We start from the raw sequence: 144179 nt of genomic DNA on the forward strand, positions 1-144179 counted from the left end.
ATTTGTTCGGTTTAAATCTATTTTTTAGCTGTTTTATTCTGATGAATTGCTAGTGATAAGCAAACAAAATAAATTCGTTAGGTCTTTTTGGGCAAAAATAAATGATTTATAGTCGTCGCTTTGTTTTATTTAACAATTATTGAACCATGTGGACTATTATGTTTAGGCAGCAATATCGATATATCATTTTCATTATCGTTCCAACAACTTCTTTGCGGACTTTCAATAAAATTTTGTTTAAAAAATGTGCATTTTTACAGTTTTCAATATCATTGCTTAGCACATATTTATTAATTCTGGGGTTAATAAATAAAGGTTAATAAACGTTTATATTTAGTATTTTCTGACACATTTTAAGTTTTTCGAAATTAGCATATTCTTGTTGAATGGAAGTAATATAATATATTATATCTCTGCCTTTGTTTTTAGTGTGGTCCCCACAAGAAAGTATTAGGCACATTTTTGCGTTTCTTAACCAATACTAGTAATTGTCCAAGTAAGTTATTAAATATATGAACGCATCCTCTTTGTGTCATTCTTCGTTTACAAATCCCCTCTTTTTCTCCCTTTTCTCGGTCTTTTCTTCTTCTTCTTCTTCTTATAATAGGCCTCTTGGCCTGTTCCTTACCGATTTTGAGCTTGTATTCGTAGCTGTGATGTTGACTACCAGCAATCTCGCCACCTTTTAAAGGGCCTTCCTATTGGTCTTTTGCCTGTTGGCTTCGAATCTCTGGCTATACGAGCTATTCTTTCGCTGTCCATTCTCGTCACATGCTGATTCCACTCTCGTCGTCTCTGTCTTCCCCACCGTACTATATCTTGTATGTTACAGAGATCTCTTATTCTGTCGTTCGGTATTCTGTCTCTCAGTGTTTTCCCAGTTATTGACTCCAACGTTCTCATTAATATTTTTATTTGTAAAATGTATACACTATGTGTTCTTGATAAACATTAAGTAATATAATATATTTATATTTATTAACATAGTATGTACATTAGCTGTAATGAGTAGGTAAATAAGAAGTAAAAAATTGTAATATTATAATAACCAAGTTTCACTAATTGGCAATATCTTTAATACATTTACTTTTGATTGAGACTGGCTGAATGACCATAGTCCAAGCCAAAAAAAAAAAAAAAAAAAAAAAAAAAAACGTTCTCATTTCGGATGTTCTCAGTATCCTCTTGGTTTCTGCTGTGTCACATCTTGTTTCTATCGCGTACGTCATGATCGGTCTTACACATGATTTGTATATGCGTACTTTCCCTTCCAGCCTCATATCTTTGTTTCTCCAGATGACATCCCTTAGGCATCCTGACACGTAATTGGCTTTATTTGCTTGCTATCCGACGCCCTCTTTAACATCCCCATAACTACATATTTCGATTCCCAGATATTGGAATCTCGAGACTTGTTCAATTAGTTCGTTGTTAATTACTAATTTGCATCTTATGGGTTCCCTTGACACTTTGTCTTGGCTGTTGATATTTTATTGTTGTAGTAAACAAGCTTTTGAAGAGATAAACGAAAAGAATTATACAAAACACTATGCGAAATTGGAATTAGTGAAAAACTAATAAAGATAGTAAAAGTAACACTCAGAGAAACAGAGAACAGGGTTAAAATAAATGGAAAGGAAACAGATAAGTTTAAGGTCGGTGAAGGGGTACGACAGGGATACCCACTGTCATCATTGCTGTTCAGTATCCTTCTTGAAATGGTCATCAGAGAAGCCAAAATTAACAGGACAGGACTTGTATACCAACGAAAACACCAATGCTTGGCATTCGCTGACGACATAGTGCTGATAGCCAGAAGTAAACAAGAATTAAAAGAAATACTAAAAAGACTAGAGGCGATAGAAAGAAAGAAAGGGATATACATAAACATAAACTAAGAAAAGACTAAATATATGGAATGGACAGAACGAGAATACAAGGGCAATATCTGACAATAAACACAGAGGCAAAAATATATACATTCGAAGAAGTAGAGAGATTCCAATATTTAGGAGCGACATTCACTAGGAGACCAAATATAAAAGAAGAAATCCAAGCGAGAATTATGGCTGGTAATCGTTGTATCTTTGCTCTAAACAATTTATAAAGAAATAAGAACATATCTAGAGGGGCTAAGATAAGGATATACAACAGTGATAAGACCTATAGTATTGTATGCCAGTGAAACATGAAAGATGAACAAATCCGAGCAAGTCATGCTTAAATTGTGGGAAAGAAAAGTCCTAAGAAAACTATTTGGCGGAAAGATATGGAATGGAATGTGGATAAGAAGACCAAATGTAGAACTGGAGAGGATGTATGGTGAACCAAACATAGTAGGGATCATAAAATCACAAAGACTGAGATAACTGGGACATACCTATCCAAAGGATGCCATACACGAAATTCCCAAAAGAATGCTAACGGGAGGAATAGGAGGAAGGAAGAAGAAAGGTAGACCGAAAACCAGATGGAAGAAAGATGTTGAAAAAGACATAGAAGAACTGAAAATCATAAATTGGAAAAATAAAGCAGCAAATAGGAGAGATTGCAAAGGAATAGTAAACCAAGCCATGGGCCTTCTAGGCCTGGAGAGCTAAACTATATACAATAGTTCTTCGCCACTGTATTGAAAGTTTGTGCCGTTCGCTGTAGGTTATCCTCGTAATCGGAGATTAAGATTGCGTTGTCAGCATAACAAAGGATTTTTATTTGTTTTTCCGCCATCTTATATCCTTTTCCAGTACCTTTAATGTTTTCTATGATTTTGTCCATTATTAAATTAAAAGCAATGGGCTCAAGCTATCCCCTTGTCTGATTCCAGAGTTGATTTCTACTTCCGATATTAGTTCATTCTCGACTTTTATTCTGGTTTTGTTCTTCGTATTAATGTCTTTAATTATCCTTATCATCTTGTTGGGCTGATTTTTCTCCCTTAGCAATCTTAGCACATCTTTCAATCTTACACAATCGAAGGCCTTAGTCAGGTCTATAAAGCACATAAATGCAGGTTTATTATATTCCAGTGCTTTCTCAGCAATTTGTCTGGCTATGAATATGGCGTCTATTGTGGACCTATTTTTCCGAAAACCTTCATGTTCCTTATTAATTGTGTATTCTTCATTTATTTTATTGGCAAGTATTTTAGTTAAGAGTTTAAGAGTTGTGCTCAGCAAGGTGATGGTACGGTAGTTGCTAGGGTCTTTGCTGTTTCCTCTCTTGTGTATAGGTTATGTATTGTTATACTCGTCCTCCACTGGTCTTGTACACGCTGGCTACATATTATTTCTTGAAAGAGGATCTTCTCGGTCTTTCCTGGATTTATTTATAACTGCAGCCTGTTCTTTTATGTTTTCTTGTACTTATCTGCCAACTACTATTGGTTGTTCCTCTTCTTATTGTTCCGCAAATTAGATACTATGTACATAATATAGTGCCTGCCTGTGCCTGGGCAATGTCGATTTTTAGGATTTTTATTATAGGCCTGGATTTCGCATACCAAAAAAGTTTATTAATAGCAAGCAGAAAATTTGTCTACAGACGTTGCATTTTTCCCTATTCTACTTTGCAAAATACAAATAGTGTCACAACACTTTCTTATACATTTGACGCACTGTCCGTCAACGTGTTAAGAAACAAAAAATTTTCAAATCGATTTTTCTAGAAAGCGGTGTATACTACCAATTTAATACAAGACTACGTTTTAGTACTAGAATACCTCACAATTTAATAATCCAGTGTCAAAAATGCTTGAAAGTGAAAGACAAGAAAGTTATGCGACAAAATAACCGTTGCCTACCCAAAACGAACGCCTATGATCGGTACTAGAAATTCACAATTCATGGAATCGATTTACCTCTTGAAGATAAATGGGAGTAAGTACCAGTTTTCGTTTTTCTGCATAACAGCGTTCTGAAGGATTGTAAACTACTTAATTATAAGGCGCCATAATTAAAGAGCTCTAGCTCCCCTAGGAATCATTTTCGGACTAGGTGAATTTGGTTGAATTGTTTTAAAATTATCAGTAGTAATTGCACAAGAGCTCTGAAATTATTGAATTTTTCCCGAGTGACACTTTGACAGTTTTAATTGCGAGTGAAATTTTGTCAAAGTGTCACGAGAGCAAAAATTCTATATTAATTTCAGAGGTCGAGTGCAATCTGTTGCGATTATTTCATGAATAAAACTGTTCAAAACCAAAATTTTATTGCAATTTATTTATGTAAGTACCATTAAACACACAGTTTTTATAAATATTTGACGATTGAAAGTCATCACTTTTATAATTTTTAAAACATTAATTGTCATTAATGTCACTGAATGTATTTTTTCGTAGCAACGAAGGGCATCTGACGTAATATACTTAACGACGGGAGATTATCAAAAATTATCGATTTAATTCAGATTTCTGTAGCTTTCTATTGGTCAGAATCTCCTATGAATGAAATAATCTAAGGAATCTCCTTTTTTCGTTTGTCCGGAGTTTCTGGATATCCTGTATACTCCGGAGTTTCTGTACTATCTAACTTATGTAATATAAAAAATATATTTTATTTTTAAGTTAAATCCGCAAAGGAGACTATTTTAATACACAATAAAGACGCTAAATAAGACGCAAAGTTTCGTATTTATTTCGTGTCTTTACTATTCCCAGAATTTCTCACTTGAAATAACACGCACTAACTTATTTATCTCAATCCAATATTGCTTTTCATGCAAAAGAGAATCTTTGAGATGATTCCGCTTACTGTTTGGCTTTCGAACAACAGTCTTATTGTTATTATCTATGTTTATGCAGACATAGTGGCAGTAGGATTTGGAAATTAGTTCATTAATTTATCGATTGATTGTAGCCAACGGAGCGCCCTGATTGGATTTGTTAACAAAACTCAGCAAGCAAGCCTGTGCCTGTTCAACAACCTGATTGCAGATGACTCTCCAGATGCACTTGCACAAAATGCGTCACGACGGGCGTCGAGAGTCGTCTAGGTACGAAGGGGAGCAGGGCCGGACTAGAATTCTCTCATCTTTTATTCATGTAATTTTGCAACAATCATTTGTTATAATTTTGGTGATTGGTTTAAAGCAGTAGGGACCAACTTTCTTTATAATGGGCTAATAATATCTGTTTATGAAAAATTATTCGTGCCACCAAACATTTTCTTGTACAAACTTCAGTAAGTGAAATTAGTACAAAATAACACAAAATAATAAAAAATTGGGGTTTTTACTAATTATCTAGAGTGAAACATATTTATTGTTGACATAGTCAAAATGGTGACATGTGCGTGTTTTGAATCTTTTGAATCTTTTCGAACTTTTCGAATTTTTCCAATAAAATCTTAAGTGACTAAATTTTCAATCCAATGGCATATAAAACAACATAATGTTATTCTACATCCCACCAGTCTGAAAACAATTGGAACCTTCTCTGGTTACACCTCCGAGGCTTCTAAAATTTGCAAGCCATAACGGATGCTGAGACTAAGGAAGATGAGGGAATTTTACAATTTATATTTCACGTCCCATCTGCTTAGCGCCGTAAAGTTCCAACGAGAATGGTTCCCTTCGTATTCCAATCAAAGTAAACATGTAAATCAAAAATGAATGACCATTTTCAATTTCGTTGCAAAACGAAAATACAGCCGCATCATATTCTAGTCCAATCAGAGAATGCAGCAAGCACTTCTAGCGGTTTAGAGACTTATTAGTCTCTCATCAGGAGGCACAAATGCTGCCCTCTCTGATCCAACTAAAACAAACAACGGCGTGCAGTGACGGATTGCAACGAACGAAATGGCATAGATGCCCTAGCGGCAACTGCTAGCAAAAGACTAAGTTTTCAATCCAATGGCAAATAAAACAACATAATGTTATTCTACATCCCACCAGACTGAAAACAATTGAAACCTTCTTTGGTTACACCTCCGAGGCTTCTACAATCTGCAAGCCATAACGGATGCTGAGACTAAGGAAGATGAGGGAATTTTACCATTTATAATTCAAGTCCCATCTGCTCAGCGCAGAGCAGATGGGACGTTACTTATCAGGAATTCATGGATATACTAAAGCAACTGAACGTAAACCAAACGCCGGGGCTAGATGAAATCAACAACGAACTGATCACCAACGGAGGAGAGAAGCTCACGAAGCGATTGTACAAGTTAATGGTTACAATTTGGAAGGAAGAAATTATGCTCATACAATGGAAAAATGGATATATCGCCCCAATCTTTAAGAAAGGGGATCCAACTAAGGGCTGCAACTACAGAGTTATTATGTTACTAAATACAACGTATAAGATCTTGACCAACATTTTACGAAGCCAACTAAATCAATACACAGAAAAACACAGGATCATATCAACAGGGGTTTAGAAAAGGAAGATCAACAATAAATGCAGTACACATAGTAACATAAACAATTCAGAAAAACTGTGTGAACATGACATAGTATTACACATACTATTCTTCGACTTTCAACAGGCTTTCGACAGCATATACAGACAACACCATCATGAAGTAGGTCATCTTCATCCCCTGCAATGAGGGCTGCATCATCCATATAGCACACTATACTGATCCTACTGTTAGCACTAACTCTGTCGGCATGATATTGGGTGGATTGAGTATCTCAGTGTTATGTTGCCGGTCCTAAGCCCGGATAAAAGTGAAAGGGCCTCCAGGTTAGGTTAGCCTTCTGCCTGGAGGAAGACATATTTTGGCTCACAGAACCGACGAGACAGTGAGACAGTAATTTCCTTTTTAATTTTCTGAGGACGATTTCCGGAATAGAAATTTCCGAAGGATGATTTCCGAAGGACGATTGCCGAAGGACCATTTCCGAAGCGTTAAACAATACTTTAACCGGGACCTGAAGATGCTGTGCAAAGTGTAGACAGCGAAACCGGTCGTCAGTTGTAAAATAAATTGTTTGTGAGAACGTCTTTTTTTTCTTTACTACAACAACGTTAAACAATAGTTTGTTTAAGAAATGTGGACCAAAACGACGAAGATAATAATGAAATCTTAAATTTTCTTGATATACCTTTTCAAATGGATCTCCCAATAAAAAAATTTAAACCTAAAGAAATCCGAATGGTAATTATGGATGAAATTAATCCAAAAAAGGCTCCTGGATATGACCTCGTCACTGGAAAAATCCTGCAAAACGTAACTAAGAAAACAATCATGGCAATAACACATATATTTAATGCAATACTTACGTATGCACATTCTCCCAATCAGTGGAAAGTAGCAGAGATCATAATGTTACAAAAACCAGGAAAAGACCCCAAAGAACTGAACTCATATAGACCCATTAGTCTCTTACCAATATTATCTAAGCTATTTGAAAAAATGTTTCTACGTCGATTAGAACCAATAATAGAAGAAACAAGATTAATTCCAAAACACCAATTTGGTTTTCGTAGCAAACATGGAACAATAGAGCAAACACATCGTATAGTCAAACAAATCAGCAATGATCTAGAAAACAAGAGGTACTGTAGTGCAGCTTTTCTAGATATCAGCCAAGCATTCGACAAAGTGTGGCATACAGGACTCCTCCATAAGCTGAAGAAAAATCTTCCGTATCAATATTATTTAATTATAAAATCGTATCTGACAGATCGCTTTTCATTAGTAAAACAACAAGATGCTCGCTCAGAACTATTTAAAATAAAATCCGGCGTCCCACAAGGTAGTGTACTTGGTCCCTTACTATACCTGTTATTTACTGCTGACCTACCTACAACTAGATTGACAACAGTCGCAACATTCGCGGATGACACAGGTATTATCGCATCTCACACAGACCCCCAAAGAGCTTCGCATAACTTACAAGCCCACTTAAATAAAATAGAAAAATGGTTAAAAAAATGGAAACTAAGAGCTAATGAAACAAAATCGACCCACATGACATTTACCATGCGAAGAGAGAGCTGTCCACCAGTATACATAAACAACAAACAATTATTACAAGTAGATACAACCAAATACCTGGGCATACATCTAGATAAAAAACTAACATGGAGAAAACACATATTCAACAAAAGAAAGCAACTTGGACTCAAACTTCAACAAATGTACTGGATTCTGGGTAGACATTCAAGACTGTCAATTGAAAATAAATTAGTGGTATACAAAGCCATACTTAAACCCATATGGACCTACGGCATACAGCTATGGGGCTCAGCCAGTAACTCTAACTTGGAAATTATACAACGTTTTCAAAATAAGGCATTAAGAACCATAGTAAACGCTCCATGGTACGTCCCCAACGCAATAATAGAGAGAGACCTGAAAGTTCCCAGCATCAAAGAAGAAATCAGCAAATACAGTGAAAAGTATGAAGAAAGACTTAGTGCGCATCCAAATGATTTCGCGAGTGAATTATTAAACACGGAGGGTGAAGTTCGCAGACTTAAGCGTTATAAACCAACTGACTTACCAAATAGATTTTAGATAAATTAGAACTATTTTAAGTTTTACTTTATTTTACTAGTAGTACTATCTATACATTTGTTGATAATTTAGAAAGGAAAGTTTTCATTGGAATTCTTACCTACATGTCATAGCCTAAGAAAGTCATAACTTTAACTGATTGTTCCTAACGGAACAGATTGTTAAATAAATTGGAGTAATAAAAAAAAAAAAAAAAAAGAAATGAAATTTTCATTCCACCAAAAATTGTGGCTCAATCCCATAAACACCATACTAAATTAATGTTTTACATTAATGTTTTCCTCATACATCCTTTTAAAAATATTAATTTTTTAAAGTCGGCTCTGACCAACTAAAGATCTCGAGTGTGGGGAATGGGGACGAAGGGACCAGCCAGCAATGCAAAGCGTAACCGTAGCCACAAGTGGCTATTGAGAGCTACGACGTTGCGGAGACACGTCTCTTCTGCATGGAGATGCTGGAGAAGTAAGATATGTGAAGGGATACTTCAATTGGCAATTTAGATTCCCTCTGAAGTACAAAATGCTTATTCAGGAAATAAGATCGGAAATTCAGTTTTGCATATTTCGGAAAGGAAGTCCTTAAAAAATTCAAGTATTACTTTGTAATTCGGTCAGGGCAGAATGATTTGATTTTTACTTGATATTAATTTAATTCAAATTACCAGTAGCTTGTTGCGAATAAGTATTTTTGACCTTCATATTATTGCAATAAAGACAGTAACACAGTCAGTATTCACCCAGTGGTGAATAACTAAAAGAGTACAATAACAGTAATAATTGAATTAATTTTGTGTTTTAATTTTATTTTCTAGTGTTAGAGGTAAAGAGTGTAGTCCAGTGGCGTGCTGGCCATATAAATGAATCGGTGCAATCACCGAGAGGCCGCGGCCTCTTGAGGCCGGTCAAATAGGCTTTTTCACGAAACATTTTAGATGTCACAAAAAAAATATTGTTTTAATTTCTAATCGAATAATATTAACAAGACGTTTAAAAAATTTTTTAATTTTAAAATACAGTTTAAGTAAATGAATAGGACTCTATATACATAAATTATTGCTACAGATAATATTTATTTTCATAAATACTAATATGTACTCTGCAGAATAAAGAATGGGAAAACGTCTTGCACATTTTTGACCGAATTATTGTGAGTATCGAAAAACGATTTGATCAAGAGATCAAGACAAATTTTTAGGATGATATAAGCACTTTGTACAATAAAAATGGTATACATTTAATGGTATTCAAATCATTTGCTGAAAAATTAAGAAATTTTTATCCTACTATATCTGTGACTGCAATTAGAGAACTCGTGGATTTTGCTGATACCTAAATAGATTGTATTAAAAGATTCGATTTTGCAAAATACTGAAATTATAGAAATTATATGTAGAAGATTGAGTTAATGATGAATGTGTTCAGTCTACAGAATATATGAAGGATGATATTATTAATCTAAGTGATAATGAACATAAAGTAACAAATGACAATGTTGTTGATATCGTGAAAAGTTCACCTCCGTGTGGTAATAAAAAGTGTAAAGATTGTATAGCTTGCTGTTACACTGTTTTACATAAGTACAACTTATATCAGTGTGCTTATCCAAATTTAAATATAGTAGGTATAAGCATTTATTAACTCTTTCAGTGACAAAAGTAACTTGCGAAAGAAGCTTTTCAACGTTGAAATACATAAAAAATCGGTTAAGAAGTACTTTAACACAAGATCACTTGAACACGGATCTACGAAAAAAGGTCGCCAACAATTGGTCGAGCGAAAAAATGTCGCGCACATTTGAGCGCGTATCAAAAGGTCGCCGGCGAAAAAACAGCGCCGACGAAATAAGGTCGCGTGCAATTGATCGCGCGAAAAAAGATCGCGTCAGAAAATATGTTTTCATTTGCATACTTTAACTTTCCTTCACACTTAATCCAGGCTTAGGTCAGATTTAGATGATGCAATAGAACTAAAGGATTGCTGTTAAATAATGACCCAAACAGTTAAATATTTTCTTATTAGTCATTTTAACCTATTGGTAAAAAATATTTCGTCAACCCAATATTGACTTCTAAATGACTTTAGTTTTATTTTCCACTTTAAATAATAGGAAAATAATTGGAAGTAAATAATCCTATTTGAAATTGATCATGTAAAATGTTCGACCAATTTAATGGTCGAATTAAGGTAATTTTAACTGTAAATGTTGTAGGGAAAGTACCTAGAGGTATTATTTCACGACTTGGCAGTGTCGCAAAATTTACCCTTGGTTATTTAAGAGTAAGTTTTAATATAAGCTTAATATATTTTACAGGGTATATACTACATATAGATAGGGTAGGTTAAGGGCTACCATCTTTATTAAAATAAAATTTCCCAAATAAAATAATGATATTGTGGTTAAAAATTATATAACAGGCACAATTTCATTAATACATTGTCACTGGTGAGTACTTATTGAAGATATCATAGTTAAAGAATACATTTATATTAATAACAGATTTGCATACTTTAACTTTCCTTCACACTTTATCCAGGCTTAGGACTAGCAGTTAGTAACTGGCGTGTTTAAATTTTTTTTAATTTTAATTTTTTTATTTTTTTCTAATTTTTATTTATTTTTTTTTATTTTTATTTTTTTGTGTTTTTTTAATTTTTATTTTTTTTTGTTTTTTTTAAATTTTTTTTTAATTGTTTTTTAGTTTTTTATACTTGCAGTTGAAAATTTTGGGCAATTCCTCTTAAATATTCTAGATTTGGCCGGTTCCCGTATTGCAAACAAATCGTTTTTATTCGCCGCGCTGTATCTTTATAAATTTTTTTTTGAGGTTGTTGGTTTCCAGCTATGTATTGCTCCACTTTTAATCGATTTAAACTCTCTTCTTTCTTTAGCCCCGTAATAAACTTCCATAGATTTGGGTGTGCTGCATTTAATATCGAGGAGAAGCTGTTGTGCCAACCTTCGACAGCATTATTAGTACGCGGTAGATCTTCCTCTATAAATTCGAAGCAATTCCAAAGATTCCTTGGAAACATTGGCGGTCTTCTTTGTTGTCGTCGATCCAATCTGCCTATCCATACATCCTCAAAGTAGTTTATTAAAGGTGTTAGTAAATTTTCATTTTGAGTGTAAAACTCGCTGTCCAGTAGCTCTCCGAATGTTGCAACAACATCTACTTCAGGTACGAAGGCTAGGGCTGCCAATTGTCGCAGATGTAGAGCAAAATTCGCGTCTTCTGTATAAACTTGTTGCAGTCCTGTACCGTGCATGTTTCTCCACAAACATTGTGTGAAATGAAAGAAACATCCACGGATTCTGACTTCAGGAAACTCTTGTTGTAAAGCATTAATTGCTGCTTTTTCATAATCCACCATTATTGTTGTAGGACGTAAACCTGGTCGTAACGTTTTTAATTCATGGAAGAGTCGAGTGTATGTTGCCTGAGTTTTATTAGGAAGTAGAGCAAAAACAGTTGGAATAACGTTGCTATACTGTACGCCATGTATTGTATACAGCTGACCAAACAATAGAGGAGTACATGTGAATGTTCCATCGGCATACCAATGTTCACAGCTCGCCATCAAAGTTAAATTTCTTTCAGTGGAAAATATTAAAATTCTCTGTTCGTTTGGACCACTGTCAAATAAAAGAAACGGTTCGCCGTTATTGTTTCCGGTGTATTCTTCCGGAATAATAAGCTCTGTTAAGCTTCTTGGATTTGCCGGAATAGCTTCCACTCTTTGGCGTGTGTTCTGAATAGTTCGCTTTAGGGATGAAATAGAAGGTAGCTGCCCAGTTGCACCCACAGACACTTCTTGTGAAACGGTAGCTATGATTCCTTGTGTTGTTAGTTCAACTTGATGAGCCAGTTCTTTCATTCTGTTACAAGCCTTTTTTGCTTCTAATATTGACGCATCGGCAACGTGGTTGTGACTTGTACTTTTCACTACTTCATCTCCCACTGTGTGAACTCTCCCGGTACATTTATGCTTATTGTACTGAGCGCACTTCCAAATTGTCTTTTGATCAATCGTTTTTTCCTTTCTATGGATATATCCATTATACACCAACATATTGGCACCTTTTTGACTCTTTACGTAAGTTAAGACCATCTTGACAAATCGACAAGCTAATGAATAATGAGATATACGATATTTTTCCCATCTTCTTATACATCCAAAATACATTAAAAAGTAATAAAAGTACGTTTCACGAATATGGAATAATAATTACCACATTAGTGAATAACGCACAATTAGACAAAGAACTTTTGTACAATATTTATTTTAGCATTTCCAATAATGTCTTATCGTAATGACTTCATGGAATTCCTAATAAATACCTACACAATAAGGTGCCCTTATCTAAACTACTTATTCTTCACTAATCTGCATAACGACTTTCTACTAAGAACCAATTATGCTAATTACCGGTCTCTGAAAATACCAAAAATAGGTAAACTGGTACCTGGTATTCGTTTGTATGTAATATATACTGTAAATAGAACTATTATTACTGTACATTTTTAACGATATCCGATTAGGAAGAGCAAACACTTTTAAACACGCCAGTTTTTTGCTGACAGTCCTAAGCCTGTAAAAAGTGTGAAGGAAAGTACCTTTCTGAATTTAGATCCATATATTAAAATTATTCACGTAGAACAAAAAAAATACTTTCTTCATGTTAAAAATTGTTCAATTTTCAAGTATATTCACTTGAATAACCTGAAAATACCATATGAAATAATTTCCCATTGTCCTATATTTCCCATCTTCCTACACATCCAAAATACATTAAAAAGTATTTAGATATACGTTATTTTTCCCATCTTCTTATACATCCAAAATACATTAAAAAGTAATTAGATGGAATTCCAAGACTAATCGGCTCATAATGCATAAAGTTAAAGTATGCAAATAGAATTTCTTTAGAACCTTTTTGAAAACCAATTGAATGGTTTTAATAATGTAAAACATGACGCGATCTTTTTTCGCGCGATCAATTGCACGCGACCTTATTTCGTCGGCGCTGTTTTTTCGCCGGCGACCTTTTGATACGCGCTCAAATGTGCGCGACATTTTTTCGCTCGACCAATTGTTGGCGACCTTTTTTCGCGACACCCTTGAACACATGTATGCTAATGGCTGTAGAAAAAGAAATATTTGGTTTGTATGAGCTTAAAAATGGTGAAAAGTCGACGAATTTGCTCAAAAATATACTTTAATGCGGAAATTATTTATCGAGAGTTAAGTAATTATTAATAAATTGTGGCTTATTTCCCATTGAAAATAGTTGATTATAAAAATGCCACAAGTAGCTTCAGAACAACATTAAGTAATTATTTTATAAAATAATTGCAAAAGAATGTTTAGATTGTTAAATTAAAGTATTTGCACTGTACTTGTATTTGTACTCTCTTGTATAATTGATTTACTAAAATTGGACATAATTGAAGAATTCTCAAAATTTTATTTTACTTTTATCTTAATTACATTAAATTCATACATCGCGCTCATCACTGTATATTCAGGAAATTATGGTTTCTGCCTTACTGCATACAATATTTTTCCGCAAATCTCCAGGAAATTTTGACATTCCTGTCAAAATTTCTTGAAGAAAAAGTCAGGACTTCCTTACTGTAAGGAAATGTCATTTCCTTACTGTAAGGAAATGATATTTCCGTACAGTTGTTAGTGTTCTACATAAATGATAGAAAAAATTGTCAAGTTTGACGATTCAACCTCAATACGTTTCCATAGTAACCCAAGTAATTTTATTAGGAATTTCAAAGCACCATTTATTTGGGAATAAAATTATCGCGTTTTTTTTTTAAATCAATCAATATCTGTCGAATTTTAAACGATTTGCGGAAAAATAGTATGTTTACCTCGTAGGAAAAGCCACATTCCTGGACTCTGTGTTGCTAAGTCTCGGCTTGCGCCTCGACTTAGCAATCTTCACAGTCGTCCAGGAATGTTAAGCTTTTCCTACCCGGTAAACAATGTACTATTGTCATACACATGTCATTTATTATTTGTAAGATTGCTTATTCTTAAATAAGAAAATATAGCAAATTAAAAAAAAATCATTGAATTCAAAGTTTTATAAAAAAAGATAAAAGTTTTATGTTTTATTTAAAAATCATTTATATTTTTGTTTTTTTGATTTTATAAAAAATAACGAATAAAAGAATAATGGCAGGGAAAATGGGGATGGGAGGCCGCTCTCCTATAAAATCACCGGGCCGCTTGAGAAGTTCCAACACGCCACTGGTGTAGTCAAGTAGTGTACCCCTTTTAGTTTCCTGTTCTGTAGGGGTGTCAGAAGATTTATGATCAATATGCTTGGGTGGGTGACCCGGTAGTCTATTGTACTACTTGGAGCACCTTGAACTAATTTCTTCTCTAACAGTTTGGACTTGGAGATTCCTATGTATAGTATTGTTGGAAACGTACCATGAAGCGCAGAGTTACCTTAGAACTTTTGATTAACCCTTATCCGGGCAACACATTTTACTTACGTAACCGGGCAACTCGGGTTTGTTGGGCCCAAGACTGTTCTTGAATGTACTATTCATATTTACCCATATATTTCTGATATTATTTTTTAATTTTTTATTAAAGTTTAAATTCTCTATATTAAAAAAAGTGCTACTACAGTATGCGGTCTACCTCGAGGGTGCCTACCTGAAGGATTTGCACAAAATAATGAAGTGCAAGAAAACTTTTGCAGAAAAAATATTTATTCACATAATAGTAAATAGTATTTCTGAAAGGTTTTGTTGACTTGATTACACACTTCGCGTATTACTGCTAATTTGTCGTTCCTTCTTTGTTCAGACGCCGTGTTCTTATCGTCAAATCGAACAAATAGCTTTTGAACAGTTTTAATCCTATGGTAGCTTTAAATATAGTAGGTCCATAAAACTTACTCCAAATTATATCTACATTATGGACGTTGTCACTCAGGTGCCCTGCAGTTAGTAGTAGTCCCATAAAGGCATATAGCTCTGTAGCGTCGCAATATTTCCAGTTCTCTATCCTCAGGACTTTTCGGCTTCTTTATTTGTACACTTCACTATTTTGTTCACAATTTTTTGGTCCACAAACAAACAAAACTAAATCAACAGGATCACACTTTGAACAGGGGCTAACATTATTTTGTGCACTTTGCTTTTTATTATGTCGCAGGATCGCATACGTCCTGTCGGTTGTGGTTGAGTCTTCCAGTTAATTTCATCCTTAGTTTCAACAATTAAACACTCTGAAATCTGGGAACTTGCAGCTACCCTTTCTTCTTCATTATCACTCAATACTACTTGCTGATCATCTTCTTCACTTGCTTCCGCAAGATGATCTTCAATTTCAGAGTCACTTTCAATACCACCTACTTCAAGAGATTCTTCATCATCGGAACCCCATAAATTATTAGCAATATCTTGCAGTTCTGCAGCTGATAATGATTTTAGGGACATTTTATTCGCACTATCTACTTTCACTGTAATTCAATATATTTTAGGAGCTTAGTTGTCGACAGTCACATCGATATCAAACTACTGATAGCAGATTCATTGTTTATTTCAAAATATGTATAGGTACTTACCTAACAATATTATTGCATTCCAATAATGATTATAAGTTAAAAATTCATTTAGAATAGAGATATAACACCTATTGTAAGCATATTTTTGATGTTCATATCAAAGAGGTGTTTACATTGTTACACGTTTAGACTTTATTATTAGATTTCCAGAATCATAAAAGTCGTTTAGATAATCCACAAAAAACATTATCTGACTGCCAGATTAACTTCTGTAACAGAGATTTAGACTTTAGGTATAAATACAAATAGGGTCCGACGGATCCGTGTTGCCCCTTTACCTGACAAAATTCTTTCGAAGCAATAATTTCAAAAATGATAATGAATATTTTGAACAGCTCATGACTATGTTCAAGGAAACACACTTCTAAACAAATTCAGTGATGCATAAAATTCAATAAATTTTTTTATCAGTTTATGATAAAAGAATTGGCGTCTCGGGCCTGTTGGACCCACCTTGCCCAGATAAGGGTTAAAAGCGCTGAATCTTCTGTAGGTTTGTCTCGCTGGCAGTTCCCCAGATTTGGATGCCATACGTCCAGATGAGTTTCAGTACACATTTAAAAATAAGAAGTTTAGGTAATTCCCCTAGAATGTAGAGGATTTTATTATTGGTAGTATTTTTGATGTCACATTTATGGGTAGTGGAGTGTTGTTAAAGGTTACAGCTGGATTGATCCCCATCCTTATTGTAAACCGAATGTGTGTTGACTTAAAGCTATTAACTTTAATTCTCCACAGTTTAAATCATATTTCAAGTGTATTTGAAGGGATCCCATTTTTTATTGAAAAAAAAAAACATTTAATGTTAAAAAAATTTCATGCGAAATTTAAAAAACATTTAGAAACGGCACATTGTCAAGAAAAACACAACATTAAAATTTGATCATGGCAAAGTGCAAGCGCTTTTTGCTATCTGGAGTTGAGGCGGCTGATAGCCTTTTTTCATACAATTTTACACACTTTAAAAATACTTTCCTTTTCCCATTCATTAATAATTTATTAATTAGTTGAAACTAGATATGTTGTGAACCCTGTCATGTTAGTGTACACCTATATTTTTTAGATATTATAAAGTGTCGTGTAAAAATGTTGGAAAGGTTTTTCCCAGCACGTTATTACCCGCATCGTTTTCAATAAAGGTATCTCTTCTGCATGGTTTCTTATCTAGTAAATCTTAATTTGTTTACAATAATAAATATGACTAGCATAATCTTTTATTTGTTTCTGCCAAATTTGTGATTAGTAATTTATCAAGCGCCCAACAAACGAAGAGAGACAGAGAGAATAGAACTAAGAAGGAAGGACGACCTTTTCCAGGTGATTCAGTGAATTTGTACTCTACGAGCCCCCTAGTGGGAAAGTTTTGGGGTAGTTCTGATTTCTTTCATTATATATGGATTTTGGGCTGCTGAATCCGAATATGAGGTTTGCGGACAAAATTTCTTGCCGGGACATTGAAAAAATTGCGAGAAAATCGAAAAATTTCAGTTTTTTTCCGCTTTTTTGCTCAAATCTCGAAAACTATTAACTTTTAGTAAATAATCTGTTAACAGAAATTAAAGTACTTAAAATTGTCTACAAACATCACTCTTTACTTTTTTTTTCAGACGAACCGTTTGGTCTAAAGTGCAAGTTGAAATTGGCCAATTTTTAACAGTCTCGGCAAAACCCACTTTTTACATTCCAAAACTTTATTTTTTATTAGAATGTAGTCATTTGTGTCAGTAGCTCCTAAGCAATCCATTCCTCGGATAAAAAAGAAACCCGCGCCTGAGGTTTATGGAAGTCAGGGAGCTGTTCAAATAATTCATTTTAAAAGGACAAAACCTCAAGGTTTATCAGAAATCAAGATAACAGATCCAAAGGAAATGTTCACGCCAACTGAAACTGTGACTCCATCTGCGCCTGATCTTCTGTGGCTCTAAGGGAAAAGCAGAATCATTCTCGGCATTTTGGGATGGAATGGATTCATGGAAGCTGTGAGAAGAGACATGCCATATTCATATTATGAACAAACATTTATTATTTGTACAGAAAGCTAGAAGAAATTTATCAAATGACAGCATTCTAATAAAAAATAAAGTTATGGAATGTGAAAAGGGGGTTTTGCCGAGACCGTTAAAAATTGCCAATTTTCAACTTTCACTTTAGGCCGAACGGTTCGTCTGAAAACAAAAGTAAATAGTGATATTTGTAGATAATTTTAAGTACTTTCATTTCTATTAACAGACCATTTACTAAAAGTTAATAGTTTTCGAGATTTGAGCAAAAAAGCGGAAAAAAGCTGAAATTTTTCAATTTTTGCGATTTTTTCAATGTTCCGGCAAGAAATTTTGGCCGCAAACCTCATATTCGGATTCAGTAGCCCGAAATCCACGTATAATGAGAGAAATCAGAACTACCCCAAAACTTTCCTAGTCAAAACACAATTTTATTGAATTAAGGAAGTACATAAAATAATGCTCTCTATTCGTAACCAAAAAAATTGTAAATGCCCAAAGATAAATAATCCTGTGAAACGAGAACATTGGATAACAGACGAAACCTTTTAAATGTTTGAGAATAGAATAAATCTTTGTCAAAGTGGTGTGCATAGTGAAAGGGAAAAAGCTATTTTAAGAAACCTCAATAAAAAAATAAAAAGAAGATTTTATATGGGCGACAGAAAACAGTGCTATCAAAGTATATGCAAAGAAATTGAGAGACGTCATCAGAATAATCAACCAAGAGATTTATTTAGAAAAATACGCTACATAAAATGAGACTTCAAAGCCTGAACCTGAGCCATTGTAGACAACACTGCAACTCAGAGAACCAACAGCGAAGATATAGCAGAGACGTGGAGAGCGTATTTCAGGGACCTATATAAAGATGACCAACGCCAAGAACTTTTTAAGCAAATCCCTTACGAGGTGGAAGAAGAACCTGATATACTTGCAAATGAAGTAAAACTGTCAATCAGTAAGCTCAAATATAATCAAGCACCAGACCTAGATATGATAACAGCAGAAATGCTGAAAGATGCAGAAGAAACCAGGTTAAAATTACTTCATCTACTCTGTAACTAAATATGGCACTCCAAAGAATGGCATTAAGACTGAACAAAATCTCCAATAACGACAATACATAAAAAAGGCAGCTTCCATAAATGCAACAAATATTGAAATATTTCTCTTATATCAGATGCCAGCAAGATAATGCTACATATAATCAATGAGAGACTAAACACATTCCTTCAAAGAGACACGAGCAAATTCGATTTACCAAAGGTAGAGTACTCTAGAACACCTGTTGAATATAGGGCAGATAATATAAACATCTAGGGAATTCAATATTGCACTGTATATATGCTTTAAGAGTACGACATGGTCAGGTGGAGACACTTACGGCGAATACTAAAACTAGTAGACGTACCACAACACCTTATTTCACTTATAACTGAACTATACGAACACACTACTGGATCAGTTAAAGTGCTTGACACATCAAATGAATTTCATCCAGAATGGAGCGTTAGACAAGGATGTATACTATCTCCACAAATATTCAATATAATATATGGTGAACATAATGTGAACAGCACTTGATGAGGTTATTGATCTTATACGACTGTACGAAAACGAAAGTTAAATATTTGATCTGCAATTAAACATATCAAAGACAAAGGTCATGATAGTGGTTAGACTACATAACAATCATCCACATATAACCACAATTAACTGGTTTGAGGTTGTGAGCTCATACTTATATCTAGGATCATTGATCACAAACCCAGGGTCCTACAGGGAGAAATAAAACTTAGATGTGATCTAACAAAAGTTGCCACAGAAAAAATGACAACAATATGGAAGGATTGTCAAATTTCAAGAGCGTTAAAGATGGGGTTGATCAACTGCTTAATATTACCAATACTGACCTACGGATGTGAATCTTGGACCCGAAACAATCGATAAGAAGAAAAATAGACGTCACTGAAATGTTCTGTTGAAGACAAATGCCACGAATTCCTTGGACCGACCGTCAACAGTGACCAAACAGCACATTATGTAACACTTTTTACCAACTTACATTATTATATCTGTATTACCAGAATTATTCTCTCTAAATTTACCACTCTAAATTCCACTTAAACCAGAAACCTAAAAACGTACAGTCCAAATAACTGAAATTAATGCCGTAATTGTACACTTATACACTCGGGTGCAAAGAAATCGATTCACTTAAAAATTTGGTCATTTTTGATGCTCGGATTTCCTAAACCTGTTGTCCGATTTAAGTGATTTTTTTACCGTATTATAGCCTTATTCATTAACAATATCGCTGTAATTGTTAGACAGGTAATAGTATATTAAGTATGGAGAACGGTAAGGGTTTTATACCGATCGAAGACAATTGTTTGGAGGAGGAGCGGGGCGACGACTCCAATTATTGTCTGAGATCGGTTACCCTTAACGTTCGACATGCTTATAACGTTTTTTGCACGATTGATACCATTATAAATTACAAAATTAAACATTTTCGTCATATTGACTAGTTTCATTCATTTTATCAAGATAGATACTTTGGTTGTTAGGTAGTAACTAGGGTGCATAACAACAATAGAGAATTGAGTTTTTATTTAGTTGTCAATAATTTTAAGTACAATTTTGGTAATTATAAATTAAAATATGAGCGAAAGTGAATTTGAAGAAATTGAACGGGCTTGGGAAGAAGGGTGTTCCGCAATTATTCCCGAAAAATCCAAAATCCGTTATCAAAAGACCTAGCAAAGTTTTAAAAAATGGTGCGAAGGCAAGAATTTAAGAATCGAAGAAAATACTCTATTGGCATATTTCGTTCAAAGACATATGCAGTTGAAAGCTCCTGGAAGCCTCTGGGCAGAATATTCAATGACTAAATCCACCGTTTTTCTTTATGATGGCATTGTTATTTCCAAGTTTTCAACTTTGATCGCGTATTTGAAGAGAAAAAATGTTGGATACTACTAATGTATGCGATTCTGCAGGAGTTTCTGTTAGAAGTGAAACCACAGCCCAAACAAGTGGGATTTCTTTAAATGATTTAACAAATTGTACCATAAGTTTCAATATTAATAAATAATTCGTTAGTTTTCTTTATTCTTTCAAAAAATAAATTAAAATTAAGAGATTTTTTTAACTCGACGGTAAGTGAATCACTTACCGTCGAGTTAGAGTACTTACCGTCGAGTTGGATTACTTACCGTCGAGTTGCTAGTAAATGTCACCTACTGACGTAAAATCTGTCACGGTAAACAGTCAAAAATGATCAATCGTGCAAAAACTGTTATTGTATACTAGGGGTACGAATCAAACTGTGGTTTTTTCTCAAAGTTCGCATCACCCTGTGGACTATTCTAGCATCTATAAAATACTAAAACTAAAACCCAACTATAGCCTCAGGTCTTCTTAACATTCCGTTTTTAGATTCATTCGCTTATGTTGGATATTAAAAAAGTTAGATATTTTAACAACTGGCCATGTTCGTCATCAGTACAGGGGGTTTGTCAATAAGTGCGACAAACTTTAAGGGGCAGTTTTACATAAGAAAATAAGGAAAGTTTGTTTTATAATCATATGTCCGCAAACGCTTCGTTTCCGAGATAAGGGATGTTCAATTTTTTTTACAAACAACTGACGATTTATTTCTTGTTTTAAAACTAGTTGAGATATGCAAATCAAATTTGGTGGGTTTTAAGACGTAGTCATTTCACATTTTTTGACATACAATTAAGAATTTAACCCTTAAGTACTAACACCCCGTCTCTCAGACGGCTTCACTTGTTGAAAGTGGAATATTTCCCTACCTGGAAAATTTTGAAGGTCACCCGTTTATGACTTTTCAAGTTGGGTTGTTATTTAGTAGTATTGAATTCGGCAATTTCCGGGAAGTTGTTATTCCAAAGATATTTAGACTCAAAATGTGATTTCCATCTAATAGACGGGGTGTTAGTGTTTGTGCACAGTTCGTCATTAAACATAATGTGCCCAGTTGGTCAAAAAAAGATCAAATAAGGAAAAAAAGGCTATGAGGAAACTATTTTGAAATGAATTGATAAGGTAGAACACGACAAAGTCGAATTTGAATCAATTTATAATGAAAATGTTGATACTGACTACCATTGGTACACTGTACAAATTTGAGTGCCTGTCAGTTTTTTTTTGTTTTAATATTTTTTAAAAAAAAATTTATTTTCGTGTTTCTTACTCTTTTCTTAACGAGATTATAAATTTTTATCAAGATTCTTCAATTTGTTTAATTTTTATCGCACTTTTTTTCAGGAGTAAAAATTCACACAAACAATCCTTCCATTCTTGTTATAATGTTTTTTATTTTGATAACTACAGAAAAACTAGATTAATTACTGTGCTTTTTAGATAATCAATACTTCCAGTAAGTCATCGAAATATTTCTTTGCATTAAAATATTTAACAAAAACAAGATTACCCCTAAAAATGTTAAACCCGTCTGTCAGGCGGTTAGTTAGTGTTTCCGTCATTGATTTAAGCTGTTAGTACTTACGGGTTAATATTCATCATTGGCGTGCATACAGGTAATAGGATCGGTCATAATACCCGTTTGTGCGCCAATGGTAAATATTAAACTCTTAATTGTATCTCAAAAAATGTGCAATAACTAAGTCTTAAAACCCACCAAATTTGATTTGCATATCTCAACTGGTTTTAAAGCAATAAATAAATCGTCAGTTTGTAAAAAAAATTTAACATCCCTTATCTCGGAAACGAAGCGTTAGAGGACATATGATTATAAAGCAAACTGTCCTTATTTTCTCATGTAAAATTACCCCTTAAAGTTTGTCGCACTTATTTAGAAAACACCCTGTACTGATGACGAACATGGCCAGTTGTTAAAGTACCTAACTTTTTATTATCCAACATAAGCGAATGAATCTAAAAACAGAATATTAAGAAGACCTGAGGCTATAGTTGCGTTTTAATTTCAGTATTTTATAAATGCTAGAATAGTCGACAGGGTGATGCGAACTTTGAGAAAAAAAAAACACAGTTTGAGTCGTATACCCAGTATATAACTACAGTTTACCTGTCTAGCAACAATATTATTACAACGGTATTGTTAATAGGCCAGTAAGGATCTGTGAAAAAACGTCTATTTTTGGATGTAAAAGGTGGCATTCGGATTTTTGCAGATAAAGTTAAGTGACACCTTCAGTAATAATAATTGACTTATGCTCCTTCTCAAATATGCCCAGAACATTAATAAAAAAATTAAAATATTTAAAAATTTCGAAAAACTTCGATTTTTTTCTGTTTTCTTTGCTTATAACTTTAAAACGATTCGTTTTGGAACAAAGTCGTACAAAATAAAATAAAGATAATTGAATTTTGTATGATATATGACTGGTCAAAAATGTCTTACCGTATTAACTTTTCTGCAATATAGCAATAAATACAAAATAAGGGGGCAAAATACGCCTGTGGTTATTCAATGTTTTTAACCACTTTGGTGGCACTTAGAACCTTAGTAATTCACTTAGGAAATTCTTTGTAACATACTTAAACCGTGTACCAAATTTCATTAAAATCCACCTAATAAATTTTGCATAATAAATTTGCAATCTAAATGTTTTTAAAAAAGTTCAAATTTTTTAAAATCTTTCTGAACAAAAAGTAGACCATTTAGAAGTTGTCTAATTTTTTTACATATAAAGAGGTGCTCTACCTATCTAATACACTTTACAGAATTAAAATCGGATTATTTAAGGGGCCTCAGCAATGTTTTAAACTTATAAACAATTTTTTGGCTTATAAACAAATAGCTTTGTTTAATATTAAAAAAATTAATTTTTAGCAATGCAACTAATTAAAACCGGCATAATTTGACTTAAACTTTCAAATACTGTCAGCAGACTTGCTATTTTATTTTTTAATCAAAAGTTATTCGCGTTCAAAAATTGCAATTTTTCGAATTTTTTAAAGTTCCACTGCGTTTATCTGGAAAACTATGCATCCTACGAAAAGATTTGTAAGAACATTTTTTGCTTAGAATTATCCAAGAAATACAAAAAATGTTTTATTTTTCGAAAAATCGATGTTATGTAATTCCTCAAGTTCTTTGTTTATAACAATCTTATCGACATCCGGATCAACTGTTACCCAAAAAAATCGTGTTCTACGGGTCAAAATATACATAAAAATCTTGGGTAAGTCCATCTAAATAAAGAAGCCCTTAGGACCCCCTCCTGGCCACAGGAGTAATTTGTTTAGAAGCCAAAAAATTGTTTATAACTTTAAACCATTGCTGAGGCTGCTTAAACAATCCCATTTCAATTCTGTAAGGTGCATTAGATAGGTGGAGTGCTTCTTTATATGTAAAAAATTTACAAATCTTTGTATGTTCTAGTTTTTGTTGTGCAAGATTTTAAAAAAATTTTAATTTTTAAAAAAAAGTTTAGATTGCAAAATTATTATTCAAAATCCAGTAAGTCAATTTTAATGAAATTTGGTGTACAGTTTTAGCATATTACAAAAATTTTCTAAGCGAATTAGGAAGGTTCCAAGTGTAACCTAAGTCATGGAAAATCATTGAATAAAGACAGGCTTGTTTTGCCCCCTTATTTTATATTTATTGCTATTTTGAAGCAAAGGTGATAAATTAAGACATTTTTAACCAATCGCATCTGATAGAAAATTTAATTAACTTTGTTTTATTCCTGTACGGCTTTGTTCCAAAATGAATCGTTTTAAAGTTATAAACAAAAATTAGAAAAAAAAAAACGAAATTTTTTGAAATTTTTAAATATTTTATTTTTTTTATTAATGTTCCGGGTATCCTTGAGAAAGAGCATAAATCAATTATTATTAACGAAGTTATCACCTAACTTTATCCGCAAAAATCTGATTGCCACCTTTCACATCCACCTAAAAACAGATCCTTGCTGGTCTATATTGAATCAGGCTATAACATGGTAAAATCTCAAAATGGACAACGGGTTTAGGAAATTCGTGACATCAAATTGTCCAAATTTTTAAGTGGATCGATTTTTTTGCACCTGAGTGTATTTTCGATACTTTTACGTCTCTCTGTAACACATCAGAAACTTTCCTCAATTTATCTATTTAGAGCACTCTGATCGTCTTGATAAATTGTTTCATTATAAAATCATTAGCAGCAAATCTCCTCGTATCTTTACAACAACTTTGCAGGTAGTGACTTTCAGATAAAACCCATATTAGTGATCGGGGGTTAACTGAAGCGGGATTAGCATTTCCGAAACCATTAACTAAATGACGTGATATATCTGCTGATTGCTTCCACTCCCATCAACTCTAAGAGGGGCGGTAGAGTAAGGAGGGAAATAACAGGGTGAAGTATTTTTATTGAAATGAATACTTCTTATTTTTCGGTATGGAATTTTGGCGGGTGTAAAGTCGTATTGGGTGTCATTCAAAATCGTGACGCGAGAGCGTCATTCAAAAATCGTGACACTGGCGTTTAGCTAGCGGATGCTAGCGGTATATCATGAATCATATCATAAAAATGGAAATAAACGAGGAAACAAGTAAGATAATAATAATCAGCGACAAAGAAGATAAGGAAGATAATCAAGTAAAGATAAAATGTAAAAACTCAGAATTGCAAATATGTAGGTACAACTAACGAATACCCGGGAAGTATAATTACTAACGATGGAAAAATAGATTAGGAAAAAGAAATCAAACAAGTTATAATATGTGTTAGCCTAAATATTGGGAAAAGAAAACTTACACGATAGATAAGAATAAAAATAATATACCAAAATAGTGATACCGACTGTGCTCTATGCAAGTGAAATCTGGACTTCTTCTTCTTCTTCCTTCTTGTATGTAGGCTTTAAAGTCTGTTTCTTCTCCAATATTAGCCTCCTAAATTGTTTAAGTTATCGCACCATCTTTTTCTTTGCCAATACTTCTTCGTCCATTTGGTGACTTATCTCGTGCTATTCGTACTATCCTATCCTCTGCGATTCTACTAATGTGTTCGTTCCACTCCTGTTTCCGTTTTGTCACCCATCAATTTATGTCCTCTATATTGCATGATCTTTGTATGTTTTCCCTTCTCTCTCTATCCAACAGACTTTTCCCTGATATTCGTCGGAGTATTTTCATCTCTGTTGTTTTTAGTAGTCGTCTCGTTTTAGATGTATCAGGTCTTGTCTCCACCGTGTATGTTAATATAGGTCTAATTGCTGCTTTATAGATTCTTGCTTTTGTGTCTTGTCTTAGGTGTTTGTTCTTCCAGATTGTGTCATTAAGAGATCATGCCGCTTTACTTGCTTTTAAGCTTTGTTGTCATACTTCCTCTTCAATATCTCCGTCACTAGTTATATCTACTCCCAGATATCTAAAACTTGCTTCCTGCTTTATTATTTTCCCATCAATTTCGATTTAACATCGTAGTGGGTATTTAGATGTTGTCATACATTTGGTTCTTTCTGCTGATAATATTAACATATTGTATTTCTTGGCTGTTGTATTGAAGATGTTTGTTAATCTTTGGAGATCGTCTTCTGTCTCGACGATTAATGCGGTATCGTCTGCATAACATAATCTTTGGATTTCTTTGTTCCTTATTCTGTAACCATGACCTTTACATATTGCTTCTATTATTTTGTCCATTATAATATTAAAGCGCAGTGGGCTTAATGAGTCACCTTGTCTGACTCTGCTTTGTACTGGTATAAACTGCGTTAGTTTTCCATTTATCTTTGCCTGTATTCGATTATGAATATAGATGTTTTCGATGATTTGTACCATCGGAAAAACTGGACAATTCTGGAAAAACATAAGAGCAGGATAAATTTACTGGATGTGAGACATATAAGAAGGATAGTTGTAAAGACAAAATGGGATAGATGAAGCAACGAGACTATTAGAAGGATGGCCAACCAAGAATCAATAATAAATAAATGTAGCAAAAAGACAAATGAACTGGTATGGGTATTTGATGAGGATGCAACCCAACTGAATTATAAGAAAAGTCCACGAAGCAAAGAACGTCATAAAAAGAAAAAGAGGCAGATCAAGAAAAAACTGGATACAGCAAGTAGTAGAGACGGGAAAAGTTAAACAACAATCACCCGAGGAATTGAAAACAATGGCAGGGAATTAAAAACAATGGAGGAGAACGAAAATTAAAATAGTTAGCCCAAATCGACAGCCTGGTAGGGTAAAAGAAAGAAGAGAAAGAAAGTATGTTTGGTTAAGATTCAATACACTAAGCAAGCAAACAATACTTATTAATTTATTTAAAATACAATCTCTTAGAATTTTTACAATTTGCACCTACTTATTTGTAATAACAATTACCACATTGTCGAAAACTATTATAGTTCATATAAAAATTGTTATCATTACAATAATTACAATCAACTGTCATGGAACTGCAATAGCTTGAGCCAGAACAGGACCACGAAGGCGCATATGGTCGTTTGAAACAACCCATGTCCCCACATGGATTCGTTGGCTGGAATTGATAAGGATAGGTACAAGAACTCCCACAAGTTTGTTGAAAAGGTCTACAGGTATTATCATAACATGGCGTTATTGTTCCACAACAGCCTGGCTGTTGAGGACCTCTTGGTATGGCAACTGGATATGGAACTGGAATGTATATTGGTTTTGAAGGAATGGGGATGAGTACTGGTACACGTTCTGTGACAGTAATAGTTCGGCATGGTTTATCTGGATTAGGTGTATCTGGACAAGTGCTATTGTTAATGTATATGATTTTATCATCTGAAGTTGAGGTTGAATTTGAACTCGAGGGGACGATATTTACTTCTACTTTGTTATTACTTGAAACAGTTATTGGTATACTAATATTATTTACTAAATTAACTTCATTCGTTATGTTAAAATTAGCAACCAATGTTTCGTTGTTAATGTTCGTTATACTATTAGAATGACTATCCTCTTTACGGTTGGTGTCCCTGATATATACAGGAGTGACTATTTCAACTGAAGGTGTACTGATGATTACGCGTGGTGGGTTGGTCACTGGTGATGGACATGGATTATTACATCTACGCACGCAATTTCTTGATGAGCAGGCAGTCTGACAGCAATTCGTTGATCTGCAATTTTGTTGGCAGCTTGATCTACAATCTTGTTGGCAGATCGTTGAACTACAGTCTTGTTGGCAGTTCGATGACGTACAATCTGTTTCGCAATTTGTTGAGCAATCGTTACATGCCAGTACAAAATTTAAATAAATAAGGAAAACTGCGAAGCTCAACTGAAGAATTTTAACCTAAAAGAGAAAAGTAAATTAGTAGTTAATAAAAAAATTGTTTATTTTGTTGTGACAAGGTAACTAGAATCCAATAGGAAATAATATTTTTAATTAATTTAGAAATAATACTATTAAGGGGAACCGAGCAAAAGGCTAAATTTTGACGCATGTCAAAATTTTCAATGTGTTTTAAATGTATTAATTTTTTTCAAATGCTGAGAAAACTAATAAATACACTAAAAGCAAAAAGTATCGCATAATTTTTGAAACAGAAAAAAATTTTAAAAATAATTTTTAATTTTTGGCAGAAGGTTGTAATACCTACCTGTCTATCGTCTTCTTTAGGTGTCTACAAACCCATAACATTTCAAGTTGAACCGTGTTTTTGTTGAAAAAAAAAAACAAGAAACAAAACGTTAAAGCAGAATATTTATTTTAGATATTTGTGTTCTAGAATTTGATCCGCGCACTATATCTGCTTGAGTTTTCAATGAGGAGGTGCGTTCTTATAAAAAATGAGTAATATAACGTCAGAACAAGCAGCTCAAATTGTAGGTTTAATTGGCGATGTCCGATCGCAGCAATATCTTGTTGAAGTTATGAGAATCCACCAATGCAGCGTTTCAAGCGCTTTAACCCGCGAGTAGTCGCGCGGTGAGATAGAATCTCAATTTTTATCCTTTTTCGCGATAACTTGATGAAAAATTTTGCAATTTTGAAAAAATTTCGTAAGTGCCTCGAGGAAGGGTGTAGTAATGCGTAGGAATTTTTTTCTTCTTCTTCTTTTTGTGGAATTCATGGCTTCGGGGAGAGCCAATTAGCTTTAACCCGCGAGTAGTCGCGCCGTTAGATAGAATCTCACATTTCATCCTTTTTCGTAATACATACAGTAAAATTTGTCAGTAACGGCCACTAAAAATGAAAGAGCTATTGACCGATATAGAAAGGTGGACGGTATTGCCAGTTTTTGTAGTCTACATATAATTGGTTTGGCAAATTTTTAAACTGGCCGTTAGGACAGGTGGCCGATATTGGCAGGTGGCCGTTAGCACAGATTTTTGAAGTTATACTTCTTTACGGGCGTAATGACGGTGAAATTTTATATGGGAAAACCTAGCGACCGGGCGCATGCGCATTATAACTTTGTTCTGATTGGATGTTCAAATGACATGACAAAAATTATCCAATATGGCAGCTGTGGCACAGCTGTGGGACTGTGCATGGTTTGGTTATAATGTATGCTTGTTGCGTTTTAAAATTTGTAGGAAGAGAAACAACAAACAAAAAGTTAGTTAATGGTTATACTGCCTTTTTAAATAGTTTTCATATTATATTTTTGGACTTATTTACATAGAAGAGATGATTGTTGCATGCCAATGTGAAAGCTCATCAAACTGTGCCTAGTATGAGTGCCGCAGATCTCGCTTATTCTAAGCTAAAGAATCTTTCACTGGTAAGTGTTTTATAAATAGTTGATCAAATTTTGTTATGATATTTGAACATAGCCACTTTGCACGACGCAAGTGATTGCGAAATTTATTAGTCGTTATACGGGCTCCGATACCTACCTTGAACCTACCAAAATACATAAGTAGTATGTAATACTTTTATTTACATAATTTGATTACCATCAAAATTTCTATCAATATTCACCTAATATATTGTCTTCTTACTCTATGTTTTGTTGTATTTTTTCAATTCTAAATCATTTCAATTCAAAATCAAAATAATTTTATTTACATAAGTTAAAAATGTCAAAAGGTTAATCTGTTTAGTTAGACGATCTTCGCACATAATGACAAGCTGTCTCTGTGGCGAAGTTTTAATGCGGGTGAATCCCAATACAACGCAAATACCAGCCGCGTGGTAAGTTGGTTCGAATCCCAATAGAAACTTTTATTTTTTTATTCTTTTTTATACATTTTATGATTGTAAGTATATTTATTATATAATTTTATTTTCAGAAAATACGTATTTAGTTAAAAATTTTTCCGACAATTAATGTTCAGAAATCATTTGTGGCATTTTTAATGTGTTTTTTGGCACTGTTTTAATAAAAATGTTTGAGAAGTAGTAAGTATAAATTAATTTAATATTTAAATAAAATATAAATAAAAAGTATATTAATTTCGTTTATAATCATATAATCATATAATAGAAGTATAACTTCTTACGTGCGTACAAAGTACACACACATTCTTTTTTTAATAAAATTGTTATAAATATATATATATTTTTAATATAAAAAGTAGATGAAAATAGTATAAAATAAAAATTTGTTTTAAATTCGAATTTTGAGATAGAATCTCACACGCGACTATCGACGTTACAGAAGTGAGCGCGACTACTCCCGGGTTAACTTTAAGAAGGTATAGAGAAAGTGGAGGATACTCAAGAAGAACAGTTCCAGGACTTGTCAGGTGCACGAACCCAGCAGATGAACGTTATTTACATCTGCAGACTTTGCGTACACATCATGTTACAGCTAGAAAACTGCGAAATGATCTTTTCATAGCTCGTGGCCCGTAATGTTCGGTTCGTAAAGTGCCAATTCGGTTAGAAACAGATTAAGGGAATTTGGAATCAGAGTCGGAATGTCTGCTACTGCTCCACTATTAACGAAGGCACACCGTATGCCACGTTTAACTTTTTCACCAGAACATGTCGATTGGGATATTAGCGACTGGACTAAAATTCTTTTTAGTGAGGGGTCAAAATGTACACTTTGTGGATCCGACAGTGCAAAGTGTCTATCGGATCCAAAAAGTGCAAATTTTGACTCATCAATAAAAAGAGTATTAGTCCAGTCGGTAATATCCCAATCGACTGTTCTGGTGAAAAACTTAAACGTGACATACGGTGTGCCCTCGTTAACAGTGGAGCAGTAGCAGTCATTCTGACTCTGATTCCAAATTCCCTTAATCTGTTTCTAACCGAATTGGCACTTTACGAATCGAACATTAAGGACCACGGGCTATGGAAAGATCATTTCGCAGTTGTCTAGCTGTAACATGATGTGTACGCAAAGTCTGCAGATGTAAATAACGTTCATCTGCTGGGTTCGTGCACCTGGAAAGTCCTGGAACTGGTCTTCTTGAGTATCCTCCACTTTCTCTATACCTTCTTAAGCTTGAAACGCTGGACTGGTGGATTCCCATAACTTCAGCAAGATATTGCTGCGATCGGCCATCGCCAATTAAACCTACAATTTGGGCTGCTTGTTCTGACGTTATATTACCCATTTTTTGTAAGAATTCACCTTCTCATTGAAAACTCAAGCAGACATATTGCACAGATCAAAATCTAGAACACAAATGTTCAAAATAAAATATTCTGCTTTAACAACGCTTTGTTTCCTGTTTTTTTTTGGCAAAAACACGCTTCAACTTGAAATGTTATTCTTAAAATTATTTTTAAACTTTTTTTCTGTTTTACAAATTATGCGATACTTTTTGCAATTAGTGTATTTTTGAAAAATTTAAACGAAGAATGAAAGACGACCGGGGTGCATGATGTGGTGTTGGAAATATCACCATCCAATTAGGCATGAGATAGGTATCAAAAAAGACAATTGAACACATGAGATTCAAAGAAGAGTAAGTCTTCTTACTTCTACATATTAAAGTCTGATACTCCCATATGTCTGTAGAGGAAAGTTTTTAATCAATATGTACTCCCTGTCCTAATATGATGCTGAAATATGCACTATCACAAAAAGAATAATATGAAACATACATACACATATGTCCAAAAGTTTGGAATATTGGAATATTTCGTCTTTTTATTGATTTTTATATATAAACTTTTCTGAATAGTTAAACACCATTTTGTTGCAATTCTTAATAATACTAAATAAATCTCAAAACCAGATAAACGATATGCAAAAGAATTATTTATTCTCTTGGAGTGAAAAACTTAGAAAATACAACTTACATTTAAAAATAAATTAGTAGAGAAAAAAATAATTTTCAATAAAACTAATAATTAGTATTTCCTCCATTGGCATGTATGCATGGCTGTAGGCGATTTGGCATGCTGCCGATTAACTGGTCGAGCTGGGCTTGCGGAATTCTCTCCCATTCTTCACGAGCAGCATCTTTTAGTTCGCGAAGTGTAATAGGGGGATTGTTTCGCTTATTGATGCGTGTTTTGAGAATGTCCCAAGCATGTTCAATAACGTTCATATCGGGGGAATTTGAGGGCCACTGTAATGTAGATATTCCTTCTTCTTCCAGAAAATTTTGTACTGCTGATTTTCGATGAGGAGGTGCGTTGTCATGCATAAATACAAATTCATCACCTACTGCCCCTCGGAATAGACGTACAACATGCATAAATACAAATTCATCACCTACTGCCCCTCGGAATAGACGTACAACTTCCTCGATGTACACAGCACCAGTGGCACTTCTCTTTAGAACCAGCAGTGGCGTCCGTGTACCACTCATAATACCACCCCAAACCATAATACTGCCACCTTCAAACGTCGTCCTGGGGCCCTCCAAACCAGTGTTCTTCGCAAATCAGATACCAAGCCAATTTTTGACTAATCAGAGAACATCATGTTATTCCAGTTAGGACCATGTTGCACCATTTCTCTAGCCCATTGCAACCGTACTATTTTGTGTTGGTAGGTTAGTTTAGGAAATGTAAGGGCATTCTACGATACAAATTTACCGCACTTAGTCGGCGTGTTATTGTTTGCCGTGAAATATTCAGTCCTTGCAGCCTACAGATTTTTCTGGATATACCACTTGTTGATTCCAGACGATTTCTTCGAGCTATCAATGTTATCTGTCGATCTTGTGCTGCTGTTGTACATCGACTTCTACCACTTCTGGGACGATCCTTGACGTCATTTGTCTCTTGGATTTTTTTTTAATTTTAGATACAGCACTCTGAGTAACATCAACAATATTCGCGATATCACTTTGCCTAAGCCCTGTTGTAACAAAGCAATTACCCTATATTTGTCAAAGTGAGATATCACGTTTCTAGGCCGTTTTAAACGGATCAATTCAAATTTAAACACAGACTGAAATAATGTGTAAATACGCTAATCAGTTTAATGTGACCAAAATGGGCAAAATGATAAAAAACGATTGAAAGTTTTTATCATTTTCATGTAAAAGCGCTCTAAAATGAATATCAACAACAGTTTTGAAACCACCATAGGCGTAGATATATTATTTGTACGTATTCCAAATTTTTGGACATTTGTGTAGGTATACGCGTAAAGCAGAGAAAAATTAATGAACCAGATCGAAGTGATTAGGAATAAGACGGCGTTAAGAGATGTTGTTTTACATATAAAATGTGGATATGCGGTAGAGAAGAAAACGTACATAAGTAGAGACAGGCCATGTAGAAGATGGACCGACGCAATAAAAGGAATTGTTGGAAACTGGATAAAAAGGACATATGATAGAAAGGAGTTACGAACACTTCGGAAGGCCTACGTTCAGCAGTGGATAATTTAGGGTTTTCGGATACATAGATTTCTTTAAATAACAGAATAAACATTTTAAGATTTTTTTTTACTCCGACGCCCCTGAGAGGCATAAGGAGTTTAAGGAGCATGAGAAAGAAGAAGAAGAAGAAGGTTTTTTAAATTATAGTAATTAATTTTTGATGTAAAATATAGGAAAGTATTATTGATTTATTATCCAGTATAATAATAAATAATTGCAACGAAAATTTAAAAATAGTTTCAATAAATCTTGAATACTATTATGATAAACTAAGCGTGTCAAGGGTAAACGAGTTGAAACTAGAAAATCTTTAATTTAAACTATATTTCAAAAACTGTAAACAAATACCCAGTAATTATAATTTACTATAGTTTTAATAATTTGCACTACCTTGAATCTCTTTAGTATTGATATTAGAAAATAAAAAAGAAACAAGTTATAAATACTATAGTCAAACAATCTAGGTTTTTAGTCAAGAGAAATAAGGTAAAAAAGTACCCGCTAAAGAAGCAGGTAATGGTAAATGTCCCACACAAACCCAGATCCATTCGAACGGAGTCGAAATTTTGATGGCTAAAATTTCCAAAAGATCAATCACTTGCGAAGCAAGGTTAAGTGCAAATGGCAAAGATTTGATTGGAGGACATACCTACATATACTTGTCGAGCGCAAAGAAAGAGGAGAAAATGGGTTGAGTTTGTCTAAGAAAAGACCCTGATACAAAAAGGGGATAAGTAACAATATGTAAATTTTACAGGAGAAGCAAAAAAAGCTTTATTTTTTAATTTAAAATTTATGTTGTTCATGAAGTAGGGCCGAACTAGTACAACAGGTATATATGATTTTGCCGCCATTCTACAGCCAAACAACAATGCTATTAAGGAAAAAAAATTTGGTGCAATCATAGGATAAGTTTAAGACTTTTTTGTACTGTAGTTTACAGCAGGTGCAAAAAGGGGATAAGTTACATTAAAACCCATTTTCAGAAGGAATACTTTATTATTAAATGTGGAGTACTTATTAATAAAAATGAATATAAAATAAAGCAACGTAAATTTTAACAGAAAGTCTACTTCCTATTACCTACATTATTTCCTGATTTTCGGTTTCTGAAAGTTTTTCTATGCATTTCTTACTATATTTACAATCATCGCCTTATTTTCTTTCTGGTACCACTTTTCTCGTTGTCGTAGATTTATAAACTTCACCTCTAGCTTTTTTTATTTTCTCCACATTTCTTTTCCAGCTCTTGGGATCTGTTGTTTTCTTTCGTCCATGTTTATTATTTGTAGCCTCTTTATCAGCGGTCTCCTTCTTTTCATATAAATTATTTTCAGATGCACTAGAATCATTCGAAGGCAGAAACTCGCTGCCTGGACTTTGAAATGGTTCATCCTCACTATTTGAACTTATAATAATATCGTATGATCTAGTAATAACAAAAAAAATCCTCGATATTTTACTAAACCGTACCTCTCGCACTAGCACTACGTTTAACTCTCCAAAAGTTTCTCGGTGAGTACGTGACTTAGATCGCGTTCGTGGCTCGTGCAGATACCGGTACCTTACCCAATCGCGGCAAGCCACTGGTGCAATAGTGGGACAGAATAACACACATATAAAAATTAATTCAAAATTTGGTGCAAGAACGGGATAAGTTACACATTTCTTATACTGTTCTTGCACCAGGCCATACCAGGGGGTAAGTTGTTTTCTCTTATAATTTCAGTATCTATTACCTGTACATATCGTATACTTGCGCCAGGCAAGAACAGTTACTTTTCAACCTAAATAAGCACCTATCTGTATTTTGCAGAATTTGGTACTTATCCCCTTCTTGCACCAGTGTCTTCAATGGTACCTAATAATCAACAAAATATACAAGATTCCTTCATAAACATTATATATCTGAAAGTCGCCTAGGGGTAAAATCGTAAAGCCGGCCACTCATGATACTGCGGCGTCGTTCAATTCTGCCGAATTCAATAAACTAACAACTTTATCAGATGAACAACAAGGATTCAGATCCGGAAGATCCTGCGTAGACGCCGTATTTGTACTGAGACAAATCACAGAATAGGCCATTGAGTACAATAAACCAGCATATCTATGTTTTATAGACCTGACAAAGGTTATCGATCGCATCCAAGTCGAAGACGTCTTACATTTGCTGTATAGAAGAAACATACCAATCAATATTATACAAACCATCGAAAACATCTATTTTCAACAGACAAAGATAAATGGAAACGAACGCAGTTTATACCAGTACAAAGCGGCGTCAGACAAGGTGACTCATTAAGCCCACTGCTCTTTAATATAATAATGGACGAAATAATAGAAGCAGTACATAAAGGTCATGGTTACAGAATGGGGAATAAAGAAATCCAAATATTGTGTTATGCAGACGACGCCGTAATAATCGCCGAGACAGAAGCCGATATCCAAAGATTAACACACATCTTCAATACAACAGCCAAGAAATACAATATGATAATATCAGCAGAAAAAACGAAATGTATGACAACATCTAAATACCAACTACGATGTAAAATCGAAATTGATGGGAAAATAATAAAGCAGGAAGCAAGGTTTAGATATCTGGGAATATATATAACCAATTAGGGAGACGTTGAAGAGGAAGTACGACAACAAAACGTAAAAGCAAGTAAAGCGGCGGGGTCTCTTAATGACACAATCTGGAAGAACAAACACCTGAGGCAAGACACAAAAGCAAGAATCTATAAAGCAGCGATTAGACCTATATTGACATACACGATGGAGACAAGACCTGACACATCTAAAACGAGACGACTACTAGAAACAACAGAGATGAGAATACTCCGACGAATATCAGAGAAAAGTCTGTTGGATATGGAGAGTAGTGAAAACATAAGATCATGCAATGTAGCAGACATAAATGGATGGGTGACAAAACGGAAACAAGAGTGGAACGAACACATTAGTAGAATGGCAGAGGATAGGATAGTACGAATAGCACGAGATAAGTCACCAAATGTACGAAGAAATATTGGCAGACCAAGAAAAAATACTGCGATAACTTAAACAATTTAGGAGGCTAATATGGAAGAAGAAACAGGCTTAAAGCTTACATACAAGAAGGAAGAAGAAGAAGAAGAAGGAGACTAATTGACAAAAATTTGGATCGTGTGTGCATCCAACAAAATCGTTACAATTTTACCACAGAGAAGCTGGTTTCTATGCTGAAGTACCTACTTCAGAATTGATATCATCGACGATTTTGTCGAACGACACAGCAGTATCGTGGCCGGTTTAAGGGACCAAATAGGGTATATTGTATCATGATTAGGAAGAAGATACAAGAATTCTCTCAAATTGACCAAGATAAAACATCGAAATCTCTACACTAAGAAACTATGAGCGAATAACTGCTATCAGCTACAATTGATAATAGCAAAGGTTTGCAAATATTGGCTAAAGAGTTCGTCATAACCATAAAACGTCGCAAACTGGAATACTTTGGCCGTATAAATGTGTAATGAACAACGATACGGACCATACATCAATGTAAGGTTCATGGAACAAGAGGTCCAGGAAATAGAAGACTATCGTGGCTTAATAAGCTACGAAAATGGTTTATTAACTTAACTAGAGTTTCTAGAGCAATAATCAATCTACTCGAAATAGCCATGAGTGTTCAACATCAGTATATTATAACGAATAACTAATATAAAAATAAGAGGATAAAAATACAAGTACGACGATTAATTTTATCCACTAAAATATAAATAGTACTAGTAATATAAGCAATTCAACCTTGGGAAATTATCTGCTGTAAAGTACTTTAAATTGTAAATATTTAAAATATACTAATATCAGTATATAAGCAAAGGTTATTATCATCTAACGGTTATTACCTTATCACAAAAATATTTATAATTATTGCATAATGCTTGCAATCAGGTATTATTTAAATTTAATCGTATTTAACACCCATTAAAAACGCGTATTGAAAAAAATTATTACTAATACGTATATTATTTATTGATTCATTTAACTTTTACGACAGTTAATCAAAAAAATTAATTCTGCCAAAGAAAGTTCACCAAAGATTTAAATTTGCCGCCATTTGTGCATAAGGTATAACAACAAAACAATAGTAGTATAGTATTTTTACTACAAAAGCAAGATTACGTAGGTCAAAATTTCTGACGTAAAAGCACTGTCAAAACATTAGAATGTGACTTTTCATCATTACTTGTCAGATATTTTACTTTGTTTTTGTTTACTATAACAATAATATCTATAATTCTTTATTCTAATTAATGATATCAATCGGATTTCATCAATTGCCAAAATATATTAATCATATGCCAAAATATTTGTTAATGTTAACGAAAATAATGATATTCCATAACATCAACTCTAGAATTGAAATTTGTGTAACAAAGCTAAAATACGACACCAACACGGAACTGCACGATCTTGTATAAGCGTCCACATGGTATTTTAATAAAAAAAACCTAATCGCGATTACATTGAGAATTTTAGAATTATATCAATTAAATAACCAAAAACATTTATTATTATCAATAATATACATTTTCTAAAACAATTATTTAAGTTTAATATTCCAAAAAATAATAATTTTAGTTAAATATTTTAGACATTCGTACACTACTCATACATTCAAACGCAAATGAAAATTCTGTGTTGCTGGTTGCGGTCAATTATGCTGTGAGCTGTGAAATAATCTATTTTAATGATTATACCTACGACCTACACTATGATAATATTGTTGCTAATTAATATATTTCGGCAAGTAATGAAAACCCATTGACATCATTAATTAGAATACCTACTTATAATTATATATACTATAAATATTAATAATTATATATATTATTTTTATAGTAAGCAAAAACAAAGAAAAATATCTCTGACAAGTAATGGCATAGACGTGGCCATGATGAAAAGTCACATTCTAATGTTTTGACAGTGCTCATACGTCAAAAATTTTGACCTACGTAATCTTGCTTTTGTAGTAAAAATACTATAGCTGGCAATATAAGGTTAGTAAAGTAAAAATAGTTACCCGAGAGAAAAAGGAGTTTTCATTGTGGAACAATATTTTAAAAATAATGAAAGTCACCTTCGGTTGACTTTGAACTTTGAAGAGTGTAATTGAAAAATTCAGGAAGACTGGATCAATTGCTGACGCTAAAGACACTGGTCGTCCAGCTTAATGGCTTTGTAAATCGTCAATACTTCCAAATCTAAGTTTCTCTTTATGATTCTAGAGAAAAACAACAGTGTTTTCTATTAACTTCTTTTATAAATTTTGAGACATCCTTATTATACTTAGGAGCTTACGTATCTTGGTATAATAATAGGTTAAGAACAGAGCATGTCATAAACAAAAAGATTCTAAAAATGACTAATAAAGAAATGGAAATTTTAAACACAATAAAAACAAGAAATTTGAAATACCTCCGACAACTTATTATGCAGGTAAACATATAAAGAAGAAGAAACATAGGAAGACATAGAATATCACGGATGGGTGCAAGACATGAAAAATCACTCCAAGAAGAATATGGTTTACCACTCCAAGAAGAATATGGTTTGCTCTACACAGCTTGCCATTTGTTTAAGAAGTTGTATCATGTTTCTGTCATGAGAGAAAAACTAGAACCCGGGTAATGTGGTGACACCATGTTGAAAACCATCCAAGAAAAATTTGAAGAATTGTGGTGATAACTGTGCAGGACAAAGCAAGAGTAGAATGATGCTGATGATTCTTATTTTTCTCATTGAAGAAAGTTTCCATAAAACTCTTAATTTGAAGCTTCTACTCTCTGGTCATTGGTTCATGTCATGTGACAAAAATTTTTGAGTTACAGAGAAAATAAACAGAATAAAATAAGAATATACAAAACGATAATTAGACCCATTCATAACGCTATATGGTGCAGAGACATGGACTATGAATAAAACCATATAGAATAGATTGGAAGCCTGGGAGAGATAGATATTTCGCAGAATATTTGGCGGAAAAGTAGTAGACGGGGAATGCAGAAGACAAATGAGCGAATAAGTTTACCAAATGTATGCTAAGGGCAGACAAGTCAAGAATATTGGTTGGAGAGCACCTGGGAAAAAAAAAGAGTAAAAGACAAAAAAAAAATGGAGAGATGCAGTGATGGAAGACGTCGGTGAGTTGACAGCTAAAAACAGAAAACGAGGGAATTTATTCATCCAGAAGGCCTGTTAACGCTATACATACATACAAAATATTGTTAAAAAAGTCAAAAGTTTCTTCTGGATCTAAAATTGTCCGATTTTAATAATGTCTAGTTATGTTAGTTTTGGCTTACCATTATGTTATCGTATATGATGCATGTATTAGATTTATCTTCACTATTAAAATACAAAGTATTGAAGTGTCCCGTTTATATACGATGCTGTTTTTTACAGTTGTTTTGTGCAAGAAAGTTCGGGGTCAATATGCGTATATATCTTTTTCTTGATAAGAATGGGTTAATTCAAGTTCTATCTGCAAATTAAAGTTATTTAAGGAATTAAATATTACTCATAATTAAATTAAAATTAAAGATCGGATTATAAAAATCACAAAAAGGTTATATTAAACATTTATAAGATTATAAAATTTTACAAAATTAAATTTCTGACATGCGCAACGTCCAAGAAAAAAATTGCTATCGTCTATAAGAAAACATTGATTACCATACCTACATCTGACTGAAAAGAATAATAAACTTTTTAATATACATTAACATATAAAAAACCCATCGACGAATACCCTTAGTTTCGAGAAAAGGTGAAGATATATTATAAAGAAAAGAAGAAAACTTTTTAAAATACTGAACACAACAAAAATACAACAGGCGTAGGTATAGTGAATAGTATGAGTGTATACAGCTCCATGGGCGCCCATATAAAAATTTTCAGGGGGGGGGGCAGACGTGAAGATTTTGCACATTATATTTTGTATAATTTGGATAACCATATATAGTATACAGCACCCGAAAAGCTAGGGGGGGCCACGGCCCCACTGCACGTGCACATGGGTATGGGTGCCCATGTACAGCCCTGAGGTATGTCAACTGAAAGAAAGAACATGGGCAATGCTGAGAGGAACAAAAATGTATTTTTGGAGAAGAGCTGCAGAAAGGATTAACAAAGAACGGAGATTAAAGAAATAAATGAAATCAAACGAACAATCACCGATGACTTATCGACAAAACAACTTATCTGATTTGAACATTTATATTATAAAGAATGGATGAATAACGGATACCAAGGGAAATACGAAAATGCTGATAGTAAACATTTATGGTAGAGAGCAAGTAGAAGGGAAGAGAAAATGAGGTTGACTGAGAACAAGTTGAAGAGAAGAAATAGATAAAGATATTGAGAGAAATAAACATAGAGGAGGATCTATGTAAGGACCGAACCGAGTAGCTGTATATGAAAATGCAACAACTACTATAAATCGCTGAGACACCACCAATAAAATAAACATCAGTAAAAGAGTAGGATAAGGCGATATATACTACTTACTTCGTCCTTAACATTATTAGAATATGCCTTAAAAATACTTCAGGAGACTACTTAAATAACCTTTTCTTTGTCAATGACATAATATTGATTGCAGATGACTTAAGCAAGCTAAATATATATGCTAGAAGTAGGTACTTAATAAATTGGGATTCATAATTTTTAATGAAAACAAACCCAAAATGATTAGCAACCTAAGACCCAGCGGTAACATCAAAATGAGAAAAAAAAACAAATTGAATTCACTCACAAATATCCATATTTATAAAGTGAAAATCACAAGAGATAATCACAGACACGTGAGTTACAAACTAAGAATATCTCTGATCTGGCTGTCTATGAGAAATCCATATACATTTTAAAATCGGAACTGACCACCTGTATTAAAAGAATGACGTTCAGCTAGTGTGTCTTACAAGTCCTTATATGCAGAGCCAAAACTCTTATCCCTATCCTTAGTACAGAAACAGCCAGACAGAAATAACATGAAGAACATTGGAATGCTTTGCAAAACACTAAGAGACAATGCAAGAAAAGATAGGTGATGTTCTTGAAATCATTCTTCCCTTTCTGGTGCCGTAAACTATAATATAGAGAAATGGCGTTCATGCTGTTTGGATTATGGATAAGGATGCTTCTTCTATTTTCTTGTTATTGTACTAATATCATTATGAAGCACCAGTTTCTTATGTTCCTGAACCATGAGTATCTTTTGCAACTTTGTCATTTCCGACCTTTAATTTTGGCGTATTAAGATGGTTTTTTTCTCTTCTCATACTTTAATATTATTATACAGTCGGAAAAATGAAAGAATAGCCATGAACGATCAGATCAAGCACATATTTTGTATTTGCTGTTTTTTTTCCATAAATAACAAACGAGAGAGATAGGTTGTTAATAATCTGAATAATATGTGATTTATGTGATTGTTCATGGGTATAGGGCTTTTCATTCACAGTCATTTGTTTCGAGCTTCTGTCATGTGTCACATAATATTAATATATCTACGTCATACGTTATTGATATATACCAATGATACAAACCAAAGACGTATGGCGTAGATATATTAATATTATGTGACACATGACAGAAGCTCGAAACAAATGACAGTCGATGAAAAGCCCTATACGCTGTGAGCTCGTACGTAGAAGGGATATTTACAAATTCGCGAGCGTCAGTAGTGGCAAGTCTGTAAACGATTACTGGAAATTTGACATAAATGTCAAAGTGATTAATTTAAAATTAAAATTAAAAACATTAATTATAAAAAGTATTAGTTTGTCAAAGCTGTGTTATATATTTTTACCTTAAATATACAATACGTTTTAAATACTGAATTTAATTTTTTTTAATGTTCCGTAATATCTAATTATAAATTAATATATTAATCTTACCGCCATCTACACGATATTTGTGAAAGTATCCGAAGTACGAAATTCATATTTTATCAATAGAACGTCAAAATGATTAGCAAAATCTTAAAAAAATCGATTATAATTTAATTACTTTTTTGCGTTGTAAATATTAAGCGATAACAATTAAATAATAAATTTAAAAATTACCAGTGAAAGTTGATTAGTAATCCGCCAGGAGCGACACCAGCGAAGCTCACAGCGTATACGCTGTGAGCTCGTACGTAGAAGGGATATTTACAAATTCTCGAGCGCCAGTAGTGACAAGTCTGTAAACGATTACTGGAAATTTGACATAAATGTCAAAGTGATTAATTTAAAATTAAAATTAAAAACATTATGTATAAAAAGTATTAGTTTGTCAAAGCTGTGTTATATATTTTTACCTTAAATATACAATACGTTTTAAATACTGAATTTAAGTTTTTTTAATGTTCCGTAATATCTAATTATAAATTAATATATTAATCTTACCGCCATCTATACGATAATTGTGAAAGTATCCGAAGTAAGAAATTCATATTTTATCAATAGAACGTCAAAATGATTAGCAAAATCTTAAAAAAATCGATTATAATTTAATTACTTTTTTGCGTTGTAAATATTAAGCGATAACAATTAAATAATAAATTTAAAAATTACCAGTGAAAGTTGATTAGTAATCCGCCAGGAGCGACACCAGCGAAGCTCACAGCGTATACGCTCTGAGCTTCGCTGGTGTCGCTCCTAGCGGTTACTAATTCAACTTTTACCGGTAATTTTTAAATTTATTATTTAATTGTTATCGCCAAGTAATTAAATTGTAATCGATTTTTTAAAGATTTTTCTAATCATTTTGACGTTCTATTGATAAAATATCAATTCCTTACTTCGGATACTTTGACAATAATCGTGTAGATGGCGCTAAGATTATAATAGATTATTTATAATTAGATATTACGGAACATTAAAAAAACTTAAATTCAGTATTTAAAACGTAAGTATATTTAAGGTAAAAATATATACCACAGCTTTGACCAACTAATATTGTTTATAATTAATGTTTTTAATTTTAATTTTAAATTAATCACTTTGACATTTATGTCAAATTTCCAGTAAACGTTTACAAACTTGTCACTACTGGCGTTCGCGAATTTGTAAATATCCCCTCTACGTACGAGCTCACAGCGTATACGCTCTGAGCTTCGCTGGTGTCGCTCCTGGCGGATTACTAATTCAACTTTCACCGGTAATTTTGAAATTTATTATTTAATTGTTATCGATTAATATTTACAACGCAAAAAATAAATTAAATTGTAATCGATTTTTTTAAGATTTTGCTAATCATTTTGACGTTCTATTGATGAAATATGAATTTCTTACTTCGGATACTTTCACAATTATCGTGTAGATGGCGCTAAGATTTTTAGATTAAATTATAATTACATATTACGGAATATTAAAAAAACTTAAATTCAGTATTTAAAACGTAAGTATATTTAAGGTACAGCACAGCTTTGACCAACTAATATTATTTCCTATTAATGTTTTTAATTTCAATGTTTTAAATTAATCACTTTTTACATTTATGTCAAATTTCGAGTAAGAGCTTACAGATTTGTCACTACTATCGCTCGCGAATTTTTAATTATCCCCTCTACCTACGAGCTCATAGCGAATAGGGTTTTTCATTTCGATTGTCATTTGTTTCGAGCTTCTGTCATACGTTGTATAATCTGTGTATAATGTTAATATCCACGGATTATACGACATATGACAGAAGCTCGAAACAAATGACTGTGAGTGAAAAGCCCTATTCTTTCATTTTTCCGACTGTATCAATTATGATTTCACTACCTGTATCATAATGAGCTTCATTATGATACAGATTTTCATTACAATACAGATTTTTAACCAATATAATCGCGAAATGGCATTCGCGATAAAGGTGGCACACGCGCAGTTACCAATGCCGAGTCAGATACATACGCCTTGACAGTTGTCAATATGTAAACAAACTGACTAATAATTTAAAAATTAAATCTTTTTAAGGAAATGTCTGAAGACGATAGGGATATTAAAAATTTATTCTCAAATTCATTTTAATAATAATTGTAATATTGAAAATGTAAATGTACACATCAACAAAATAATTAGTTTAATCATGTAACTCCTTAATTTGCTTTCGGTACAAATTAATAAATTTGATTATATTTTTTGTTGTGAACGATCATAGAAAAACTCGTGTTTACAACTTACATTTAATTATCATTATAATGATTGCATTCGATACAAAACTCGCCGCTAGGCGGCTCGTTTCGTATCCGTCATACTCGCTTCATAATGACCATCATTAAATGCTCGTTCCATAATATACTATTATTATATTAGTGGCCTCTTATGCCCTAGACATGAGGTCTTTCGCTATTTTAACGATATTTAAAAAACATCTTATAACCTCTACATTTATAATATGGTTGACCCATGTAATTTGAATACATTTCTAACAATTCAATTGGGTTTAGCAATATTATTAAGTGTTCAAGTATCACCACTGTATATTTTTTATATAGCCGTAATACCCACAGGAATTTCGCGCTGAAAAAGTTATTGCATTTAGTTATTTCTAGCTATTGCTACTCGTATTTTCATTTTTTCATTAGATATTCTAACTGTTTAAAGAAGCTCCAAGATATTTAAATTTCTCTACTATCTATAAGTTCCTTAGCAAGCATATTTAGTTTCTAATTTTGTGTTGTTTATTGTCATGTAGGAAATAGGGATCTTGTTTCAATTATTATCATTTATTAAGGATTCTACATATTATCATACAGTCACCGTTTCAGGTACGTAGCGTTATTTCCCGAAAAATGTTGATTTTAATGGTTTTAAATATGAACAATTCATACTACCCGGAGCGTATGGTATCAGACATCTCATTGTATAATCAGGTTTTTCGGAGACTACGCTACGTGCCGAAAACGATGAGTGTATGATAATATGTAGAATGTAGAATCCTTAATCTTACTGACGGAATTGTAATAACATATTTGCCGTGACTTCTTCTAATGCTCCTTTTCCCAACTTTTGGCGTTAAAGTCAGCAAAACTTATTTTTATTTTATTAGATTTTATTGATTTACAACATTCCGTAGTTGTTAAATGTTCATGGAACTAACTATTTTACGGATCTGTCCGAATTTCATGAAATTTGTCCGAATTTATATTGCTCTATATTTATTATTTCCGACGAATTTCATGGTCATAAAATAAAGAATCTTTTTACCAAATCCGAATTTCATTGCAAGTTAGACCAATTTCATTGCACCAATTTCATAATATCTCTGATAATAAACAGTCTCCTAAACATAGAGGGAACGTGAAAAAGTAAAATGTGAGTTAATATTAACATTTTTGTTTTGAAATTCGACATGTGGCAACAAGTAAATAAACCGGGAGATATTAACAGAACTTCAACCACGATTTCCTAAGTCTTGCCCTTTGCAATACTGGAAGGTTAGAAAAGGTACTTACAATTTAGGGAAAAATCCACGGGTTCTTTGTGACATTTTCCTGTAAAAATTAGATTTTTCATGAGGAAAAAAATGGGGAGTTGCGATGAATTTCTGAGTCCTGCCATATCCATGCATAGAATGACAGGATACTATCAATTTTATGAAGAAAATTTTTTGGGCAGGAGTGTTGCAAAAGGACTAAGAGCGTATATGGATATACGAACATGTAATGAAAATAATGAAATTTTCATAATTTTCTGAGTCCTGCCAACTTAATAAATTAAACATAATTATTTGAAAATGATCGAAAAAAATGTTGGCATGACGTCTCCTAATGTTGAACTGCACTTGTCCCTTGGAAAATTCTGTAGAAAATTTTCACCCTGGTTCCGTGATTTTCTGAGTCATAAAATAAATTGTATTATAAAATAAATAATTTAAGTAGACATTATTCAAAATGGCAGGATGTTTAGCTACACTTTTTTACTACTCATAGTTAAAAAGTGTAAGAAAATTCGTGGCAAGTTACACGATTTTCTGAGTCATGCCATTTTGGACATATGTCAAGAATGTCAATATAAAGCAATTTACAAAGAGGCAGGATGGTTGAGTAGGTATTTCGTATATAAAAATAAAATTTTAAGACAGTAAAATTATTGCAGGTTGTTATACAAACATATTCATATCACCACAATTTTCTGAGTCATACCACGTCAAGTATGCTTAAAAAACACTAATCTTAAACCGTTTACAACGTGGCAGGATAACCGCAAAGATATTTAATACATAAAAATTAATTTTTATATCGTTAAAAGAATCGTACGGTATTAAATATTATTTTCCTGATTAATGTCTCGGATTTTTACACACCTTTCAAATCTAATACCAAACTGTAACCTATTTATTTTAAGCGATTAGATCATATTTGTATCTAAGTAAACGTAATAAAAGTAATAGGAAGAAAATCAATAATTTTACAATTAATTGGTTATAGTAGGGATTGTACCTATTATACAGGGTGTCCAGAAACTCTTCTAACAATCGAAGCCCGGAGATTCCTCAGATAATTTTAAGAAAATTTAACTCAATTCATATCGGCATCGTCCGAAAATGCTTCCCAGGAAGCTAGAGCTCTTTAAAGATGACGTATTCTAATTAGTTTTTTCTTAAATAGCTCCAGAACACTTCTATTTAGAAAACCTAAAAGTGGTACGCCTATTTATTTTCCAGAGATAAATCGATTCCATTATTTGTCAATTTTCAGTACCGGTCATAGGCGTCCGTTTAGGGTAGGGAAACGGATATTTTATCGCATAATTTTCGGTGTTTAACTTTTAAGCATTTTGACACTGGATTATTAAACTATGGGGTATTTTTGTACTAAAAGGTACTCTTGCTTTAAGTCGGTAGGATACGCTGTGTTCTAGAAAAATCGATTTGAAAAATGTTTCGGTTTTGAATTTGAAAAAAAAAAATAAAAAAAAAACTATTTAGAAAAACGAAATCTCGTACGTTTATTTCTCTTCCAGAGATGAATATTTTACTAATTGTCAATTTCTAGTATCGGTCATAGGCGTCCGTCTTGGGTAGATCAACGAAATCTCAAATTTGCTTTAATTGTTAAGCATTTTTGACAGTAGAGTATTAAATTATGAGGTACTCTAGTACTAAAAGTTACTCTTGCTTTAAGTCGGTAAATACACCCTTTTTTTTCAAATTTTTCTTAAATTTAAAATACGAAAAATTTTAAAATTGATTTTTCTAGAAAACGGTGCATCCTACCGACTTAAAGCAAGAGTACCATTTAGTACTAGAATACCTCACAATTTAATAATATAGTGTCAAAAATGCTTAAAACATAAAGACAAAAAAGTTATGCGATAATATAACCGTTGCCCTACCCAAAACGGACTCCTCTGACCGGTACTAGAGATTCGCAATTGATGGAATCGATTTATCTCTGGAAGATAAAAAGGCGGACCAGTTTTTGTCAATCGAAATGGAAGCGTTCTGGAGATAAAAAAAATCTAATTACAAGGCGCTATCTTCAAAGAGCTCTAGCTCCCTTAGTAAATATTTTTGGATTATGTGAATTGTGTTAAATTGTCTTAAAATTATCTTAGGGGATCTTAAAATTATATACAGGGTGTTCCATTAAAAAAAACATAAGTTTGTGTCACCCTGTCAATACGGGTAGCCCTGTATATTAGAAAATATTTTTAAATTATGATCCTCTCCTTGCCCCAGGTTTTACCTAAATAACTTTTTTTCGTATCGCTTACGACAAACGAGTAATTGGAGTTTGTCACACTAATGCCCCACCCTGTATACTAAATAACTATAAAACCATCCTGCCTCTTTGTAAATAGACTTATATTAAGATTCTTGAAACATATGCAAAATGGCATGACTCAGAACATCGTGGAATTTTTCACAAATTTTCTCACAAATGTAGGACTCCTGCCGTCTTACAAGAACCGTTTAACCTTCCTGCCGAGTACCGAAAAAGTATTGATTGCATTTGAGTATTATAACGTTTTATAGGCAGGACTCAGAAAATCACGGAATCAGGGTAAAAATTTTGCGCATAATTTTCCAAGGGACAAGTATACTTAAACAGTAGGAGACGTCATGCCAACGTTTTTTTTTGATCATTTTGCAATAAATATGTTTAATTTATTTAATTGGCAGGGCCCAGAAAATCATGAAAATTTCATTATTTTCCTTATATATTTATATACATATATACTCCGTTAGCCCGTTTGCAACCCTCCTGCCCAAAAAATTTTCTTCATAAAATCCATAGTATCTTGTCATTCTACGGATATGGCACGACTCAGAAATTCATCGCAAACCCTTATTTTTTATTTTTCAGAAAATCTAATTTTTACAGGAAAGTGTCACAGGAAATTTGTGGATATTTCCACAAATTGTAAGTACCTCGTCTACCCTTCCACTATTGCAAAAGACAGGACTTAGAAAATCGTTGCTGAACTTCTGTATAATATCTCCCGGTCTAAAAGTGTAATGTACAAGGACATCGGTTTTGTGTTTATTGTGGAGGCAAAAATAAACCGAGCAAAAACAGTTTCCAAAACTACTTTTCTTTTTATATTTCCTACGGTACCAACATTCTATCTATCAGTTCGTAGATTTATCTACTAATTAGTACTCAGTCGATAAGAAACTGAGTGAAAATTGTCGTTTTTATCTCCATAGTATTAATTTTGTACACACACGCGTTATTCAAGTAATAATTATTTACTTAATATTATTACTGTAAGTGTTTATCGTTACGTCGTCGTGACCTAGAACGCAATAATGGTCGCGAGTAGTATTAAAGTTAGTTTATTTATTATTATTTTGTCTACTGTTGTGTTCTTCGTCCATCGGTTTTTGTACACTGTGCCGCCTATTCCTGAATATGAAGAAAAGTGGTGGGGATCGGGAGAACCGAAGAAGGTGGATGATAGTATTAGACAGTTTAAAGTAAATATGTCACAAGAGGTAAAACTATTTTCTTTATTAATATACAGGGCAAGCCATAAATATTGGGTGAAATTGTAAATGTATGTTCAGAACCAAAAAAATATTTTTACTTAAGAACAACAACGGGTCTGTGCGCACTCTGAGATAATCTATATCTCACAATAATTTTGCATATTACATTGAAATACTTACTAGTCGAGGAAATGAAGCTGAAAAAATGGCAAAACCTCGCAATTTTTTCGTCCAACATCGATTTGTACAAAAATTTGGGATTAGGCTCATTATACCCTCTAGTTCATTTTCTATATTAAGCCGTTGTACGCTTTTGGTTTTTTAAGGGTGAAAACTACCCCTAATTGTAAAAAATTATAAAATAACATTTTAAACTTTAATATTGTCAACATTCGGTTCTTATTAGTTACATAATGATTTAAGATATACTATCATAATATTTCAACCCTTAAAACCACCCTTGTTGAAGCTGCATATAAAAAATTTACTTATCCTAAAAGAATAATTTTGGCTTGCATAGATTTACTTAAAAATTTGGGATTAGGATCATCTCACCCTGTACTTCATATTCTATATCATGCTTAAGGGCGTTGATTATTTTTAGGGGTGTAAACTACCCCTTATTGTCAATAATTATATAAAAACATTGTAAACTTTAATATGGGTAAAATTTAATTTTGATTGGTTAAATAATGATTGTTTTATATTTTAGGATCTAATATCATAACATTTCACCCCTTAAAAACCACCCTTAATAACATTAGAGTTTTTATAAGTCGATATTTTAATAGATCTATACAGAGAAAAAGTAGAATTAAAGAATTACAAAAACATTTATTTACACAAAAATACGAATTTACAGATATGTACAAATACAAATACAAATAGTTTTTTAGTCATCTTCCAGTATACGAACCGGTTCTGTGGTATTATACATACATTGAAAATTATCCATAACCGGACTATCCGAATTTTTCGAAAAAAAAAATTCCTTTTATAAACATAGCTCCTTCATTTTTGGCGATAAATTCTTTTTTTCAAAAATGGCTTTGTAGGATTTTTGAAGAGTTATAAGACTGTGTAAACTAAATTCCGTAAGGTCGCTTAGTTTTTAATTGGGGTGGGTTTAAAGGGCTCGCATAAGGGGGTGTTTGCTCATAAATAGAAGTTCTAAACAGCTATACCTCGCTAACTGTTCACTGTAATAAAAATCTATGCACAAGGGAATTTTAGTTGTTAAAAAAGCTACAATTTAGTTGTTCATAATTTTTTTCGTGTCTCCAGTATTTTCGAAAATATTTTGAAGTAAATTGTGAAAAATGGAAAATTCCAAAAATTAATTTTTCTTTAAACTCCCATTTTTCTAAAATTAGGCCTTTTAAATAGGTCAAACTTCTTCAATGCATTGATAATACAAACATAGAAGGAATTTCAGAAAGGTGAAGACCAATTTTTAATTAGGAGGGTAGTCTTTTCACTGATTTTTTCATAGAGAAAAGCAGGTACCGACCTTTTTTTGATCATATGTCGCTTAATTTTCAGGCTAGAAACTTTTTATTATTATTTTTTGAAAGATCTAACTGTATTCTTGATAAAAGATTTAAGTTTTCCTCTAAAAATGCAAAGTTTTTCCGTTATTTTACTTTGAATATTTCAAATTATGCATTTGACGAAAAAATCTAACTTTTAGCATGCCGTATCTCGGTTTGTATTGGTCTCAAAGATATTACAGAAAAAGAATTTCGTTTGTATTACTAAAAGATACAATTTTAATATCTACAGTTATTTTGATTAAATGCATATTTTTCGAGGTATTCTCAAAAAACTCTAAAAAAGTTAATTTTTTCATCGAAAAACTGTTACTTTCAAGCGCAAGTAACTCGAAAAATACTAGTTTTACGAAGAAAAAGTAAAAACAATTTTTCTTATAATCACTTTTTGCATCGATTTACATGGTTAAAATGTAATAAAAAATTCCCGCCTACGAGATGGGGTGGCAACCACCCCCAAGATTTTAGCGTACAGCGACATGATATAGAAAATGATCCTTGGACTATATGGATACCTAAAAAACTTTATATTTGCCTACAACTTTTTCTGTATATATGGTCGCAATATATCCTGAAATTATGTTGGACAGTATCTTGTAGGCTATGTCCAGAAGCGCGATTCTGCAATAGTTTTTAGATTCCAACAATTCTCTTCTTGTTAATTCATAAGGTAACCGTTTGTTTATCTATATATGGTTTGTCTTTATTAATGGCTTTCCTCCTTGCTTAATCATCTCAAAATGATATTTAGTCTGATCCCGCTGATTTACTATTTTTTAGTTTGTCTACTTCTCTTCTGATATCAGCCATTGGGAGATTGTTTTTCTGTTATCTGCTGTCTTCCTTACACTATTGCTTGTTTTCCTTATACTATTTTGTCCGTTTTCTTATTATTCTGTTTTGTTTTGTTAATATATTGCCTTCCATCTGAGTACATCATGGTTGTAGGTTTAAATCCTCTTCTTTAGTTTGCTTATTTTATTGTATTACTTTCTCATCGGCGCTATTTTACTTAGTTTTTGAAACTCTTGAAGGCTATATAATACTTTTCCTCTTCTTTTTTGGTGAACTTGTTTCCCTTCCCTTTTTAGCTGTTTGTTTTTTGCTTCTATTTAGCGGCTCTGTTTTTTCTTTAAGTTATTTTTTAATCAAATCATTTATTTATTTGTTTTTTATTATGTTGAGTACGTCTTTGTAGCATAAATTAATTATTAGCTAAATAAACAGCATTAATAGAAATTCCCGAGACAGGTCGATTTTTATTTTTAAATAACGATTTTTTGGCATAATATGTCGTACTAGTGACGTCTCCATCTGGGCGTGATGACGTAATCGATTATTTTTAAAATGAGAATAGGGGTCACGTGATAGCTCATTTGAAATGGTATTCAATTCTTTATTCAATAATATAAACATTCACATAATTATTTATACAGGGTGTCCAAAAAAATGTTTCTTCAATTAAATTAATTGAGACAAAAAGAAGAATGTATGGAATTTATTTTATTCAAAATAAAAATTTTACTGTTGCCAGAAAACAGGAAAAAATGTTTATTTGACAAATAAATATTTTTCTTCGCTACAATTCAATGTTCAAGCTTTCACTCACCTGCCACTATACAGTTTAAACATTTCATTAAAGTGAAAATCAATGTTTATTTTTCTGTTTACTGAGAGTAGTAGAATGTATTTAGAATTAAATAAATTACATACATTCTTCTTTTTGCGTCATTTAATTTTATCTAAAAAATTTTTTTTTGGGCACCCTGTAAAAATAATTATGTTAATGTTTATATTATTGAATAGAGAATTGAATACCTTTCAGATAAGCTATCACATGACCCCGATTCTCATTTAAAAAATCATCGATTACGTCATCACGACCAGATGGATGACGTCACTATTATTACATATATGCCAAAAAATCGGAATTTATAAATAAAAATCGACCTGTTTCGGGACTTTCTAATAGTGTTGTTTATTTAGCTATTGACGCACTGTATATTTCTCATGTATATCTGCACTAAAATTTTGTTTAAATAGACACACTACTTATTTTTAGGATCTGCAAGATTTGAATTATCGACTAAAACACACTCTACCATTTCAAAGACCCTTGGAGGGAGTCAAACAACACTATGGCATGAATACCAACCTCCTTCAAAAAGTTACCGAATTTTGGAGAACAAAATATAACTGGAAAGAACGAGAAACGTTTTTTAACCAGTATCCTCACTACCTTGTCAATATTCAAGGCCTCGACATTCATTTCGTTCACATTAAACCAAAGGTACCGAAAAGTATTGAAGTTTTACCGATGATAATGCTGCATGGATGGGCTGGATCAATACGGGAGTTTTACGATATTGTTCCTCTGTTAACCACACCGCAAGAAGGAAGAGATTTTGTTTTTGAATTAATTATACCTTCTTTACCAGGTAAGCTAAATGAGTACTTCTTCTTCTTCTTGTAATTCCTTCTCATATCGGAGGTTGGCTATCATCACAGCTATCCGTAACTTATTGGCGCCTGTTCTGAAAAGATCTACTGAGCTGCAACTATACCACTTACTTAAGTTTCTCAGCCAGGAAATTCTTCTTCTACCTATGTATCTTTGTCCCTTAATTTTGCCCTGCATTATGAGCCTTAATATCCCATATTTCGCACCTATAGTAATGTGGCCCAAATATTCTAACTTTCTTGTTTTTATGTTTTTTATCACCTCGCAATCCTTTTGTAGCCTTCTTAACACTTCTGCATTCGTAACTCGTTGGATCCATGGTATTTTCAAAATCCTTCTATAGCACCACATCTCAAATGCTTCCAACTTCTTTATGTTGTCTACTTTTAGTGTCCAGCTTTCCATTCCATATAACAAAGTCGTGAAAACGTAGCATCTTAAGGCGCGGCGCAAATTGAACCTAAGCGAGTCACAACCTGCGCCGGCGGGACGGTTGACGCGTGCATTTATTTTTCCAGCGTGTCGCATATTGAACACAAGCCAGCCCAACCGTTGGCCATCGACGTGGCGAATAGAGACGGGCAAAATCAGTGCGGACATGTAACGGTTACTTTTGATACCGGTTCTAAGTGGTACTGATTATAAAATACTGATGTAGTATCTGTTCCTTGTACTGAATTGAGTAGGCAACTTAAAATCGGTAGTTCCGTACTTGTAACTAGTAACGTTTTAAAAATATCTTACACGTCCCTAGTAGTCGTAGCAGTATTACTTTCGAAAATTTTTAATTTGATCATAAGCCGGTGCATAAAAAGATATCTTACACTCTGAGTATTTTATTTCTGCATACCTTTATAATAACAAGCATAAGTTAAACACTGCATTGATTGTGATTCCAAAAACGGTTCGCATGATTTAAATAAGATTTTTGCTGATTATGATTTTGCTAAAATATTAAATAAAACAAAAAATACAATTCACAAAGTCTAATATGATGACAAGTTTGAAATTGATCCACTTTGTCCATAACAGTGTCATTAACAGATATTTTTAAATACCATTAATAATTTTCCAACGATTGTGTGGATTTAAGAAATACATACTAAACAATTTTTTTGCCTAAGGAGATTATAATTATGACACATTATGGTACTCCTTATTTTTCAAATAATATGCCCTTGTAAACGCATAACTTTGATTTATTGGCTAAACCTACATTAGATACATCACAAGAAATTAAAAATAATTAACATGTAATAAATTCACTGTTTTAATCAGATATATTATATTCTCTACTATTGCAATAAAATGTTAAAACGAATAAACGAAAACTTGTTGAGTAGTGCTGATTGATACAGCAGAGCAATAAAATGTTATTCATAAAGATGGTGTGAAATATATCGCCGTTTATCATAAATACCATCCGTATTCATTTCAGATACTTCCATCCCGCAAACAAAAACACGTGAAAATAAACATCTGGCGGTGAGTCACGCGTCCCAATGCCAAGAAAACTGTACGCCGATGACAAACCTTCCCAAGCGAGACCTGCGAACGCATGAACTGATAGTAGGATGCGCAGAACGGTCTACGCAGTCCGCCGACGCAGGTTGTGTCTCGCTTAGGTTCAATTTGCGCCGCGCCTTATTCTCAGCTCCAGAGGAATGTCTCGATTAAAAAACATTTTTTTCATTTTTATAAATGCTTTTCTTGCAATTTCAATGCGTATCCTGATTTTTGTACCTTGGTCGTTGTTTTCATTTACCCATAATCCTTCCTACTCATAGCCTTCCTACTGTGTATTGTTTAGAAATAATCATGAACTTGGTTTTATTAACGTTCATTTGTAGTCCATATTTTATACTGACCTGCTGTAATTTATTTAGTAATCGTTGCAGTGCTTCTAGACTGTCTGCAAAAATAGCGGTGTCGTCTGAGAATCTTATGTTGTTCAAGATTTTTCCATTAATTGATGTACCCTGTTCTTCCTCTGATATTGCTTCCTTAAAAATACCTTCGCTGCACAGATTGAAATACAATGGAGACAACACGCAACCCTGTCTAACAACTCTTGTAATTTCTATGGTTTCCGTTTCGACATTTTTGATTTTAACCTATGCTTTTTGATTCCAGTACATATTGACTTCTTCTTCTTCAGATGCCATCTCCGCTACGGAGGTTGGCAATCATCACAGCTTTTTTAATTTTTGAGGCAGTAGCTCTAAATAGTTGTTTTGAGCTGCATCCAAACAATTCTCTCAGGTTCTTCAGCCATAAAATTCGTCTTCTTCCGATGCTTCTTCCGCCATCTATCTTTCCTTGCATTATGAGTCGTAGGATGCCATACTTCTCGCCCCACATCACATGTCCTAGATACTGTAGCTTTCTTTCTTTAAGTTTTTATTTTTTTTTCTTTCTTTATTGTAAGTTCAACTTCCTTCTCTTTACCCATACATATTTTATTGACAATATCCCGTATATCTCGAGTGTCCACATTCTTTTCTTTTAAAAGTTCTACGAGTTTCTGATGTCGTGCTCTATCAAAAGCCTTTTGATAATCTATAAAGCAGACATAGAGATCCTGGTTTATATCTAGTCGTCTTTGCGCGAGAACGTTAAAAGCGAACAGAGCCTCTCTCGTTCCTGGGGAATTACTTTATATGGGTATTATATGGGGTATTACTCCTGTACTTAGTAAGGAACGAATAAAGCATTAGATTAAAGATTACTACACGGGACGCAGATTTCATTGTCGATCTTTGCTTATATTGCAACTCGTTTTCTTCCACACATTCTGCCCTTATCGCTTCTTTAACTTTTCCGATGTTCTTTTTGGACTTCTAGTTTACTTCTGTTTGTAAAGGGGTATCGTGTGACAATTCATTTTAGAAGATATTTATTCAGTGTGGTTCATCCCTCTGGCTTTGACTTCTTCTTGTACTGCCTATCCATTTCGGATGTTGGCGACCATCGTGGCAATATGTACTTTGCACACTGCTGCTCATAAAAGATTTGTGGTTGTTGTGTTGAACCACGTACGTAGATTTTTTAGCAAGGAAATCCTTCGCTATCCTGGTTTTGCTTTCCTTCTTCTTTTCCCTGCAAGATTAGTTGGAGTAGTCCATATTTTAGCTCTTCCTAATGATGTGATCGAGGTATTCGATTTTGGCTGTTTTTCCAGCTTTTTCTTGGCCCTCTTTTTCGTTTCTTTAGTTTTTTAATTTCTTTTATTCTCTTCGACTATCTATCGTCGCCCATCCTATGGACGTGTTCATATCCAGTCCAGCTATATTCTTGTTATCTTACTTATTATGGAATATTGGTCTAGTTATTTTCTTATTTGATAATTTCTAATTTGATCTGATTCTGCCTTTCCTGGCGTTGTGTGTAATTTTTTTCAGTACTTCCATTTCGACAGCGTTTAATTTGCATTTATGTTTCATTTTTTTCCTTTAGCTTGATGTGTCATTGAGTTCAGGCTTGTGTTTGTGTCTTCACAGATGTAATTTAAATACAAGTGCAATACTCTTATCAAACTTTTACCATTTCGTGTTGCTTATGTGGTATTTTGTTATTTTCAACTTTTATGTTGTATATTCTTATTCTCTTTTGCTCTAATATCTCTTTTATCTTGTTCCAAAAGGATCTACTGTCATTTTATAACCTTTATTTAATTATTCTACATCCTTTTTGATTCGCATCTCTTACTGGCAATTTTATTTGTCCACCATCTGGTCTATTCTAATGAGCCCTAATTTTTAATCTTTTTGTATTTCTCTAGTGACTTATTTATTTTATTTTAGTCCTTTATTTTGTTTATATTTAGTTTATGTTTATCTTGCTCTACTCTATATTCTCTAATTGGATATCTGGTGTTTTGAATATTTTCTCGATCAATGTGCTTCCCTAAAAATAAGCGATTCATGTATTCAAAAGTTCTTTTGATTTTTTCTTCGATAAAGATAAAATCTGAATGGAAAGTTTTCTGTATTCCTACCTGTATATCATGAGATTGTTTTTCTTAAGGTTCCATGTTCTATCGAAAGTAGATATCAACATGAAGATTCTTATTCCACTTACAGTAGCTCTAAATAGTTGGTTAGAGCTCAGACTAAACCATTCCCTTAGATTTCATAACCAGGAGATTCGTCTTCGTTCTACATCTCTTTTTCCTTGTATTTTGCCCTCTATAATCAAACGCAGGAGACTATAACGAGGACCTCTGGCTTTATAACTGAAATATTCAAATTTCCGCCTCTTAATTGTCTGTACAATTTCGTCCTTCTTATTAACCCTATCACGGACAAGGGATATTGCTAATTTTGTCTACTCATGATATTCGTAGCATTCTTCGACAACACCAACGCTCAAAAGCTTCCAATTTCTTAATATCTAACTGCTTCAATGTCCAGGTCTCAGATCCGTAGAGCAAAGCTGTAAAAACGTAACAGTGCAACAACCTTATCCTTAGATCTATTCTTAGGTCTCTACTATATAATAGATTTATACAGGGTGTCCCGAAACGATTGGTCATAAATTATAACACACATTCTCCGGTTAAAAATAGTTCGATTGAACCTAACTTACCTTTGTACAAATGTGATCATAAAAAAAGTTACAGCCCTTTGAAGTTACAAAATGAAAATCGATTTTTTTCAATATATCGAAAACTATTAGAGATTTTTTATTGAAAATGGACATGTATCATTTTTATGGCAGGAAAGTCTTAAAACAAAATTAAAGTGAATTTTGTCCACCCCATAAAAATATTATGGGGGTTTTGTTCCCTTAAACCCCACCAAACATTTGTGTACGTTCCAATTAATTCACTATTGTGGTACCATTAGTTAAACACAACGTTTTTAAAACTTTTTTGTCTCTTAATATTTTTTCGATAAGCCAGTTTTCATCGAGATGCGGCTTCTTTTTTACTATATTTACATAAAAAATTATTGGTGATTTTGTTCCTTTAAACCCCCCAAATGTTTGTGTACGTTCCAATTAAACTATTATTGTGGTACCATTAGTTAAACACAGTGTTTTTAAAACTTTTTTGCCTCTTAGTCTTGTTTTGATAAGTCACCTTTTATCGAGATGGGGCTTCTTTTTCAAAATATACCTAAAAATGTAAATTAGAAATAAATTTTCAGATTATTAACAGGTCTATAATAATCGTACTTAACCATATACAAATATGTGGTGGATTCGCAAAATATTCAAAATATCTCGATAAACACTGGCTTATCCAAAAAGTACTAGGAGACAAAAAAGTTTTAAAACATTGTGCTTAACTAATGGTGCCACAATAATAATTTAATTGGGACGTACACAGAAGTTTGGGGGGTTGAAGGGAACAAAACCCCCATAAATTTTTTATTGGGTGCACAAATTTTACTTTAATTTTTTTTAAGATGTTGTTGCCATAAGAATGCCACATGTCTATTTTCAATAAAAAATCTCTAAGAGTTTTCGATATATATTATGAACAAAAAAACGATTTTCATTTTATAACTTCAAAGGGCTGTATCTTTTTTTTGTGTGCACTATTGTATATAGTTAAGTGAGGTTCAATAAATCTATTTTTGACCCCAGAATCTGTGGTATAATTTATGAACAATATTTTCGGGACACCATGTATATAGTTTCATTTTCTCAAATTTGCCATTGCTATTCCTGTACAGCTTTGAATCTCTTGTTTTTGTTCTGCGTTTTGACTAACCAATGTTTCTAGATATTTGGTATTTATCTACCCTTTATATCTGGATATTATTAATATGGAGTGTCTCGTTATCTTTTGGATGTTTTATAATGACTATTCATTTTTTTAAGTTCATTTCAATACAATATAATAATATGGTACACTATTCGTTCAGCCGTTCTAGTATGTTTGTCAGACATTGTAGAGTTAAATTTGATATTACAGTTTCATCGGTATATCTCATATCCCATCCTTACACTCTCCTAAAGGAAGATGGCTTCGCTATATATTAAATATCAGTGGTGACAATATACAGCCCCGTCTTATACCCCGAAGAATTTTTATTTCTTCCGAGACTTGATCCACAATTTTTACCTTGACTTTCTGGTCCAGTAGAGGTTTGAAATGACTCTGATGTCGCGGCTGTCGATGTTTTTCAGTTTTAAGGTATTAATTAGTTAAATGTGCTGTACCTTGTCAAATGGTTTTTCAAAATCAATAAAGCATGTGTGTGTGAGATATCGTTTACTAATATCGTGAGATATCATTTACTAATTATATTTTATAACGTTTTAGGATTTGGCTTTTCAGAAGCAACGAACAAGCCTGGATTGGGAGCATTCCATATGTCCGTTATTTTGAAAAACCTTATGCTGAAGATCGGTCACCAAAGATTTTACCTCCATGGTACTGATTGGGGTAGTGTCATCGCTCAACATATGTCAGTATTATTTCCTGAGCATATCATCGCATTCCACTCAAATTTTTGCGTCATCGACACCGCACTATCAAATTTAAAACTGCTGATTTACAGTTTGTATCCATCGCTATTTGTGGATAAAGTGGAAGAAGAAATTATGTTTCCATTATCAAAAAGATATAATTATTTTCTTGTGGAAAGCGGATATTTTCATATTCAGGCAACCAAGCCTGATACGATAGGTAAGTAGTGATCTAAGTTATATTATAAAAGAATATTCTTAAGTGGATAGCTAAAAACTGGCTACAGAAGGACTCATATTTATTTCTAATAATTTCTTCTTCATGTGCCCCATCCTTTAAGGACCTTGGCGATCAGTTTGGCCTATTTTACTCTGTCTGCAGAGTAGTCATAATTCTGAAAAGTTCTATTATTGTTTTTCCACTCCACTGCTTTGAATTTTTCAACCAGGGCGTGTTTCGTCTCCCCGGTTTTCGTTTTCCTTCCACTTTCATTCGTACACAAAATCACATCAATTAATATTTTTCATTTACTAGTATGTATTCATTTACTAGTATGTTTTTTCACAGTGTTGAGTATTTCTTTTTTTTTCTTCACCTTTCGTAATATTTCCGTGTTTGTTACGTGTTTTGTTCATGGAATTTTCCACATTCTTCGATAACACCACATCGCAAAGCTGGCAAGTATTTTTTCAGTTGCGTCCGTAATTGTCCAGGCTTCGACTTTACATAAAAGGACAGAGAATTTAATAGCATCTCAATGCTCTACTTCTAAATTTCTATTCTAGTTTTCCATTGCTTTATACTGTTTTCATTTAATTGAAAGCACCTCAATGCGTCGTTTTATTTCGAGGTTGCAGTGATATCACTTTCTTCTTATAGTAGAAAAATTTCTAACCTCTCTTCTACAGTAGAAAAATCTAATTGAAACTTTTTATAAATAATGACTATTCCAACAATCGGACTGGAAGCGCCAGTCAAGAGACACCCATATAAAATAGGATTTTTCCATGGAGAATTGTACTGCAGACTCTGCAATACACAACTTGAATCAGTTAACCATCTCTTGCATGACTGAGAGGTAAATGCTTTTTGGAGACAACTGAGTTTTTTTTATTTATTAAACACCATTAAGTTGCCTAACATTACAATCTGATCAAATAATATGATCAATGAGCAACTTATTTCTAACCTAAATTACTACTAAAAATTTAAGACTAAGGACAAACTGACTGGTACCCCTTAGGTTCTGTTAATTTATTGGCACAAATATTAACCTGTACCATCACTTGCACCGTGCACTAATTTTCACTTAAATAACTCGAAGGGTTTCTTCCTCTTGAGTCTTCCAGCTAGATCCGTGTTGTCGAGGAGCTGCATGGCCTCAACATTGGCGTGTTGAAGAAGTCGTTGTTCGTGACTCTTAGCAAATTTTTCAATGGTCTTGATAACAGTATCCATGTCTAGGTCCTTATGGAGGTCACTGTTCCTATAGTACCAGGGAGCGTTGACAATGCTCCTTAGCACTTTGTTTTGAAATCGCTGGATGATGTCTAAATTACTATTACTAGCAGAGCCCCATAGATGGATGCCATATGTCTATGTAGGTTTTAGAATCTGTTTATACAAAACTATTTTGTTGTCGATTGACAGATTGTTTTCCCAATACATTCTTATATACTTCATGTTAAGCAGTTCTCGTTTCTTTTTAACATGGGCTTCAGCGTAGCCCAGTGGCGGCCCGTGAGTTAGTGCCATAGAGTAATGGCACTACCTTGCTAACTATGCAGAAACATATTTTTTATCTTCAAAACTTTTTAATTCCTGATAATTTTTTTGTGTGTATTTCTTTTGATCTTCATAAATTATGTAAAATATGGCAACTATGGGCGTAGGTAATACAATTCCTGCCGACAGCGGAGAGTATTCGACAGGAGAATCTCCTTCGTGCCGAAGTCAGTACTGGCACGACTAAAGAGAGAAAGATTTTACGAGCATTCTATGTAAGTGACAGAGAAAGAGCTATATTGGACTATTAGTATACCTTAAAATTAGAATCTCTGTGCCAGGCACGAGGGTATGATGCCAGGTGTCTATTTATTTTGAGTTTCTTTACGTGCTGGTTTGTCACTTTTATTATGTATATTTTCTGTTAAAAAGTTTTTGTATTTATAATTAAACTTTTACTGCATCATGATCGTGGGTATTTTGATAATATTTTGATTATTTCTCAAGTTTAATTTATTAATTGACAATGAAGATTAATATCTTAAAAAATTTTTTTGGTGGTTTTTCGCTAGAAAAAAAAAACTACAATTGTTATAAGGTGTTGTGGAGCTTTCAAGTTAGCTTTAAGAGAAGAGGTCACGACGAAAAAGAAAATTCAGAAAATAGAGGCATATTTAAGGAGCTGGTCAATTTTAGCGCCGAATTAGACAACGACTTAAAGGTTCATATTATTCAAAGTATCAAAGTACCAGATCTTTCAAAGGTCTACCTTCTCCGGACATTTAGTTGCTTCTAATTTATTTATGTCGGAGAAGTTTTCTGCGTATAATCATCAGTTTTTCGAATTGTTTCTTAATGAAACATGGAGACAATTTCAATTTTTAAGCAAAACTCGGTTTAAAACTGAATTAGAAGTTGGTACTGTGTTAGCGAGACGAATTAAGTACTACCTCTGGGGCTGTTTCGCTATCGGTTTTATTGTAGAGGGAAGGTTTAAAAAGCACATTTGAAGAAACTATTAAACTTTTAAGTATTTTAGTTACCATTCCTATATCAACATCTGAAACAGAACGCTGTTTTTCGATGTTAAAACATAGTGCTTTAGGTATGCTATCTGCAGAAAAGCATTTCGCAAATTGTATTGATAATTTTAATTATAAAGTATTACAAAAGACATTATACCTCGTCCAATTTACTTACCGTTGCACGTCATCCGCGCCATAGCCTGTGACACGATACCAACACGAAATATCTAGGCGGTGGATGTGTTCCCCTTTAGAATCATTTTGATTCTAAAAAAGAACATACCCACCGCCTAAATATTTCGTGTTGGTATCGTGTCACAGGCTATGGCGCGGATGACGTGCAACGGTAAGTAAATTGGACGAGGTATACAAAAATTTGTGCATGTGTGTGAATAATGAAATAGTATTATTTTTATAAATTGGTAAATAGAGACTAAATCGTAATAACAATTTTCTAGCACTATCATTATCAGCAGTAAATGCTGGTGGTAAGTTAAAAGGTTTTTATTATTAATTAATTTACGGAACGGTTTTGATCAATGTTGGACAATTGCTTGGCACCTCAGATCAATAAACTTAAGATACATAAGATAAAAGTATCCGCGCATATTTTTTTTAGTTTTTGTTGTCAGTATACCTTTTTTTGACAATATCGTGAAACCGTCACTAAAAATTTGAGCGGCTACCCGAGTTCTGGCACTACCTTCTTAAAGTGGTATGAGCCGCCACTGGCGTAGCCTAGCGTCCAATGTAATACCTAAATATTTGGCGGTATCGGCATATGGTATCTGAGTGTTATTTACGTTAACCGGAATGTATTGTTTTTTTCTTATTTGTAAAATTAATATGCAGTGACTTCATTTAATTTAATTTAATTCGCCAAATTTTGTCTCGCAATTTTTTCGTCCAGCATGGATTTACTTGAAATTGCCGCTGTACTCTAAAACCTTGGGGGTGGTTGCCACCCCATCTCATGGGTGTGAATTTTTTATTACACTTTAACTATGTAAATCGATGTAAAAAGTAATTCTAAGAAAAAATTGTTTTTTACATTTTCTTTGTAAAACTAATACTTTTCGAGATATTCGCGCTTGAACGTAACAGTTTTTCGACGAAAAAATTAACTTCTTTAGAGGGTTTTTTGAGAATACATACCTCGAAAAATGCATTTAATCCAAAAAACCGTAGATATCAAAATTGTATCTTTTAGTAACACAAATTAAATTCTTTTTCTATAATATCTTTAAGACCAACACAAAACAAGATACGGCATGTTAAAAGTTAGCTTTTTTCGTCAAATGCATAATATTTAATGTTCAAAGCCAAATAACAGGAAAACTTTGCATTTTTTGAGAACAATTTAAATAATCTTTTTTTAAGAATACCATTAGATCTTCAAAAAATAATAATAAAAAGTTTCTAGCATGAAAATTTAGCGACACATGATCAAAAAAAGTTCAGTACCTGCTTTTCTCTACGAAAAAATTAGTGAAAGCAACCCCCTAACTACCCTCCTAATTAAAAATTGGTCTTTACTTTTCTGTAATTCCTTGTATATCTGTATTACCAAAACACGCAAGAAGTTTGACCTATTTAAAAGGCCTAATTTTAGAAAAATTGGAGTTTAAAGAAAAATTGATTTTTTGCAATTTCGTATTTTTCACCTTTTACTTCCAAAGATCACCGAAAATACTGGAGTTACGAAAAAAATTATACACTACTAAATTGCAGCTTTTTAAATAACTAAAATTCATTTGTACATAGATTTTAATTACGGTGAACAGTTAGCGAGATATAGCTGTTGAAACCTCTATTTACGAGCAAACACCCCCTTATTCGAGCCCTTTAAACCCGCCTTAATTAAAAACTGCACATTTTACGGAATTGAATTAACACAGTCTTATAGCTCTTCAAAAATCCTTCAAAATCATTTTTGAAAAACTTTTTATCGCCAAAAATGAAGGAGCTATATTTATAAAACGAATTTTTTTTTCGAAAAATTAGAATAACATAGTCCGCTTATGGAGCGTTTTCAATGTATGTATAACACCACAGAACCGGTTCGTATACTGGAAGATGACTAAAAAACTATTTGTTTTTGTATTTGTGCATATTTGTAAATTCGTATTTTTGTGTAAATAAATGTTTTTGTAATTCTTTAATTCTACTTTTCTTCTACATAGATTTATTAAATTATGTACTTATAAAAATTGTATGTTTTTAAGGGTGGTTTTTAAGGGTTGAAATATTATGATATTATATCCTAAAGCATAAAACAATCATTATTTAACCAATCAAAACCAAATTTTACCCATATTAAAGTTTACAATGTTTTTATATAATTTTTGAAAATAAGGGGTAGTTTACACCACTAAAAATAATCAACACCTTGAGCATGATACAGAATATAAAGTAGGTACAGGGTGAGATGATCCAAATTTTTATGTAAATCGATGCAAGCCGAAACTATTCTTTTAGGATAAGTAAGTTTTTTATATATAGCTCCAACAAGGGTGGTTTTAAGGGTTGAAATATTATGTTAGTATATCTTAAAGCATAAAAAAACATTATGTAACTAATAAGCACCAAATGTTGACAATATTAAAGTTTAAAATATTATTTTATAATTTTTTACAATTAGGGGTAGTTTTCACCCTTAAAAACCAAAAGCGTACAACGGCTCAATATACAAAATGAACTAGAGCGTGAAATGAGCTTTATCTCAAATTTTTGTACAAATCGATGCTGGACGAAAAAATTGCGAGGTTTTGCCATTTTTTCAGTTTCATTTCCTCGACTATTAAGTCTGTTAACAGAGTCTGTTTTCTAAGCTGCTTCTTAATGGTTTTCACCTACAGCCAAGACGGCAGTATCATCAGCAAAGGTAGCTACTGTGTTGTGGTCTACTCCAGAGATATCACTAGTGTATAACAGGTATGGGACCGGTCCTATTACACTACCTTGTGGTACACCTGCATTGACTTCTTTTAGTTTCGAGCAGGCTTCTTTTTGCTTAAGCCTAAAAACTCTCTATGATATATAAGATTCCAATAGCTCTGTGTATTTTCTTGGCAGAATCCTGCTTAGTTTGTATTTATGTCCTTTGTGCCATATTTTATCAAAAGCTGGCGCCACGTCGAGGAAGACAGCAAAGCAAACTTGCTTTCCTTCCAACGACCTCTCAATTATATCCGTTATTCTATGGAGTTAGTCGATAGTTGAATGACTTTCTCGACCGAGTGGCTCAAAAAATATATGGTACCCATTACCCATTCACTAGACCTGTGCTGGTATAGGGTTCCAAAATCCTGGAATAGGTAACATGATAGAACGGAAGATGTACGATAAGCTGATTTGATAAAGAACGACCGGTTTATAATAAACGACTTCAAAAAAAAATCCAGACTGTTAAGATGAGATTTTAAGAAAAGGTTAAGAAGATTTTAAGAGAATATAAAAGGTCTGGCAAATTAGACAAGAACTTAATATATTTGCCCTTAAGACAAAATTTCATAATATCGAACCAACTGGAAAGATCATTTGGACAGAATAAATACCGACGGATTTGCCTAATGTGCGATGTAGTAAGCGAAGTTATGAGTTAGCAAGAGGTCCCAACATAATTCTGTTTTGTATATTATAATTTTTGAAAAAGGGGTTTTAGGGTAATTTTGAATGATTTTTTATTATCTTTACCATTTGAACACGCACATTATAAGCCTTTAATCCAAAGTGCTGGTCTTCATCTACATCGCATATCGCAAAGATTACTGCTTCTCAGGGCCGTCGTTAAAGTGTTATACTGTTATACTGCTACTTCCAATTGATTTGTTACCATTTCATTAAACTCTCATGCAAACATCAGACTGGTGTTTATCACCAATTGGGTATTTTAATGAGTGGAACACTAAGAACATATCAAATGACGGGAATCATATTGGCTAGTAATAGTAGCCTGATTTTTGCATGAGAGTTTAATGAAAAGATAAAAAATCAATTGGATGTTCTGTCCGACAAAATACATGAGACGTTTTCCTAATCTAGCGTTCCAAATTTTTAAACTGTTCCACAATTAAAATTTTCCCTATTCCAGTGTTCCCGTACATCAAAGTTTGTCCGACTAGACACCGTTAAACTATTAACAAATTTTCAGCTTGCTATTAATCAACTTTTTTGACACGCGGGATCCAGGCCTATTTGAAATAAAGTAGTGTGCAAAAGAAACGGGCACACTACTATATATTACAAAACAAAGTCGATTATCAAAAGCGTGTCTAAAATCATCAAATTCTCAACTTGACTGAACTATAACCCATCTATAACCATACATAAGCATCAAGGAACAATATTATAACAGAGCAACCATCGAGTAATAAAAAGATTTTTTGAAACCATCGAGTAATAAAAAAGACTTTTTTATTACTCAATTAGAGCAACTTAACAAGCACTTATCTAAATTCTCGGAAAGTATCCTATTGTCTTATCGTAGTTTCTTAAAAAATCATAAATGTTCAGAATTTAAAAAAATCGCATATGGACCCGTAGGCCACAAAGGCGATAATTTACGGCGCCGTAAGAGCAGTAAACCCATTGGTTGACTAACTCCTCCACCAATTGTAGATGAAATAGGAGTTAGTCAACCAATGCCTCGTCAGGTTTACTGCTCTTACGGCGCCGTAAATTATCGCCCGTGTGGTCTTAGCCTTAGCCACTTCTTCTTCTTCTTCTTCTTCTTCTTAGCCTTCTATCGTCCACCTTTGGACATAGGCCTCTCCCAACTCCTTCCATCGGTCTCTATCCTGAGCAACATATTTCCAATTCGTTCCGGCTACTCTTTTAATATCGTCAACCCATCTCATCTGTGGTCTTCCTCTCGGTCGTTTACTTTGGTAAGGTCTCTAATGTTATATCATTGCATTCCAACGTTGGTCTTTTTGTCTAACAGTGTGGCCTGCGAAGCTCCATTTAAGTTTGGCAACTTTTGTTGTTATGTCCTCGACTTTTGTTTTTGATCTTACCCAGTCGTTCCTCTTTTTATCTGACAGTCGTATACCTAACATTACTCTTTCCATAGCTCTTTGTGTTGTGGCTAGTTTATTCATATTTGCCTTGGTTAGGGTCCAGGTTTGACACCCATATGTCATGATAGGAAGGATGCACTGGTTAAACACTTTGGTCCTCAAATATTGAGGTATTTTGCTGTTCTTAAGTATCCAACCAAGTTTTCCAAATCCTGCCCATGCTAGTCTTGCTCTTCTATTAATTTCCGCACTTTGGTTTTCTTTGTCAAGTTTCAGAATTTGGCCTAGGTAGATATATTCCTGGACTTTTTCTATCTCACTGCCATTTATAGTTATGGCGTCTGGGGTCCTCTGTGTTTGTCACAGCCTTAGCCACAGTCAGTTCAAAAGCCGTCAGTCACTTTGAATTAAAAAGCATTCCTGGAACTACTTTAGGACTACAACTGCAAAAGGGTAGTTCATATAATAAATAACATTTTCTGGCATGTTTGTTTAAATTGTTTGAAATATTACGTAGAAACAGAATTTATAGAAATATCTGAATCATTACTATGTATTTAATTTATAATATATATGTATATATTACTATGTATAATCTGCCGCCCGTGTGAGATGCACACTTTGCACACATGGTAGCGGCGGCCCTGCTGCTTCTTTAAATCATCACACAATAATTCATTAAGTCCAATATAAAAAGAAAATATTATGATTTTATACCCTGATGAGCAGTATACTCCTTTCTCTCTGACGCAGGACGGTTTGACTTTGAGTCGTATAAATGACCAACGATAATTCATTTTTGGTTTGATGAGTAACTTACACAATTGTAGTACCATTTCTTCTTTTTTTTACTTAAACGCTATGAGTATGCAGCCTTTTGATTTAGAAATTCACTCTCGGATCAAGTTAGATTAGATTGCCTTCAACAGTGTTACTACGCGTTTGATATTAATATTTTGGGAACAAAAGATTCTCAGTTAATAATTATTTGTATTTATTTTATAATCAATATTTTTAATTTAATATTTAATTTAATCTAATATTTTGGAGGTGTTGCCTTGCGCGAAAGTCCAACAGGGTTAGCTGCCTACCTCCTGGAAAAATTTGTAACGTTAACAAATACGACGTACAAAGACCTCGAAGACGGTGGACTTACGGAAAAATTTACATATACTCAACTTCTTGATAATATAATGGTATACTGGATGTCAAGATCAATTACTACTTCTATGAGAATTTATGCTGAACTGTTTCATGAGGACAATCGTGCTAAACTAAGAATAGAAAGGTAAATGTATTGTTCTTTATTATAAACCTATGGAATATTAATTATAGATTCTATAACTAAGCACTAATAAAATTATTTGACTCAACTATTTTAAACAAAACTCAAACTTAGGTCTGTAAAAAATTCTTAATTACTTTGAAGGACCTTTTGAACAATATTTTTCCATTTACTTCTGTTTTGGCATTTTCTTTTTCAGTCCCTCAACTTCACGTGTTTAAGTTTGTACTTCAGTTTATTAACATTAATCCACCTCGTTCTGAGTCTACCACTTCCTTTGGGACCGACTAGTCGTCTGGTCATAACTAGTTCAGGCTTTTACATGTCCCAATCATCTGATCCTTTGGGACTTGACGAACCTTGTGATGGTGGGTTCTTTGTATAAAGCCATTAATTTGTTTTTGGTTTATCCACCCGTATTATGTATTTTTTCCTCCAAATACGCGTCTCAGTATTTTCTTTCTCATCTTTCCAGAGTATTCTCTTCTTTTTTATTTAATGTTCATTCATTCGTGTTAATATGGGTCTAATTAAGGTTATAAGGAGTCTGCCTTGTTTAGAAACGTAATCTGCATTTATGTTAGCTATTATTTTGCCAATTTTTTTATTCCCTTTATGTATTCTCTTATCGAGCTCCCCTTTGTGTGTTCCATTTTCATCGAATATGACACCCAGGTATTTAAAACTCTCCACCCTGTTAAAACTAAAACTTTTTTCACTTGTAGACTTATACAGAGAGGATCTAAATTATTGAATAAATTCATTTTCTCTAAAATGGACGACTTTGGAGAAAAATCCTGAAACAGGTCGATTTTTATTTTTTTTTAAATTACAATTGTTTGCCATATATTTCATACTAGTAGCGTCATTCATCTGAGCGTGATGACGTAATCAATGATTTTTTTTTATATGGAAATATATAGGGGTCGTGTGGCACCTCATTTGAAAGGGTGTTCAATTCTCTATTCAGTAATATAGACGATAATATCATTATTTATACAGGGTGACCAAAAAAATAATTTTTGAATTAAATTAATTGACGCAAAAAGAAGAATGTATGTAATTTATTTAACTTAAAATACATTGTAACGGCTGTCAGTAAATAGAAAAAAAATGTTTATTCACAAATAAATATTTCTTTTCGCTTAAATTAAATCACAAACAGCCTTCCACCTACCTCTTGGCAGTTTCAACATTTAATTTAAGCGAAAAGCAATGTTTATTTGCAAAATAAATTTTTTTTCTATTTTCTGACGGCGATATAATGTATTTTGAGTTAAATAAATTGCATACATCCTCCTTTTGTCGTAAATTAAGTTAATTCAAAAATTATTATTTTGGCCACCCTGTATAAGTAATGATATTAATGTTGGTATTACTGTATAGAGAATTGAACACCCTTTCAAGTGAGGTGCCACACGACCCCTATTTCGATTTAAAAAAAACTCATCGATTACGTCACCACGCTCAGATGGATGGCGTCACTAGTATGAAATATATGCCAAAAAATTATAATTTGAAAATAAAAATCGACCTTTTTCGGGATTTTTCTCTAAACTCGTCCATTTTAGAGAAAATAAATTTATTCCATAATTTCGATCCTCTCTGTATAAGTGGGAAAAGGTTACCTATTATATTTTGTTTAGTCTTCATTTAGCTCTAATCCGAATTTTTGTGCTGATCGTTATATTATCAGCAAATACCATGCATTGATTTAATCTGAATTTTTGACATTCACACATATTATCATTTATCTGTTTGAATTCTGTTGAAAAACTAAACAGCGCTGTTTGGTATGCATTTATCAAAAGGTACATAAAATATATAAATATATCTTTTGCCTTTTGTAGTTCCTCTATACTGTTTGGCGGTATCAATATTAGATTTACAAAATAAGTCGCTTTATTACCAGAGAACGGTAGTTCACGCGAGTGGCGCACACCCACACCCCCTACACGCGACACTATATACAGCGTGTCTACTTAAGTTGGAAACATATGGGAAACTTTTTTGTTATTCATTTTACGAAAAAAAGTTATTCTTTATAAAAAGTTCTGCATGCTCTAAAACCTAAGATTTGATCATCAGATACCAAATTTTGTCAATATTATACGAGGTATGTCAAAAAATATGAACTTCGTTCAAAAGTAAAGTACCTTTATTTCTCTCGGTATCGAAAATTCTTATTATGAAAAGTTGTTTGGAAATAAAAACTAAGATCAAATATGCAATTACATGCTTCTAATTGCAAAAAAATGTTTTCAAAATTTTTCTCAAATTTATTGATACTTAACTTGGTTTTTATTTATTACACATACGATAACTCTTTTATTATTACTTTTACGAAAAAAAGGTATTCTTTATAAAAAGCTCTGCATATTCTAGGACCGAAGATGCAACCATCAGATATCACATTTTATTAATTTTATACGAGGGATGTCAAAAAACATGAATTTCACTCAAGAGTAAAGTACCTTTATTTTTCACAATATTTATTGAAAATGGTTATTACAAAAAGTTGTTTAGAATTAAAAACTATGTTTTAATATGCAATTACATCCTTCTAATTGAAATATTCTGAAATATAAAGGTACTATATTCTTGAGCGAATTTCATATTTTTTGACACACCTCGTATAAAATTAATAAAAGTTGATATATCATGGTTGTGTCTTAGATTCTAGATCATGCAGAGCTTTTTATGAAGGATAACTTTTTTTCGTAAAATTAATAATAAAAGAGTTATCATATTTGTAATAATTAAAAAATATGTTAGGTATCCATAAATTTGAGAAAAAAAAATTATTTTTCAATTAGATGCATATAATTGCATATTTGATCTTAGTTTTTAATTCCAAACAACTTTTTATGATAAGAATTTGCGTTATTTAGAGAAATAAAGGTACTTTACCCTTGACCGAAATTCATATTTTTTGACATACCTCGTATAATATTGAGAAAATTTGATAGCTGATGATTGAATCTTAGGTTTTAGAGCACATAGAACTTTTTATAAAGAATAACTTTTTTTCGTAAAATTAATAATAAAAAAGTTTCCCATATGTTTCCAACTTAAGTAGACACGCTGTATACACGAAATTTTCGATTTTCTAAATCTAACGGAATTGAAAATTGTACCAACTCCCATCTTAAAGTTCAGGAAAAGACTCACCCATTCATATATCAACCATCCATTTTGGTCCAAGGGTCTGGATTTTTCGGCCCTTCGGCCCAAACACTTCGAAAATTTAAGTCCGACATTTGCGGGTTCTAATAGTACTGATCATTACCTTTCCAACGCATGTCTAATTTTGAAAATCGGGTATACCATTCAAAAGTTGCCGAGCGCAGAAATATGACTCAATTTATATTTAAAAAGGGAAAATGTTTGTGGATATTTACAGTAGGAAAAATGAAAGATTACCCATGAACGAACCGGAATGGGACGTCTCGATGCCGCCGGTTCATCGCCAGTCCATTTAATCGCCGTCATATCTCGCATTTCCTAGAATTCCTAATTAATACTAAAAATAACTAATAATTATAACTGTCGAAAATTCGGAAATATATCAGATAGCGATTAATTGACTGGCGATGAATCGGCCGGCATCGGCATCGAACTGGCGGCATCGAAACGGCGGCGATGAAACGTCTTAGACCCGAACGAACGTATAAAACACATCTTTTCTATGTTCCAGAAAGTAATGAACCATTACCAGTATTATAAGAACAGTTTATATAATTATTACATGTACTTATGTTGGTCATTTTTTTTGTGGCACGGTGACAGAAAAAAACAGCGTGTTTTATAATATGTTCGTTCATGGGTAATCTTTCATGTTTACCCATCATGCATGTAGTCAATGCCTTTCAAACTCATGTTTAGTGATCAAAATCGGTTAAGCCGTTTAGAAGTTACTAAGCTACAAAAGTATAATAAAATTAACGATTATTCCCGAAATGGTCTATTTAGTTGTAGTGGTTACGACGCTAAGTTTGATCTGGAAACGGGCAATCCGAGTTCATTAACTGGCCATCCCAATAATTTTTTCTATCTATTTCGAATAGAAAAAAATCTAGTGTACATTCTATGGACACTAGATCATTTTATTTATAAAGCTTAACGTGTAATCGAGAAAAATTGCGTTCAACTTCATACATCTAATTTATAAATATAAAAAAATTTAAAAACTCCTGATAGAAGAATAAAAAACCGCTAAACGCTATAAAAATGAGTGGCGCATACAATATTCCAGCTTCAAAAGATCTGATATGAATATTAAGTGACGCGAAAATGTATTTTTATTTTGATGCAAAATAAAATTTTAGTTTTATTTTAAAATATTTTCCCATAATATTTGCTCAGTTTGAAGTAAACGCGCCACAAGAGTTTCAAAATTCAGACTGCATCAAAGTTACACTTTTGTGGCGCGTTTTACTTCAAATTTAGCAAATATTATGGAAAAATCTTTTAAAGTAAAACTTAAATTTTATTGCATCAAAATGAAATAGTTATTTTTCTCAACCACTATTCAAAGTGCACTTTTCTGCACGGTTTTATGTTAGCAAACTTGATATTTTCTCACAGTATAAGATATTTGACATTAGTGTGCAGAAAAGTGACGTTTCTGTGCCGCAAAGTGACGTTTCTGTGCCGCAAAGTTCTTTTCTGCACAGTTGACTACCTCATTCTGAGTAACGTTATATTCTGTTTACATCCGTGGACTACCGCATTCTGAGTAACGTTATATTCTGTTTACATCCGTGGTTAAACTTTAGACAAATATATAACCTATAAGACAATTATTATATTTAACTATAGCATAGAAACTAAATTATGGATATTACAACTGTTTTATTTTACAATTTTATTCTTATTAAACATTTTATAATTATCAAATAACCAATAAGGATTTAGCAACCTGTGCAAGAGACTTCGAATGAAGTAGGTTTTGTGTAAATCCGTGACTGCATAAATATAATGTCAATAATGTGTAATAATTGTTTAAATTTAAACAAATTAAGGCAGTGCATTAATTTTTTAACTGATTTCTGTGCAATTTATTTAGGTATAAGGAATTTAAATTGATTAGTAGGTATTAATTAAATACAGTTTAAAATTTATCACATAGGTACCTATTATAATTATTAATCGTCGTTTGGAAATTGTGATTTTTATTTTTAGGAAAAACTGTGCTTGTAGAAAAAGTATAGTGTGAAACACGTGCAGAAAGGTAATTTCTCACTCGTTTGAATTGCGGCACTCGCTTGAACTCGTACCGCAACTTTTCAAACTCGTGAGAAATTAGTACCTTTCTGCACTTGTTGCACAATATACTATTCCATAACAAGTGCAGAAAGTCATACTTTTCCGCACGCGACTGCAGTTTGCCGAACTACGCGAAGCGGGAGTTCGGTAAGCAGTCGAGTGCGGAAAAGAGACTTTCTGCGAGCGTTAGGAACAATATTTTTTCTACGAGTCTTTAAAAGATGACCAAATCTTAATCAATTAATTTAATTAATATGAAAATAAAAAATACAAATTAATTCTTTGATAAGGTTGTCAAAACCAAACTTTCAGCATAATTGGTTAGCATGACGACGATCTTGGTTTCCATGACGACGACTCAAAACCACTATTGTCGTCTATTGATTTGACTTTCGAATATTATGTCAAAGTTATTTTATTTCATCGAATTCTCGCGTTAATTTCATTAAAACATGAACACAATAAGATATATTTGAAACAAATTAGTAAATATTATCTAAATATTAGTTTATTTCATGTATTATAATTACTTTAGAGTCATATTAACCTATCTAAATTAACACGCGTGCGGAAAAGTAAGACGCGTGCGGAAAATAAAACGCGTGCGGAAAAGTAACACGCGTGCGGAAAAGTAAAATTTTCTAAACTAAAACGCGTGCGCGAAAGTAGACATTTTTGCACGCTCGTAGAAAAATACATTTTCGCGCCACGTAATATTCATATCAGATCTTTTGTAGCTGGAATATTGTATGCGCCACTCATTTTTACGGCGTTTAGCGGTTTTTATCCTTGTTGTTTACATTGTAATAATAATTTTCTTTCAGCATACCAATTAAAGTGCCCACTGGCTGTGCAAGATTTCGATACGAAGTAATGTTCTTCTGCGAAGACATCTTGAGGGAGAAATATCCTAATTTGATTCACCTGACTTATTATGATGGTGGACATTTTCCAGCTCTAGAACAGCCATCAGTTTTGGCTAAAGATATTTATACGTTTATCGAGAAAACCTTTAGTAATTAAGAAAACAATCTGTGATAAAACGCAAAGTCATGTAATATTAGATTTTTAATAAAAAATATTATTTTTTATAAATATTTTTATTTATTACCTTTTATTTTTAAACACAAACTAATTTTTATAAATAATAACATGGTTTACATATTTTATTAACTCTCTGTATATTAAAGTTATCCTTATTGGGATCTGGACAATGATGGCAGGAGTGTTGGAAAGTGTGGCATTTTTCAAAGTGACAATCTGTTTTGGTGTAAGCTATTCTTATCTTATATCCAGAAGTACTGTAATCTTGACTAAAAATTAATAAAATATTAAACTGAAAACATAAATGAAATATTCTATATTTATTTACAATAAATATTTTAGTATTTAATAGCACATAAAATAATACCAAAAATATTACTCTACATCTCACCAGATTGTAAACAATGGAAACCTTCTCTGGTTACACATCCGAGGCTTGTAAAATTTGCAAGCCATAACGGATGCTGAGACTAAAGAAGAAGAGGGAAGTTTACAATTTATAATTCACGTCCCATCTGCTCAGCACGGTAAAGTTCCAACGAGAATGGTTCCCTTCGTACTCCAATTAGAGAAAACATGTTAATCAAAAATGAATAACCATTTCCAATTTTGTTGCAACACGAAACTACAGCCGCATCATATTCTAGTTCAATCAGAGAGTGCAGCAAGCACCTCTACCGGTTTCGAAACTTATTAGTCTCTCATCACGAGGCACATATGCTGCTCTCTCTGACCCAATCAGGAAAAACCCCGGCGTGCTATCGCGGATTGCACCGAACGAAATGGCAGGGATGCAACTGCTAGAAAAAGACTAAGTTTTTAATATAATAGCACATAAAATAATACCAAAAATATTACTCTACATCCCACCAGATTGAAAACAATGGGAACCTTCTCTGGTTACACTACCGAGGCTTCTAAAATTTGCAAGCCATAACAGATGCTGAGACTAAAGAATAATAATATTTTTGGTATTATTTTATGTGCTATTAGATTGAAAACTTAGTCTTTTGCTAGCAGTTGCCGCTAGGGCATCCCTGCCATTTCGTTCGTTGCAATCCGTGACTGCACGCCGGTGTTTGTCCTAGTTGGGTCAGAGAGCAGCATAATATGTGCCTACTGATGAGAGACTAATAAGTTTCGAAACCGGTAGAAGTGCCTGCTTCACTCTCTGATTGAACTAGAATATTATGCGGCTGTAGTTTCATGTTGCAACGAAATTGGAAATGGTTATTTACTTTTGATTTACTTTAGCATTTACTCGGTTGTTTTCTAGTGTCTGTCTTTAGAGGACATCAACATTTATGCCTGGTCGCCATTTAAGACGCGCTTTAAGCTCAGCTTACGAAACATACGCGTTGTACCATTGAGTCTTAGATCAATTTTCAGCTTCTCCTTCTCACAATGAATTGTCACTTATATTGCGTAGATAAGAATCGAAAATTATGGTGTAACGTAAGTTAGACTTAACTATAAGTTGAGCTGGGAAGCTGGAGCTTGAGATTTGTTGGTGCAACCAGGCATTATTTGATTAAATGTTGAATATGTTGCCTTGTTTCGCATAGTATAATTTATTATGCATCCTCAGGTATCAGGTATGGAAAAATTATTATTTGTTACTTATTTCTCTTTACCCAAATATTAATTTAATTGTTATGGATTTAACTATGAATAAAAGCCAATATTATTTGATAGATGTCCAAAATACCTCTAGATTTTCGATTTAAAATTTTAATTTTTTTCAGTCGTATAAAAAATCAATAGTATGATAGAATTGATCCAAAAGATGGCATAACCCAGACATCAAAAATGAAAGTTATCTTCCTACACCAAATTGTTCTATATGGTCCACATATTGTTAAGAAAAAAGTCACACCATTTTGAGTGTCGGGTTGGGGGTGAGGGGGGAGAAATCGGTAAATTCGTAGTTTTTTACGTTTATCGTCAATATTTCTAAAACTGTGCGGTTTAGCATGAATAACCTTCTATACAAAAATATTCTACATTAAATATTAAATAAAAAAGGTCCAATGCATAATCCTTCTAAAATGAACGGTTCCAAAGTTACGGAGGTAGTATTGTATAATTGGTTCAAAAAAAGGCCTAACCCATACATCCAAAATAAAAGTTTTCCTCCTACACCAAATTGTTCTATATGGTCCACATATGGTTCAGTAAAAAGATACACCATTTTGAGCGTCCGGTTTGGGGGTGGGGGAGATGGGGGAGAAGTCGGTAAATTAGTAGTTTTTTAGGTTTTTCGTCAATATTTCTAAAACTATACTTTAGCGTAATAGTCCTGTCGCCAGGGGGGGTACAACGGCCTCCTTAATTCAGATGGACTTACCCAAGTTTTTTTCATGTATTTTGACCCGTAGAATACGAATTTTTTGGGTAACAGTTGATCCGGATGTCGATAAGATTGTTATAGACAAAGAACTTGAGGAATTACATAACAGTGGTTTCTCGCAAAACAAAATATTTTTTTTGTATTTTTTGGGTCATTCTAAGCAAAAAATGTTCCAGCAAGTTTTTTCGTAGGATGCATAGTTTTCGAGATAAGCGCGGTTGAACTTCCAAAAAATCGAAAAATTGCCATTTTTGAACCAGAATAACTTTTGATTAAAAAATAAAATAGCAATTCTGCTTACTGCATTTGAAAGTTCAAGTCAAATTTTATCGGTTTTGATTATTTGCATTGCTAAAAATAAATTTTTGTATTCTTAAACAAAGCTATATACAGTAATAAACACCTAGTGCGTGAGTGATGATTTCAATGATTTCTCATTTAAAATCGAACAAGTAGGTAGATTAGGTACTAGTGCAAGCGAGGCAATATCTACGTAGGATGTATTAAAACGCATGTATTAGGTACGGGAAACACTATGTGTTTATAACTTTGTATGACAATAAAAAAATAAATTTTTAGCAATGACAATAATCAAAACCGATACAATTTAACTTGAACTTTCAAATACGGTAAGCAGTATTGCTATTTTATATTTAAATCAAAAGTTATTCGGGTTCAAAAATTGCAATTTTTCGATTTTTTGAAATTTTAACAGCGGTTATCTGGAAAACTATGAATCCTACCAAAAAAAATGGTAGAAACATTTTTTGCTTAGAATGACCCAAAAAATACGAAAAAATGTTTTGTTTTGCGAGAAATCGCTGTTATGTAATTCCTGAAGTTCTTTGTTTATAACAATTTTATCGACATCCGGATCAACTGTTACCCAAAAAATTCGTGTTCTACGGGTCAAAATACATAAAAAACTTGGGTAAGTATATTTGAATAAAGGAGGCCGTTCTATCCCCCCTGGCGACAGGACTATAAACAATGTTCTATACAAAAATGTTCTACATACAATTTAAAACAAAAAAGGTGCTGCACATAATTGTTATAAAATCAACGGTTCCAGAGTTACGGAGGGTGAAAGTGGAGGTTTTCGATACTTTTTAAATTTTTTGGGCAATTGATGATAATTTTGGGTGGTGAGGTTGACGTTTCTTCAAGGGCTTATCACAACATACCATCGGCCACAGAAATAGCAAATTTGATTTATAAAACACAATCCTGTTCAAGAAAATCAGTAGGGAATTGCCCAAAAAATATAAAAAGTATCGAAAACCTCCACTTTTCACCCGCCATAACTCTGGAACTGTTGATTTTATAACAATTTTGTGTAAGACCTTTTTTGTTTTAAATTTTATGTAGAACATTTTTGTATAGAAATAGAACATTGTTCACGCTAAAGCATAGTTCTAGAAATATTGACGAAAAACTTAAAAAACTACTAATTTACCGATTTCTTCCCCATTTCCCTCCCCCCCAAACCGGACGCTCAAAATGGTGTAACTTTTTCCTGAACAATATGTGGACCATATAGAATAATTTGGTGTTGGAGGAAAACTTTTACTTTGGATTTTAAGTTAGGCTTTGGACCAATTATACTATACTACCTCCGTAACTTTGGAACCGTTCATTTTAGAAGGATTATGCATAGAGCCTTTTGTATTTCAAATTTAATGTAGAACATTTTTGTATAGAAGGTTGTTTATGCTAAATCGTATAGTTTTAAAAATATTTACGAAAAACTTAAAAAACTAAGAATTTACCGATTTCTTCCCCCCCCCCCCAAACCCGACGCTCAAAATGGTGTGACTTTTTTCTGAACATTATGTGGACCATATAGAACAATTTGGTGTTGGAGAATAACTTTCACTTTGGATGTCTGGGTTTGGGTCTAGTTATACCATACTACAAGGAGAATAATCACTCAGTACTTACGTTTGTGTCAATAATTCTTTTTTGGTACAAAGGTCTCCACAGCTAATCGTTTGGTAACACTGGGCGTGTGTACATAGCGGCAAAACACAGCAAGGTCCACTAAGTGGTTCTACTTTAGATATTGGTTTGTTTTTTTGATGAAGGAAGATGATTTTGTCACTGGCTGTTTCAGTATTAGTTACACATACTGTAGTTAATATTATAAACGCATTAAGAAACAACTGTTTCTTTCCCTTAAACAAAATTTATTAAAAGTTATTAATTTATTATAAATCTTAATCGGAAAAGAGCAGAAGTTAAAAAAAGAACAAAGCAATTTATATGAATAACACTAATACAGGGTGTTTCATTGGGAAAGTAACATACGTTAACTGTAGAAAGAGGACACTTAGGCGATCTCAAAAATACCATACTTAATGAATCTTATTCCATTAATAACAAAGATACTGGGTGTTTTATCTATTTTGCCATTTTCTTAATTGGTTCATAACTTTTTAACCACACTGTATATTTATTTTTTTATTTTTTTATTTTTATTGGAAAAATGTTCCGACCCAAAACAACACCCTGTACATTAAATTTTTTTTAAATGGATTTTTCAGTTGAAAAGAGGATGAAAAACTAAATTCAGTTGTATAATTTGAATTTTCGGCAAAATGATTTTTCTGGTGAAATTTTGAAATTGAATTCGGAAATTAAGTGAATTGCGAGAGCTCTAAGTAGAAAAAAATTGAAATACAGCTTACAACTTGTCAACCTCACTGTATGTTGATTTTATATTTAACACTCGAATATTCTTTTAGGTGTCCAATCAATTAATTTATTTACAATTATAAAAAATCCAGGTCCGGTTTAAAAAATATTGTGTAAATATTCCGACCCAAAGAAACATATTGTATCTTTAAAATGGATTTCGCATTTGAAAAGAGGATGAAAAACAAAATTAGTGGTATACTTTGATTTTCGACAAAATGATTTTTCTGGTAAAATTTTGAATTTGAATTCTAAAATTATGTCAATTGGGAGAGCTCTTGTAGAAAAAGTTAAAATGTGACTTAATTTTAATTAATACCATTATTTAATCTAAATTGGTAAAATCTTAATATTTTAATGTTGAATGGGCACTTCATTCACTTAATATTTTAGTGTTTTTTTTATTATGTGTGAAAAATATTTTTTGGCGAATATCCATCTTTAAATAATGAATAAATAATAAAGGGTCAATAAAGAATACATCACTTTAATCAACAAAATAGCTAAAAATTATAACAAAACAGCGAAAATTTGCAGCATAATCACTATTCAAAACTAAAGTACTTATTCAAAATTACCACCATCAAAAATTATTTTTTCTTCAAACGTCAAATAATGATGACATTACTTATCTAACTTGATCCTGTCAAAGTTTGATGTCTCCGCCGGCAGCAGTTTTTTTTTCCCCATTTCTTTACGGCGGAGGGAAAAATGTTGTCATGGCAACAATATGAAACATGTCACAAAGCAACAATACAAATGTCATTAACAACAATTAAACATCATTTTTATTTATAGTAATATTAAAAGTACAATTAGTTGATGAGGCATTTTCAAAATTGAAACCGTGCAAAAATGTTCCCGACTCTTGATACGCATTGGTAATTTTTGATGATACTGATGGTCGAGCACAACTTTCAGCAATCATTCCCGATGTTGGCGAATCATGAGGGTTTAAAATTTTTTGAGCATTATCGTTCTTATTTCTTATTGAATCCTCTATATATCCTTCGGCAACCGTGCTTGATTTCCAGCCCCCATGTCGTTTGAGGCATTCTAGATTTTGCTACGTTTGAAGAAAAAATAGTATACTTTATTCGGCAAAGAAGCGACTTTTCTTGACTTGCCCTCTATTACGCGCCTCAGTTCGTTCGGCGCGTAATATCGGGCGCGTCAAGAAAAGTCATGCTTCTCCGCCTCATAAAGTAATATACTAGTGTTTTATACGTAGGTACGGTAAATTTTTATAGTTAGGTACCTAGCATCATGTGTACTGTGTACTGTGTGTGTTGAGTAAGTGTCTTGTTACATTGCAAAGTCGACGTCATTGTCTTTACAAAGAGACGGTAATTGTATCCGAACGTCTGCAGTCCCTCCGGTGAGTACCGATCCCACAAGGACAGAAACTATTTTCATTTATTAATTTATAATAAACGAAAACTTTCTGACCCTGGTGAGATTCGAACTCACGACCATTCGGAACTTTCGATCCAAAGGTAAGCGCTCTTACCACTGAGCCACAGAGGGGGTCGTCAAAAATTATTGTTATGGATGCAAATGTTAACATTTTACCAATTTAGATTAAATAATGGTATTCATTAAAATTAAGTCATATTTTAATTTATTTTACTTTGAGCTTCGCAATTCACATAATTTCAGAATTCAAATTCAAATTTTTTCCAGAAAAATCATTTTGCCGAAAATTCAAAGTATACCACTAATTTTGTTTTTCATACTCTTTTCAAATGCAAAATCCATTTTAAAAAATTTAATATACAAGGTGTTCTTTTGGGTTGGAACATTTATACAATATTTTTTATTCTGGACCTGGATTTTTTATAATTGTAATTAAATTAATTGACTGGACACCTAAAAGAATATTCGCGTGTTAAATATAAAATCAATATACAGTGTGGTTGACAAGTTGTAAGCTGTATTTCAATTTTTTTTCTACGAGCTCTCGCAATTCACTTAATTTCAGAATTCAAATTCCAAATTTCACCAGAAAAATCATTTTGCCGAAAATTCAAGGTATACCACTGAATTTAGTTTTTTATCCTCTTTTCAACTGAAAAATCCATTTTAAACAAATTTAATGTACAGGGTGTTGTTTTGGGACAGAAAAATTTTTCCAATATTTTTTGTAAAATTGTAAATAAACTAATTTATTGTACGCCTTAAATGATATTTGCGTGCCAAATATAAAATAAATAAACAGTGTGGTCAAAAAGTTATGAACCAATTAAAAAAATTGCAAAATAGATAAAACACCCAGTATCTTTGTTATTAATGGAGTAAGACCCATTAAGTATGGTGTCTTTGAGACCACCTAAGTATCCTCTTTCTACAGTTAACGTATGTTACTTTACCAATGAAACACCCTGTATATCTCTCATTACATTCCAGAAAAATGGACGACAACGAAAAATTACTAAGTGAACCTAGCCTGTTTGTTGGTAAAACACTACTTAGATAATATAGAATAAGTTTACAGCAAGACGAAATAAGTAAAAGGCGCTGGAAATTTTCTTTTCTACCACTTTTAAAGTGAGCCTGATCTTAACCGATACATCAAAATAAATAAACTACTATGGCCAGATTCTGCAGAAAAAAATGGGATGAGTCCTTATTGAGTCCTGTATTATGGAATGGGATAAATCATTTCGCGAAAAAACGCAGTGGAGAATGGTTTTAAGAATAATGACGGAAAACCTATAGTATGTATAAGCGGAAAAAAGAAAGAAATATGCACGAATGCTGTACCAGTTCAAGAAAAACAAAGCGTTGTAGATCCAAGGCTGAAAATGATGTTATTTAAATGAATAAATTGAGTACAATAATTTATTAAATATAAGATAAAAGTCAAAGTACGGATAAAAGGAGAAGAAGACAAACGCACGGAAGAAATATTTAAAAACCAAGAAGGAGAACTTACAGTAACACCACGCGGAAGAAAAGAAAGGAATGGGAACTGATGCTGTAACCGTTCGAGAAAAATAATGCGTTCTAGACTCAAGGCTGATAATGATGTTATATATTATATAAAGTCATAAATTGAATACAATAGTAAATGTTAGGCTGAAAGGAAAAGAAGATGAACGCGTAGAGGAGAAAGGTTTTAAGTGCAAATAGGAAAAGAAAGTAATGGAAACTAATAATAAAACAGTTCAAAAAGAGCTTAATAAAAACAAAGAGTTGTAGACTCAAGACTGATAATGAGTTTATATGTATAATTGATTTTATATAAATTTTATCTAATTAATATAATTTTACTGTAGATACTTACCATTTTTAAATGCGGTCTTTGCATTTATGGGAACTTCATTGGACCAAATATCGTTGTATTACTTATATGGGAACAATGTTACCAACAAAAATTACATGCCGTGGTTTCATGTTTATCTAAGAACATTATAAATCATGATATTTACATCATAACAGTGCACAAATGCACTTTTACTGTAATTAGTTTATACAGACGATAGAAGTTTGCATAGATATTCCTATTTTAAGGAGTGACAATCATATATTTGCAGAAAAACTGCAATTGCTGTTATAAATTTAACAAATACATATGACATCACCAACTGTATATCTATTAGAAAACAAGATAACAATTCTGATATTTAGATGCAATTTTTATGATTTTATATAGTTGCATAACATTTTGATGTGTTTTATTTCCAAGTAATTCACACCACTGATCTATAATTTAACTTATTCCTACATAGACCTGGATCCCGCGTACCAAAAAAAAGTTGATTAATAGCAAGCTGAAAATTTGTTAATAGCTTAACGATGTCTATTCGGACAAATTTTGATGTACGGGAACACTGGAACAGGGGAAGTTAATTGTGGAACAGTTTAAAAATTTGGAAGGTCAGACTACGAAAACGTTCCATGTATTTTGTCGGACAGAACTTCCAATTGATTCGTTACCATTTCATTAAACTCTCATGCAAAAATCAGACTGATGTTTATCACCAACTGATCATTTTAATGAGTGGAACATGAAGGAAATGACAGGAATTATGTTGGTTAGTAATAACAGTCTGATTTTTGCATGAGAGTTTAATGAAAGGGTAACAAATCAATTGGATGTTCTGTCCAACAAAATACATGAGACGTTTTCGTAATCTGTCGTTCCAAATTTTTAAACTGTTCCACAATTAAAATTTCCCCTGTTCCACTTTTCCCGTACATCAAAGTCTGTCCGAGTAGACACCGTTAAGCTATTAACAAATTTTCGGCTTGCTATTAATCAACTTTTTTGGTACGGGGGATCCAGGCCTAATATATTTACATTGTTCAGACAAAATTAAATTTGCAATAAAAATTAATCAAAATTATTTTTAGTCTCATTTATTTAGCGGTAATGAAAAGTATTCAAATACCATGTTGCCAATGGAATGGGACATCTGGGCATCCCCGTTTGCATATTTACAAAAATGCTCCTATTCTACGGCACCAGAGTGCCGAAATCGGTTAGCCTTTGAAATACACTATTACGCTACAAACCCTCATCGATTTAGGCACCTATTAAATTATAAGACATCTATTAAATTATGGTGCCCAAGTTTTTATTGCAATTTACATTATTATAAGTATTGTGTATTTCAATTTATTTTATTCAAATATAAATGTCGAAATTGCAATAAACCTAGCATACTTAAGAATGTGTTTTTTGACCCTAACCCGAGAAACAAATAAAACAAAAAAAAACGCCAATGAATAAAAAACCAATAAATATTTTTTATTTTTATTTATTTATAAGTACAGATATAATTACTCGTATACAGTGCGTCCATAAAATAACGCATAAGTTCATTATTAACTAAATAAACAACATTATTAGAAATTACCAAAACAGGTCGATTTTAATTTATGATTTTTTGGCATATATTTATATCATACTAGTGACGTCATCCGTCTGGACGTGATGACGTAATCGACGATTTTTTCAATAAGAATAGGGATCGTGTGATAGCTCATTTGAAAGGCAATTCAATTCTCTATTCAGTAATATAAACATTAATATAATTATTTATACAGGGTATTCAAAATCAATTTTTTAATTAAATTGATTGACACAAAAAGAAGACTTTGCATAGTTTATTTAATTCAAAATACATTTTACTGCTGTCAGAAAACAGAAATAAAATGTTTATTTCAAATATAAACATTATTTTTGCTTAATTTCAATGTTTAAGCTGCCACCCACCTGCCTCTTGACAATTTGAACATTTAATTTAAGCGAAAGGCAATGTTTATTTGCCAAATAAAAAAATATATTTCTTTTTTATGACAGCAGTAAAACGTATTTTTAATTGAATAAATTACGCACATTCGTCTTTTTGTGTCAATTAATTTAATATAAAAAAAAATAGAACACTTTGTATAAAAAATTATGTTAATGTTATATTATTGAATAGAGGATTGAATTGCCTATCAAATGAGCTAGCATACGACCCCTATTCTCCCTTAAAAAATCATCGATTATGTCATCACGTCCAGACGGATAACGTCACTAGTATGATGTATATGCCAAATATCATAAATTAAAATCAAAAGTCGACCTGTTTCGGTAATTTCTAATAAGGTTGTTTATTTAGTTAATAATGAATTTTTGCGATACTTTATGGACGCACTGTGTACGAGTAATTATATCTGTACCTATAAATAAATAGAAATAAAAAATATTTATTTTTTTTATTCAATGGCTTTTTTATAATTTTTGTTTTTTTTTTTGTTTCTCGGGTTAGAGTCAAAAAACACATTCTTAAATATGCTAGGTTTATTGCAGTTTAGACATTTCTATAAAAAAAATAAAAGTAAAGCAACAAAATGTACCTATGTATCTATAAAAATAATATTGTAGTAGTTATGTTATGAAATAAGAAATTTATGACTATGAATCTGCAATCAATCACAAACAAGTTTGGCTAATTGGCTTTGCCAAAGACATTTTTCAGAAAAGAAAAGACATTTCTATTCCTATTTTTCAAGCAATAAATTGAAATATAAATATACAATACTTATAATAATATTAATTGCAATAAAAACTTCGACACCAAAATTTAATAGAAATATTATAATTTAATAGGTGCCGAAATCAATGAGGGTTTGTAGCGTAATAGTGTATTTCAAAGGCTAACCGATTTCGGCACTCTGGTGCCGTAGTATAGGAGCATTTGTAAATATGCTCCCCGTTTCGTCGGGGTCATTTGGGAGTCGTCGTTTGGGCATCGAGCCAAGTGAACGTCAGCCGTTTCGGCGTCGGCCATTTCGACGTCGGAATTAATTGGTAACGTTGCAGGTTACTCCTGTCAGTTCAGTAATTTAAAAATTGACTCTAGACTTTACGTTTCTAAGGTAACTGATGTTGCCATGATCACTTTAAAACACGCCTTTTTTGCTGAGTTTTCAGAAGGTGAGCAGATTTCAGGTTCATATTATTGCTGTTTGGATATGTTGATATCTCATACCAAACAAAGGTTTCAAAGTCTCTGTGTCTCAATGTATTGTAACCCGAGAAACATCTATCATTTCTAAAAGAAATTATAAAAGAGTAAGTCGAAAGAGTAAGTCCAATGAACGTGTGCTGGAGACATGCACAAAGAGCGAGAATTGATTGTCATAAAAATGAGAAGGGTTCAATACTTCGTTCATAAATATCGCTTATTTCGGTTGAACATTCAGTGCAAAATCGAAAGAAAACGATGGGTTGGAAGAAAACAACTGTCCTGGCTGCGTAATATTAGACAATAGACAGGTCGAACAGTTGATGACTTGTTTCATATAGCTTCCGACCGAGAACATTTCATCAGCTTGTTAATACGATGATAGCCAACGGTTGAAAACAAGCATGGCACACAAATAAGAAGAAGAAAGTCTAAAGACTAACTACTACATACGATAAAGACATTTCATTTGATCTTTATGAACAGTTACTTGCCTTACTTTATTACTTTATACTTTATTTTAATTTACATTTTTGTTGAATAATTTTTGTAGGTTGGATATAAACACATAATATTATGTAATACGTGTAATACTGTATTTACAAATAAAATGTTTATTGCAGTATTATTTTTTGTTTATTTAAACCTCACTGAAGAGTGCATACATCGAGTATGAGGAAATAGAAAAGAATGGAAGAGATGGGTGAATGAAAAGTAAAATAGTTAGCCCAAATCCGACACCCTGATAGGGTGAAAGGAAGGGAAGAAAGAGAGAAAGAAACAAATTTATCTAAAAATATGATTTAATAATTTATCTCTAAAAAATGTAACAAGCATTAATAGTAACAACTAATAAAATCTGCATCAATAGTATAAGGATTAAAACTTGGTTTGGCAATTGCTGTAAGTTGGCAATGGAGGTAAGGGTACCCCCCGTTAAGATAGGCAAAATGCCCTCACTCTCAGAATTCAATTTTTTTAATTTTTTTACGTTCTGTGCAATTAAAAAATGAGATAACGCGGATTTTTACCTCGCCACCCCCCTTACCCTCCCCCCACAGCCAAAAACGTAGATTTTTAGATTTAATTTTTTTTAGTTGGGTTGTAATTGATTTAAAAGTTTCAAAAAATTCACACGTATAGCTGAGGCCTTTACAAAACACGTCCATTTTTTATGGACCCTTAGGTCGAGTGTACATAACCTCAAATTTTTTTTAACTTTTTTAAAACCTATAACTTTTTTTTGGAGGGGGCTGCAGGTCCAATTTTTTTTGCATTTTGTGTATTTTATCAAAAGCTATCTCTCTGATTTGTTTCAGATTTTTCCATCAGGTGCGCCATCTGGAAAAATCCGGAAAACTGTTTTTTTAGGGAGGTTTTGGGGATTTTCTCCATTTTATAGACTGCAACATAGATCAACTCACGGTTTTGTTAATAGATTATGTATAATTTGAAATAACTGAGTATATTAGGATATTTAAAAATTGGGCGAAACACTTTTACACCCCCCAAAAACCATGTTTGTTTAAAGTTTTGTAAGGATTTTTGCGGGTCTAATTATATTTTTGAGGTCGATACAGCCTGAATATTTTTTTATTTTTTTACGTTCTATATGATTTTAAAAAATTAGGACTCACCGCAATTTTAGCCCACTTCCCCTATCCCCCCTTCCCCACAGCCAAATGTCAATTTTTCGATTTAATTTTTTTCAAGTCGGTTTGCAATTAAACTATAAATGTTGTTCTAAAGCTATTTCTTTGTGGCATTTTTTTAATTAACTATTCTAAATGGGAAATAAGCCACAATTTAACTAAAAAAGATTTTATTTTCCATCTGTAATGCGATAGAGAGAATTCGATAATCTGTGACGCACTGAAAAAATGGTTTGGGACAATCTATATAAATAGGTCAGATTAAATTAAATTATTAGAAGATTCAAGCAACATTTTTGTTTAATTTATTAATATTTTGTATTTTGACAACGACGTCCGTGGTGGACGTCGAAACGTTAATAAAATCATTTTTTAGTAAAATTGTGGCTTATTTCCCATTTAGAATAGTTAGTAATTATTAAATTATAAATTTCAAAAAATTCACACGCACAGCCGAGGCTTTTACAGAACATCTATTTTCATGGACCCGAAGACCCGAAGGTCGAGTGTACATATTATAACCTCATTTTTTTTGTTTTTTAATAGGTACGTATAACTTTTTTTGGAGATGGCTGCTAATTTTTTTGTGTTTTGTGTATTTTACAAACCATCTACGTTTGGCTCATAATCCACGCTGTGTGCTTGTCCCGTTAGGTAAATTATTCCGATTAATTTTTTTGCACAAACTTACTCAAAAACAGGTACTTATAACAAATCCACAAGGTGCCAGGCAGTACAGCGGTCGGAAAATTGTTTAAACATTTTTTTAAACGAATTCAAAAAATCAATTTTTTCACTTCGGACAAATTTGTTTTAGATTCTATGGATCAAGCTGAGCAAAAAAAGTATCTTGTGATTTTTCTATAAAATTGACTGTTGTCGAGTTACATGAATTTTCAAATTTGAAAAACGCGAAAATAGCCATTTTCAAGGCTTAATAACTCGATTAATAATTATTATTATGAAAGCCATAAAGTGACCAACTCAAAGTTTAAAGCCTCCCCTGCAATAGCCTGAAGAAATTTTTGTAATTATTTTATTACTAACTATTATTTTTAGTAATTAAAAATGAGCGCTAAGCATGTATTGAAGCGGACGTCCGCGAGAGAGAGAGAGAGAGAGAGAGAGAGAGAGAGAGAGAGAGAGAGAGAGAGAGAGAGAGAGAGAGAGAGAGAGAGAGATGTACAATATTCATTGGACGTTTTAAAAAAATATCGATTGGAAGTCAAAATACGTTTTAAAAAAATTAAAAAGGAATTTTGAGGTTATATGTATTGTACACTCGACCTGCACGGGTCTATAAAAAATAGATACATATGTTTTGTAGAAGCCTCATAAAAATTTTAAATTAATTGCAACATTAAACAAAAAAAGAATAGAAAAATTGACGTTTTTGTGGGGGCAGGGGGAGGGGGTGTTGAGCTAAAAATGCGATTAGTCTTATTTTTTAATCACATATAACGTAAAAAAATGAAAACAAAATATTCAGGCTGTATCGATCTCAAAAAATATCATTAAGCCCGCAAAAACCCTTACATAACTTAAAACAACATGGTTTTTGGGGGGTTTAAAGGTGTTTTGCCCAATTTTTGATAATCTTTAAATAGTCATTTATTTTAAATTATACATAATCTATTGACAAAGCCTTGAGTTGATCTATGTTGCAGTATATAAAATGGAGAAAATTACTTGAAAACCCCGTAAAAAATAGTTTTCCGGATTTTTCAAGATGGCGCACCTGACGGAAAAATCTGAAAAAAATCAGAGAGATATCTTTTGATAAAGTACACAAAATCCAAAAAAAATTGGACCTGCAGCCCCCTCCAAAAAAAAGTTATAGGTTTTAAAAAAGTTAAAAAAAAATTTGAGGTTATGTACACTCGACCTAAGGTTTCGTAAAAAATGGACATGTTTTGTAAAAGCCTCAGCTATACGTGTGAATTTTTTGAAATTTTTAAATCAATTGCAACCCAACTAAAAAAAATTAAATCTAAAAATCTACGTTTTTGGCTGTGGGGGGAGGGGTAAGGGGGGTGGCGAGCTAAAAATCCGCGTTATCTCATTTTTTAATTGCACAGAACGTAAAAAAATTAAAAATATTGAATTCTAAGAGTGAGGGCATTTTGCCTATCTTAACGGGGGGTACCCTTTTTGTTCTGTTTATGCAGACAATCTTCTCCGCATACTTTAGTTTTGTAACATTGGAAAACCGAATGGCCTTCAGTGTTTGGAAACCACTCGTCGAAAAATCTTCCATGGAGATCATGGAAAGAATTTGTGGACGAACTAAAAGAAGGATATGTAACAAAAAATGGAAACTTTTGGACGACAATACGACACATGAAGGGATGAAAACGAAAGGAAATAAACGCGGTAAGAGATGCATCAAAGCAAATTCAAATAAAACAAAATGACCCTAGGGTCTTAAAAGAATATTATGAGAAAACATTCGATAACGAAGTAATAAAGGAAGATAATGTAATAGATGAAGGCTAAGAATACACAGATATAAGCAAATAAGTAGAAAATAAGTAATAGAAGGATTATCAAATATTCAAATAGGCAGGGCAGGTGGAGATGATGAAATTGAACCATAAATGATAAAAGACATGGGGGAAGAAGGAATACACTGGTTATGAAAAATATATAAAGAGTCATGGGAAAAACGAACAATTACTGAGGATTGGCAGAACAACATCATCATGCCGGTATACAAAAAAGGAGAACTTGTAAACTGCGATAACTATTATAGAGCTATCTGTCGGTCGTCGGTATGTTATAAAATATATTATACAAAAATAATATAGAAGATACTAATAGAAGAAGTAGAAATGAAGTTTAAAGAAGAACAAGCGGCATTTAGACCAGGAAGATAGACAGTTGACAGGTAAAATAGCTAGACCAAATCCGACACCCTGTTAGGGTAAAAGGAAGGGAAGAAAGAAAGAAAGAAAGAAACAAATTTATCTAAAAATATGATTTAATAATTTATATCTAAAAATACAAAAAAATTAATAGTAACAGTTTATACAATCTGCATCAATAGTATAAGGACTAAAACTTGGTTTACTAGGATCAGGACATTTTCTGCAATCGTAGGCATAATCATAACAGTCATAACCCCGACACATCTTCCTCACATAATAATTTTTTCTTCTGTAAGTTGGCAATGGAGGTAAATTCTTGTTCTGTTTGTGCAGACATTCTTCTCCGCATACTTTAGTTTTGTAACATTGGAACACCGAATGGCCTTCAGTGTTGAGTGGTACTTCTTTACAGTGAGATATAGAGCAACACGTTTCGTCAGTGGGTATTGCGTTTTCTATAGTTCCACGTGTATTAAACGAAGTAGGAGTAGCGGTAGTAAGAGTTACTACACAAAGTGTCGCTAGTACTAGGTGACAGTACATCTAAAAAAATATATATATTTATAGTTTATATTATTACAAAGTGATGAGCGCGCTAATAACCGGCACTATAACGCATAAGATGGAAAAAACCGTTAAGTTGTGAGATAAAAAGAAATGAAACTAGTGGATGTGGGAGATTTAGCGATAAATACCTATAAATTTACATTCTACCTATTGTTTCCCACCTTTAAACGTATCGGACGGGTTTGGCAACTGCCACTGTGACAGTGACAGTGTTACTTGGCATACTCCTCTGATACGTCTAAAGATGGGAAACAATAAATATACTTTAAATTTATAGGTTTTTATCGCTAAATTTCCCACCTTTGATAGTTTTATTTCTTTTTATCTCACAACTTAATACGTTTTCCATCTTTTGAGTTATTTTGCCGGTTATTAGCGCGCTTATGACTGTATTCATAGTTTTTGATGTTTTTATTTGGACATTTTCGGGAATCATCTCTTTAATATAATTTTAAAAACTGCATAAGAAAGCTCTGAAATTTGACTTTCTACCACCAGAGAAAAAACCTTGTACCTTCTGCTCAATTACATGTCAACAAAAATAGCCAAACAAATAAAAAAAAAGAAAGGAACGACACCAGCTTTCAGAACAAACATTAACTTAAGCAATTATATTAAGAACAACAAGAACCAAAAGATATTCACTTACACACTGGTGTATTCAAACTTACATAAATATGATGACTGTCCAAAAACTTACATTGGTCAAACTGATAGAAACTTTAACCAATGTAAAACGGAATAAAAATGGCCTTTTTATAATAGAGCAACAAATTCAACGTAAAACAGAACACAAAGACATCTCGAGACCAACGAAATGAAGATCTTACCAAGGACACCAAGGAATGACAATTTTGGGACAGAATGAACGGCACCGTTGAAGAAAATCAGCCAGTACTGCCTATATAAAAGAATAAGAAGAAGAAGAAGAAGAAGAAGGGAAAAATATAAATATCGAAAAAATGAAAATATTATTATGTCTTCGGATATGGATGGGTCTGTTACATATACCATAAACCCGATGATATTGGTTGAATAATATAATTTAATGAAATAATAATATGTTCCCTTTTGACTAGAAATTAATTCCAGTTTTTGTTGAAGATTTCGACATTTTGAGGAAGATATCGAAGTAGACAGATTATGAAATATTTGAACACTATTCTATTTGATGAAAGAAACATTTCAGTGTACCAAAACACAAGTCAACACATTTTGCAATACATATCCAAAAATAATATGATAATATGATAATAATACGTCTAGATATATTCAAAATATGTTTATATTTTCAGGGTTTTGAAAATAGGTCTGGATCTCGCGTATGAAAAAAAAGTTGATTAATAGCAAGCTGAAAATTTGTTAATAGCTTAAGGGTGTCTAGTCGGACAAACTTTGATATATAGGAACACTGAAACAGGGGAAGTTTTAATTGTGGAACAGGTTAAAAATTTGGAACGTTCAGACCACGAAAACGTCACATGTATTTTGTCCCACATAACTTCCAATTGATTTTATTAAACTCTCATGCAAAAATCAGGCTGATATTTATCACCAAATGGGAATTATAATGAGTGGAACACATAGAATATGTCAAATGACAGGAATTATGACAGGTGATACATAATAGCAGTCTGATTTTTGCATGAATTTAATGAAAGGGTAACAAATCAATTGGAAGTTATGTCGGACAAAATACATGTGATGTTTTCGTGGTCTGACCGTTCCAAATTTTTAACCTGTTCAACAATTAAAACCTCCCCTGTTCCAGTGTTCCCATATATCAAAGTTTGTCCGACTAGACACTCTTAAGCTATTAACAAATTTTCAGCTTGCTATTAATCAACTTTTTTTCATACGCGGGATCCAGACCTAAAATGTTAATATTTAATATTAAATAATGATAAATAATATCTTCGAAACAGATCAATTTTTCGACTAGCCATTGTATTGATTTTGTATTTGACTGAAAAACTTTATTCTTCATCTACCTAGATGACAAGTGTCCATGTACAAATATATTGTTGTAGAATGGTTTTTTGGAAAAATTCAGAAAATTAATTTATATCAGGGACCACGAGATCGTAGATTTTCTTCATCCTGTATATGACCAAAAATTGTATAGAGTCTAATTTAGTTAATAAACAGTGCTTTTTCGGGGAAGGTGAAATCGTTAATGTGGTTTTCGTTAATGGGTTTTTTGAAAGGATTTACAGACAATGGTTCGAAAATATTGAAAAGTGCATGTTATTTCGTTTTGTGAACATCAATAGGATTTTTGTAAATAATTCGTAGAAGGTTTAAACGATAAACAAATTTTATTGAGTTTAGAACGTAAGGCCTTTTGTTTAGTTTTTTGAAAAAACGATAGTAATTTGATGTCTCTTAGAATTTTAACAAAATGGAAAGTTGGATACAAATTAAGTTGGTTTTCTTAAGAAAGGAAAATATGGATGTTTTGGGTAGAGAGGTTGTTTTTGATTGGTAGAGAAAGATCGATGGAAGGGATGAGAATGTGGAGTCGGAATTTCCGAGAGAAAAGATAGACACTGTGTGGTGAATATCGGGAGAGAGCCGTCCAGTTTTTGAAAAGTGAGAAGTCAGTGTAAAGTGGTGAAATCGGCCTTTGAGAGCAGAAACAAGTTGAAAAGAAATTGTTGACCGGTTGAGAAGTAAAATTTTCCTGTGTCCGAGGAAGATTCCTTTGCTCTGTTTAGAAAGAGTAGCTGATTGGTATCTATTTGTACAAGATATCGAGAAAGGAAACAACTGAGTGGAGAATTCGAGCGAGTCCTGGTTTTGTTTGTTTTTGAAGCAGTTTGGACGAGAGGGACCTTTTCGCAACATCAAAAGAGTACGTGTGGGAGAATCAAGGACAACGCAATCTGGGAAAAGAAGGAGTTAAGAAACAAAAAGGTTAGTCAAATCATTTGTCGAAACGGAGAGAGCATGTTTATATCCACACCATATATGCTCATTTTTTTTTGTATTGAACAGATTTATAACTCAGTTAGTCATTCCAACTTTAAGTAATCAATTCAAAAGGAGAAAAGTAAATTTTATTAAATTAAGTATGAATAAACAATAATTTATTTAAATATTTTTTTTTTGTTAAAACAAGGAGACATCAGAATTAAAGCTTGATTTATTAAGTAAGAAATTGTTGCAACAAATTTAGATTTTAGTATTTTTTCTCAAATCTTATTTGTACGGCATATTGGATAAATAAATAGTAGATTACATTTATATGATATTGAATGTGTTTAATTTCCCTGTTTTATCCTGGAAGGAGTAAGCAACTAGAGATAGAAGCAACAAATCAAAGGTATTGCATCGAACACAAAATTAGCCCTGAGAATAAAGTTTATTAGAAAATTTAATTTGAATTTGGTTTCGTTTTTACATAGACAGAAATTAAAATAATTGAGTAATTAATTAAATTAAGAATTTGCTAATCAATCTAATAAAAGAGATAAAGTAAAGCATAACAATAGGTATTGGCCTCCATACAAGAACCCAATGATATTTCTAAAATGGTTCTATAATCATAAATAAAGAAAATAGTGCTCTGATACTTCTGAGCAGTTCGAAAATTTTTTTCTTGGCACCAGTGATTGGTAAACGTGTCCACCCAACTAGGTGTACGTAGCATTTAACCCCTTAAAAGTGACAAAATAAAGCTTCTTAATTTGCAGCCTCAAACAATATGCTAATAGACCTTAGGTCCACTCTCAAAAAAGATTATTACCTTCGTCATGAGACTTTTTATTCGTTATCCATGTCAAGTCGGAAAACTTTTCTATTTCGGAAAATTTTTGGGAGGGGGGTGTTTCGTAAATATAGAGGTATCCTAATAAATAACTGGAGTATCCTTAAAAATTTGTCGGACTATTTTATCAGTAAATTGTAAGTATTTTTATCATCAATCCTACAAAAAATGACCATTTTGACTCCATAGTGTCCCCCATATGAGGGGCGCACGCGTCATAAACTGTCATAAAATTTATAATGTCCCAGCTGAATTCTGCAGGATTTTTTGATCAAAATATTTACAATTAACTGGTAATATTGTCCGATAGTTTTTTAAGGGTACCTACCTACTCCACTTGTCGAAAACAGAAGAGATAGAAAAGTTGCCCCACTCGACATGAATAACCGAATAAAAAAGTCGAATGAGAGATGTAATAATTTTTGAAGTGTGGGCCCAAAAACCTGAATATCTAGATTATGTAATTTTTAGATACCTACTGGTCATTTTAATTCTTTAACTAAATATGGAAAAACAAATAGCATGGAGAAAAAGTAATAAAACTTGTGTACGTACCATTTTCGTATCTGTTGTGAAACGGAAGACAAAATTCTTGTATTTGTATTGACTCCAATAAAATGATAATCACGTATTTTGTGGTAAACAGCTATCTGTCTGACCCAACTGCGTAGAGATTTTTTTATAGACCTCTCACGGTATTTTTATCTCTTCAGTAAGTAGAAACACATCTGAATATTGTTGTTATTTGACCAGCATAATATATTAATTAATAGAAAAAGTTTATCATGTTTTGAGGTTGAGTGACAGCAATATTATTTGTTTTACAAGGAAACACTTGGTAATAGTTTTCGAGAATTTTAAGGACTGCGTGATGATGAAATTTGTAAATTAGATCAATGAAATCATTTAATACATATTTATGCGTCCAAAGTTTTCTTATTTTACTGCCTAAAAAAGATGTATACAATTTGGTAAGATAGTCAAAAATGAATAACCATTTTCAATTTCGTTGCAACACGAAACTACAGCCGCATCATTATTCCAGTTCAATCAGAGAGTGCAGCAAGCACCTCTACCGGTTTCGAAACTTATTAATCTCTCATCAGGAGGCACATATGCTGCTCTATCTGACAAAACTAGGACAAACCCCGGCGTGCAGTCACGGATTGCCACGAATCAAATGGCAGGGATGCCCTAGCAGCGACTGCTAGCAAAAGACTACGTCTTCAATCTAATAGCACATAAAACAACACCAAAAAATGTTGATCCACATCCTTCCAGACTGAAAACAATGGGAACCTTCTCTGGTAACACCTCCGAGGCTTCTACAATTTGCAAGCCATAACGGATGCTGAGACTAAGGAAGATGAGGGAATTTTACAATTTATAATTCACGTCCCATCTGCTCAGCGCGGTAAATTTCCAACGAAAATGGTTCCCTTCGTACTCCAATCAGAGTAAACATGTAAATCAAAAATGAATAACAATTTTCAATTTCGTTGCAACACGAAACTACAGCCGCATCATTATTCCAGTTCAATCAGAGAGTGCAGCAAGCACCTCTACCGGTTTCGAAACTTGTTAGTCTCTCATCAGGAGGCACATATGCTACTCTCTCTCTCTGACAAAACTAGGACAAACCCCGGCGTGCAGTCATACGGATTGCAACAGTCTTTTTTAAGATAGTTTAATTGGTAGAAACTAAATATTCAGATGATCTATTTACTTTTTTAAAGTATTGAATTTACTTCTTAAGTGATTTTCAATTTTTAACCCAGGAGCAGTCGCGTTCACTCCTGTCACGTAAGCAGTCGCGCAATTAGATTAAATATTATGAATTTAAATAGTAATTTTAAACACATTTTCATTTTATAATATTTTTATTTACTTCTTATGTCAAAAATACCTATTTTTAATAATTTTAAAGCTAATTGGTTTTCACCAAAAAAAAAAAAAAAATATTTTTTCCAACGGCGCGACAACTCCCGGGTTAACTAATTTGTACTGTTTTGTTTTGGTATTTATATGGCCGGTTACATTGGTTTTTTGATGACTACCTCAATAACTAGGTTGAACAGCATGGTCGAAAGTGGATTTCACTGTCTCACTCCCATGTTGATGTCAAACAGGGGAGTCTACATCTACTCTAACAGCGGCTTGTAAATCCTGCATCGTCATTTTTGTTAGGTTGATATATTTTATTGGTATACCTAGATTACGAAGGCTTTCCAGGATTTGGTCTCTTTTTACACTATCGATTAAATTCTACAGGGAGAGTCTGTAATTTGGAATAAATTCAATATCTCAAATACTAATTGTTTTTTTGAAAAATGCTCAGACCCGTCGATTAGTATTTCAAATTGTCCTTTTTGACATACAATAATAATGTATACAGGGTGTCCCAATTTAGAGATATGACGTCAACGTTAATTTTCTTAAATTGCAACACTGTCATTTTGATAGTTATTTTGATAGGGTGTGTAAAGTTATACACAACTCCCAAATATCAAATTTTTATTCTCTACCATTTACAAGATAATAGAAAATAACAAAGTTATGAAAAACAAGTATGTAATCAAATAATAATTGAATTTAATTATTTCGAATAAGCAAATGCTCATAACGTTGCCCATTGACAATTTGACAATAATTGAGGGCAACATTATGAGTACCTATTTGCTTAATTTAAATAATTAAATTCAATTATTATTTGATTTCTTGATTTTCATAACTTTGTTATTTTTTATTATCTTGTAAATGGTAGAGAATAAAAATTTAAAATTTTGCAGTTGTGTATAACTTTACACATTCATCAAAGTAGCTATCAAAATGACAGTGTTGCCATTTAGGAAAATAACGATGACGTCATATCATTAAAATGGGACACCCTTTATACATTATTATTGTTTGTAAAAAATGACAATCTGAAATACTAATCGACGGGTCTGGGCATTTAAAAAAAGACAATTACACTGTTACTAATAAACCAAGTATAAAAGTTATACTGAGAATAAATCAAGTATAGGCAAAATCACTACCAATAAACATGGAATAACTTCGGTATAGGTTATACTTGGTATAAGAATTTAGTCCAAGTTTATACCGACCCACACCCTTGTTTACGTCTAATATAACCTATTTTATGGATGTCAAAGTCATCAGAGACAAAAATTTATTATTTTTTTATTTGTTTTGAGTAGACATAATAAAAAAATGTGTTTAAGGGGTATTGCGGCTAACGAGGAAGTTGATAATTTATTTAACATACACGAAAAAGGAAAACTTTCAAAGAAAGCATAAATTTCTTTTCAAAGAATGCAGAATAAAAATCCGGTTTCCTAAAGATGATGTAAGGTTTTTAGAAAAACTAGTAGGTGATTCACTTATTATGAACAAGCGGAGGCTTATCCTCCAATCTACAAGAAAAATAAGGTCTTTATTTTCTATAATATGTAGAAAATCTCTCACAATATTCTTCACAATTTGCTGAAATAAATCAATTTGTTTACTTTTTCTTCACTATCCCATTTAATGCAACGTTCTCTTTTATTTGAAGCCATTTTATGAAATAATCAAACTAAACATACAACATACGAAATAACGATTTATTAAAATATAGCAGAAAATACAAAGTACGAAAAATGACGGAATTTGGCTTGTCAGTTGAAGAGAAAAGTCAAAATTGACATATTTCACCCAATATATCGTTGTTTTATGCAATTGTGTAGATGTAGAAGATTGCGCCGTTGCCAAACTATTATTTCGGAATAAAGTGGGAATACTTATAACTAACTTATACCGAATTTATTGGTAACAAATTATTTTCGTATTATATCTACCCTATACCTAGGATAACTATTCTAGATATAAATACGGAATAACCTTAGAATACGAGTGTTTTATTAGTAAGGCAGTTAGTATTTTTATTATTGAATTTATTCCAAATTACAGACATAACTTTGTTATTTTCTATTATCTTGTAAATGGTAGAGAATAAAAATTTGATATTTTGCAATTGTGTATAACTTTACACACCCTATCAAAATAGCTATCAAAATGACAGTGTTGCCATTTAAGAAAATCAACGATGACCTCATATCTCTAGATTGAGACACCCTGTATACATAATTATTGTATGTCAAAAAGGACAATTTGAAATACTAATCGACGGGTCTAAGCGTGTTTCAAAAAAACCATTAGTATTTGAGATATTGAATTTATTCCAAATTACAGACTCTCTCTGTATATACATATTATTAATATTGTTCTATGTTGTATTCTTAAGCTTCTTCGTGTATCGTTCTTAGTATGAATATATTGTCTGTAATGGCTCTGTTTGGTCTGAATCCATTTTGATATTATGTATTTCATTCTACTCATCTCTTTCTTACCATGTCCTTGATGTGCTTCACTTTGTATATCCTAGTATATTTGTACTTCTACCTCTGTCCTATAGTGCCTTATAATTTTCCTAATGGCTTTCATCTCTGTTATTTCAAGCATTATTTTCATCTAGTTTTTGTTCAATCATATTTTTGGTGCATGTCATTATTGGTGTGATAACTTTTTTGTCAATTCTGCCTTTACTGTTGCCTTATTTGCTGTATTTACTTGATCTTCCACTTTTATGTCAAGCTTGCCGAAGATGGACAATGTAATGCCCATTGTGATTTAAAGTCTGTTACTTGTCCTATTATTGGTCCCTATAACTCCAATCCATTTTCCATCAATACTCCATTAATATATTTCATCCATTCCACCCATCTTTTGTCTGTGCTATTTGCTATACCAATGACAGGGTCTGGGCCAATGAATTATTGTTCTTTTGCCCCTTTCTGGCTATAGGCAAACTTATTTTGTTACTATAGAATTGCTGACTTACACGTTATCTTAGAAAAGTTGAGTTAATCTGGGTTAAAACTAGTTAATCTGGGTTAAAACTAAGCTACCCATTGCTCAATCAGTATAATGTTACTTCAAAAGAGAATAACAAAAAAATACATATAACAATAATTTATTATTTAAAAAAAATCGAAATTAAATCACACTAAAAAGCAAAACAAATAATAACTACAGTCTTAATGCAAGGTAATTCAGTCTTTCACTATGCATAACAACTCATACAATCCTTCCTCACTGTATAAATACTAAAATCGTATTGCGCTGGATCGGGGCAGTGGTCACAAGTGAACTGATAATGATTACACTCCCCAAAATGACAGTCGTATTTGGTGTATGAACTCTTTTTGTGATATCCCGGAGTTCTGTTAACTTGTGCTTTGGGATAATTTGCGGTGGAGCAAATATGGCCGCATTCTATAGAGTCGTAGCATCTTCCGAATTCATCACAGTTTGGAACTCGGCAGCAATCGGATGTATACTTGTGGTATTCGTCTGTTTTGTAATTACCATATACGTCGTATGTGGGTCTGACAGTTGCTGCGGCTGCCAATGAAATGAAGAGGGTTAACAATGTTAACCGAGAAAGCTGAAAGAAAAACAAATTTAAATCATTTTATTTTTTCCTGCGGAGAAACATATTCACTAAATTAGTTGCTAAAAAATTAAATATTCCTTTGATAGTTTTTGTAATAAAATTGATATCTTTTTGGGTAAAAAAAGAAAGATTTTCTTTATATAGGTCAGTGTTTTTCAATCTGTGGGTCGCGACTCCCAGGGGGGTCGCGAAGCCTTACTCGGGGGTCGTCGACTAAAAGAAAAAGTTGAAGTTCTTAAAACACAATTTTATTGGGAAGGATGTGCTTGTTTGTTTTTCAAAAGTCTATCAAATTGTGGTACTATTTTTGAAAGGTTACTATTCAAATAATTTTCTAATTAATTGCAGTCTATTTCTCTTTTTAGTAATGTCCAGCATTGAAGAAAATGTCAGTTCACACAAGTATGAAGTGGAGAATTGCACTAATAATTTAAGAGCTTCTCTTGTCAGCTCTGGGTATTGCTGTTTTATTTTTATCCAAAATACGTCGACGCTTTGCGAATAAAACTCCATTTTAAGTATGTCATCAGCAGCTAAATCTAGAAGACATTCTTTTATTTTTTTTTGTTGACATCAGTTAGATCTGATTGATGTGTCCAACAAAGGGTTTAGAATCTATCTATGTCTATTTATTTATTTATTTATTTATTATTTATACATATGACCTTTTTTTTTTTCGTCTTTAAAGAGGGGGGGGTCTGGAATCTTCAAAAGACACCTCAGTCCAGAACGCCGCCTGACTGACCTTAGTGCAGGATTCATTCTTCGTAGTACCAGCGATAGTTCCCGAGGTGCTTTAAAACGCTCTCTCGTCGCCGAGGCTACGCCGAATGCCTACCTGCTAAACCAGACCCTCCTCTGTCATCCAGCGCTCCGAAAACGGAATGGCCGCTGCAAGGTCGACATCGCTTCCGAAGCACTTTACTTTCATTTATCCACAGACTGTAAGCAAGGAGGCCCTTCATTTTCCCCGTTCCCCCTTTTTTTGGTCCCAAGATTGGTTTTTTTTTTTGAGCTTCTTTCCCACAATCTGTCCCATACAATATATCTCACTTATTCGCCTCTCGTCAAAACTTATTCCCTCTGCCTTCTACTCGCCATATATTTCACCCCTATCGTCAAAACTTATTCCCTCTGCCTTCTACTCGCCATATATTTCACCCCTATCGTTGGTACAGCTGTTTTTCCTCCTCTTCTTTCTTCTTGATCACTACACGGATATAGTTGTGTATGCTAGTCCAACCAGTTTTATTTTCAATCATTCTCTCAATCATTTCTCGCACTGTCAAAAAATTCACACCTGTCTCTCTTTCCATTCTATTTCTTTCTACTATCCATCTGTTGCACTCTAGCATGGTATGTGTAACAGTGTCCGGGTGTCTGCAGTATAGACATTCGTTAGTGTCAGCCTTTCCAAACCTAGAGAGGTAGGCTCTAAAACACCCGTGTCCTGTGAGCACCTGCGTCAGGAAATGTCCAGTCGCCTGTGACCACAGTCCATCCAATCCTTTAAGTTAGGAAGCAGCATCTTTGTCCACTGTGCCACATGCTCCATGTTGTTCCATTCTTGCTGCCATCTTTCAATTGACCTTTCTCTTTCCTGTCTTCTCTCGGCCATAGTAAGCTCAAGGTCTCTTCTCTCATACAGTTCTTTTCTTTCTACTACCAACACATGCAGCGGAACACATCCAGTGACGGCCCACAAGGCTGCGGCAGACACAGTCCTGTAGGCGCATGCCACTCGCAGCAGACTTGTTCTGTCCACTCGTGTAATGAGCCCCCTGTAGGCCCGTATCCCTACCGCCTCACTCCAGACTGGGGCTGCATAGAGGACGATCGACTGAACAACAACGTGCAAGGCCCTCCTCCTTTTGGATTTGGGTCCTCCAATGTTGGGCATCACCCTCCCCAACGCAGCCGCACTGTTTGCAGCCTTCCGGGTCACCACCTGCACGTGCTCCCCCCATTTTCCATTCTGGTGCATCGTCACTCCTAGGTACTTTACGTGTTTCTTGGGTGTTAGACACGCTCCTGCACATTGTAGCTCCACACTTTGCCTCACTTTGCCCATACATATGACCTGGCCTCTAGTGACTAATCCAGGTCGTTTTTTCCTGATGGGATTACAGATATTTTTTTTTATATTTTTACATTTTTTACTCAACTATTAAATCTATTTTTACAATTAACAATTTGCCATAATCTATTAATTACGTTTAACAAACAAATTTAAATAAAACATTTAAAATATTTTTGGTACTATCAACTCCCTTCTAAGTTATAAAGACAGTCCCTCTATTTTCTGAAGAGAGTTGGTAGTTTTTTTTTTAAATTTCATGGATTTTGTATTGAATTATTATTTTTATTTATTTATTTTATATTGAATTATTATTATTATAATTGTAAATATCTATTTTTGAATTTATATTTTATTTTGTTTATTTTAAGTGTATCTTACTCAACTTCATCAGGGTTGGATTATTGGTTGTCTTCTTCTATTATTATAGATTTCTTGTTGTTTTTTAGATATTATTTGTGTGAGATTGTTTAATATTTCAAAATATTCTTCATTTTGTATTATATCTCTTATTTCAATTCTTTCTAATCTTCTTCTCATTTATCTATGTTCTTCATTTTCTATAGTATTTTCACAATGTAACACTATATGTTCTGGTGTACATAGTTCTCCACATTCACAATATGCATCATCTTTTAAGTTAAATCTTTCCAAATATGTTGGGTACGGTCCATGTCCTGTTAAAAAGTGTATTAAACCTTGTTTTGGATTAAAATAATTTGGAATGTTTTCTAATATTGGTATAAAATTGTATAAACGTCTAGATTTTGTTGAATTTTCCCATTCATTTTGTCTTTTTCTATTTATTATTTCTTTTAAGTCTCTTTTATTTCGTATATCTAATCCTATTATTTGTATTATTTTTTCATATTTTTCTTTTTTTAGCCAATAATTACATGCTCTTTTTTGTGTTTCTAAATGCATTGGCATTACTCCAGTTAAAACTGTGAGTGCCTGTGTTGCAGTTGTTCCAAATGCTCCCGTCATTCTTACAAGAAATCCTCTCTGAGCTCTATTTAATTTTTCTGCGTTTTTTTTTTATTTATTAATCTATGTCTATTGTCAGCTTCAGAGTGCAACTCTGGAAAGTATGTCAAAAGTTGCTGTTGTAGATTATGCAAGCTCTGTATAATGCAAAGAATGTGAGCCGATACTGCAAAACTTTGGTCTGTTGCATTATCTTCATCAATCTTCTGAACACATACAAAAGACTAAAACATTTTGTTTTGCAGAGAGGTTGAACAAAGATCTCTAAAAATCTGCAAAATACTAATTTCAAGAGCCAATAGGGTCAAAAAGATCGTAAATGTATTTAGATTTTGCATCTTGTAAGAACATTAAAAATCAGCTCTCAGTTCCAGAACTCTTGTCAACACCTTTCTTTTGGATAGCCAACTGACCTCTGTGTGATAAAGGAGATTTTGATGAAGCGAGTCTATATGTTCACAAACGACTATGAATAGCCAAGTTTGCAAAGCTTTACCTTTGATAGAATTTGCAATTTTTAATACCTTCTTGAGCACGTTATTTATATCAGAAGGTGCTACTTTAGAGCCTGTAGATGAAGAAAACAGTGTGTGCAGGATATGTTTGGCATTATCTATTTTATTTTGCAATGAGTCCGCTATTTTTGCCATTACTAGTTTTAACGCCATCCCTATAAATAGCGATATATTTTCCCAATCAATATTGTAGTTGCAAGTGCTTTCTAAAAACATATCGTACAAACACTGGCCAGTAGTGTTTGCAGGAAGTGCTTGCAAAATAATATTTCTTCCATGATATGGTCATCTGCTTCTAAGCGCACAAATACTGCAAACTGTGCACAGTCGTAAACAGCTGTAGATTCGTCAAACTGCATAGAAAAAGGTTGGCTGTTCTTTAATTTTTGACCCACGTGAATAAAAGATAAATGTACCAAAATAGCAAAAAATTAATACCTAACCTATGTAGTTCTTAACTAAATTATTTCTTTGGCTTTCTATGACACCAGCCGGTCGCCAGAATATTTCAACCTATAAAGGGGTCGCAAAATCAAATAGATTGAAAAACACTGATATAGTTGATCAATTGTGGGTAAAAAGACTTTGAGACAAAACGGGTTACCAAAATGTCAATTGTAATAAAACTTGCAATGCACCCTGAATATCAACAAATTGGTTAAAATTTTTAAATCGAACTCAGTTCTACCAGCAAATACTACTCTCACTTTTTCGAAGACACGATGTGTTATACGGAAAATATCTGCCAAACAATGAAATGGAAATCAGAAAGGATGCACAACTTACAGAACCTTATAGACATAGACAACAGGTTAAGAACGGAAAAGGGCTATTTTGGACGAAATCATCAAAAGTGTCAACAAAGGAATAGGGTACAGAATGGAAAACAAAGTAGTAAAAATATTCAGACAACGCAATATTGAGAGCCGAATGTACAAATCAAATAATATTATATGAGTTATCCTCCCTCTCAAAAAGGTCCGGAACATTGTTTCAATAATCAAAATGTCAAAAAATTAAGGAAAAATTCGATTTTTTTCTTGGTTTTTTGATTATAACTTTAATAAGAGTATTCATTTCCGAGAAAAGTTGTACTGACATAAAAGTTGCGTAATTAAAGTTCCTACAATATAGAATTGGTTAAAAATTTAAAAAATAGTCACCCTTGTTGCAAAATAGCAATAATTGTGAAAAAAACATACAAAAACAAGTATTCGCATTTTACGTTTTTCATCCATTTATGCTACACTTAGGACCTTCATATTTCACCCTGAAAAATTTTATGATACAGTAAAATATTGCTGTAAATTTCATTAAGATCGGCTTAATAGATTTTGCAAAATAAATTTTGCAATCCAGCTTTCGTAAAAAAAAATTCATTTTTTCAAAATGTTACAGGACTGAAAATAAAGCAGATAGCAAGTTGAAAATTTTTTTACTTATAGAAGTGTACTGTACCTTTCATTCGCAATTTTTCAAAATTAAAATAGATTAACATCACGGCGTCAGGAATTTTTTTTAAATAAACATTAATTATTGGTGCTACGCGCAGGACAGCGGATAGTTTGCTCTGATTAGGCATTCCAATGACCTTTGATTATGGTTGATACATTTTAATTTTTATTACCTTTCGATATAAATTAAAAAATTTGTTTATTGGAAAATAAAACACATACCCTATACTTTGAAATGACACTTTTATTAGCAAAAACTTTCTTTGTTCATATATTTTAACTTAAATAATAAAAGTTTATTATTTTTAAACATATGCAATTGTTTAAACAATATTTCACAAACAATAATAAAATTAGTTTGATTTTTGTGGAATAAAAATAATAAAATACAACCAAATATAGAGTAAGAAAATAATATATTAAATAAAGATTGGAAGAAATTTTGGTGGAAATCAACTTGTGTGAATCGAACACCGCTGTCCTGCGCGTAGCACCAAAAATTATTGTTTATTTCAAAAATTTTCTGACGCCGTGGTAATTAATCGATAATAATTTTGAAAATTGAAAATGAAAGGTACAGTACACTTCTATAAGCAAAAAAAAAATTTAACTTGCTATCTGCTTTATTTTCAGTTCTGTAACATTTTGAAAAAATGAATTTTTTTTGCGAAAGCTGGATTGCAAAATTTATTTTGCAAAATCTGTTAAACCGATCTAAATCAAATTTACAGTATTGTTTTACTGTACCATAAAGTTTTTCTGAGTGAAATATGAAGGTCCTACGTGTAGCATAAATGGTTTAAAAACGTAAAATGCAAATACTTGTTTTTGTATGTTTTTTTCGCAATTATTGCTATTTTGCAACTAGGGTGACTAGTTTTTAAATTTTTAATCATTTAAATATTGTAGAAAATTTAATTATGCAACTTTTATGTCAGTACAACTTTTCTCGAAAATAAATACTTTTAAAGTTATAATCAAAAAACGAAAAAAAAAAAGAATGTGTGTGTACTATGTACGCACGTAAGAAGATATTCTTCTATTATATAATAGGTAATTTAAACGAAGTAAATATACTTAAAAGGTTATTTGTATTTTATTTAAAAATCAAACTAACTTTCTTATCTACCACTTTCAAAAAATTTTTATTAAAACAACCAAAAATAAAAAAAAAATTGAATCACCCGGGAATTGAACCCGCAACCTTCCAATCTCAGTGCTAACGCATTTCTAACTACTCCATCGAGGCTCTAGAAATAGATGTGTAAGTTTCGGATATAATTACAGAACACGGCGACATATAGTGTAAAAATGTTATGCTTACATAATATGTTATTAATCCAAAAACACAAGAATTATAATAAATAATACATTTCCTAAAACCACTAATATATTCTTTTAATGACTTATTGGCACGGTTACAGATACATACATACCTATCTTGAAAGATTAGCAATGAACTACATACTGTCAGTGTGCGCAGGCGCGCGGTAAATGTACAATTTTACCCTCAATCGATTCGCCGCTAAAGAAGAATATCTTCAAAAAATCGAATTTTTCCTTAAATTTATGACATTTTGATTATTTAAACAGTGTTCCGGACCTTTTGAGAGGGAGGATAACTCAAATATTATTATTTGATTTATTTTCAAGCAATTTCTGCAAACAAATTTGAGTCACCTCTCAACGTCCATCTCAAAACAGATGCGCCCTGGACTATTTGTGTACTTGTTTAAACCGTTCATTTTTTATCTGAATCCTTATTATGACTTTACTACTCTTACTGATAACCATGGTTTTTGTTTTCTTTATGTTTATTTTTAAACCAAACTGTTCCCCAATATTACAAATTCAGATACTTTGTGTACTGACCACAAACTCCAAAGAACCAACCAGATGTACACTAAAAATCGATGGTAATAATACTGAACAAGTAGCGGAGATAAAATATATTGGAATTAGACTGTCTAGCAATGGAGACCTGGAGAGATAAGTAAACATTAAGTACAGACAGCTAATATACTGGCAGGATGTTTAATGGAAAATCTGACATTTTAACACTGGAAGTCAAGAATTTATAAAGCCAATGTAAGACCAATAATGGCGTGTGCATCAGAAACAAGACCCGATACAGCCACAATGCAAAAGCCACTAGAAACAGCGGAGATAACAGTAATGAGAAGAATTTCAGGAAATAGATTAAGAAATCAAAAGGGGAGTGAAAACATTAGAAGGAAATAAAATACAGTGTATGAACGGCTGGACACATAATAGAAAACCATAATGGAATAGCTACATAAGCAAATTGATGGAACAATATTGTGTGCATGACAAAATAGCAAGAGATAGGTAAAGGAACGCACTACTGCCTAATGAGTATAAATCCACCAACGCACATGCAGAATTATAAAGAAGAAGAAGAAGGAAAAGATTAAAAGTTTTGTAGAAAACGAATAACACTTAATGGTTAAAAGAGGAAAATTATGGAGACAACTCTTACTTAATGAGGTTCACTACAAAGCAAATTCCTGAACGGAATGCAGTAAAATCTGGTTGCTCATACTGAAAGAATTTGATGATAAAGAATACGAAAATAGATGAGGTATCAAATACTTATATCAAAATTTAATGTCAATATAGCAATCTTTAAGTTCCCTTTTTTTGGAAGTATAATTAATGACATCAAGATCTAGGATCTACACAGTAAGTAAGTCTAAAGTGCCAATAATTAATTTAACTTTTATTGGGTTTAAGAATAAGCCACCAATAAACCAAAATATAGAGGGAAACCGATAGAAATTCCACTATAAATGAAGAAAGGCGATACAAATAATCAAAAATTATATAAGTAACAGAAATAGCAAATTTGAAAATTGCGTGTAGAATATTTGGAAAGAGGTTAATGCATATGGAGCAACTGAAGACATTAGAAAAACATAAAACGTAGATATTATAAATCAATGTATGTACATTATACAAAAAGAACAATTGGAGAACATATTTATTATCAAAATTAACGACAAAATGGAACTCAAGGTGACGTGAGATAAATCCAAGGTGGTCCAAAGAGGTTTCCACCATTATTTAGTATTACCCATTATAAAGAGCGATGAAAAATTGAAGAAGGTAACAATTGTTAGTACTTACCATTTTTAAATCAGTATATTTAACTGGCTACTTTAAATTTCATGCGATTTATATAAAATATGATTTTTGATAACTTTTACTTTTTTTACAAATGCTTATGTTATTAATTAAATCAAAATCAAGTTTATGGAAAATATTTGGTAACGATGTTTATAAAATATTATTACACGTAATTATCAATATTTTTGATGATACGTTGTATTTATGAGAATTATTTCTACAGAGTGTAACAGTTTAGTTTGTTGTAGGTCTTTTTAGATAGAATGTACCAGTTAGTTCGTTTTGAATAGGGATTTTACTCTTTACTCTACTTCTTTTTCAATTTGCTGTGTTAAAATATTCCAATCTTGCAGTATCTTAATTAGAAATATTCTACTATCACCATATTCTCTCAAAATCAAAGCAAAAATAGGGTTCGTCTTTATTAAATTTACTGTCTGATAGTGTTTTCATTAAAGTTGATCTTCCTTGTTAGAGAAGATTTTTGTGTGATCTTTTGTGGTACAGAGAAAAGGGTTAAGGTCACCAAAATCAGATAAAAAAGAAATACAGCAGCTTGAAAGGTTATTTTTAAGCCCACCAAAATGCAGAAATATAAATTCCAAGAGAAGAAGATAATAATTTTATTAATGATTAAGCTGTAAAATTATTTTTATTATTATAACAGTATTATTTTAAATATATGGGTAGCACTGTATATCTATATTTACTTATTTTGAGTAGTCAATTGACATTGACCTTTTGAGTTTGATAATAGTTTCAAAACAGTGTTTCAAAATATACACAACTTTCATTATAAGGTGATATAAGATTTCCTTTGGTTTGGTTTCATCTAAATTATTTGCAGATATCCTTATAAAGTTATTTGCAGATATATGTATTTTTACTACAAAAGCGATATTACGTAGGTCAAAATTTTTGACGTAAGAGAACTGTCAAAACATTAGAATGTGACTTTTCATTATTGCCATTTCATATTGCCATTATTGCCAGGTTTATTATAAACATGGCAATAATGAAAAGTCACAATCTAATGTTTTGACAGTTCTCTTACGTCAAAAATTTTGACCTACGTAATATCGCTTTTGTAGTAAAAATACTATACCTATATTAGAAAATAATAATTTTCTCTCCAATATCTGGATATCCAATATCAGCTCCTACTAAAGTTTCTATTTTAAAAATAATCTATGTATTGATTTTCTAAATAGGTTAGGTAATATTTGAGTAGTATTTAAGCAGCCTAAAACTAGGAACGAAATCGATTTGATGATCATTGACAAGAGGCAAATCTTTAAATATATTACAGTCCTAAACCTGAAGTAGCAGACATAAAAATAAATGGCCTACCTATATGTGAAATTAGATATATTGGTGATACAATACTAATAGCAGAAAATATTACAGATCTACAGAGAATTTTAGATAAGGTTGTTGCAACGATTGAAGAATTTGGTCTGTCACTAAACATAAAGAAAACAAATTTTATGGTTATATCAATGAAAAATATTAGAAACATCAATCTAAACGTAAATAATAAGACGATAGAACGAGTTCAGAATTAGGGACACTATTTAGGGACAAACATTAATGAAACAAATGATTATACCAAAAAATCAGAGTTAGAATATAATCAATAATATGAAAATTATTTGAAAATATTGTGTAGTAGAGACCTGAGCCTAAATCTTAGAAAACTAGTACTAAAATGTATTTTGTGTTCTTTTGTGTGATGTGGAGAAATGGACTCTTATTAAACAATATCTCAATAGGCTGGAAACATTTGAAATGTGGACAAATCTAAGAATGCTAAGAATCTCTCTGGACAGACACAATAAACAATGAAGAAATACTAAAAAGAATAGAGAACAGCAGGAAGATACTTAATTCCATCAAAATAAGAAAACTACAATATCTGGGTCATATAACACGTGTTGACAGATATGAATTCCTAAAATTAATAACGCAGGGAAAGATTCAAGGACGGCGCAGCATAGGTAGAAGAAGAATGTTCTGAATGTCATGAAGAACTTAGAGAAATTCTTCTCTTTCTTCAAGTGCCATCTTTGTTCCGAAGGTTGGCGATCATCAGGGCTATACGTATTTTCGAAACTGCTGACCGAAACAATTCGTTGTTGCTACAGCTATACCATTCCCGCAGATTCTTTAGCCAGGAGTTTCGTCTTCTTCCTATGGATCTTTTTCCTGCTATCTTCCCCTGCATAATTATTCGAAGCAGTTCATATCTTTCGCCTCTTGTAATGTGTCCCAAGTATTGCAGTTTTCATTTTTTGATCGTAAATATGACTTCCTTTTTTTTATTCATTCTTCTCAAGACCTTGACGTTTGTGACTCTCTCCGTCCATGATATCCTCAAGATTCTGCGATACATCCACAGTTCAAATGCCTCCAATTTTTTGATATCAATCTTTTTCAGCGTCCATGACTCCATTCCGTAGAACAGCATAGAGAGTACGTAACATCTCATCAGGCGAAGTTTAATTTCGAGGCTCAAATCTCTTCCACAGAACACTCTCTTCATTTTAGTGAATATGGATCTGGCTTTTTCTATTCTTATTTTAATTTCTGCTGAGCTATCGTTGTCTTCATTTATAAAAGTGCCTAAATATTGGTATTTGCTAACTCGATCGATAATTTCATTGTGTAAATATAAATTTTGAACATTTCTTGTTGATTTCGATATTACCATAAATTTAGTTTTCTTTATGTTCAAAGATAGTCCATATTCTTCGCTGCAGTCTGCTATCTTATTCACCAATGTCTGTAGCTCTTCAAGTTTTTCTGCGATCAGAACGGTGTCGTCGGCAAATCTCAGATTGTTTAATCTAACACCATTTATTTTAATACCTATGGATTGCTCAGAGAGTGTTCTATCCATTACGTCTTCGGAATAGATATTGAACAGGGTTGGTGACAGTATACACCCTTGTCTCACACCTCGCTTTATTTCAATTTCTTCAGTGGTATTATTCTCTACTCTCGCTACTGCTTTCTGATTGTAGTACATATTTGCTATTAGTCGGATGTCTCGGTTATCTAAATTCTTTTCTGCCAGGAGTCTGATTAGATCATCATGCCGCACTTTATCAAAGGCCTTCTTTATAATCTATGAAACACATGCATACATCTTGATTTATGTCAAGACATCTTTGAGACATAACGTTCAGTGCAAACAACGCCTCTCTTGTTCCGAGTCCATTTCGGAATCCAAACTGGGTATCATTAATGTCCATTTCCAGTTTTCTGTGTACTCTAGTGTGTATAATTTTCAGGAATATTTTCAGTACATGGCTCATCAAACTGATTGTACGGTAATCACTACATTGCTTGGCATTCATCTTGTTTGGTATAATAACAAAGGTGGATAAAAGCCATTCTTGTGGTATTTTTCCTGATGTATAAATGCTATTGAAAAGTTCAACTAAAATGTGGATCGAGTCTTCTTCTATCAGTATAAGGATTTCTGTTGGTATTTCATCTGGATCTGGGGCTTTACCGTTTTTTATCTTTTTTAGTGCGTAGATTACTTCTTCTTCCATCATTTCTGGACCTTCATCTCCTTGTATGTTACTTAGTTCAGATTGTTGTCTATTATCTGCAAAGAGTTCTTCAACATAGTTTTTCCATGTCTTCAACTGTTCTTCTAGTTCTGTTATTATGTTTCCGTTGACATTATACAGGGTATTTGGCTGCTTACGTTTTTGCGTACCTGCAAGTTCTTTAAATTTTTTATGTACATTAAAAATATCATGTTTTGCCTGCAATTGCTCTATTCCTTCACATTTTCTTTTATAAAAATCTTCCTTTGCTATTCTGATTTCCTTTTTGATTTCTTTCTGTATTTGTTTACACCTTTGTTCGTTTTTTCTTTCATTATTCATACTTTCTTCTCATGGAAAATTCCGATTGTCCACGAGAAGAAAGATTTTATCAGTCATCCATATTTGCTTTATTTTTGGTTTTTCTTTAGTCAGAATTTTCTTCGCAGGACTTGTTATCGCCATTTTTACGTTTCGCCATTTTTTATCTATGTTGTTCGTTGGCTGAGATGTTTCTTTTTCATGAAATATTTTCAAATTATTGTTAATACACCTTTGCAGTTCCGCCTTTATCTCCAGGTTACATAAATGACTGACGTCTATCTGGTTTGCTCTTCTTTAGCAATTTAGAGAAATTAGGAGAGACTTATGTTCAACTTTGCATACAGAAGGCTGGATCTCTTTACTTTTGCTTCAAAAGTGGTTTCAAGACCGTGTTATCTTGCAGAATATCATGAGCATTAATAAGTATTATTGGTTATGAAATCAGTATGCATAGGTTCACTTTTATGACAACATCAAAAGACCATCGTATACAACAAAACTTGAACCGATTGCTCTAATTGATGTCATATAAATACTGAGGTCTGTAACGGCCCATAACAGAAAATGGATGATTTCTACCTAACGTCAAACCGTTAGTTTCTCTAGAGGTACATAAAACCTGGCAGTCCCTTACATATCATACATTACAAACACATATCAAATAGTCTTCAATGGAACTTTTAATGCTGCAGACTGTTACCTAGTTTATTCAGCAATCGTCAGCAAGCGACCCGGTCGAAAATCCATAAAACACAGGCCGAGTGCTCATATTATACTAGTCCAGTGAAATAAGATTTTTCTCAGGACTTTGATTAATCCGGGTATCTGATAACTTTTTTAGTTATTGTAGACATATAGAACGAAAACCAACCTGTTTCCTGCCTAGAGGAGTTCGAGTCGTTTTTTAATTGTTAACAATTAATTGCAAATAAAAAAATGTAAAAAAATGAATGTGTGTGTACTTTGTACGCACGTAAGAAGTTATACTTCTACTACATATTATGTGATTTTTAAGACAATACCAAAAATTTAAAAAAATAAAAGAATAAAACGCACACAAACATATTGAAAAATGCCACAAAGAAAAAATGATTTCTGAACGATAGTAATTGTTGGCAAAAATTTTAAATACGCATTTTCTGAAAAAAAAAATTATATAACAAATATACTTACAATCATAGAATGCATAAAAAAATAAAACAATAAAAATGTGCACCGGGAATCGAACCCGTGAATTTCTGGGCGTTTTGATTCGTAATCGAAGCCTAGACTCACTCGTCCAATTCCACATTATCTGTCATGTGGAAAAATAGTGTAACTGAACGTTTTACTGTTTGACAGTTGTTTTGAATATAATTAAATTATGCAGTTTAAATTTTGTGGAAGAAAATAGTAAAATATAACAAAACAGTAAGAAAACAATATATTAGATAAAGATTGGTAGAACTTTTGCTGGTAATCAAATTAAGTATGTAAATCAAAGCATTACTACTAGATAACTAAATCTACGCCAAAAAATCATAATTTAAAAAATAAAAATCGGACCTAATTTGGGATTTCCCTCTAAAATCCCCATTCTTGAGAAAATAAATGTACAGTAGAGCGTCGATTATCCGAGCAAGCGTTAGTAATTGACGCTTAAAATATTTTCAATTTTCTTCAATATTGTATCCAAAAATAATTATGTTGTTGCAAAGACTGAACTTTTTTGTTTAGTTGCTAGTTGTCATTATCAAGATATAAATAAATATGTAGGTATATAAATATGGCTTTTATTCACTTGTGGATAAAAATGTATGACTATAAATATGTATCAATATATTGTAGTTCGATTATCCGAACAAATCGGTTTTCCGAACACCTATGTCCCCCAATTAGTTCGGATAATCGACGCTCAACTGTATTTCAACCTAATCCAAATGTATAATTACAATATGATTATAATAAAAATTACTTACCAAATTAGAATGAGTTTTCCTTGTGCAAAATAGTCCAAAAGTCCAAAAATATAGGTATATGAAAACTATTTAAAAAGGCAGTATAACTATTAACTAACTTTTGTTTGTTGTTTCTATTCACACAAATTTTAAAACGCAACAACCATAAATAATCTAACTACAGCTGTGCCACTGCCGCCATACTGAATAATTTTTGACATGTCATTTGAACATCCAATCAGAACAAAGTTATAATGCGCATGCGCCGGGATCATAGGTTTTAACATATAAAAATTCACCCTCATATCGCCGGTAAAGAAGTATAACTTCAAAAATTTAAGAAACGCTTTTCTTTAGGTACGAGTGACTAAAGTTAAAAATATAAAAAAAATCAACCAAAAATCAAAAAATAAAAAAATTTAAACTTGACAGGTTATTCGAAAAAACTGTTAGACAGATTAAATATACAAAAACCTCACACTTTCGTTAAAACACTGAAAAAATCTAACACATTCGTTAAAGAAAAGCGTTGGGCGCGTCTTCATCAAATAAACGGTTTCCGCCCCACGTTTTTCTTTAACGAATGTGTTAGATTTTTTCAATTTTTTGTGCGAGGTTTTTATATTTAATCTGTCTAACAGATTTTTCCAATAATCTTTTAAATTTTAATTTTTTAATTTTGTGCTTTTTAGTTGATTTTTTTATATAATATTTATAATTTTACTCACTCGTAACTAAAGAAAAGCTTTTCTTAAATTTTTTTTTATATTTTTTTATTTTTTACTTTTTAGTCTTACACTTTTCAAACATTAAAATATATCGTCATGTTTATTAAAATATAGGTATAAAACATATGATGTACAAACATGAAAAGTAGTCGGAATCGGCAAAAAATTTGAAACTTTATTGTTTATTTATAAAGCATAACGTAAACAATTAACGTAAAAAGTGAAATTATGTATAATTCATATAATTAGCTACAATGTGTAAAAGTTTCAAATTTCTTCATTGTAAAAAAGAAAGAGAATTTAAGCATTTTCCATTAAAATCCTTTTCTTTATTTAAGTAACTAATAAACATAAAAAAATGTTTTATTGACTATTCGTGTATTGTTCCCACGAATGCATATAATCCGGTCAACTTAGACATCAAAATGCTTGGCAAATAACAAAAATTGCCGGAGAGCCAAATTTTGGTGGAGAGCTAGGGTATACCATTACAAATAAAGTTTAAAAAGTCCCCATCGATCCCATGTGTGCGTCAAAAGTTATTCGGGGTCAAAGGTCAAAATTTGAGATTTTTTTGATTTTTTTCGAAAACGGTAAATTTTATCAAAAAAAAACCTCAAACCAAAGTTGTAGATCTTAACATTCTCTACAAAAATTGTCCTTACAATTTTTTTCCTAAGAGTTACCATTCCTGAGATATCGCGATTTTAAAAGTTACTTTATACATTATATGCACATATAAGCCGGCACAAGTATAAATGCCTATTTGTGTCTCTTTTATATAGTACCTATATTATACTATTCTGAAAATATTTCTTCAAAAGGTAATCAGTCCCAAACTGAATTTCCTCTATCCACGTGGCCTTGAAAAACATTTGGCTATACCATTGTTTAAAAAAGAACAGATTGTCTATTATAGGCAATGGCTACAGTATTGTCCGTAGGTCTGGGTCATAATATTATCTGTTTCTTTTAGTGCTAAAGGCGGCTACAATGACTCGACAAAGAATATTAAAGCTGCAGAACAACGTCGTCGAACTACAAAAACATCATCGGGTTCCGAGATTATCTTTGATGAAAATATAACAGTTCCAGCGAATCAACAACAATTTTTCGCCAACATTAATAATAAATCTCGTTTCATTTCCATGTTAACTGACAAATTAACAGCTGCGAATATTGAAGTGAAACAAGCTAAAAATGACGCAGATGTCCTTATAATTGAGACAGCAATTGAAACATTTAAGGCAACAAACACAACATATTGTAGTTGGTGAAGATGTTGATTTGTTGGTACTGATTACTGCAAGGACTCCAGTAGATAAAGTTATTTATTTTCTGAAACCTGGAAGGGCTCAACAGCGAACAGAGATATATTCTTCGAATAGTTTATTGGCTTATCCCAAATGCCAAAAGAACATTTTATTTTTACATGCGATAACCGGCTGCGACACTACGCCCGCAATGTACAGAAGGGACAAAACGTCAGTACTTAAATTATTCGAAAAAAAAAAGATTTGGCTGACTGCTGTAAAGTTTTTACAGAACTTGATTCTACACCGCAAACAATAATTACGGAAGGAATTCGCTTTCTTCTTGCGGTTTATGGAGCTCCAAAAAAATTATTTGTCTTCATAAATACCGATACTTAACTTTTGTAAAAAATACGCGAAACAAGAAACAAGTACAACTATCATGTCTTCCTCCAACATCAGCATCTGCTTTTCAACATTTGTATCGAGTATATTATCAAGTTCAAACATGGCTAGACAATGAACTGAATCCAGAAGACTGGGGTTGGAAATTAATAGATAATACTCTGGAACCGATTAAAACCTTACTTCCACCTGCTCCAGAAAAACTCCTCAACACTATTTTTTGCAATTGCAAAAAAGGTTGTAGTGCCAAATGTGGATGTAAAAAAGTCGGGTTGCTGTGTTCTCTAGTGTGTACCAACTGCCAAGGTCAGTCTTGCTCAAATGTCCAGTTTAGTACAACAGAGGAAGACTCCTGTGATTTTAATGAAGAGACCAATGACTCAGTCACATTTGAACAATTTTTGAACATCCAGCAAGAGGAAGAGGAAGAAGATGAAATCGAAGAAGACTTGACTGTTGAAGTAGACTTTCAAGAATATGAATCTGATTAAAATATCTAAATAAATCAAAACAATAGTTAACCTAATAATCAATAGCAATATCAATAAACAATATCAATAATAAGGTAATATTTAGAACTTGACCGGTATTGTTTCCTTAAATTATCCTAAAGTTGTCAAAACAGTTAGTGGAGTAGGCCTACAGGGGAAACCACGGTAAAAAAAAACGCGCCTAGTACACTACCTCACAGGTGGTGTGGAAACGTGTGCATATCATGTATAATGTGACTCTTTGAATCGCGATATCTCAGGAATGGCAACTCTTAGGAAAAAAATAGTAAGGACTATTTTTGTAGAGAATTTTAAGGTCTACAACTTTGGTTTAAGGTTTTTTTTTGATAAAACTTACCGTTTTCGAAAAAAATCCAAAAAATCTCAAATTTTGACCTTTGACCCCGAATAACTTTTGACGCACACATGGGATCGATGGGGACTTTTTAAACTTTATTTGTTATGGTATACCCTAGCTCTCCACCAAAATTTAGCTCTCCGGCAATTTTTGTTATTTCAAATGTCTATATAGACCGGGTTAATATGTCTGCAAATTTTTATTCATTTGCACTGAAGAAAAGGCAGTCAAATTAACGTTTTTAAGTTAAGATTTTTTCACCTTATTATAAAATTAAATAGTTGACATACAATTACAAAATTTGATTTTTTTAGAACATTGAAAAAGCTTCAAAATGGGGAAGTCTTGAAAGTTAAAAAGTCAATGTGTTGCGGTTTGCGAAGCAACACATGTACCATATAAAGGTACAATGTTTGTGCAAATTTTTTGACAAGAAAAAACAAATACCATTTTTTTTTAAATTCAACTAGGTTCCTTAATTATTATAAACAAATTAGCAGTGAATTATAAAAATATGGCTAACTTGGCATAGATCAATTTTTTTTATGTTCGTGTTAAAATACCAGCTCTTATATTTCTACGCTCAATATTCTAGCTCAATATTTTTTCTACGGAAAATATTTTTAAGGTTATTCTAAACGTTAATATGTAAACTAGAAATTTCAATAATTATTTTGTATTAGGATTTTCGACAATAATATATAATTTTTCTATCTCTTTTTTAATAATATAAATATTGATAGTATATTACGTCTTCTACTTTCGATTGGCATCCACAGAATTGTAATATATTCTATATTTTCTCTTCCGTTATAGCCAAATAAGGTTTCTGGGATAAACAAAAAGAATAACAACTTTTAAACTAATTGATGGATCGGTCTCAAATTTTGTGGATTTATTAATTATTATACCACAATACCCCACTTTGGGTGAAATATCAAAGTTCAAGGTTGAAACGGTTCAAAAGAACTCAATCAATTTGCCTCATTCAGAAACCAAAAATCGTCAATGTCATTGTTACATATTTTTGTCTTACCCTGTAGACATAAAAATATCGCTTCATATGCCAAGTAAATTCAGTGAATTTATCTCTGTTACAAAAAAATTACGTGAGAATTTGTAGTTTATCCGTCTTGTTAAAGAAAGACGTTATTATATTTTACGGTCATTGGTATCTATATTGGATTTTCTGTGTTCAGTTTGTGATGTAAAAAAGAGTTACGATGTAGCTATGATCGTTTTGGCCCCACTAATTCTGGGAGTTAGATACACATACGTGCTAATACCAATATGAGAAAGCGCGGGTGTTTATTGTGGACTCAGCAATACCTTTCTTCAGAATGTTGGAGCTAAGTAAGGTTTGCTGATATGACTAAATGACCCTTTTGGTTAAAGAGTATAATTCCCTACCTAAGAGGTTTGATCTAGAATGTGTTTTGATTTTCCCTACTGGATAATAAATAAGTGTAGGAAGCTTAGTTCTTTTATTAGTCAATGATGAAAGAAGGAAGGATTAAACTTTTTTCTTGGTTGGTTGGTTGGATGATTGGATGAGTAGGGTAGAATGAGAGATATGGAGTGGGTTTTTGGAAGGAAGCGTTTTGGAGTTTGAGGAGAGTAATTCAAGTTGCAAAATTAGAGAATTCAAATTTAGGCTTTCAAAGAGAGAGGTTGGTTGAGCCTCGGCAGAAGCCGCTTTGGCGGTTTTATAAGAAAGTTAAGTTCGAATATTAAGTTCTGACGTAGTTTTCTTTCTCTTGTTCCTAAATGATATTCTGAGAACTGAGAACACTATGGTAAGTCTTGTTATATTTATATTTATGTAAATGTGCTTGTATCATATGATAACTATATATTTTGAATAACTTTTAACTTTAGTTATTTTTTTTAAGTTTAATGTAAGTTTCGTCTTTCGTTTTCTGTTAATTATGGCGCCCCCGAGCAATTGAGTAGCAAGACTTAGAGCTACCGAGGCACTCCGTAAGGTTACGTAGCATCAAGTATACTTTTATGTTTGTTTAACTTTTCGAGTTACATATTATCTTTTTTTTTTTGCCTTTGTTATCCACCCTGATGTTACAAGGTTAATTTTAATAATAATTATTTAACAAATAATCATTTTTCCTTATTCTGTAGTTTGAGAAGCAACAAATTGACTTTTTATCATTCAAAAGTTTTGAAGCTTTTTCATTGGAATAAAAAATCAAATTTTGTAATTTTATGTCAACTATATAGCTGTATAATGGAGTGCAAAAAAATCAAAAAATCACGTTATTTTCACTGAATTGTTAATAATTAAAAAACAGCTCCAAACTCAAGACAAGACACAGATAATTTTTCTTCCCCTCAAGAGGAGCATATTTTCAAATCCCCCTATGTCCATATTTTACATTTTTTAGGAAATAAGAAAAAATGCCTCTCCGTTATTAATAAAGTTAAAAACACACACAAAATTTTAAAAAATATACTTTTATTAATTTGGTCTACTAATTTATAAGTAACAATAAGCTTTATTAGTCTACAAAAAAAAATTTTTGATGGACAACATGCCATTTTATTGTCCCTAAATGATTAAAATAAAAATATGAGCTGAAAATGCATTTCTGCGTATTTGGAAAATAATATAGTAAATTTAAAAAAAATCATATGACATGTATGTCGTCCTCCAGATGGCAGCAATATTCTTCTTTATCTTTACATTGATAGCGGGTCAGGGCCTCGATTTTTGACCCTTCGCTTCGTTATCGAACGTATTCGCTTCGTATACTAAACAGATACGAAGCGAATACGTTCGAGAACGAAGCGAAAGGTCAAAAATGGAGGCCCTGGTATTTTTAAATTATATTTTCACGATACTGATCTTTAAAAATTGGATCTAACCAAACTAACGCTGGATCTAATATCCTTTTTTTGTTCGATAAATTAATTTAAAATTCTGATGAGTTATCCAGTTTTTTCTCCTTAGTTTTATGCTCCATTGGCAATTTCGGCAGTACTATGTTACTAAAATTTTTTTGCCCAGCAGTGTGTTTGCCTCGAGTTTATTGATGTTTATTCTTCGATATGCCTCGATGATTATTCTTTTGGCTTCACTGATGTCTATAACTTTTTTGAGCTCCGATCAGAGCCCAGCTTGCGGACTTGTCCCTCCTTGGAATATATTTCCTAATATTTAGTGGTGACTGTGTAAAAGCATGGACATGTAAATCAAGCATAGACCACACGCACGTGAAAAATCATCGATATTATTTCAATAGTTTTTGGAGTATTATTTAAAAGCCACAAGGTGAGTGCATGTACCATGTAAAAATTTTGTCTGACCCCGCCTTCGTCTGAAAAACAATCTTGGATATTTAATCTCTGGGTCAAAATCAGTCTTTTGTAGAAATTAAGTCAATGCGGAACTTATTTCTACACATCATCAGTGTAGTAGTTCTACTACACCTCTTCCTGCTTTATGATCAAGCCATGTATAAAAAACAGGAGTTTTCTGTTAAAATATCTGTCACACAAAATTTAAAATAAGGCTTTACTTGGTAAAAACACATTGCAAAGCAAACCAATTGCATTTTATTTAAAATAGCGCTATTTGGTTGTCTCTTGCTAATGGACAAAGTTGGTTTTGTTTGTCTAGGTAATTTTTGGAGTAAAATTATACGTGAAATATTCATAGACATAATGAAGGGTAGACCAGGGAAGGTATGGGCCGCTCTGTGCATCGAGGTGTAACGCTAGTATTAAGGATTGAATAGTCTATCCATCTTTGTCTGTCACATGAGCGGGATAGCTTAGTAAAAAGAGATAGACAGACCACCGATCGACTGCCCGCGCGTTACGCTATTTTGGTCAGTATGCCTGGTCTACTCTTAAAATGTCCATGAAAATATTACGCTTGGAATGTCTAGGAGTCACCAACATTCTCTTTGTCTCATCCCTATGCGGGGTCGGCTTCTCTAATTGCATTTTTCCACACAATTATATCTTGGGCCATATCAATGTTAATCCCTTTTACCAACATGTCCTGCCTTATCGTCTCCCCCCAGGTCTACTTTGGCCTTCCTCTTCTACTCTTTCCAGGAATCTGCACTTCAGCTATTCTTCGTATTGGATGATTAACGTCTCGACGTTGAACATGACCAAACCATCTTAACCTATGCTCTCTCATTTTGGCATCAATTGGTGCCACACCTAGACTTCCCCTAATATATGCATTTCTAATTTTATCTTTCTTTGTCACTCCACTCATCCATCTAAGCATTCTCATTTCCGCCACATGCATTCGTTGTGCCTCTTTCTTTTTCACTACCCAACATTCAGTTCCGTACATCATAGCCGGTCTTATGGCTGTTTTATAGAATTTTCCCCTCAGCTTCATTGGAATTTTTCTGTCACACAACACACCACTCGCTTCTTTCCACTTCATCCCTCCAGCCCTAATTCTACTGCAGGCCTCTCCATCTATTTCTCCATTACTCTGTAATACCGACCCCAGCTACTTAAAACTATTGCTTCTTACAATCAGTTTACCATCGAAAGGTACCATTTTATTTCTAGTAACTCCATTTTTAAAGGAACACTCCAAATACTCTGTTTTTGTCCTACAAACCTTTTTCCTCCAGAGATTTCCTCCACTGTTCCAGTTTTTGTTCTAAGTCTCTTTCACTATTTCCTACTAACACTACATCATCAGGATAGTCACGATGGAATGCTACCGTGTATTTTCGCTATTATCTGGTCCAAAATTAATGAGAATAAATACGGAATAAGCACCGAGCCTTGGTGCAATCCTACTTTCACATGAAATTTATCAGTCTCTCCCACACCTGTCCTAACACTAGTCGTTACTCCCTCATACGTATCCCCCACAATCTTTACATATTCACCAGGGACTCCTTTTGTATTGAGTGCCCACCACAGAATCTCTCGAGGAACTCTATCATATGCTTTCTCAAGATAAATGAATACCTACCATATGAGCGTTTGTTTCTTTACTCCTCTACTTTTTTCAACAACTGCCTTATAATGAAAATTGCATCTGTTGTTGGTCTGTCCTGCATAAAGCCAAATTGATTCTCGGATATTTCAGTCTCTTCACGTATCCGTCTATCAATTACTCTTTCCCATATTTTCATGGTGTGGCTAAGCAGTTTTATAGCCCTGTAGTTTGTACATTGTTGTATATCTCCCTTGTTTTTGTAAACAGGTACCAGTTTACTGCTTCTCCATTCGTCTGGCATTTGTCCAACTTCCATAATTCTATTAAAGGGTCCTGCTAGCCACCTTGTTCCTGTCTCTCAAAATGCTCTCCATACTTCCCCAGGAATATCATCTGGTCCTACCTCTTTTCCTTTCTTTATTTTTTGAAGCGCTTGAGCCACTTCCTCGTTTGTTATTTTGGTGACCATTGCTGCTACTGTCTCCGTTGACTCTACAAGCTGTCTGTCAAATTCTTCATTTAATAAGCTGTCAAAGTACTTTCTCCATCTCTTTTTAACATCTCTTTCGTGAACTAGTATTTTATTATTTTAATCTCGGAGACATCTAATCTGATTAAAATCTTTTGCTTTTTTTGCTCTCTGTTTGGCTATTTTATATATCTTCGTTTCGCCTTCCCTGGTATCAAGTTGATCGTATAGGTTTGAATACGCTTCGGCTTTGGTTTTTGCCACTGCTACTTTCGCTTCCTTTTTCGCCACCATATAGTTTTAAAGATCTGTGTCGGATCTGGTTTCTTGCCACTTTTTATATAATTTTCCCTTCTCTTTTATTTTTCCTGGTACTTCTTTTGACCACCACCAAGTCTCTTTATCCTCTTAGAATATCTAGGAGTATGTAAATTAATAAATGACGTTTTGATGAATCCAACGCCACCTCGAAGTCATTATGTGAAAATATGGACACAGTGCAATTTGAAAGTCTGCTTCTTAAAACTAAAAAAATGCCAGATACCTGGATTATTCCGTGTACTGAGAAAGACCTTATTTCCTTGGACTAACAGCCCGAGTGCTCATATTATACTGGCATCAGGATCTTAACTGCTGGACGCGCAGCAATCGGGGAACGGTAGGGTCAAGAAAAACAATAAAATATATTTTATGGTTCGTAATCTAGAAACAAATGAAAGAAACTTCGAAAAATGATGAGATGATATATTTGTTGGAAATATATTCAGTAGTATACAAAATGGCTCTATAAATCTAATAGTTTTCGTTTACTGCTATAATTAAATCCAATCTCGTAAAGGGACTTAATTAAACAATTTATTCGACCTATTTTGCCATTTTTCATCTCATATAATCGGAGCCATTTTCATAAGACGGCAAAATTAATCATCTCAGAATATATTATAATGTAGTCTCTCCTCACATTTCAAAACTTTGTTCTAGTAATGATGAAATTGTTAACCTTAACTATATAATATTATTTATACATACTTATAGTAGCGGAGCGAAGTATGCTAAATGTGCAGTCACTCGAGAGCTTTGGGGACCTATTGGGTTGTGAAGAGTAGGTCCTAAAACCAAAAAAAGTTAAGTAAAATTTTCAATTTTATTGGGGACTTTCCATTTTTAATTTAATTTTCCATTTCCAACAATAGTTTTTTCCGATTATAGCGCCATCTATCCATAATTTGAAAAAATATTTCGAATAAAAGTTGCTTATTTTTACGTAAATAATCCAAATCTGGAATAAAAATTTGGGGCTCCTATTTAAGATTTTAAAGTAACCCCCCACCCCACCTCCGTGGGGGTCGTGTTTGGTACTATTTGATAGATTTTTCAAAAATATTGATTTAGTGTATTTTTCAGTTTTCCGATCTAATGTTTATTTTGCGAAATATCGCGGGATTTGTATTTAAAATACCCCCCTCCCCTCACCGTGGAGGGTCATGTTTGGTATCATTCGATAGATTTTTGAAAAGTATTGAACACGTATTTTTATTTTTTCGATCTAGCGTTCATTTCGCGAATTGTTCGCTTTTTTTTGTGAAATTTTTAACACACCCATTTCCTTACGCTCCGCTCAAATCGTCAGATTTTTTAAGTATACACTGTTTTGCATGTCCTTAACTTACCTTATCTTAATCTGACAATTTCGAGTATTTTTAAGGATAGATTTTTTTTCGGGCCCCCTTAACGAACTCCCCTGTGTTAAGAGCTAATATATGGTAGAGGTACATCTGCAGGGCAGCAGGTTTCTCTCGATATGATAACCTGATGCGCTCGAGTAACTGCAAAAATCCGCGCTTGGGCTCCCCTACCAATATACAAATACAGTGGAACCTCGATAACTCGGATTAATGGGGACCGCGGCCGATCCGGGTTATCGAAAATCCGAGATAGCCGGAGAATATGGTAAAAATTAATAAAATACGGTATACTTACAGATAAACTCCGTTAGAATTGAAATAACATGAAATATATTTATAAATATGCACAGTACCTACTCATTAAAATTACTAAAAAAAAACACCAAACACAAACGTAAGCAAACGGAAGCGAACAATACAAGACACACAATACAGTCACAACGATGTAATGTTATTTAAGAACAGTGAAAACTAAAGACCATTGTTTATAAAAGAATTTTTTAAATAGTCTTTCCTAAACAATGCTAAGACAGTTGAAATAAATAAATGAAATAAAAAAGAATAGGTACTACAGACAGGTGGCTGTTGTTTCTGCGGCGTGTGCTATGAGTCATTTTTACTATCGTATAGTTCAAATTACACACATTCACATTATCTCTCAAATATTATATTACATACATTTTTATTGTTGAAAAGTTTGTCTGATAATTAACTATTTTGAGGGAAATAAGCCACAATTAAATTGAAAAATACAAAATATTGAAAATTAAAATGTTTATCTGATGAGTGATGAAAATCGGTCCGAGTTAGCCGGACTTCCGGGTTATCGGGGGCCGACTTATCGGGGTTCCACTGTACTAGCGTATGCAGAAGACATTGATATCATAGCAAGAAGAAAGGAGGACCTGATTTAATCGTTCACGGCATTGGAAGCAGCAGCAAAAAGAATACAAGTTAACACTAATAAAACTAAGTATAATAATGAAGGTCGCAAATAATAATCAAGTTACCGAACCTGAAGATCTAACGGTTGGAACATACAGTGAGCACGTAAAGGTTGGAATAAATTCATTTTCTCGAGAATAGACGATTTTGGAAAAAAATACCGAAACAGGTCAATTTTTATTTTTAAATTACGACTTTTCGGCATATATATCATACTAGTGACGTCACCCATCTGGGCGTGATGACGTCATCGATCATTTTTTTAAAAGGGAATAGGGGTCGTGTGATAGCTCATTTAAAAGGTACTTTAATTCTCTATTCAGTAATATAAACATTTACATAGTTATTTATACAGGGTGTCCAAAAAAACATTTTTTTAATTAAATTTATTTACATAAAAAGAAGAATGCATGTAATTTATTTAGTCCAAAATACATTTTACTTCTCTCAGAAAACAGACAAAAATGTTTATTTGAAAAATATTTAAATATTGCTTTTCGCTTAAACTAAATGTTCAAACTGTCAAGAGGAAGGTGGTGGCGGCTTTAATATTAAATTTAAGCAAAAAACAACATTTGTTTGTCAAATAAACATTATTTCCTGTTTTCTGATAGCAGTAAAATGTATTTTGAGTTAAATAAATTACATACATTCTTCTTTTTATGTGTCAATAAATTTAATTTTTTTTGGACACTCTGTATAAATAAATATCTTAGTGTTTATACTACTGAATAGATAATTAAATTCCCTTTCAAATGAGGTATCACACCACCCCTATTATTTAAAAAAATTATAGATGACGTCATCACGCCCATATGGGTGACGTCACTAGTATGATGCATATGCCAAAAAGTCGCAATTTAAAAATAAAAATTGACCTGTTTCGGGATTTTTTTCCAAAATCGTCCATTCTAGAGAAAATGAATTTATTCCAACCTTTACGTGCTCACTGTATATAGTATATACTATCGAAGGAGTAAGAAACTTCGTATATCTAGGCTCACAAATCAACCAAAGTAATACAGTAACTGCAGAAATTAACAGATGACTCCTTTTTCCTTAGATTTTATCCTTCATACTCAGCTATAATAACTTGTAAGAGATGGAGTATTTGCTAATTAAAGTAATGTGCGGTTCTCATCGTGAAGACTTCATTACCTGATGTAAACTCAAATAATCATTTAAACATTACGACTTTTACATAGACATTTAACATCAGCAACAAGAAAAAAATATGTAGTTATGGTGAACATAGACCTTGAAATGGCTTTTGACACGCCATCACGGAGTAGAATGAGAGGACAACGGGAGACAGGAAACAAAAATTAATAATATAATTCAAAAACGGTGAACCTATACTATGCAATGAGCAATAAATTCACAAATAAAAGAGAAATAACAAGAAAAATAAAAATAAATATGTCCAAGTCTGTAACGCGGTCGTTGCGTTTGTTGCTCCAGGTAACAAAATCAGTCGAAGAAAAAAGTTCACTTTTTAAGACGTCTTTATTTGGAATAAAAACATACAAAAGATAAGATAATTGGCCTTAATTACTCGTTAATTTCGTTAGTAAAACATATTTATAATCTACGCATCTAGATTTCGGTTTGGGTCGATGTGACGATATTTTGTACATGAATGAATGATATTGACGATCGCGTGGATTAGGAATTACTTTTATTAATATAAGATGGACGTATAAGGAGAGGAAATCTCGCTCAGCTCGCCAGCGGAAAACACATCTAGGGAAATACGATCACCGCTCGTATAAGGATAGGTAAAATGAAAACCGTCGAAATTCGTTCAGCACACCAAAAACGATGGGGGTTGTAGGATTGCGGAAAATGGTCGGGATATACTACTTAAACTCACCTCTTATACCTAGTTGTTGTTTATTATTCTTCGATCAACGCTCCAAGAATAATAATCAAGTAGGCTTTTCGTTCCGACTTTTATATCGTCCGAGACGGTACAAAAACACGTTTTACTTAATTCATTGGCGTACTCTAGACGATAAAATTATATTATCGTCACAAGTCAATATCTAGGCCTGTATTAACCTTAAACTTTGGTTGCGAGTCGTGAGTTCTAACAGATGAGTTTGAATAGTTACCAAAAGAGGCTACGGAACACTCAAATAAGAGAAAATTTGGAAATAGAGTCAACCTTAGAAAGGAGACACCTCAGTTGATCGTGTCATCTTCAGAGAATGGATTATACAAAACCGGTGAAAGAAATTTGGCAGGCAAAAGCGCAAAAAAGTAAGAATAAAGGTATATCACGAAAACATGGGATAGAACCCCAGGAAAAATATTCGAAAAAAAAAGGAACGACGTGGATAGAAGCAAGGACGCTGGCTAGAAATAAGAGGGAATGGGTCAAATTTGTACATAATGTAAATATATAGCAGAATATTAATTCAGTTTAAGATTAAGTTGGATATTAATATTGAGTTATTTTTATATTGTATTATAATGTATTGCCGCCCTACACCACTATTATGGTAGCAGGGTATGTGAAAATTAGTACAATTTTTTTTATTTAATTCATGAAATATATTTTCATCAAGAATCCATCGACTCCACAAACTAAAAGTTGTTTATCGTTCAGTTACACTTTGTTGCTTCTACCGTTACCTAACTTGAAACAAATCGCCCAAAATCCAACTTGGAAAGGTCGGAATGACCTGCTGATTCTGTATTTTCGGAAATTTATGCCATAGACACCCTCACTGTGCAAACAAATAAAAAAGGGCATTATCGACTTGAGAAATTCTGCGGAAAGTTACCTCAAGAAGCGCCATAAGTGGGAATAATAGCGAAAAGTTTCACAACTTTGTCGGATTGGAGATCAAAGGGAGGTGCGATTGAAGCGTTAACAGTTCCAATGGAATTATGAAGTCACTAGCTCACGGTATGGAACTACTGCCGGTTTTTGTAATTAAAAAATTTGTTTCAGTTTGAATTTTTATGTTTTATTAGATACATTAAATTAATTGATTGTAATTTGTAAAGTCAGTTTTGCGTATATACAATTTTAGTAAGTATAGTAGACTCGCGATTATCCGAGGTAACTGGGACCGTGACTACCTCGGATACGATAAAAACTCGGTTAACACTGAGATTGGTTATATTGATAGAAAAACACGTGAATAATCATAACTGTGGATATTTTAATGACAAAATTAATACAGTACTGTCTATAAAAGATAAAAACATTTACCTTATCAATATTACTGTTTAAAAAAGTATTTGATCTTGCATAAGCTTTGTTCCTCTTTTGATTTTGAGGCGGCGATGTTGTGCCATGGTTGAAAATTGTAACTCACCTATTCTGACTTTTGCCTCGGTTAACCGAGGGGCTCGGATAACCGAGACTCGGATAATCGCGAGACTACTGTAGTAGGGAGCGGATTTTATGCTAAATGCATCTTCTTCTTCTACGGCACTACAGCCCAAATTGAGCCTTGGCCTCCTTTATTTTTTGCCTCCACCCTTGCCTGTCTGTGGCTGCTCTTCTCCATACACGGACTCCTAAAAGGGCTTGTGCGTCGCTGTTTACTGTGTCTTCCCAGCGCTTTCGTGGCTTCCCAACCGGTCTCTTTCCTTGCATTCTAGCATTCAGTGCTCGTTTTGGTAGCCTATCCTAGCTAAATGCATATTGTTTGCTATTTCGCATATTTGAGTACTTTACCAAATTTTGCATATTTTTAAAGAAACGTGCATAATATGTGTCTATTTGAAAACGTTTTTGTTCAAACGAAAAAATTGAATTTTCTTTAAATTCTACACAAAATATTATCCCGCACATGCTGTCATCATATCTTTTCGAGAACTACCTGTCCGCTCATTCACTACCTTTTCGGTTTTTCTTAGAAAACATCCGATCTTTCCCACAATAAGTGCGTCTAGTACGCCGTCATAAAATGTTTGTAGGATGTTAAAAACCCGATTGTTATAAGAGAATATTTACACCTTTAAACTTCGTTTTATGATTCTCTAACGGAAATTTAAATATGATTTTAATCAGATCCCGTAAATCAGTAAAATTAGTCACTTTTAGTCCGTCAATGTGAATGTTTAGTTTTTGAGTAGAGTTAGTTTAAGACTTAAAAGTACTTTTGCTTGCGAATAGTGCAATATGCCGAAAGATTCTATCCTGGTTTATTCCCCTATCAGAACCTATCTCCAGCTTCTTTACATCAATGGAAAATTATTCTGCAAAGCATGTACGAAAATGGTGAGTTTAAGATTGCTTTCTTCCTCTTTTTTTAATAAATAATATTTGGCTGCTTCCTCAACATTTTAAGTTTAAACAGTTTGAAAAAGAATGGGTGCGTTCGGACGACCATAGCGGCTTGCGGTCAGCAGAAATCGGCTGAGTGGTTGTATCCAGCCGTGATAGGGAAAGCTTAGTAAATCTCTCAGCGGCTGGCTTCCAGCGGTAACGTCTGACAGCTACTGCTGGCTCAGCTGTCCAGCCGCTGTGGTCGTCCGAACGCACCCAATGTGTTATTGTCGTAGATACCAACTTAGCAAAAATTTTCGGTTATACAACACGTCGGGACAGAACTACATAAGTCAAATTGCAAGAAGATAAGTAAATCAAAAGTAGTTGATCAGTTTACCTATTGACAGTAGACAATCGTTGATGACTTCATCCAAGGAACAATATAAATTTAATTCGGATTTATGCTAACCTACGTTTAAAAGTTTTTTGGAAATATATTCAAAAAATAGTCTTTCCGATGAAAGTACTTTGAGAAAAAATTACGTAGGTACTACCTACCTCAAATTTACAACGAGACCATATAACAATCAAGAATATAGTGGAAAATCGATACATTTATTTTATTGTAGACAAATATGTGCTTTCTCAATCTGTGCATTTTTTGTAATTATTGCGCATATCTTGCGCATATTTCGTAATTTTTTACTGCATATGTATGCGCATATTTCATCAAAATTGATCGCATATAAATCCGCTCCCTAGTAAGTAGGCTAGTTTTTTAATCTCAAGTTTGATAAGCAAAACATAGGTTATTTACATTTGAATTTGACACTTCGTGAATGTCATACTAAATTTTAAATTAAGTATTAATAAAATATCAATCATTATTTGATAGTGAATTTAATATAAAATAAATAAGATGTTCAAAAATACAATTTGAGTACCTATATTTTGAAAGCAATAATTTATTAACAACTTTAAAAGAGGTTTATACGAGTATACGGCCTCCCCTTTAATGGGAGTATCTACCTAATGATAAATGGACTGTTTCATTTGTTATGAAATTAAAATTTTTATTATAGTCGGTTCGCAAAACTGGCTAGTGATTTTAGTAGGTAATTTTTTTGGTTTTTGCCAATTTTGCCAAAATTGGCAAAATTATTAATTAATTGCCATATAATTAATGTAATTATTGGCCGTGTAATGTGAGTTGCCTATATAAACTTAAATCGGGGAAATGGACCTCGTAGAAAGACTAAAACCAGTACTTCTTTTAATGAAGTACTGGTGTTCTGACGTGTATAAATACAAAAAAGTATTTAAATTTTGAAATACTGCAAAAATATGAGGTCCATTTCCCCGATTTAAGTTAATATAGACACCTCAAATTAAACCCTAGCATTCTCTGTCTCTCTCTAGGACCTCTCTTTTGTATGTTGGCCGCAATCTCGCTTCACTGTTTGAATGGGACGGGGCCATTCCATCCGTATTGACACTTCGTTGGTTATACTACTACATACATTTGAGTTCAGGGTTCTTTACCCGTGCGTCATCATTTAAAGCATACGAAATAAGTCGGAAATTTACTGAACGCAACAGCAAGTGACAGAAAGTGGCTACTACTCTGATCACGGATTATAAAAAATTTGACGTTATCAAATAAATAAAATCTAAAATGTTTTGGTGCAGAATTACAGCTACATTTGAAATCTTCTTCTTTTAGTTCCTATTCGTTTCGAATATTGGCGATCATTCTGGCTATAATTATTTTATTAACTGATGCTTTAAATAGATTAGTTGTTGTTGTGGAGAACCATTTCCTCAGGTTTTTTAACCATGATATTCTTCTTCTCCCAAGTCCTCGCTTTCCGAATACATTACCTTGAAGGATTACCTTCAGTCATCTGTATTTATTGCCGTTTCGCCTTATATGTCCGAGATATTCTATCTTTCTCCTTTTAATGGTACGCATCACCTCTCTTTCTTTGCCCACTCTTCGTAATACGGTCTCGTTGGTTATCTTGTCCGTCCATGATATCCTTAGGATTCGCCTGTATAGCCACATCTCGAAGGCTTCAAGTTTTTTCTCCATTGCTTCAGTGAGTTTCCAGGATTCAACTCCGTAATACAATATTGAGAAGATATAACATCGTAGGAGCCTTATTTTTATTTCCAGATTAAGGTTGTGGCTTTTAAAGAGTTTGGCCATGTTATTGAATGCACTCCTAGCCTTCTCTATTCTATATTTTATTTCTTGTGAGTGATCCCATTGTTCGTTTACTATTGTTCCAAAATAGTTATACCAAATACTATTGACTGTAATACATCCAACTCCCACAGAAATCTGGAAGCACGTTGCCACTAGCGCCACTGTCGACTTGCGGTGCAACTACGTTGTGGCAACGTAAAATTTGACGTAAACATTCAAATTGAATTTTATAAATTTTTGAATAACAAGCTAATTTTGCTAAATTAAATTAAAATAAAAATAGTTCAACTACTTATACAAAAACAATAATAAAGCAATTTTATAAATGTAAGGTTAGATTGCTCTGGTTATCACCGCGGACCACTAGACGGCGCTATTTTTTTGCTTCCTCAAATGTATTGGGAAATGTCAAGACTTGTATGTATTACAGTCAATAGTATTTGGTTATACTGTTTTACTCGGTCCACTGGTGTGTTATTGATAAGTAGTTGAGCGTCTCTAATTTTATTTTTTCTGATCATCATAAATTTAGTTTTTGACATATTTACTTGAAGTCCACATTTGAAATAGCTTAATAAATCCTTTTAATTTCATTAATGTAATTAAATATTTGTTACAATATAAATATTTGACAATAAAATATTTTCTTTTTCTTATTTATTTTACTTTTACGGAAACTTAACCATTCCTTAAATGTGAATGAGGTTAACTTTGTATGAAAATAACGGAAAAATATAATATACTTACCTTAAAATTTCAATCTCCAATATAAAATTCGTAGTGAAAATAACTATTTGTGTAATATAAATAACTTCTAAATGCAAAAACAGGACAAAAATAGCAAAAATCCAACAAACTGACAGTAACAAATAAACAAACCAGAAACGTCACAAACACAAATTGTACTTAAACTCTGAAAACGTCCCAATATCTTTTCGTGACTATCTTTTTTCGATGTACTGAGTCTGGAACGTTCATAAAACATGTGTTTTTACTTAATAACAGACGGTAGCTGGTTTGTCTGTGGTTTCATGCGTGGAAGACAATGATGCTATATAAAAAGTATGTGTTTTATCTCGCCAGGTATTAATGACGTACGGGTAAAACACCCTGGACTCAAGTTGACGTTACTGAAGTAATCAAAGGACCTAAAGGTGTTTTATAGTATTTCATGATCTTTGAAATCTTCTTCTTTACGTGTCATCTCCGCGACGAAGGCTGGCAATCATCATTGCTATTCTCACTTTTGACACTACAGCCCCAAAGAGTTCAGTTGAGCTGCATCCAAACAATTCTCTGAGATTTCTCAGCCAGGACATTTTCTCCTACCTATGCTGCGCCTTCCCTGAATCTTTCCCTGCATAATTAATTTTAGGAATTCATATGTCACCACGTGTTATATGACCCAAGTATTGAAGTTTTCTTATTTTGATGGAATCCAGTATCTCCCTGCTGTTCTGTATTCTCCTTAGTACTTCTCATTGGTTATTCTCTCTGTCCAGGAGATTCTCAGCATTCTTCGATTTGTCCACATCTCAAATGCTTCCAGTCTATTAAGGCATTGTTTATTGAGAGTCCATGTCTCCACACCATACAAAAGAACAAAAAATACATAACATTTTAGTACTCGCTTTCTAAGATTTAGGCTGAGGTCTCTACTACATAATATTTGTTTCATATCTTTGAAATAATTGTATTTAAAAGAAACCTGATCATTCTATGTATAATTTTATGTATTTTTTTCTGGGAGTAACTAAGCGTCCTAAATAACGGACACTTATTTCAAAGCCTGCTTTAATTTTAACCGAAGAAGAGAGAAAATATTTTTACGTTAGGGGAAAAGTGCACTCTTTTGCTGAAGCTTTACGGTTCTACGTCGGGCGGAAAATTATACACTGCCTTCAATAAAATTAGTGATCGATTTCCTTAATTTTCGCTCTTAGAATTAACGATAAAAGGTAATGGGTGTTCCGGAGGGGCCATAAAAAGATGTAATTTATATTTCGCACTACTTGGCTTGTAAAATTAATTAAAGTTTACGGCTTTTTTCAACAAAAGTTTTATTACCACGTTTCGTTATTAACCGGAAAAGAAATCGCGAGCGACTCTTATTTTCCGAACTTTGTGTAATTAAACGCCAAATTGGATCGAAAGTTGCATAAAATGTTGACTGATTAATAAAAAACGATACCGCAAATTAGAAATAAAAAATTAGAAATGTATAATTAAAGGGAAATCCATAAAAGTGTTTTATGGCATGACTGGGTTTTTATTTTAATTGCTTGATAGAAATCAAAAACAGCAAATTCATGGCATATAAAAATATTTCTTCAGAAAATACCAATAATTACAAATAATATGCAGCAGTAGTTTGGGTGTTCAAAAAATCATTAAAATTAAAGACGCCAATAGTAAGGAAGAGAAGGACAAATATAAAATAACAAAAATAGTCGAAGACTTCTACAAAAGCTTGTACAGCTCGCAAAGCCAGCCTAATGAATCAACAAAGGAGAACGTCAAAAGAAAAATAAAAAACGTGGGATCAGAAGTACTACCAAATATAAAGGGATTCGAAATAGAAAGAGCTTTAAAAGAACTAAAACAAGCAAGATAGTAACAATCCCTATACTAACAGAGCTATTTAATAAATGTCTCCATAATAGCAAGATCCCTAAAGACTGGAACGAAAGTCTAGTAATACTTTTACACAAAAAAGGGGACAAATGTGACCTACAGAATTACAGACCGATATCGTTGCTCAGTCAAGTATACAAACTATTCATGAGAATTATTAACAACCGGTTGACCTACAAAATGGACAATTACCAACCAGTGGAACAGGCTGGCTTCCGCAAAGGATATAGTACATCAGACCATCTGCTGACAATGAGAACATTGATAGAGAAGGCAAATGAATACCAACTACCCGTATTTCTTGCCTTCGTAGACTATGAAAAGGCGTTTGATAGTATCGAGATGTGGGCCATAGAACAAGCTATTAATAATTGTAGAATAGATTCGAGATATAGACAACTAATACATAATATATATGAAAATGCAACTATGATAGTACAACTAGACGAAAATACAAATCCCATCCCTATTAAGAGAGGCGTGAGACAAGGAGACGTAATATCGCCAAAGCTTTTCAACCTAGCACTAGAAGACGTCTTCAAAACGACAAATTGGTCAACCTATGGCATTAACGTTAATGGCAAGAAGCTAAATCACCTCAGATTCGCTGACGACATTGTGATTATAGCGAGCTCATTCGAGGAACTGCAAATTATGATAGAGGAACTCGCAGGCAGCTCCCAATACGTCGGTCTAAAAATGAACATGAAGAAAACAAAAATAATGACAAACACAGATGACCCCAGACGCATAACTATAAATGGCAGTGAGATAGAAAAAGTCCAGGAATATATCTACCTAGGCCAAATCCTGAAACTTGACAAAGAAAACCAAAGTGCGGAAATTAATAGGAGAGCAAGACTAGCATGGGCAGGATTTGGAAAACTTGGTTGGATACTTAAGAACCGCAAAATACATCAATATTTGAGGACCAAAGTGTTCAACCAGTGCATCCTTCCTATCATGATATATGGGTGTCAAACCTGGACCCTAACCAAGGCAAATATGAATAAACTAGCTACAACAGAAAGAGCTATGGAAAGAGCAATGTTAGGTATACGACTGTCAGATAAAAAGAGGAGCGACTGGGTAAGATCAAAAACAAAAGTCGAGGACATAACAACAAAAGTTGCCAAACTTAAATGGAGCTTTGCAGGCCACACTGTTAGACAAAAAGACCAACGTTGGAATGCCACGATCCAACATTGGAGACCTTACCAAAGTAAACGACCGAGAGGAAGACCACAGATGAGATGGGTTGATGATATTAAAAGAGTAGCCGGAACGAATTGGAAATATGTTGCTCAGGATAGAGACCGATGGAAGGAGTTGGGAGAGGCCTATGTCCAAACGTGGACGATAGAAGGCTAAGAAGAAGAAGAAGATGCAGCAGTAGAAGGAACAATAGCTTCCGCTGCCCAAAAGCGGCTGTTTTAGAAGATTGGTTGAAAACTAGTTTCATCTGCAACCGGTTTGCAACCAGTTTACAACTCAAATAGAACCAGTGTCCACCCAATAATTACCGATTACAGAAAATTATATGTAGGAATAGAAGGAACAATAAGCTCCATCGCCCACAAGCAGCTCTTTTAGAACAACGCTTAAAAACTAGTTTCATCTTCAACCGGTTTACAACCAGTTTACAACATAAATAGAAACTGTCTTCACCCACAAGAGAATGATATAGTTGCGAGCGACTGTTGTTTTCCCGAACTTTGTGTAATTAAACGCCAAATTGGAACGAAAATAACTAAAAATGTATAAAGAGAAATGGATAAAAGTGTTTTAATTTTATGGCATGACTGGGTTTTTATTTTAATTGCTTGTCAGAAATTAAATATAGGAAATTTAAGGCGTATAAAAATATTTTATCACAAAATTACAATAATTACAAATTATTATATTATGTAGCAGTAGAAGAAACAATAACTTCCGTTGCAACAAAAAAGTTGCCACGTTGAAAAAAACTAAAAATGTATAAAGAGAAATAGATAAAAGTGTTTTAATTTTATGGCGTAACTGGGTTTTTATTTTAATTGCTTGACAGAAATCAAATATAGGATATTTAAGGCGTATAAAAATATTTCATCAGAAAATTACAATAACTACAAATTATTATATTATGTAGCAGTAGAAGGAACAATAACTTCCGTTACCACAAGCAGCTCTTTTAGAAGATTGGTTGCAAACTACTTTCATGTGCAACCGGTTAACAACCAGTTTGCAACTTTTACAGAACCTCGACACCCCCATCGAACAAGGTTGTAACTCAAGTTAGACATTTTTTCAGATTTCAACACAGGCGAATTCAACAAAAAATTGCGCACACGCCAATATAAACGACATAGTTTAATTCTTAATAGTTTGGCTAATACTCCATTGAAAAAAGTTTTATTTTAATTTACGTGTGCCATTTTAGTGTGAAAAAGGCAGCAACACTAGATACTCCCTATGTTAAAAATTTACTTTCTTTACACTTGACAATTAACAAGGCTTTTAAATGAGTTACAGTTACAACTTTGTTGCACGTATGTTTAATTTATAAAGTATTCAAACATATGGTGTATCTCTAAGTCAATTTATCGAAATAAAAGAAAAAAGGGATTTACGGATTTTTTTTCTTTTTGATAGTTGCGGTGGACAATATAAGTATAGAATAGTGTTTGCTACGTACTTCTATGTAGTGAAAAGTTTAATAATAACATTACACATGTATTTTTTGAAATAGCACATTCACAAAACTAGGGTGACTATATGCATGCCCTTATAGAAAACGGAAAAACATTAAGTCGTATATGCTCCACACCAATGGATAACCATGATACGATATGCCAAAGCATCAGGCAAGCCTACATAAATCCGTAACTGAAATAAATCTGAAGCAAATTATAAATTTTAACCTATTTAAGGACACACATATTAATTTTGAAGTAGATATTAACAGTAAAAGAGTAAAGTAATAAAGTAAAATACATAGTTAAAAATTAAATATTTACAAATACGCAATAAGAATGCGAAAAATTTGAAATATTTTATAGCATGTTTTTTTCATAGTTAGAGAATATTAATGTTATTGTAAAATTTATAATTTTCAATTAAAATTGTGTAAACTGTGAGTTGATATTTTGTTTAATATACCATAAAAACTAATTCTTTCCTAGCTATATTGCAAATAACTCAAAACATAAAACCTTTTAATAATTAAGTATTTTCTATGAGAAATAAGCCACAATTTTTCTAAAAAATGAATTTATTAACGTTTCGAAGCCCAAATCGGGTTTTGTTGTCCAAATACAAAATACTATTAAAATAAACAAAAATGTTGTTGCTATGTAAAAAAAAATCTTCTAATAATTTATTTAATCTGACTCATTTATATTGGCACCTCAGACCTATATTATACATTTTAAAGTAGAAGACTTTAAAATGATATCGCCAATATTTATGAGTTGCGTTCCTGGGACGACTTTACTAAAAGATAGTTCATTCGATTACATGAAATCAATCCCAAATCAAGAATATCCGTCGCAAGAAAATCATAGCATGTGATCTGTCTTTAAAAAGACAACCAAATGCAACGATGACAGTAAAATTCTCGCGTTAGAGATTCCATAGTAAATCACGAGGGAAAACAAGGAAAAAACCTCGTGATACTATCCCGATATCATATACATATATACATAAATTATTAGAAGAATTTTTTTTTACTTAGCAACAACATTTTTGTTTATTTTAATAGTATTTTTTATTTTGACAACGAAACCCGATTTGGGCTTCGAAACGTTAATAAATTCATTTTTTAGTAAAATTGTGGCTTATTTCCCATAGAAAATACTTAATTATAAAAATGCCACAAGGAAATAGCTTCAGAACAACCTTTTAATAGTTAAACGGAAAAAATAATTAACACGGAGAGTGTAAAATGGTTGTTAGGCGAGTTAAAACCTTTTTCTACGAATACTCATGTTTAATCTCAAGGATGTATCTCAATCAAACTCAAGATATTCAATAGTTAATAAAATTACAAAACATACATCTCACAGTAATCCCTTATTAGGTTATAAATATCATATCACATTAGTGTAAAAGAGTCTAATCATTTCGCTACAAATTTGTAAAAATTTATGTTTTCGTTTTTTGCCTCTCTTGTAAAATCACTATAAATGAGTTACAACCTTGTTGGATGGGGGTGTCGACCTGTCTCTTTTTTTCACTAAATAATTAAAAGTTTTAGAAAATTATATGTAGGCATAGAAGAAACAAGCCTCCATTACTCACAAGCAGCTCTTTTAGGACAACGCTTCAAAACTAGTTTCATCTTCAACCGGTTTGCAACCAGTTTACAACCTAAATAAAAACCGTATCCGCCCACAAGAGAATGATATATGTGCGAGCGACTGTTGTTTTCCAGAACTTTGTGTTATTAAACGCCAAATTGGATCGAAAGTTTCATAAAATGTGACTATAAAAAAACAAAACCGCAAATTAGAAATAAAAAACTAAAAATGTATAAAGAAAAATAGATAAAAGTGTTTTAATTTTATGGCAAGACTTGGATTTTATTTTAATTGGTTGACAAAAATCAAATACATCAAATTCATGGAATATAAAATTATTTCTTACGATAATTTCGGTAATTACAAATTATATTATGTAGCAATAGAAGGAACAATAACTTCCATTGCCCACAAGCAGCTACTCTGTAGAAGATTGGTTTAAAATTAGTTCCATGTGCAAACGGTTTACAACCAGTATACAACTTAAATAGAAACTGTACTCGACCAATGTTTAGACTAAAATTTATTTTTTTATACTTATTACCAAAAAAGTGCGTGTGATAAACCACTTGACAAATTTTGCTAATGATAATTAAATATTACCAACTAGGTTATAATTAATGGGTCGTAAAAGCACCAAAGCACCAAGAACAGGTGTTTTATAAAAAATTAACTTAACTTAACTAGCAGTCGTATAAAATCCAATAAGCATGAAATAAAAAGTTTAAAGCCCACTTTATCTCTATGACGCACCAGTCAAAGCACACGTTTTATATAAAAAGCCCTTTTGTTATACAACAATTTAAATAAAACTTTTTTTGGTTTCATCGGCCCTAAATTCTCTTTTTACGAGAGTATGTAAATCTGTAAGGTTTCCGTGAATCGTAAAGCACGCACCAGACACAAATGTAGACTGCTACACGCACAGGCTTCATAGTGTCAGCTCATTAACATGAAACACGAGCTGCTTGCGAAATAAAGGATTATTTTTCTCTTTAGGGGTTGCTGCCGACGCACGGTAAGAACGATTCAGGACAAATGTTCGCAATGGGAAATAGGAAAATGGAAGACATCTTAATAGGTCTTTTCATCGATTGTCATTTGTTTCGAGCTTCTGTCATATGTTGTATAATCTGTGTATAATATTAATATACAGTCGGAAAAATGAAAGAATACCCATGAACGATCACATCAATCACTTATTTTGTATTTGCTGACTTTTTTTATGAATAACAAACGTTTGTTATAGAAAAAGATAGCAGATACAAAATAAGTGATTGATGTGATCGTTCATGGGTATTCTTTCATTTTTCCGACTGTACACAGATTATACGACATTATGACAGAAGCTCGAAACAAATGACTGTGAATGAAAAGCATAATATGATATCTTTATTTTTGAGCAGTGTTCAATAATGTTAGCTTTAATAATAAGTTATTTTTAACAATGTTTTAGTTGCTAGTTTAGTTTTGGTTCATTCTTGAACCAAAATTAAATCCAGCTGTATATTAAGCATAATAATAGAGAACGATTTTCTATAAAAATTTTAAAACAAAGTTGCTAATTTGTAGAAAAAACGGTTTAAAATGTTAAAAAAAAACAAATCCTTCTTACGGTTTTTTAGGAAGCCCTATGTTATAAATCTGTAATACTGCAGTCAATTGGTAATTTTTTGCAGTCAGACTAGAAATGGATCGAAGTATTTTTTCGCTAACAATGTTGAATGGGTTGCATGTGAGAGTTTATTTTGAATGAGATAAAACACAGACGTACACTCAATCATTTATTGTAACTTACGACGACCGGTTTCGCTCTCTAAAATATGCAGAGCATCTTCAGGTCAACGGTTACAAGTCACTAAATGCTATAAATAAAAAAACAGAGTTAGAACAATGTCTGGTTGTAAAAGATGCTAAAGATCCATAAGATCAAGCCAATGTTGAACAACATATATAAAAGTAGTTAAGATAGCAGACAAATACATATGCATGTACAATCGGGGGCGGTAACAAACGTCCCCAAGCTCACAAACACATGCAGATGTATGCCGTCTGTAATCATGCAATGATAAAGTGTCGTACTTACATTCGGTTACAAGGAGTTACTTCCTGAGTATTCATTAACATAATATTTTGCTTAAGTTATGCTAACGGGATATGGTGTATGTGGTTTATGAAATGAAAAGACGTATCGAAATTACCAGGGGCACCTTTATAAAGATGAGAAAATTCTTCTGCAACAGAGATATAAGCATCCCTCTACGATTAAGAATGCTAAGAGGCTACGTATTTAACACACTATTATACGGTGTAGAGGCCTGAACTCTCAAACAGAACAACATAAAAAATATTGAAAGTTTCGAGATGTGGTGCTACCGTCGAATGCTGAAGATAAGTTGGGTTGAAAGAATGACAAACCTTGAAGTAATACGAAGGATAGGAAGAGACCTAGAAATTTTGTTAACGATAAAACGAAGAAAACTCGAATATTTGGGTCACCTGATGAGAGGTCATAAATACGCATTACTTCAAAATATAATGCAAGGAAAAATAGAAGGAAAACGGAATTCAGGCCGTAGAAGAATGTCGTGGTTGCGGAATTTGAGAGAGTGGTTTGGCTGCACCACTAATGAACTTTTTAGGTCAGCTGTAAACAAGGTTAGGGTAGCCTTGATGATCTCCAATCTCCGATAGGAGTGGCACAAGAAGAAGAACAAGGTATTGTTTAGCTGTTTACTTCTGATAAGTTTATCAGCTATTTTATTCTCGTATATTTTCCAATAATATAAATTTTAACATTTCCACTACTACTTTAGTTTTCTAGATCCGTCTAAGTAAGACATGCAATCTTGCAGCATGGATTGTGTGTATCCCCTCACAGTCAGATGTCTATCTTCAGGGTACTTTAGACCTGTATGATCAGAAGCCTCCACTCGTATGGTATTCCTAATTCTATTGGAATTGCAGGGGCCCCTTAAGGCCCTCATTACTGTCCTGGTTAGATTTCATGATTCTGGAATTCTGGTAGCTTATGATGAGCTTTAGATTTGAAGTTCATTCTATAACTATACAGAAAATCTGTTATATTTTTGACTCTAACAATAAATATGCCCTGGGCTAAGATGACCGGGACATCTGCACAGCTCAGGACATAATGTCTATCTTTACTGAGGCTAGCTAACAGCCAATCAAAAACTATCTCACTTTAAACTAACACACTAATGTGCCTTTCGAACAGTTATTCTACTCTTCCATACAAGTGACCTTACATTTATCGATTTTAGGACCTAGAAATTTTTTATTTTCCTCCAACATGTCATAGAATCATCCTTGTATTAAAGTCGTAGAATTTAATACGTTCATCCTCTAACAATTCGAGGATGATTAAAAATGAATAAACCATTTTCAATTTCGTTGCAACACGAAAATACAGCCGTATCATTATTCTAGTTCAATCAGAGAGTGCAGCAAGCACCTCTACCGGTTTCGAAACTTATTAGTCTCTCATCAGGGGGCACATATTCTGCTCTCGCTGACCCAACCAGAACAAATCCCAGCGTGCAGGGATGCCCTAGCGGCAACTGCTAGCAAAAGACTAAGTTTTCAATCTGATAGCACATAAAATAATAACAAAAATATTACTTCACATCCCACCAGATTGAAAACAATGGTTACACCTCCGAGGCTTCTACAATTTGCAAGCCATAACGGATGCTGAGACTAAGGAAGATGAGGGAATTTTACGATTTATAATTCACGTCCCATCTGCTCAGCGCGGTAAAGTTCCAACGAGAATGGTTCCCTTCGTACTCCAATCAGAGTAAACATGTAAATCAAAAATGAATAACCATTTTCAATTTCGTTGCAACACGAAAGTACAGCCGCATCATATTCTAGTTCAATAAGAGAGTGCAGCAAGCACCTCTACCGGTTTCGAAACTTCATATTCTCTCATGAGGAGGCACATATGCTGCTCTCTCTGACCCAACCAAGACAAACCCCGGCGTGCAGTGACGGATTGCAACGAACGAATTTACAGGGATGTCCTAGCGGCAATAGACTCAGTCTCAGCATCCGTTATGGCTTGCAAATTGTAGAAGCCTCGGAGGTGTAACCAGAGAAG

At 32.9% G+C, this 144179-nt stretch overlaps 5 protein-coding genes across 5 annotated transcripts; 1 reads left to right on the forward strand and 4 right to left on the reverse strand.

Moving 5' to 3' along the window:
* Positions 1–27325: 27325 nt before the first annotated feature.
* Positions 27326–40334, reverse strand: LOC114348284 (uncharacterized). The gene is made up of 2 exons (XM_028298884.2): positions 40168–40334; positions 27326–28355 (listed from the first exon to the last, which is right to left on the reverse strand). The coding sequence occupies exons 1-2, from the start codon at positions 40168–40170 to the stop codon at positions 27393–27395; spliced, it is 966 nt and encodes a 321-aa protein (XP_028154685.2). The 5' UTR covers positions 40171–40334; the 3' UTR covers positions 27326–27392.
* Positions 40335–49439: 9105 nt separating this feature from the next.
* On the forward strand, positions 49440–75628 carry LOC114348266 (juvenile hormone epoxide hydrolase 2). The gene is made up of 5 exons (XM_028298866.2): positions 49440–49783; positions 53390–53765; positions 60063–60428; positions 69031–69268; positions 75358–75628. The coding sequence occupies exons 1-5, from the start codon at positions 49598–49600 to the stop codon at positions 75554–75556; spliced, it is 1365 nt and encodes a 454-aa protein (XP_028154667.2). The 5' UTR covers positions 49440–49597; the 3' UTR covers positions 75557–75628.
* Positions 75615–84220, reverse strand: LOC114348276 (uncharacterized). Its single transcript, XM_028298874.2, has 3 exons — positions 83908–84220; positions 79869–80101; positions 75615–75846 (listed from the first exon to the last, which is right to left on the reverse strand). The coding sequence occupies exons 1-3, from the start codon at positions 83929–83931 to the stop codon at positions 75672–75674; spliced, it is 432 nt and encodes a 143-aa protein (XP_028154675.2). The 5' UTR covers positions 83932–84220; the 3' UTR covers positions 75615–75671.
* Positions 84221–91696: 7476 nt separating this feature from the next.
* LOC114348255 (uncharacterized) lies at positions 91697–96675 on the reverse strand. The gene is made up of 2 exons (XM_028298859.2): positions 96493–96675; positions 91697–92144 (listed from the first exon to the last, which is right to left on the reverse strand). The coding sequence occupies exons 1-2, from the start codon at positions 96493–96495 to the stop codon at positions 91746–91748; spliced, it is 402 nt and encodes a 133-aa protein (XP_028154660.2). The 5' UTR covers positions 96496–96675; the 3' UTR covers positions 91697–91745.
* Positions 96676–100935: 4260 nt separating this feature from the next.
* Positions 100936–109781, reverse strand: LOC114348237 (uncharacterized). The gene is made up of 2 exons (XM_028298849.2): positions 109615–109781; positions 100936–101425 (listed from the first exon to the last, which is right to left on the reverse strand). The coding sequence occupies exons 1-2, from the start codon at positions 109615–109617 to the stop codon at positions 101042–101044; spliced, it is 387 nt and encodes a 128-aa protein (XP_028154650.1). The 5' UTR covers positions 109618–109781; the 3' UTR covers positions 100936–101041.
* Between the last annotated feature and the right edge of the window lie 34398 nt (positions 109782–144179).

Source organism: Diabrotica virgifera, chromosome 7 (genome assembly GCF_917563875.1).
Source record: "Diabrotica virgifera virgifera chromosome 7, PGI_DIABVI_V3a".
NCBI lineage: Eukaryota > Metazoa > Arthropoda > Insecta > Coleoptera > Chrysomelidae > Diabrotica > Diabrotica virgifera.

Coding starts and splice junctions, on each gene's coding strand:
- LOC114348266 (XM_028298866.2), top strand. CDS start 49,598: ATGGTCGCGAGTAGTATTAAAGTTAGTTTATTTATTATTATTTTGTCT. Junction 53,766..60,062: donor AATTATACCTTCTTTACCAG/GTAAGCTAAATG, acceptor ATAACGTTTTAG/GATTTGGCTTTTCAGAAGCA. Junction 69,269..75,357: donor GCTAAACTAAGAATAGAAAG/GTAAATGTATTG, acceptor ATTTTCTTTCAG/CATACCAATTAAAGTGCCCA.
- LOC114348276 (XM_028298874.2), bottom strand. CDS start 83,931: ATGCAAAGACCGCATTTAAAAATG. Junction 80,102..83,907: donor AAAGACCGCATTTAAAAATG/GTAAGTATCTAC, acceptor ATTTTGTTTAAG/GGAAAGAAACAGTTGTTTCT. Junction 75,847..79,868: donor AAAGAATTATTGACACAAAC/GTAAGTACTGAG, acceptor ATTAATTTTTAG/TCAAGATTACAGTACTTCTG.